The following is a 144,179-nucleotide window of genomic DNA, read 5'->3' on the forward strand; positions in this document are numbered from 1 at the left end:
AAAAAAAAAAAAACTTCTTGAATAAGGAGAAACAGAATCAGGCTGGAGGAGCAACATCATCGTCCTTGTTTGCCAGGGAAAGTTCCGCGCCAGTGGATGCTGCTGTCTGAGATGCTTCGTCCTCTTCAATCTCCTTGTCAACGGCCTCAAAATCTAAGTCTTCGAGGTCCGTGCCAGGTCCATGCTTGATCAAATACCTCCGAAGCAGCTCAAATCCCTTGAAGTACCACTAGAACAAGATGGTGTTATATTCGTCCGTGGTCTGGAAAGCAGTGACGGCCTTGGCCATGGCAACTTTCATCCTCTGGGCAGCTGTTGCAAGGAGTTCGTCCTTCTGCTTCACTGACTGCTTTTCAACTTCCAGCTGCTCCGTCAAGACTTCAATCTGCCCCTTGGAAGTGTTGAGAGAGTCCATGGCTGTGATCAAGTCCTTCTGCAAGCCCGAAGCCTCAGCCTCTAGTGCTTCCACCTTCGAGTTGGCCAAGACGGCCTTCTCCTCATTGGCCAGATACTGCGTGGTAATATGCATGGTCTCCCTTAACACCTGATGACAAAAAGTCCCACCAAAATCAATAAAAATGGTTGAGCACAAAAGGACGAAGAAAAGGACAAAAACATGGAGGATTACCTGCATGAGCTTGTGGACGTGACGGCTCACCATCTCGTGGGAAGGAACGCTCGTGATTTCTTTCATCTCCCCAGGAGTAAGCAACTCATTGGCACGGTCCATAGCAGTCATGGCATCTGACCAAACACTGGCACCAACTTTCTCCTTCCCCTTACTCGCCAGTTTCTGCCTCTTGGAAGGACAGGCCACCTCCTCAACCGAAATGCCAGGAGAGGCAGCCAAACCCTCGTCCAGATCAAAGGTAGGTGTGGACGAACCCCTCTCCACCACCTCCTTCTCCTTCTCCCTCTCCTTATCTGTAATCCTCAGCCTCCTCTGACCTATGTTGGAAAGAGGCTCATTCTTCTTGTCCTTAATTTTCTTGTACATCTCTTTGTTAAACTTGGTCATCATCTCTACAAAAGAGAAGGCAAGAAGCTAAGGACGAAGAAAAAGAGAACAAGACGAATCCGTTTGCAAAGACAGCTTAAGTTTTTTCTCTTCTCGATCAAGGGTACTAAGGACGTAGAGGGAAGGCTCTGGCCCTAGGCAGTGATGAGCTAAGGTGCGCGGATCGATCAAGTCACCAAAATCTTCAATCGTCCTTGAGTACCTGATTGCCGCCTGAACCCGCTCCTCAAACTTGCTCTCAAGCTCTGGACGATCTTTCACTACAAACACAACAGCAAAGGAAAAATTATAAAAAAAAAAAAAAAAAAAAAAAAAAAAGGAAGAGAAAAGGGGCGAGGGGCATCTCATAAGGAGCAAATGCACCAATCAAAGGGGTCTCCCACCGGCACAGCAGCCTAAGAACGTTCCCCCATAAGTCATCAGACAGTATTTCCCAACCGTCACCCGATACAAAGAAGTATCTAGACTTCCAGTAGCGAAAGGACAACGGTAGATCAACAACCAGACGCGACTTCCTATTCCAGGGTACAAACTCATAATATCCAAATTCCTTGGACTCTTTCAGACGGTGCAGATGGATGAACTCATTGATCGTGATCATGTCTCCGTCGGCGATGGTCGTCCAAATCACCATACAACTAACAACTATTCTCCAAGAATTGGGCATAAGTTGCCTTGGTGCAAGGTTTAAATGATGAAGAAGCTCCATGATGAACAGATGGACGGGAAATCTGAGGCCACACGAAAAAAGCAACCTCATAAAAGCAGACTTCCCTATGAGCAAAGGTGCAAGCCTTTTCACCCTTTCTAGGAAGACGAGCTTTGGTCCCCTTAGGACACTAGAACCTATCTTTAAATTTGCTAAAAACCTCTATTTTCAAGGAAAAATTTTCCTTGAGGGCATGGAAAGGATGGACAACGGCTGGAGCAAGAAAGTAGGAGGACGAGGGGGCGCGAGAAGGCACGGTGGTCGTTGTATCTACCCCAACCCCTTCTTCACCTACATTAGAGGACGAGCCCCTCTCTAAGTCACCTGACCCTTCCTCAAAACCCATATTTTCCCCCCTTAGGATCCCTCGAACAAACCGAAACCAAACTTGAGATTTGAACAGTAAAGGGTATAAGACACCCAACGCCAAACCTAAGCCACTACCCCTAAAAACAAACTCCTCAACTTGTGGGTGTGAATCGCTAGGCGAAAGCGTACCCAATGGGTCATCGGAAAATTCCACTAAGGCTCCTAAACGGGCAAAGAGAAATGCTACGGAGGGAGAGGTACGCCTAACTTTGGAGTTATCCACCATTAAAGAGAAACAACAACAACACCACTCGATAAGAAGAAGGGATAGCACAGAAAGAAGAAAGAACTTAAAAGACACAGATACAAGCAAAATTCAGAAAGGAAAGAAAGCATAAATGAGCAAAACACGCAAGTGAGGGAGTCAGAGAAACCAATCGCACAAGAGATGGGGAAATGAGAAAAGGAAAGGCCAAAGAAATCAAAAGGTTCTGCCTTGGAAAGTGCGGGAAAACTGAAAAGATTTTCCCCGGAAACGAGATCCCCCAACCAAAGAAAATCAACCACGTGGCCGCGAAGTGAGTCACAGCCGCCATTAAGCAATCAATGCGGAGCAGAACCCCAAACGCCATAACCGCCAAAAAAAAATAATAAAATAAAAATATATATTTACTCAAATGAACCAGTAAAACCCCTTCGTATTCCTACGACCGTCCAAGTTATGGACGACCTCGGAATAGGGGGTCAGCTGATAGGCTCGATCAAATCATCAGCGTCCATCCGTTCACGACTAGGGATGGGCGACCTAACCAAGCTCGTCCTGGGAGAAGTGGCCATCGTTCCAGGACGATTGAATCCACCTCCACTCTTCGAAAAACCGTTATAAAACATTAATCAACTTCCAGACCGTTGGGAGGGGCAGCTCACCATTAACACCCCGCAAGGGCGTTACCAGGAAAGAATAAAGTCTCCATCAAGGCTCCACCAACGGCTAGAAGAAACCACCTACGAGTGCATGCATATAAATACATAACCCCAAAAGGGGAGGAGGTAAGGCAAAAAAACTCTAGCATATTATTTTTCACATCTTCTCTTTTATCAATCTTTCTGACTTTGGCATCGGAGACTTTTTGGCAGGCACCACGCTGGCGAATCACATCCATTCTACCCTTCACTCGTTCTTAGAGATCGGGTTGGTTGAGGACGATATCAATCTGGACAATCATCCTTGGCTGACGATCGAAGCATCATCACCACGTATATTGATAATTATAATTTTTTTTTTTCACGTTAAAGAAATATAATAAATTGATAATTTAAAAAATCTTAATAAAAGTGGAACCCTAATTCTTAAAATCTTAAAGAATTAAAAATGAAGGATTCAAAAAGGTCTTTTAACCCTCCAAAATTCTAATTCCCTCATTTTTGCTACAGATTATATGGGCTCGCTAGTTGCTTCCCATCTATGTTACACTAATTCTTTCTTCTTCTTTTTTTCTTTTTTTCTTTTTTTAAACAATAATAGTTCCAACTTTACGTATAACAACATTTTCTTATTTAAATCCAACAAATCAGATGCAACAGTGAGACATATTTGGATTATTTATGATTTAGTAATACTCCTTGTGTTATATATATATATATATATATATATATATAAAATGCTAGCTCTTTCCAAGGAAGAAATTTAACATAGAATTGCAAACTGCTAAGAAAGCATAGAAATCAAGTTGAATATGAGAATAAAAATTTAATGCATGTTTGTGGTGATAATGAATGAGGAAACTAAATTAGTAGATTGCATGGGACTTACAGCTCGTAGTAAAGAAAGCAAACGGAAACGATGAAATCAAACATATTCATATATAATGGGAGTTCTTGGTCTTGTTCTTCTCTTATTCTTAAATTGCCAAAACATGGGGTTGACCTGGAGTGAAGGAGTAAGAGGAAGCGGCACCGCAGGCATGTTTAAAGGTTTGCTAGCTGTTGAGTGCTGACACTTCAACCGCTCATCTTTGAGACACATCTGCCTATGCACGCAATAAACAATACTTGCCATTTAAATTCAACATTTACTGCTGGACTTCACCGAATCTAGACATGTACCAAGAAATATGGGTCTCTCTCTCTCTTGTGTTTAATTATGAGAAATTATAGTGTACTCCGACTACGTTACTTGTCTGTCATTTTACTAAAAAACTTATATATGTTTAAAATAATTAAGTCAATTTATAATTTAAAAAATATATATTTAAATCAAAACTGACTTTCCTTGTTAAACTATAGATAAAAGTTTTTTTTTTTTTTAAGAATGGTGGATAAGAGACGCGATCCATCGTAAGGACTGTATAATTTACCCGTATTCAGACCAGACAATGTGTTGCTATTTATTCCAAGTTCAAATATTTTCCTCTCGTGGGTTCTAATTAACTCAATTAGTAAAGTCTTTTATAGTCAAATAAAAGTTTTTGGGTTTGAACCCTACTTACACAGTTAAATAAAAATCAATTAATATTTTGGTCAGATGATAAAGATAAATTATTATGCAATGACACTATAAATTAAAAGTTTATCATATTTAAAAAATAATAATAATTAAAATAAATAAATAAAAACATTTTTCCTACCGATCCATTTCTCCGTTAACGCCTGAATTAGATTATAGGCGATGATATAAATTTGATACGTACATGTTTCGATAATATGAAAATAAATCAATTAATATGTCCAAGGCTAATGTCATGAAAATCAACTGTTAATGAATTTGTGGGCCCATATCCCCTTCATTTCGAAGGTAGTAGCACATCGTTTATGCGTTGTTATTAGATTCTAAAACACATTTCAGGTTTTATTTGTGAATATGAAGATAAATAAGTTGAGGTTTTCTTCAAACTTCTTATATTTTCTTTTTTAGGTGTGAATTTTGAAAATATAGTTGTTGAATTTCATGTTCTTTATGTTTTTAACACGTATATCAAATTTCATTTAAATCGGATGTTATTTACTATTCGATCAATAAACTTGTTTTTTACCTACAATATTAGATCACAAAAATTTGAAATTTTAATATTTGTTTAATAATATAGCAATTGATCTATGATTTTCTTGAAATTTTGCAAACAATAATGATATAATACAAACATGCAATTTAACGATTAGATTTTCAAAATTTATCCTCAAACTAAAGATATATGAAAAGTTTGAAATATTTTTCTTCAAACTAGTTTAGAGAGAACTTTTATATATATATATATATATATATATTTCTTGTTGTGAAACGTTTACTGTTTCCTGTTTCTCTTTTTCTGGCCAGAAAATTCTGTTATTGTTTATGTCGTAGTGCTATTTTTTGTCAACTAGCAAGCTCACGTTGATTGAATTCTGCTCTATAGGTTGCGTATCACCAGGTTTCAACCAGAACGGTATCATTTGTCAACGAATAGGTGGAAAATAATATGAGGAAATTAATTTTTGAAATATGATAGATGAAGTCCTTATTACAAGTTATTGTTGAATGGTTATGAGCCTATGTCTATGACCTTTACCCAAATAAAAAATTCTATGACGATGACACTTTTTCTTATCAGCTATGAGTCTATGACGATGATACTTGAAGCTTAAAGGAACACATAAACAAATTTACAAGTTTTTGAATAAAAAGGAATCTATATATATATATATATATATATATATTATATAAACTAAAATAGAGTTCACACGTAGCTTGGGTTGAATTAGTATGATCCTCCACCTATATGATTATATACATAACATTAATACACAAAATTCTTGCAGTTATTATATTCCCCGAGTCTTTCATGCAAAGGCAGAGCCACATAGAGACCAGGGCCCAACCTAATATCGTTATATTTAAATTTAAATATAATTTCTAAGAAAACTAATATTTGGCCCCTCAAAATGATTAAAATATTGGTATTCTTGTTAGTATAACCTCATATATATACACACCCAAACAAATTAAATCATAATTTTTCTCCCAAAAAAAAAAAAAAAGTTATAGTTCTCTTAAAGTATGTATCAAGTGATGTTATATATATATAAAAAAAAAAAAAAAAATTTGCATATGAAAAGATCTGTAAAATGAACTTTTTATATTGTTTTAAATATAAAATATAATGATGTAGTTCTAGCTCAACTATTACCTCTCTCTTTGCAAGTTTTATGTAGAGGGCGGGTTTATAGATTTAAGATCCACTATATGCATGTGTATCTTACTTTTTTTTCTTTTTTTTTTAATGATGCAATTTTCTTTTTCTTTTCCTACATTATAATATTTCAATATTATACAAAAATAAAAAGGATTAGTTTCTATAAATTAGAACATACGTTGTAAAAAATAATACCCAAGCAATTATGTCATAGTTCAATGTCATGTCTTTTAACATGAACTTTATTTTGAGAATAATGATCTTGTGGGTTTTTTTAAAAATATTTATTTAATTAGATATAGAATAATTCAATTCAATTCATAATGGATATATATATATATATATATATGATGTTGATGATGTGGAAATCGTTAGTCGAGTAGGTTCGTCCGGATGAGTCAGCAACCTCGTCCCTATACCTGAAATTGTCATGCAAAGCCCTCTTTAGGTGGTAACCGGTGTGGTGCCTACCACAGAGTCTCCGATGATAAAGTCAGCGTATAGAAGTTTTAAAAAAGTATGGGAGCTTAGAATATCAGTGCTACAGCGTATTTATGTATTAGGATGTGTACCTTGTTTGGTCTTGAGGGGTGTTTATATATAGCTTCATTACTTCTAGCCATTGTGGCTTTTATTGTGGCTTTAGTGCCTTTTTGTAACACCTCTGAGCTCAGTAATGTAGGTTTTGGATGAGCTTCCAACGTTCTAACAGTCTGTCTTGTAACTGTCCGAGATACCAAATCCTTCATTTAATGGCTCGCCTTACCTCATCCATGACGTGGCAATGTGGACGAAGGTGTTTGATAAGATCGTCTAGGCAAGAAGGTTTGTTGGTCCTATCAGCTGCCCCCCAGGTTTTGTGGTTGTCCTTACATGTCATGACGACTATTAGAAGGTGAAAGGTTTCTTACTCAAACATGACTCTTGGGGTTCCGTTCTGCATTTAATGCGTAGTGGCGGCGCCGTACACATCGTCGCCACGTGGTGTGTTCTAACTAGTGGAATTAATGCCCCATGCATGTGTCTCTTTGGGTTTCCTGCTAATTTTCAATTTTTTGTGCCCAGCTATTTTAAATTGCTTCTCCTTCTCTTTCCTCCTTACTTTTTCCCTTGTACACCATAGTTGCTCTGTGTTTCTTCTTCTCCGAGCTCCCTATCACACTTTCCCTTTCATTCTTTTGAGGTACGGTTTCTTTCCTTCTACTTTGCTCTTTCTTGGTAATAGATTGCACTAGATTTCCCCTTTTTCTTGTTTTTGTTTCAGAATTTGGAGTTTCTTCCCCTTTTTCCTTCTTGTGAATTCCATGGTAGATATCTCTGAGGTTAGGAGACTCTGTCCCTCTCTTTCATTTTTCTTCGCATGCTTAGGGGCTTCTTTAGGTTCTTCTTAGTCTTTTGGGCCTTTAATTAAAAACTTTGTGTTTGGGGGTAGTAGCTTAGGGTCTAGCTTTGGCTGATCTGTTTCCTTTGCTCCGTGAGTCAGTAAACTGGTTTGAGGGAGTTGTGGGTGAGCGGAGAGTAATGTCTGAGGTAAGATCTAGTGAGCTCGAGACGGGATTGTTGTCTAGTGACTATCCCGTCGAGAGGGAGGAGGATACTGCCACCTCTGGCCTGAGGGAGGTTAGGGCTTTCCACGCCCTCGGGGGAGCGTGTGGTTTGGACGCTGAAACCCTTTCCAGGTTTAGGGATAGGTTTCAATTTCTTGAGAGAGTTAGGGTTCGTCTTCCTCAAAAAGAGGAACGAGCTTGTCATTTTTTGCCTAGGGAGGTGTGCTTCTACGAGGCTGCTTTTCAGTGCGGGTTTAGGTTTCCCGTTCACCCCTTTATTATGGAGCTTCTAAGTCACTTCAATATCGCTCTTGGGCAACTTATGCCGAATTCATGGAGAATTGTAATCAGTTGTATGTAGATATGGTTGGCCGTCACAAAAGGAGACATGATTAGGGTGGATGAATTCACGTATTTATACCGTCTGAAGGAGTCCAAAGAGTATGGGTACTACGAGCTTGTGCCCTAGGTCAAGAAGGCTAGGGTTGTCACCAATCTGCCCTCGTCTTTCAGATATTGGAAATCCAGGTTCTTCTTTTTGTCTTGGGATGATTGGGAGACTCCTTCCAATGAAATTTGCGAGGACGTCACTAGGTTGCTCCGTCATTGGAGAGCTCCAAGTCTAGATGTGTTAACCTTCTACTAGTCCTCTTTCCTTATTTGTTCTTTTCCCTTTCTATTTATTTATTATTATTATTTTTTAAATCATTGCTAAATTTTCTATCTTGTGTCCACACAGTTAAAAAGTGTCCAAAGCTCAAGAGCAAATACAAGAGTTGCGTAAAGGTAGCTATAGAGTACGCAAACACAATCGACGATTTTGACAACCTGCTCGGCCCAAGAACTTTGGCTCGTCATTGCTTCGGTCTAGAGCCTTCCACCTACATTCTTCGAGCCATCAAGATTAAAGAGGAGTAAGTGCTCTTTCAATTTCATTGCTGTCTTGAATTCTCTTCACTCTTTTTTTTTTTAAGTGTTTTTATTTTACAAATATGACAATGAAGTTTAATTAGGAAATGTACACCAAGATAAGGGTGAAGAAGAACGAGCCCCTTTCCAACCTTGGGAAGAGGGTAATGCGAGTGGTGGATAACGGGACTCCCGTCACCCAGCCACCTCCATCCTAGAAGCAACGAGAATTATTTCCCTGACCACCTTGGTAGAGGAGATAACCCCCCGGACGAAGAAGCTGCGCTTGGCTGACAAGGGGAAAGAGAAGGCCGATTCAAGGTTGTCTAATATCTGGGACAATGCTAGCCTTACCATGATGAGGGCACAGGACGCCTTTACCACCGAATAACTCCAGGTCCTTTCCAGCGTGCCCTCCAACAAGATTGTGGGTCGTCATATCCACAAACTCGTCCAGGTAATAGACTTGTACAATTTTCCTTTCCCTTTTTCTTCTTTTGCATGGTTTTGAGAGATGGATCCTCTTTTCAGGTTCTGGGGAGACCATTCACATTACCTCAGAGTACCTGAGTTAGGAGGCAAAGGCCACATCTGTGAGGTCCAAGTTGCAGGGTCTGGAGGTAGAGAACTCAAAGCTAAAGAAGGACATTATCTTGGCCATGGATGAGGCCAATACTACCAAGGAGAAGGCGAGGGTCCTGTCTGACGACTTGAGGGCTAAGAGGCAATTGACCTTGGAGAAGGACAAGCAACTCTAGGCCGCAAAGGAGAGAGTAAAGACCGTCGCAGCCAAGTCCGTCAAGGCCTTTCAGCAGACTGGCGAGTACAATACTGTGCTCTTCAGCTGGTACTACAAAGGCTTCGAGCTCCTGAGACAGTACCTCATCAAGCACCCCACCGGAGTAGACCTGGAGAGCTTGGATCTGAAGGTGGTAGACCAAGAGATGGCTCAGGACGAGACTGCCTATGCTGCTCAAGCTGCTGCCGCTGCTCCGGCAGCAGATATTCCAGATCCTACCGACGCTGGTGGTGAAGAGGTCAACGCTTGAACCTATTTGTCAGAGATATCTATGTTTTTCTTTTTCCCCTTTTTTTTGGGATGCCTAGTATGTTTTTGGGCTTTTAATTCTAACGTTAGAACAATATTTCTTACCCAACATTTTTGGACTTTTAATTCTACCTCCAGAACAATATTTGTTGCTCAATGTTTTTTGGGCTTTTAATTCAGATAGAATATATATTCATGTTTACCTGCTTACTTTCTTGCTTCCGTTCGTTTGTTCTTCGTTATGCTTAACACTTTTTATCCGTATGTGGTTCATGCTTTTTGCCTGCATCTTTGCCTGTTTACCCTTAGATTAGGCTTACATCCCTCTAGGCGGAATTTCATTACTCAGCCACTTTTTAGGTGACTGGCACCTATTTAAGGGATCCTATCACTTGGCCTCGTCAGTAATTTACATCCGTCTAGGCGGAATTTCATTACTTAGCCACTTTTTAAGGGACTTACACCTATTTAAGGGATCTTGTCACTTGGCCTCGTTAGTAATTTACATCCGTCTAGGCGAAATTTTACTATTTAGCCACTTTTTAGGTGACTTACACCCATTTAAGAGATCTTGTCACTTGGCTTCATTAGTAATTTACATCCATCTAAGCGGAATTTTATTACTTAGCCACTTTTTAGGTGACTTACACCCATTTAAGGGATCTTGTCACTTGGCTTCGTCAGTAATTTACATCCGTCTAGGCGGAATCTTATTACTTAGCCAAAAATATTTTTTCTTTTTTTTTTTTTAGACCTCTAGACTTGCATACAGTACATTGAAATGTTAACTGAATAGTACTTTTATTGCTTTGTTTCAAAACACGAATACAATCGTCCGTTACATTTATTGATGGTACCTCTTCAAATGCTCAATATTCCATGGTCATGGTAGTTTCTTCCCGTCCAACGTTTCCAGGTGATAGCTGCCTTGTCTAGAATAGTGGATGGCCTTGTAGGGCTCTTCCCAAATTGGGCCAAGCTTCCCTTGGGTCAGGTCCTTGGTAACAGGTGTGACTTTGCGCAAGATGAGATCTCCTATATTAAGTCGTCTGAGCTTCACTCTCCTGTTGTAGTACTTGGCCGTCTTCTGCTAGTACCTCGTCATCTTGTGGGATGCTCCGTCGCTGACTTTGTCTAAACAGTCCAGGTTGACTCTCAGCTGATCGTCATTGTTGCCTTCATGGAAAACTTCTCGTCTCACATTGGTGATTCCCACTTTGACTGGGATTACTACTTCGGTGCCATAGGCGAGTCTGAAGGGGGTTTCTCATGTTGGGATTTTTGCTGTAGCCCTGTATGCCCACAGGACATTGGACAATTCCTCCAGCCAATCGCCCTTTACATCTTCCAATCGAGCTTTGATGATCTTGAGCAGTGTCCGATTTGTCACTTCTGTCTGACCATTGGCTTATGGATGACCTGGGGACGAGAATTGGTTCTTGATCCCTAGCCCTGATCAATAGTCCCTGAAGCTTTGATTGTCAAACTGCCACCTATTGTTTGATATGATCGTTCGTGGTATCCCGAATTTGCAAACTATGTTCTTCGACATGAAGTTCTGGATCTTTGCCTCCGTGATGGTTGATAGTGCTTCTGCTTCAACCCACTTTGTGAAATAGTCAATAGCGACCAATAAAAATTTTACCTATCTCTTACCTTAGGGTAATGGACCGACGATGTCAATCCCCCATTGGGCAAATGGCCATGGGGAGGCTATTGGCGCCAGTCTTTTTGCTAGGATGCGTTGAACATTTCCAAACCTTTGGCATTTGTCGCATCTTTTGACGAACTCCCTTGCATCCTTCTGCATAGTAGGCCAGAAGTAACCTATTCTAATAATTTTGCTGACCAGGGATCTTGGACTTGTATGGTCTCCGCATATTCCTGCATAGATCTCTTCCAAAATATATTCAGCTTCTCCCTCATCGAGGCACTTTAGGTAAGGCATGGAGAAACCTCTTTTATACAGGGCGTCATTCAGGATTGTGAACCTGGCTGCCCTCTTCCTGACATTCAAGATTGGGGTCATCCAATTGCTTTCACTCTGGATTATGAAAGTGAGGACCTCTTCAATCCTGGGGCGTTTCTGGACTTCCATTTTTAAGTCTGTACTCGTTGGTCCTGCTTCTGACGACACTTGCTTCTCTAGCTCGTCTGCCCCATATTCTGGCTTCTAGGGACCTATGTGAATTCTACCCAATCAAACTCCTGTACCAAATACTTCGTTAGCCTCAAGTATTTTTGCATTCTTTCCTCCTTTGCTTCATACTCTCCCTTTATTTGCCCCACGACCAGTTTTGAATCGCTCTGAAGGAGCAAGTTTTTTGCTCCTAGTGCCTTTCCAACCCTTAATCCCATCAATATCCCTTCGTATTCAGCTTCATTGTTAATGGCTGGGAACGTTAGCTGAACTCCGTATTTTAGCGTCTCTCCTTTTTGAATAATGTTAATGACTCCTACTCCGCCCCCCTTATAGGTTGACGAACCGTCAGTCTGGATTGTCCATCTTTCTGCTTCTCTCAATGCCTCATCCTCGACCGTGGTTGTGAATTCAACGATGAAATCTGCTAATGCCTACACCTTGATAGCTGTCTTGGGGTGGTACTCAATGTCGAACTGGCTAAGCTCGATTGCCCACTAAATCATTCTTCCAGCAACCACAGGCTTATTAATGGACTTCTTTATAGGTTGGTTCGTCATCACTAGGATAGGATTTGCCTAGAAGTAAGGGCGCAACTTTTGTGAAGCTACAATTAGGGCAAATATCTTCTCGATCCGTGGGTACTTTGTTTCAGCTCCTTGGAAGGCTTAACTGATGTAGTAAACTAGGAGTTGTGTTCTGCTTTCCTCTTGAATCAAGGCCACACTCACGGCTGTAGCTGACATCGCCAAGCATTAATACAAGTCTTCTCCCTCTTTGGACGGGCTCAAAAGGGGGGTGGGATTGCTTAGATAGTGCTTGAGCTCTTGGAAGGCGTTCTCACACTCTTCTGTCCAGGTGAAGGCTTGCTTTAGCATCTTAAAGAAGGGTAGGCATTTGTCCGTTGCTTTAGAGATAAACCTATTGAGTGCCACTATCCTTCCTGTGAGCTTCTAGACTTTTTTCATAGTCTTGGGCGACGTCATCTCAAGTATGGCTCGCACCTTCTTTGGAATTGCTTCTATCCCTCTCTAGGACACCTTGAATCCTAAGAATTTCCCTGACGCTACTCCAAAGGCACACTTGCTTGGGTTCAACTTCATTTGATACTGCCTGAGAGTAACTCTTCCTTGCTCTTGACGAGCATATCATCCACATACACTTCCATGTTCCTCCCGATCTGTTTGTTGAACATTTTGTTTACTAGTCTTTGATAGGTTTCTCCTGCATTTTTCAGTCCGAAGGACATTACCTTGTAGTAGTAGAGCTCTTGGCTTGTGATGAAGGCAGTTTTCTCCTAGTCTTCTTCTACCATTTTTATCTGGTTGTATCCCGAGAATGTGTCCATGAATGTCAAGAGTTTATGTCCTGTTGTGGAATCCACCAGCTGATCTATCCTTGGTAAGGGAAAGCTGCCCTTTAGGTAGGCCTTGTTTAGGTCTGTGAAGTCTATGCACATCCTCCATTTTCCATTTTCCTTCTTTACTAGGACGACATTGGCTAGCCAGTCTGGGTAATAGACCTCGCAGATGAAGTTCGCTGCTAGCAATTTGTTAACCTTGTCCATGATTGCCTGGTTTCTTTCTGGAGCAAAGACTCGTCGTCTCTGCTGGACGGGCTTTCTCTCGAGATCTACATTTAGCTTGTATTGGATGATCTCTGTGGATATGCCTGCATATCCTCATGGCTCCATGCGAAAACGTCTAGGTTCTCTTTGAGGAATTGGACTAGTTTATTCCTCATCTCTGTACTCAGGGTCGTCCTTACCCTTATTGTCTTCATTGGCTCTTCGTCTACCAGCTCTACAGTTTCTAGGGCTTCCACCTTCTCTTACTCTTTCTCCTCGATTATCCACGTATGGTTTTCCTTCATAGCTAACACTACTTGGTAGCATTCCCTAGCTAACACTTGATCTCCTTTTTACCTTGCCTACACCATTTTCTGTTAGGAACTTTACCTTCAGGCAATAGGTGAATGTGGCTACCTTCCAACGATTGAGAGTAGGCCTCCCAATGATCACATTGTATGAAGAATGACAGTCTACTACTAGGAAGTCTAACTGACGAGTTAGTTGTTGCGGGTACGACCCCACTGTGATTATTAGTGTCACTATGCCTTTGGGATATACTCTGTCTCTACTGAAACTAACGAGAAGGGACTCGAAGGGACGCAATCTTCTTGGATCCAACTTCAACTGTTGAAAAGTAGAAAGGTAGATAATGTCCATGGAGCTATCGTTGTCCACAAGGATTCTCTTGGTGTTGAACCCCTCAGAGGCGACGGTACATTATAGTCAGGGGGTTCAAATGAACCCCCTAACCTGAAATTTATATAAATATATATATATATATAATATTTTAAAAAAAAATTATTTTGAACCCCCTAGAATACAAATGTGCACCCCCTCACCATGAATCTCAAAACCTGACCCCTTTATTTTTTAAAGCCCAACTTAAACTCCAGAAAAAAAAAATAAGTCCAGAAGAATATTTTAGTCCTTAATCTCAGAAATTAAAAGCCCATAAATCAAAATTTGAGAAATCATAAATAAATAAAAAGGGCCAGATAAAAGTAAAACCTAAGAATTTTTTGTTGCCTAACCTCCAAAATCTCTCATTATTCTTCTTTAGTCTCCAAACCCAAAGGAAAAAGGCTACCTTTACTTCACACACACAAAATCTACCGCTGCCTGGGGCCCTGACTGTCCCTAATCTACCGCTGCCGCTGCCGCTTGGTCTGCCTTCTACCGCCGCTTGATCTGGTTTTTCAGCTCTCTCTTTCTCTCTTTCTTTCACTGTGAGAGTGTGTTTATAGTGTTTTGATATGCTATTTCACTTAATCTATGTGAGTGAATCATCGTATGTATGTTTTGATTTTTTTTGTTGAGTATTTGAATCTTGGACAGTTGGACTGTGTGTGTGTGGGAGCTGTGGTGTTGAACTTCTGATATTTGTTGTTGAACTCAATTTGAGTTTTGAGTCTATAAAGTAAAGTCTGTAGTCTGACTATGTCTGTGTGTGGGGCTGTGGGGGTTAATGGGTTATAGACATATATAACTTATTACTTTATTGTTGTTGAGTACTTTTTTTTTTTTTTTTTGAGAAACGTTGTTGAGTACTTGAGTTTGAGTTTCATTATTGTTGTTGGGTGTTGTAGCGTTGCTGTAAAGTTGAGTGATCAGTGATGACTTATTTACTTTGACTATTTGACTAATTTGAGACTTGTGAATAGTTTTTTAATTTTGTTGAATGTGACTTGGGATTTGTGAATTGTTGTTGGCTATGTGACTTGGTCAATACATTAATATTAAAGACAATAAAAATATAAAATATTTTAAAAATTGTAAACTTATAAATTAAAGAATTGTAAAAAAATCACTTAACAACAATAATTAATATATTTATTGTATTAGAAAAAAAATATGTCAAATGAACTTATAGTTTATTTTTTGTTCTTTTACTAGTACTATGGATAAATTCATAATAAGGAAACCCCGTAGGCTACAAGATTCATCTTCTACCCAAGATGCAGATCTTACTCAAGATTCATCTTCTACACAAGATTTATCTTCTAAGCATGGTCATGTTGATGTGAACAATCTTTCTTCAGACCTTGGGCTACGAAAAAAGATTTCATTTTATCATCCAAATGATCGAGATGAAATTAGAAGATATTATTTACAAAAAAAACCATGTCAACCTTATGGACACGATTTTCCTCAAACAAAAATTGGTAGACTTATGCGTCGATTTAATCCTAAATGGTTTAAAGAGTATGAAAGTTGGTTGGAATATAGTATTGAAAAGGATGCTGTATATTGTTTATATTGTTACCTATTTAGACAAGATGTTGGTATGCAATCTAGAGGTGACAGTTTTGTGACAAAGGGATTCAATAGTTGGAATAAGAAAGAAAAGCTAGACCTACATGTTGGAGGTGTTAATAGTGCCCATAACCAAGCTCTTAAGAGTGGTGAAAATCTAATGAAGCAAAATCAACACATTCAAAGTGTTTTTGTTAAGCAGTCAAATCAAGATAAAATTGAATATCGGACTCAATTAAATGCAATAATTGATTGCATAAGATTCCTTTTACATCAGGGGTTAGCATTTTGTGGTCATGATGAATCTGATGATTCAAGTGATAAAGGAAATTTTCTTGAGCTTTTACAATTTTTGGCAGATCATAATGATGTTATTAATGACGTGTTGCAGAAAACTCCAAAAAACAGCAAGCTAACCCATCCTGATATTCAAAAAGATATTGTGAATGCAGTTGCATATAAAACTACCGATGCCATCATCGAAGATCTTGGCAATGGGTTCTTTTCAATTTTAGTTGATGAGTCCCGTGATATCTCAATAAAAGAACAAATGGCTGTTGTTTTGCGTTATGTGGACAAAAAGGGAATTGTTACAGAGCGATTTCTTGGTATTGTACATGTAGCAAATACCTCTGCTTTGTCTCTAAAAGCTGCAATTGAATTTTTATTCAGTAAATATGCATTGAGTTTATCAAGACTACGTGGGCAAGGTTATGATGGGGCCAGTAACATGCAAGGTGAATTCAATGGTCTTAAAACTTTAATTCTGAAAGAGAATAAATCAGCATTTTATGTCCATTGCTTTGCTCATCAACTTTAGTTGACTCTAGTAGCTGTTGCTAACAAACATACTGATATTGCTGAATTTTTTAGCTTGGTTAGTAAAATAGTCACTATTGTTGGAGCTTCTTGTAAAAGACGAGAATTTTTACGAAATGCACAACTTGCCAAAATTACAGGAGCATTAAACTTGGGTGAACTTGAAAGTGGGCCAGGTTTGAACCAAGAGACAAGTCTTAAACGTGCTGGTGATACACGTTGGGGATCACATTATAGGACAATCCTCAACCTGATTTTGATGTTCTCTTCCATAGTTGATGTGCTTGAGATGATTGAAAAGGATAGCCTACTCTCGGAGCAAAGAGTTGAAGCTCAATCTATTTTAAGGTTAATTCTATCTTTTGAATTTTCCTTTACTTTACACTTGATGAAAAATATTTTGGGGATCACAAATGAGTTGTCAATAGCATTGCAAAAGAAAAATTAAGATATTGTAAATGCTATGACACTTGTTAGAGTGTCTAAGCAATGATTGCAGATGATGAGAGATGATGAATGGGAAGCTCTATTGACTGAAGTATCCACATTTTGTAGCAAGCATGATATTTCTATCTTGAACATGGAAGAAATATTTGTAGTTGGTGTGAGGCCACGATGCAACGCCCCACAAATTACAAATTTACATCACTATCGTGTTGATCTATTCTTTGAAGTCATAGATCTGCAACTTCAAGAGCTTAATAATCGTTTTTCAGAGGTGACTACTGAGTTGCTACTTTGTATGGCTTGCTTGAATCTAAGTGATTCATTTTTGGCTTTTGATATACAAAAATTGACCCGTCTTGCAAAGTTTTATCCATCTGATTTTTCTGAGACAGATGTATTGGCACTTGATAATCAACTTCAGACTTACATTGTTGATATGCACTCCAATGATGAGCTTTTAGAGCTTAAAGGAATTGGGGACCTTGCTAGAAAGATGGTGGAGACAAATAAGGATGTTATATATCCAGTGGAAAGAAGTTTTTCAGTAATAAAATATATCAAGAATGAATTGCACAATCGAATGGGGGATCAGTGGTTGAATGATTGTTTGACTGTGTACATTGAAAAAGATATAGCTTGTAGGATTGATAATGAATTTGTTATGCAATGGTTTCAAAATATGAAACCTCGTAGAAGACAATTATAGAATTTCATTTTTTTTTTTTTTGTGATATTGATATATTTAACTCTCTTTTGTTTTAGATTTTATATAATTTATGTTTCTTATTGACCCCCCTAGACAAAAATCCTAAAGTCACCCCTGGAACCCCTTTATCATAAGCATTATAACCAGGGGGTCGCCATGCGGCTGCTTCACTCCTCTAGCGTCTTCTTCCGAGAAAAGGATGTCCCTATTCATCCGTCTCTACTTCAGGGGTGGTATCTTATGGATTCTGTTCACCTGCCTCTGTTGTGATTTCATGAGGGATCTGAACAATCCTTCTATGGATGGCCCACTTGTGATCATCTTTATTTCCCCGATTGCACTCTATAGACAATGAGATGTGTGGTCCTCGTCCCTTAGAGAGGCTTCGTGCTTGTCATTATTATTATCTTTGGACCTGCTGGAGTCTCCTTTCTTTACATATTTTTGTAGCTTCCATTTCTGGATGAACTCTTCTATCTACTCCTTCAAGTCTTTGCAATCTTCTGTGTAGCGATCGTGATCCTTGTGGAAACGGCAGTATTGCTTCTTGTTACGTATATTGGGTGACGAGTGTAATGGCCTTGACTATTTAAGGTAGTGCTCATCTTTAATCTGCGCCAAAAAGGAGTGAATTTTACCGTCCGAGGGGTTTTATCGTTTTTTCATTTATTCCCATCAGTATTCTGACGATCTGTCCGCTCCCTCTTTTGTCCTCTTCAGTCGTCTTCCTTTCTTTCCCTTTCATTTGGCTTTTCTACCCCTTCAATTGCTGCTTGGGCATCCTTAGTGTTCATGTACTTCTGTGCCTTCAGGAGCATTTTCGCCATTGTTCGAGGGGGATTCTTTGTGAGCGAGACCATGAACTCCCTGGATTTCAATCCAGCTTTAAAGGTCATCAGCTGTACTTTGTCATCCACTTCGTCCAACTCTAAAGTTTCTCAGGTGAAATGCTTCACATATGACCTCAGGGTCTCCTTTTCTCCTTGTCTAATAGTAAGTAGGTGGTCTGCCGGCCTTTTCGAGCATTGTCCCCCCGACAAAGTAGCGTAAGAAGGAGTTACCCAATTGCTCGAAGCTATCGATGGACGACGTTAGTAACTTCGTGAACTATTCCCTCACAGCCTATTTGAGAGTGGTAGGGAAGGAACGGCATAGTATCTTGTCAGGGGGCTGCTGAAGACCTAGAGTTGTCTTGAAAGTGTTGAGGTGATCCAGAGGGTCTTTCAGCCTGTCCAACGGCTTGAGTTGAGGTAGACAAGATTTTGGATGGCATTGGGCATTCCAGGATGTCGTCGTGAAGGCTGAATCCATCCTCCTGACCATCCTATCCAAGCTCTGGTCTGTCTTTTCCTTGATTGCACTCCTCAGCTCGTCCATCTCTTTTCTCATTTCTCGGAGAAGGTCCGAGCTCGCTCTTTCTGGAGTAGCTGCTCGTCGGCGGTCATTCCTTCTTCAGTTGTCTTCATCGTCATCTCGGTTGGTTCCAGAACAGTTGTCCTTTGGCTGCAGTCGCAACCTCATCTCCTAGTTTTGTCTGGTAAGCTCCTCCACGCTGGCTATAAGTGTTTGGATTTGTAGAGCTAATGCTGCAGAATCTTAGGGAGCGTTGGATTCCATCTGGACTTGTGAGTTAAAGGGAACTACGCTCTCGAACCTAAGTGCAAAAATGTCGTCCCCACAGATGATGCCAAACTGATGATGTGGAAATCGTTAGTCGAGTAGGTTCATCCGGATGAATTAGCAACCTCGTCCCTATACCTGAAATTGTTGTGCAAAGCCCTCTTTAGGTGGTCACCTGTGTGGTGCCTACCATAGAGTCTCCGATGATAAAGTTAGCATATAGAAGTTTTAAGAAAGTATAAGAGCTTAGAATATCAAAGCTACGGCGTATTTGTGTATTAGGATGTGTACCTTGTTTGGTCTTGAGGGGTGTTTATATATAGCTTCATTGCTTCTAACCATTGTGGCTTTAGTGCCTTTTTGTAATGCTTTTGGGCTCAGTAATGTAGGTTTTGATGAGTTTCCAATGTTTTGACAGTCTGTTAGGTACCAAATCCTTCATTTAATGGCTCACCTTACCTTGTCAATGACGTGACAATGTGGACAAAGGTGTCTGACAAGATCGACTGGGCAAAAAGGTTCGTTGGTCCTATCAAATGTTATGTTATATATGTATAAGATTGAGATTAATTACAGCCACCCAAAAATGTTCAGGCACGGCCACTGCTTTCGTGGTAATTTATTCCCTTTATAGCTGACTTATCTGCATAGTCATTAGTCTCTCAATACACGTGACGTGGATGTATCGTCCAATTGTCCGCCTAATAGTAAATTAGTAATGATATAACCAGAGCCAAATCTAACTCTACTAGATAGCCCAAATTCCACACCACTAGGAGTCCTTGTCTAATTGCCCATAATTCTGAAAAAGCTATTAAATGCACAACCTATATGCAAGGAACCTTTTGATTAGGTTTGCTAACCCTCCTGCCCCTGCTCTTCCCGGATTGCTCTTCACATTCCATTGGTGTTCAATTTTATGAAGGAAGCTATTGAAGGGTTCCAACAAATAAAAAGACTTAGCAATTATTGGGTCCCTTCCTAAGTCTTTGAGGTAAAAAAAATAAAAATTAATTTACATGGTTGATTATCCTATAGATACAGTCTATTGGGGAGGTAACCTCATTTTGGAATACGAAAGCATTCCTAGATTGCCATGTCTGCCAAAGAGTAAAGGTTATAAGGGTGTCCAAGTTGCCATGGTTGGAGATAGTTGAAAATTTGATCTTAAATTAGCATAGATAAAATGTTCAAAAACCCGGCCTAATATTCACAAATTAGCATACTGGATTTTCTACGTTTTCCATGTCATTGCTTAACGCCAAGCCCAGGGCGCATGGGGGGCATTCTTGTCTTCATGACCGAACTCACAATTAAGTTGGGTGAAATTGTCAATCTAATGGGCACTTCGAGTGTATTATAATTAGGGCTGTAATCGGTTCGGTTCGGTCGGTTTTTTTTTATCCGACCAACCGAAACCGAAATTTTCGGTTTGTAAAAGTCTTAACCGAAACCGACCGAAATAGTTGAAAAACCGTCGGTTTCGGTTTGTTTCGGTTTCTGTCGGTTTTTCGGTCGGTTCTGGTTTTTGGGCCTGGAGTTTAGGCCAGTTGAGCCTTTGGTTTTTTCCTACTAATTTTTCGCATTTTTCCAGCCATTTTCTCAACTCCCAAACAAATTTTATAACAAAAAAATTCAAAATATACCCTTAACACAACCAAAAATCAAAATAAAACATCTTTTATTCACAATCCAGGTGAGAGGAGGAAGAAAGGAAAAATCAAAATAAAAACATCTTTTATTAGCAAACTCGGTGAGAGGAGGAAGAAAGGGTGAGAGATTGAGGGAAAGAGAGGATCGGAGTGGATGGAGCGGCGGCAGCCAGATCGGTTTTCCTGCATGTGGCTCGTCCGTGCTTTCCGAGGCGTTGCCTGTGACTCAGTATGGGAGAAGCGCGGCCAAATCGGCGATCGGTGTTGGTGGCCTGGGTCGGTTGTCAAGATCGGAGCTCGTCCGTGCATGGCTGGCGATCGGAGAGGTGGATCGGTGATGAGGGAGGGGTAGGCTAAGATCTGGGTGGACCAGTGATTGTGGGTCTTGGGTGTTTGGCCGACACTTGATCTGGGCGGTCGGTGGTGTGTGGAGGCGGCGGCAGAGGGAGATTTGGCGTGAGACTGTGGAGTGAGGCTGAACTTGAGAGAGAGGAGAGTGTGAGACCGTGAGAGTGAAATCTGAAAAATGTGGGAACGTAGGATTAGGTTTTCTAACCTTTGAATTTATACTCTAATTAGTTTTAGTTTAATTAGTTTAATTAAATATTTACTTAGTTTAATTACAGATGATTAATTTAATGGATTTTAAAATGCTATATTTACTTTAGTTTACTTGGTCGGATGATTTGAATTTTGAAAGGAAATGAGGGAAGCCACTGCCAGTTTATCACTGACTTGTATTAAAATGAAAGGATAGATGATGGAAAGGTCCACTGCCCAACACAATGCTGAAAGCAGCCAGCCAATATTTACAAAATATTATATATTTAATATAAAATATAATATAATAATATATAATAATATATTTCGGTTCGGTTCGGTCGGTTCGGTGTATTAAAATTTGAAACCGAAAACCGAACCGAACTTTTCGGTTTTTTACATAATAAACCGAAACCGAACCGAACCGAAACCGAACCGAAATTTCAGTTCGGTTTCGATCGGTTTGAAGCGGTTTTTTCGGTTCTTCGGTTTTTTGCACACCCCTAATTATAATAAATTCTCACTAATCTATATAATATACTAAGTGAAAGTTCAATAAAAATATCCAAATTAGATTTTAATTATACTAAACGTCATTTCAATTAGATGTCACAAGTTCTAATTTTGTGAAATATTCCTCTATTTCTAAAGCATTCAAAACTACTTTCAATCCATTTAGAATAATCTCTTCTTCTTTTTTACGGAAATTTATTATTAATTCAAGTATAAATTCTCACTTAATTTTTTTGTATCTATAAAGTTTAAAATGATAATTTTTAAACTCAAACTAAATTGACAAGTGACTAAATTAAGTAATGAACTAATATAACAATCGATCAAAATTATAAGTAATTAAGTGTATTTTTGCCTTTAATTTATGAGGCTAGGCTAGTAGGCTTACATTAAACTATATTAAAATAGTTAACTAGTGCCTTATTTCCTATCTTTACTCTTAACCATGTAATTATTAAAATATATCATACCTTTTGCGTGGGGAACACATTTGCATGTTTTCTTTTGAAAAGAAGACACTATATCTGTTTTTAGACTTTTAGTGGATATAAAAATCCTTATGATTGCATTGTATTATTATGCTTCAAATCCATTGAGAAAAAACGTGTATTATAATACAAGACAAGTCGTTCATTTGAAAACAATTATAAGGCTAGGATGGCATTAAACTATATTAAAATAATTAACCAATGCCTTATTTCCTTAATAAGTAACCGTGCAAATATTAAAGAAAATGCTAATAAGTAATAAATGTTTTTAGAACAATGATTAACAATATATTTAAAGAAAATTTTTATAAAAAAAAATTAATAATTTAATAATTTTTTCTATTCTTCATAAAATAATGTCAAAATTTGTTTAAAATAAATTATTAACTATTAAGCACTCACGAGCCAACTATTAAATATATCATTCCTTCTGCGTGGGAACAAATATACATGCTTTCTTTTGAAAAGAAGACACTGACTTTTTACCAAAAAAAAAAGAAAAAAGAAGACACTGACTGGATGCTCGGCACTTGATCTGTATTTTGGTCAGTTTGCAAATCTAAATGATTGCATAGCATAATCTACCTTGTCAGAAAATAAAATAAAAAATTATTGGCATGTTTCATGAGGAACGGTACTATGCAATAATGCAGACCATCCAGATCAAGTACCAATAAGAGCACTCACGAGCCAACTATTAAATATATCATTCCTTCTGCGTGGGAACAAATATACATGCTTTCTTTTGAAAAGAAGACACTGGATGATCGGCAATTGATCTGTATTTTGGTCAGTATGCAAATCTTAATGATTGCATAACACATGTCAATTGTCTACATCCTCACCGCCAAGACAGCACGTCATATAACATTTTCACCTTTTTTTTTTTTTTTCTTCTTTTTTAATAAGTTTATTAGAGTGACCTTTTTTTTTCATAATATATTTCATGGTTGTTCAAATGACAAATTATTGTCATAATAAACTTAAATAAAAATTAAAGACAACTTAACTACTTCATAATTATGAAATTTGTTTCGAAAATTATTATACATTGTGTATGGCACCGAGCTTCTAAAGCCCATACTGGCCTTGGGCCCAGATCCATCTAGGTCCCGGGCCCAAGCCCATACCGGCCTTGGGCGCAGGCCCAGCAGGAAGTTCCAGTTACCTTATGCCCTTCTTGAAACTGTCTTAGAGTAAAAACAAGTTTTGGGTATTAAGTCCCCAGAGTTGACCGGTTGATCTTTTCCGGTAGAGCGTAGGAGTCATATCCGGGAAGGTCATGATATGCACGGGAACGTGAGTTGCCGAACATAATCGGTGAAAATGGAACCAAGTTCCAAGATCATAAATGCTGCACCGCCCTTTCACCTGAACAACCACTTTAGCCAGATAATACTGGACCTTCAATAGCACTAACGGTGGTTGTAATCATGATCTTCCCACTAACCTTGGCTATAAATAGAAGAAAGTTGGGAGAAGAAGGGGTTCAGAAAAATTGAGAGAAAACAGTCAAGGAGAGGGTACTAACTGGGTGTTATTTTGAGTCTCTCTGCCGAGAACGACCCATTGTAGGAAATACTTAAGCCCACTACAAATAAATTGTGAGCCCAAGTGACCTAAGGTCCAGAAGTCTTGCACTTGGTTCTTACAATTGGCGCCCACCGTGGGGCTCTCCTACGAAGCTGTGGTTTGAGTGAGACTCAAGCAAGGGAGATGTCTGAGGAGCGTTCAGGAGGGCACGTTCCGAGCAATTCCGCAGGATCTTCTCGGGGATCGACGTGGAGGGAGAGAAGGCAGAAACGGCTGGAGGATAGGGAGCATTCAAGAGGAGAGGAAAGGTCCGGATTGGGAGAAGGATCGGCCCAGACACACCGGACGATTTCAAACGTCTCAGCACATCGGCAACATGATGATAGAGACCGGGAGCTGGAGCGGTTGCGTAGATTGGTAATGGACTTGGAGCTGGAAGCAAGGGGTCGGCGCCACAAAAGGAACCACAACCCCCAACCCAGGCGAAACCGTGGCGAGGAAGGTTCCAGCCGATCAGTTACACAACAACACCGAGACCGATCACGTTCTCAAGAGTCACGTCGACACTCCCAGGAGACGCGTCGTAGACGGGACCGTTCCCGGTCGCATGGGTATGATAACCAAGGGTCAGAGTCGCCAGAGGAGCGGCGGCACCACAACACCGCGATGGACGCCATGAGCAGGGCCTTGCGGATGGCAGCCCGGTCTCCATTCTCTGATGAGATTGAACGGGCACCCATGCCGAGCAGATTCACGCGTCCACCGTTCAACTCCTATGAGGGGAGGACAAACCCCGTGGAGCATGTCAGTCATTACATCCACATGATGTCTTTGCATGCTCACAACGATGCATTGATGTGTAAAGTATTCCCCTCTAGTCTCGGCTCTACCGCACTGAGATGGTTCAATGGGTTGCGGAAAGGCTCTATACACAGCTTCGCCGAGCTGATTCAGGAGTTCGGCAGTAGGTTCGTAACATGCAGCCGAGTGCAACAACCGGTCGACGCGTTGCTTTCCATGAAAATGAGGGTCGGGGAAACCCTTCGGAATTATGCCAGCCGATATTGGGAACTCTACAATGAGATTGGTGGGGGAAACGAGAAAATTGCGGCTAGCACCTTCAGGATGGGGCTCCCCGAGGATTCTGAACTGCGGGAGTCGCTGACAAGAAGACCCCCGGAGGATATGAGGCAACTGATGAGACGCATAGAGGAGTACAAACGCCTAGAGGATGACCGGCTGCAAAGCAGGGGGAAAGCTCCTTTTACGGGGAGATCTCGGCAAAGCATCTTGCCGCCAAGGCCGAAAAGGGACTTCAGAATGCAGGAACCAGAGATGCAGATCGAAGGGGTTAATGTGTTGTTTAAAGAGCCCGTGCACAAGATACTGGAACGGATAAGGAACGAGCCATTCTTCAGATGGCCGAACAAAATGGGGGGCGACCCATCTCGGAGGAACCAAAGCCTATATTGCACCTATCACAGAGACAAGGGGCACACCACCGAGCAGTGTAGGGTACTGAAAGATCATCTCGGGTAGTTAGTGAAGGCAGGGCACCTGAAAGAGTTTGTAGCAGATTCCACTGACTGGGAGGCCGGGCAGGGCGCCCAACAGAAAAGGAATCCCCTTCCACCACCCCTGGGGGTAATCAACGTCATTCATGCCGCACCGAGCAGAGCAGCAGCGGCAAGGAGGGTAATGACAGTGGCTTGCACGAAGGGAGAATCATCCAAGAAGCAAAAGAAAGTTGGACGGCTAAACATCTCGTTCCGAGAAGATGATTTCGAAGGAACCATCCAACCGCACGACGACGCTTTGGTGGTGACAACCCGGATAGGCGGATTCTTGGTGAAGAGGGTGATGATTGATCAGGGTAGCGGGGCTGACGTTATGTACCCGGACCTCTTCGAAGGGCTCGGGTTAAAAACCCAGGATTTGGCGAAGTATGACACGCCATTGGTCTCGTTTGACGGGAGAATTGTGATTCCCGAGGGGCAAATCTCTCTCCCGGTGGACATGGAGGGCAAGGAAGTTATAGTTACGTTCATAGTAGTCCGATCATTCGCACCCTACACCGCAATCCTGGGGAGGCCGTGGATTCACGCCATGGGGGCTGTTCCGTCCACCCTTCACGTGAAAGTAAAATTCCCTACTGAGTACGGAGTTGTAGAGGTAAGGGGGAATCAACAGGTGGCGAAGCAATGCCTAGTAGCCGCGGTCCGGTAGGAAAAGGAACAGCTCGGCCAGGCTGAGCACGCCGAGAAAGAGACTGCATAGCAATTACAGATACCTCGAGAAACTGGGGCGGACGTTGCCGAGGAGGTGCTGAAGGTAAGAATTCTCCCAGATAGTGACAAATACTTCCAGATAGGTACAGGCATGAATGACCGGGAAAGGGTAGAGATGTTGTTGTTCCTGTTGCAGAATATAGATGTCTTCGCGTGGAACCCGTATGAAGTGCCCGGCGTAGACCCCGAGTTCATTGTTCACAAACTCAATGTGGACCCATCATTTCCCCCGAAAAAGCAGAAGCCGAGAAGGGCATCAAAGGAACACGTCGATGCAGTAAACTTGGAGGTCCATCGACTGAAGGAAGCCGGGGTCATAAAAGAAATATTCTTCCCGAGATGGCTAGCAAACACTGTCGTAGTGAAGAAGAAGAGCGGTAAATGGAGAGTTTGTGTGGACTTCACCGATTTGAACAAAGCGTGTCCCAAGGATCCATTCCCGATGCCCAAGATTGATCAGCTAGTGGATGCCACGTACGGGCACCCGAGAATGAGCTTCCTGGACGCCTTCCAAGGCTACCACCAGATTGCCTTGGCGCCCGAGGACCGAGAGAAGACTGCATTTATATCCCCGAACGCAAACTATCACTACGAGGTCATGCCGTTTGGATTGAAGAATGCCGGGGCCACCTACCAGCGTATGATGACAAGGATGTTCCGAGAAAAAATTGGGTGCACGGTTGAAGTTTATATCGACGACATGGTGGTAAAAAGCAGAAAAGAGTCGCTGCATACTGAAGACCTTCGGGGAGTATTCGAGATACTACGACGACACAGGCTGCGTCTCAATGCCGAAAAGTGCACTTTCGGAGTGGGGGCTGGCAAGTTCCTAGGTTATCTGATCTCCACTCGGGGAATAGAGGCTAACCCCGACCAAATAGAGGCCGTCAATCGCCTCAAACCACCGAGCAATCCTAAGGAGGTGCAAGTGCTCACTGGGATGTTGGCCGCCCTGAACCGATTCATCTCCAAGTTTGCCGATCGCTGCCGGCCATTCTATCAACTTCTGAAGAAGTGGAAAGGGTTTCAGTGGGACGAGAGCTGCGATGAAGCTTTTCGAGAACTAAAGGAATATTTGGCAAAGGTGCCGAGGTTGACGGCCCCGGAGCCCGGGGAGGATCTGTTTATGTACCTTGCAGTCACCGATCATGCCGTAAGTGCTGTGTTACTAAGGGACCGAGGAGTGCAAATGCCGGTGTATTACGTGAGCAAGACCTTGGTCGATGCCGAGACAAGGTACCTGCCTCTTGAAAAGTTGGTTTTGGCCTTGGTACACGCCACGAGGAAGTTACCACACTACTTCCAGGCACACACAGTGTTTGTCCTCACCGAATATCCATTGCAATCACTGTTGAAGAGATCCGACTTCACAGGACGGATTGCTAAATGGGGGACTCGGTTGGGATCGTTTGACATTAGATACTGACCTAGAAGCTCGGTGAAGGGGCAGGTTCTCGCTGATTTCATCGCGGAATTTACACCTAAGAATGAAGGCAAGGTAATCTGTAGTGCGGAGATTCGCCCGTGGAAGTTATTTGTGGACGGCGCATCAAATGCTATGGGGGCCGAGGCTGGTATTGTCATCATTACCCCTGAAGGTATGCGACTGGAACACTCCTTCAGATTGGGGTTCAAAGCCTCGAACAACGAAGCCGAATATGAAGCCCTGCTGGCCGGATTGAGGGCAGTATTGCATCTGGGCGCAAAGGACGTGGAAATCTACTCGGACTCTTGGCTGGTTGTTTATCAGATCACTGGGGACTTCGAGGCTCGGGATCCCCGAATGAAAGCTTATCTAAGTACGGCAAAGCAAATTATCAGTCAGTTTGGAACGGTAAAGATATCCCAGGTAGCCCGGTCACAAAACAAGCATGCTGACTCTCTTGCCACGTTAGCCTCATCGGCTACCAAGGACACGCCGAGGCTTATCACGATAGAACTTATAAGGGAGCCAAGCATCTGTGTGAAGACTGCACTCGACCAGGCCGGAGTAGAGGTTGCGCAGGTGGCGGTGGCCGAACCATGCTGGATGAGCCCGATCATAGACTTTCTTGCCGAAGATAAAGTTCCAGAGGATGAGGCCGAGGCCAACAAGATTCGACGAATGGCTCCCAGGTACTGGTTGTCCTCGGACCGAAAGTTGTACAGAAGGTCCTTCGCGGGCCCTTACCTCTTGTGCCTGCATCCTGAAAGAGTCAAGGAGCTTCTAACCGAGCTGTATGAAGGAGAGTGTGTGGCGAGTATGCTGGGGGATGATCCCTAGCACACAGAGCAATGACGCAGGGGTTTTGGTGGCCACAGATGCAGAAGGACGCCGCCGAATACGTTCGGAGTTGCGAACAATGTCAAAAGCACGCCCCAATGATCCATCAGCCGGCAGGACATCTAAATCCTGTCAGCAGCCCGTGGCCATTTGCACAATGGGGGCTTGACATCCTCGGGCCATTCCCCCGAGCAACGGGGAACCGCCGTTTTGTACTGGTGGCTGTGGATTACTTCACAAAGTGGGCTGAAGCTGAAGCCTTGGCCAATATCCGGGATACTGACGTGAAAAAATTTGTGTGGAAAAACATAGTTACAAGGTTTGGGGTGCCGAATTCACTAGTAACAGACAACGGGTTACAGTTCGATAGCAACGCTTTTCGGACCTTTTGCGGCGAGCTCGGCATCAAGAACAAGTATTCAACCCCGGCATACCCCCAGAGCAACGGCCAAGCTGAAGCAGTGAACAAGACTATTTTGAACGGGCTCAAGAGAAGGTTGGACGGAGCGAAAGGAAGATGGGCAGAAGAACTACCCAGTGTTTTACGGGCCTACTGCACGACCCCCAGGAGATCCACGGGGGAAACCCCATTTTCTCTGGCATACGGAGCAGAAGCAGTGATACCAACCGAGGTGAGCTTATGCAGTGCACGGGTCGCCGGGTTTGACCCCGTACAGAACGCCGACCTTATGATGGAGCATTTGGATTGGCTAGAAGAATGCAGGGAGGCCGCGACCGTACGTCTTGCCGAGTATCAGCAGAAGCTGGCGCAAAGGTACAACCGAAATGTAAAAACCAGGGAATTCAGTGCCGGGGAATTAGTGTTAAGAAGGGTAGTGGGGAACATGCGGGACATGGCTGCAGGGAAGCTTGCTCAAAGTTGGGAGGGACCATACAGAGTCACAGCCGTCGCAGGTGCAGGGGCCTACTACTTGGAGGACCTGGACGAGAGGCCGCTCCCCCGACCATGGAACGCCAACAACCTGAAGAAATTCTACGCGTAACCATCGATGTAAGCCAAAACTTGTATTCTATTAAGAAAAGAGCATGATGAACTTTTTTGTCTGTGCTGTTTTTTACCCTGTAACCACACACCAAGAGAATCGCCAATAAATCCTAAGGATAGAAACCTGACCCTCGGCTCGATCAATATCGCCGAGCAGGTGAAAACCTTACAAATAAATCCTAAGGACAGAAACCTGACCCTCGGCTCGATCAATATCGCCGAGCAGGTGAAAACCTTACAAATAAATCCTAAGGACAGAAACCTGACCCTCGGCTCGATCAGTATCGCCGAGCAGGTGAAAACCTTACAAATAAATCCTAAGGACAGAAACCTGACCCTCGGCTCGATCAGTATCGCCGAGCAGGTGAAAACCTTACAAATAAATCCTAAGGACAGAAACCTGACCCTCGGCTCGATCAGTATCGCCGAGCAGGTGAAAACCTTACAAATAAATTCTAAGGACAGAAACCTGACCCTCGGCTCGATCAGTATCGCCGAACAGGTGAAAACCTTACAAATAAATCCTAAGGACAGAAACCTGACCCTCGGCTCGATCAATATCACCGAGCAGGTGAAAACCTTACGAATAAATCCTAAGGACAGAAACCTGACCCTCGGCTAGATCAATATCGCCGAGCAGGTAAAAACCTTACAAATAAATCTTAAGGAGAGAAACCTGACCCTCAGCTCGATCAATATCGCCGAGCAGGTGAGAACCTTACGATCAAATCTATAAGAACGAAAACACAATTCTCGGTTAAACCAAAACCTGATAAAAACCTAACCCTTTTGCAAAAACTAAGTCCAATAGCGCTCTCAAATTACCCACAGCGCCGCACAACAGGTTTTCGGGGGTACCATTCTATTATGCGGCCATAGCACTGGTATAATTCAAGCAAAACACAAACGGAGATAATTTCATTCAACAAATTGAAACGGAAAAAGAAAACGGACTACTAATTAAACAGGTAAAAGCAATCGTTTCAATCACCACATCCCGGTGACATGGGCAAATAAAACCATTAAGTAAAAACAATTACCACATCCCGGTGACATGGGCAAATAAAAGTAAAATAAAAATAAGCTAACAGGTAAAAATAAAATCAGCTGGGAGGTTGAGTCGGTGGTGGCACTTCCTGCTGGACGGTTAGGGGAAAAGGCTGGCCCTCATCAAGAAGCTCCTGCACGGAAGGTATGCTCGTGGCCTCCATGTCCTCGGGCTCGGCATGAGAATCGATTTGCTCAACCAACTCCCTCATGCTGGCCGTCTCCTCCTCGTCAAAAGCAGCCGGGGCGTTCTGAACGGCAGGTACAAGGTTCGGAAATGGAATCTGGCCGGGGTCTCTCAACGGCGAATCTTCAGGAACTCCCATTGCCTGAAGAGCGGCAAACCACCCGGCCTCGAAACCTATATGCCGAGCCCGAGCCACCACCGGTTCTGCGGAGTTCTCGGCGTCGGCAAAGCCTACGTCATACCACTTTTGCTCCGCGGCCGCCAAGCCTGCCCTAAGATCGGCTATCTCGTCGGCATGGGAAGTGTTGAGGCTGAGGGCTTCGGCTAGTTTGAGTTCCGTCTCATTTTGCTTGGCCAGGAGCTCTGCATTCCTTTTCTCGGCTAATGCCTGGAACTTCTCCGCGGCAGCAGCCTTCTTCTCAGCAGCCTCAGCAATCTTTGCCTTTTCCTTAGCCGCTTTTACTGTCGACTCCCGCGCCCCCTTCTCGCGCTCATTTTCCTCATCAAGCTCCCGTGCCCGGGCAGCCACAATGTGAGCCAGTTGAGCGGCCTAGCAAGTACGAAGGTTAGCAAAGAGACAAAAGGAAATCTACATGGAGTAAATAGACAAAAGAATTACCGCAATGGCGTGCCACTCTAACCGGCGCCCCACGGACTCCTCGGACCCATCATCAAAAGCGTGCACGTCCTCGGGAAGTTGGAGAGCTCCAGCCAAGGTTTGGGCAATACGGCCGCCCTCGCCCTTATCCCACATCCGAACAGAGGCGGTTGAGGGCAATGACTTGCCGTCCAGAAGGAACTTTGGCTCCCACGCTGGAGCCACTTGGGAGGAGGACGCGCCTCCCGTGCCAGCTTCGGTTGGCTGCTCGCGGATAACAATTCCCCCTGTTGGTCGGGGAGGAGTCTGGACAGCGGCATCCCCCGGGCCTGTGGAAGGTTGCTCGGTTACTTTCTGCTTCTTACGGGCCCGTCCGGACTGCGGAGGGGGAGGAGGCTGAGACACTGGACCCCGACCCTGAGTAGGCGGGGGCTGGTTGGTCGGCCGGGCACCAGGCACGAACCGATCAAGGGTCATAACTCTCCTTGCCACCATTCTTGCACCGGGCTGGATTGCTTCAGCTAGCAAGTTAGCCACTTCTGTCACTTGCTGTTGGGGCTCGGCGGGTGGATCCTCGAGATGGGGCTGCTCTTGGGCTTGGTCCCCTTGTTGTATGGCTTCGTGAGCTCTCTCTCTAAGGTGCTGAGATACCCGTTCCGCGGAATCGTCTCGCAGGGGAACTAGTTCGTCTGCGGCAGTGAACCGCCGACCAAATTCCCTCGCTTCCCCAGTTGTAAGCTTCGGCGGCAAGAAATTCACGTACCGGACGTCTATGTACGATAGCAGGGGGCTGTCAACTATCAGCGCCTGCTTGAAAGGCTGCCAAGTAGAGTAAACCGGTTCCACGCCGAGGATCAGATGTGAGGCCCGGAGCTGCCCGTCCCAATGCACGTAAATCTCGGAACGGAGGACGAAGTTTAAGTCCCTGGTGTGAACGGTTCTGAGGTCCTGAATAAACACTTTGCCGTCTGCAAAAGAACAGGTGACGCATTAGTTTTTAACAATAAAAAATTCTTTTACTCAAACAATTATAAGAAGGGGATGGTACGAACCCACTTCACGCCGTGTGAGGGGGCAAGGGATCTCCCCGGCAAACCAATTGCCGCGCACCCTGACGAACTCCCCGGCGGAGTTCCTGTTCGAATCGGGTAGGCACGATATCAGCCGTACCCGAGCATCCCTCGTCTTTAAGTAATAATTGGTGGATTTGCTCCCACAGAGGCTGTACATTTGGTTAATATCATGGTGGTCTAATTGTAAATCAAAGGTATGGTTCAACTGGCTGACACAACTAACTACCCGGTAAAAATTGGGGGGAAGCTGGTCGGGGCACAGCCCGTAGTAGGTGAGTGTGCTTATCAGGAGGGGATCTACCGGGAACCTAACCCCACCTTCTAAGATGGACATCAGAGGAAAGAAGGCTGTACCCTGCCCTCGGTGGAGTTCCATATCACTCTCATGGCAGTAAGCCACGTCCACGTCATTGGGGATACTAAATTTACTCCTAAAGGTGGCCAAAGCAGCCGGGGTGTCTAGAAGGTAAGAATAACCCATCTATAAAGCCTAAAACTACAAGAATGAACTCAAAGAAATAAAGCTGAAGGAACAGGAAGGGGAAGAAAGACTTACTTTGGGTTCTAAGGAGGAAAAGAACGCTGAGCAAGCAAGCGCACAGAAATGTGGTCGGCAGAGAGTAGGCACTAAAGATCAGAGGCGAAGGAAAAATGGAATAGTGTTTGGAGAAGGACTATTTATAGAGCCAAAAGAAACGGGGGAAGAAGAAACGCTTAATCAAGAAATAAATGGGCACAACCTACGAGCGACCCAACGAACGCCAGGCGTAACCGATTTGCGCGCCGCTTCGGTTCACAAACCGTCAGGCAATAATGACGACTGCGCCTGGCGCCGCGAAACGGCGCGTCTTTTGAGATGAATATTAATGAGAAGTGACAGCCAGAAGTCCCAGGCTAGAAGATTCCCGAGGTCAAAAGGCCCAGGCAGATCCTTGATCCTCCTCGGCGACCGAGTATGAATCAAGGGGGGGCTATTGTACCGCACCGAGCTTCCAAAGCCCATACTGGCCTTGGGCCCAGACCCATCTAGGCCCCGGGCCCAAGCCCATACCGGCCTTGGGCGCAGGCCCAGCAGGAAGTTCCAGTTACCTTATGCCCTTCTTGAAACTGCCTTAGAGTAAAAACAAGCTTTGGGTATTAAGTCCCCAGAGTTGACCGGTTGATCTTTCCCGGTAGAGCGCAGGAGTCATATCCGGGAAGGTCATGATATGCACGGGAACGTGAGTTGCCGAACATAATCGGTGAAAATGGAACCAAGTTCCAAGATCATAAATGTTGCACCGCCCTTTCACCTGAACAACCACTTTAGCCAGATAATACTGGACCTTCAATAGCACTAACGGTGGCTGTAATCATGATCTTCCCACTAACCTTGGCTATAAATAGAAGAAAGTTGGGAGAAGAAGGGGTTCAGAAAAATTGAGAGAAAACAGTCAAAGAGAGAGTACTAACTGGGTGTTATTTTGAGTCTCTCTGCCGAGAACGACCCATTGTAGGAAATACTTAAGCCCACTACAAATAAATTGTGAGCCCAAGTGACCTAAGGTCCAGAAGTCTTGCACTTGGTTCTTACACATTGCTTTTTTTGTTGTTGTTTTTAAGATGGAGTGACAGTCGAATATGCAAACTACCAATCGAGTTAGAAACTTATTTTTTCTCTTTTTCTTTTTACTTTTTTAAATGTAATAGAAAATTTTCTTGGAATTAAGATTTAAGAATTTTGAATTGAAAATTTTATAAATCTTATGACGCCTTGAAAAGCACTCCTCATGTGCTTAACGATTATGTTTTTTCTTTCATCCAAAAAAAAAAAAAACGGTTATGTTTTTTCATTTCTTTTTCTCAAATGTGGAAACAAATACGTTTAAAGATTTAGGTAATGTGAAACTTTGTATTTAGGGAAAGAAAATTATGTGAAGTACAATAGAAGAAGATAGTATAGCCATTAAAATAGTTCATAAAAAATAAAAAAAACAGCCATTAAAATATTGACTACCCATGCCTGGTTAGAATATATTCCCTGACCTTCGGGACACGATAATGAACTATGTATATATTATATACTTTGATTTTGGAGCAGGGTCTGTATATTTGTCTAACCCACAAACCATATTATAGTAATACGGATTTATTTTTTTAATGGAATTAGGAATAAAGAATTTGTTCTCTTCAAAAAAAAAAAAAAAAAAAAAAAGAAAAAGAATAAAGAATTTGTTGCCAAACAACCGATCCCGTATCTATAAGACTATAACTCTTGCTTTTGTTTTTAATACTTGAAAAGGAATGTTTTTTTTTTTTTTTTTTTTGAGAAACCTTGATGAAGGAGTTCAGATACAAAAATTCAAGGGCCTATTTGGTATATATGTTTAAAAATTGAAAATTGTTGTTTGAAAACATTTGTAAAAATACGTGTGGGTGAAAAAGTGTATTGAAATACGTGTAATACCGTTTAAAAACTGAAAATAATTGTTTGAAAACACAAACCAAACACCCCCAAATAGTTTACACAAAAGTAGAGAGAGTTCATATAGCATTTAGTGTCTAGTTTGCAAACGTGTCATCACGTAGGCTCTAAAGCAGTGGCAAAATCATAAATATTTTCAATGGGAAGGGAGCAAGCTATATATATGACACTAAACTAAAAAAATGAAAATAAAAATAAAAATAAAAATAAAAAGCCTCATCGATGCATAAATCTCATGTGAGTGTAATGGCGGATCATCATGAGGACCAAGGGGGGCCTTGACCCCTCCAAAATTTTTGAAAAAAATTAAGGATTTTTTTTTTTTTTGGAATTATACTAAATAATTTGAAATATTTAAAAAAAAAAAAAAAAAAAAAACCTTATCATTTTGACTCTCCATACCCAATAATATACATATATATATTTTTAAGAAAATTTAAAAATAAACATAACTTCCATTTAAATAGAATACAATCCCTAAATATGTATGTCAAAAATTACAATAATTAAACATTTAGAATCTTTAAAATGAACACATAGGCATTTAACAATTATCTCATTAAATAAAAGGGAAAAATTTTCTAATTTTTATCCCAACACATCTGAGGCTTACTTGTACCACAATAATAGAAAAATTGAAAAGTTAGAAGATTTGTTGATTTGCCATACCACCAAGTTTCCCACACAGTTGCAGAACATTTTGCTCATAGTGCTCTCTCTCTCTCTCTCTCTCTCTCTCTCTCTCTCTCTCTCTCTCTCTCTCTCTCTCTCTCTCTCTCTCTCTCTCTCTCTCTCTCTCTCCATTGGCGTTTGCCTTCTTTTTTTTCTTTTTTTTTCTTTTCAGTTCTTTCCTTTCCCATTGCTACTGTAGTTTTATATTTACAATATAAAGAAAGAGTGAAAGACAAGCTTGAAGCTTTTGTAGGCCCCTTATCCCTATGCAGTGCTCATGTGTTACTTTATTTTTCATTTGCTTTGTTTTGATTTCTTTACTCTACTTTTCATTTACTTTCTTTTTTATTTTCCTTATAATATATTATTTGCTATTATAATAATCAAAATATTATATACCATATGGCATTATAATTTATAAATGTACTTGATTAGTTTGATTAAAATATATAGTATATACTATACTATATTAACATGTATTTAGTTGTTGTTTATAGCACATATTAAGTTATGAAGTATTGTACATTACTATTTTAGATTTCATACACACAAAAAAAAAAAAAAAAAAAAAATTATATCCTAAAGATAAATTTCTGACTCTGTGTGAGTGGTTAATACAAAGAATAGTTAGAATCCACACACACACACATATATATATATATATATATATGACACTAAACTAAAAAAATGAAAATAAAAATAAAAAGCCTCATTGACGCATAAATCTCATGTGAGTGGGCTAATACAAAGAATAGTTAGAATCCACAAAATTAAAAGGAAATCATAAATAGAACACCATTCAACCAAGAAACTATGATAGTAGAAGACATTTGGCATGATTCTTCAACTGGCAGTAAATGTTTAAATGAAAAAAGAGAAGAAAAGATTTACAAACATATCCACATCTTAAATTCTTAACCAAACCTACATCTTTGAAAAGAATAGGCATATCCTTACCGATTGTAGAGAAGGGAACGATAGTAGAGGACATTTTGATGGAAGTTGATGGCCCTTTCTTCTTTGAGTGGGAGAAACAAAAGAGGATGAAATTTTCGGTGTTTAAGGGAGTTGGAACATTTTGCAAAATTGGTAAATGGAACTGTCGTGTGAGTTGCAATTTAAATACATGCAAGCACTACAAAAAAAAGGTTCTATGGCCACGTTTTTAAAACATGGCTATATGTCAAAAAAAAAACGTAGCTATAGCTTATAACCGCGTTTTTTTAGGCCGCGTTTTCTCATATGGCCTAAAACCTGTGACTATAGGACTGACGGACCTGTGGCCACACTTTTTCAAACGCGGCCCAAGACCAGGCCTATAGCCCCGTTTAAAACGCGGCCTAAGACCAGAACCTTAGGCCTTGTTTTAAACGTGGCTATAGCTTTCACCTTAGGCCGCGTTTTAACCGTGGCCATAGAAATGTATTTTTATCGGATTGTCCACGTTGGGTGCTTGAGTATTTTTGAATCACAAAATTGTCCATCCCAAATAGGATAAACCCCTCAAATAATAATGTGTGTATATCTATATATATATATATATATATATATTTTTTTTAGGATAAACGGTAGAATATTATTTATTACTTATACATGGAATGTTCGTAATTTTGATTTAATATATGATATTTTCTAAAATAAACAAAAATATTTACATCAAGTATGCCTTTACATCTTTTTTTTAGCAAATATGCCTTTACATCTTTGAAAGAAAAAAAAAAACTTTTGAGATGTCTAAAAATATACAAGTCAATTTAATAAAAATAAAATATAATTAAATTAAGTATAATATAAATTAAATATGATTAATGACCTATGTATGACATGGGAGTAGTTAAAAAATTAATTACTTAACTATATAAATACAATACATGCTTTTAGTAAAAATTTAGGGGGTGTTATTATTTAAATTTATGTCTAAAATTATTTTTTTAAAGAAAAAATACAAGAGAGAGAGAGAGAGAGAGAGGATTTTTGAAAAGTCAATAGATTGTATTTTATTCTTTTTTTTTTTTTTTTTATAATCGTATTTTATTCTATTATAGCCCTTTCATACCAAACAAATTTTACAAAGCCGTAGTTATGAGGCTCATAGTTATGGCCCTTTCTATGTTTTTAGTTACAATTGAATTTTAACCTATGGTTTTCATTCCATGATAATTACTCTTATTATAAAGGTAAGACACCAATTAATTTAGGTTGGGTTGGTGACTTGGTGGACTTTTCTTACATGTTTATCTATTTATTTTTTGTTAAGTTCTTACATGTTTCATGCCTTCTAAAAATTTGGAATTTTATTAATTATTTAATTACTTTTATAATAAATTATTACAATTCACATAATATGTTTAAATTATATTGCAAATTTCCAAAATCCATCAAAACCAATTCTTAAAATACTAAATAAATCAAACTAAAAAATTAAATTAAAGGTAATAAAATGAATTTATGTATGTGGTGGGTCAAGTTGTGTTAGATGGGTTGTAAATACTATCAATCCAACTCATATACTTAAAATAAATTTTCAACCAAAATCAACCCACGAAAATCAACACAAGATTGGGTTGGGTTGGGTTGTTCGGTTTTGTCAAGTTTGTGGGTTTGATGCACACCATATAAACATCTGTGTACACAAATACTTTTGATTGATATGAATAATAAGCAATATTTTTACACAAATAAACTAAAAAATAACGTATTCATTATATTGTATTTATTATGTAAATACAAATAAATAAATGTAGATATCCTTGTATTTTATTACTTATACAATAATTTTCTTATAGAAGAATAAGTTATATATTAAGGATTTGAACTTCTTTTATATATATATATATATATATATATAAAATATATATATATTTTTTTAACTTTTGAAGGTATTTGTCATGTTCTATTTTTTTCTTTTCAATTTTTTTTTTTTTTTGGAGAAAGTTTGAATCTATAACGTCCACTCTTGATGATAACTTTTTATAATCAGACTAAGATACCAATCGGTTTTTGGTGTAAGTGGAGTTGAATCTCAGATCTCTTATTCAACCATTAGAGACTTTACCAGTTAATCTAACTAGAACCCACATTTTATTTTATTTATTTTGTTTCTTCATTTTTTTTTAATAGGTTTTGAATATTTAAAATATATTTAAAAAATAGGTAACAATTTTATTTCTTTTTTAAAGGAAGTTTAATACATAAAAGAAATAATACCTATCATTATGATATAAATAGAAAAAGTATATAAAGGAATTAAAATCTTTGTAGTTTTTTGCGGGGCTCGAGGAGAGATTGCCCCTCTAAAGTCTCAACTCGAGAAGGTATTTCCTACGTTAGGCTTACACACACTCTCTCTCATTGACATGTAAGTCCCATGCATATGAAAATTTCGCATCTCAACTCCCTTACTTTTCCATTCGTATGAGGTCTCTAAGATCCATTTTACGTGAAGGAGTGATTGCATAGCATGTACAACTATTTCATAAGATAACTTTTATAGAACTATTCATTTTGTTAAAGTAGCATGCCTATAGCATTCAGATTGGGAATGCCATATGCCATATGTAGGCAAAATTTAATATAAAGGCCCAAAAAACCCCCACATTCGGACTTGTAAAAACCAAGTATTGCAAAAAAAAATTGCAATTGTGCTACAGTGCACAATTGTAAATTTTTTTTAAAAAAAAAAACCTAATATTTTATTCAGTCCTATCAATTACTCTCTCTCACTCACCGGTCACACTCTCATCTCCTCTTTTCTTTTCTTTTCTTTTTTTTTTTCCTTTTTTTTTCTTCTTCTTTTTTAGTTCACTTATTCAATCCCTCCCCCTGTCTCATCCCTCTCTTCCCTTTCATTTTTTTTCCTCTCTATTTTCCCTTGAATCAAGGGTTTGATGTGGTGGCAAATGGGTTTGATGTGGGTTTGATGTGGTGGAGGGTTTCCGTGGTGGTGGGGATGGGTGATTGAGGGTGACGATGTGAGTCGTGGGCGTAGGTCAGGTGATGGTGTGGGTCGTGGGTTTGTTGGCGTTGAGGTGGGTCATGCGTGGCGAGCTGGGTCACGGACTCACAGCGTGGATTCCAACGAGGTGGGTCATGGACTCACAATAGAGGTGAGTGCGTTTTGATTTTGGTGGTCGGCATGGATGGTGTGTGGTTGATGGGTCTTTCTCACGGTGGTTGATGGCTCTCACGAAGATTGGCCTGGGGTGGAGGTTTGTTGATGGGTTGTTCGTGGGTTGGGCTAGGTTTCGGGTTTGGATCGGTGCTATTGTGTATCGGTGCTGTTATGGTTGTGTCTTGTGATTATGGTTGGTGGTGGTGGTTTTTGGCAATTTTTTGTGTTTCTTTTCCTCTTGGTGGTTGTTGTTGGTGGTGAGTTTGGTTGTGGTGGTGGTTGTTGGCCGGTGGCGTGGTGGTGGCAAGGTGGCCATTTTCATGTGGTTGTTCTTGCTATGGTTGGGGTTAGGGTTTGGGTTTGTTCACAGTGGAAAAGAGAGAGAGAGATGGGGGAGGAAGGAAGAGAGAGAAAATTAGAGAGAGGAGATTATTTTTTTTAGGTTATATATTTTAGTGGATAATATATATTATTTTAATATAAGAAAATAAAAGTTGGGATGCTGGATGTATTGTAAAATGGTATTGTGTAATTGATTAATTAACTTTTTGGGATGGTAAAATAGGATAGGATATAATTCCCTGATGTGAATGCTCTTAGAGCATTAGCATTGGGGGTGTAAAAACCCCCCAATTGCTATTTTACCAACTGAACCTTATATTCCTTCCACATTCGAGTATGCAAACCCAAAAAGTTTTACATCTCAGCTACAGTAAGGTTGCATATTTGCAACCTTACTGTTCATGAGGATGTAAAAAATTTATAATTTTTTATTCTCTTCTCTCTCATCCTCTCACTTCAGAGTCAGACTCCTCTATCTCTCTCTTCTTTTTCTTTTTTCTCATCTATTTCTCTCACGCTCTCTACTCTCTTCCTCTCACGGTGGCTTTAGATCTGCTTTGGGTGGCTTTAAATCGACATGGGCTCATCGGGACTGTGGGTGGCGTGGGTAGGCGTGGGTTTGTTCTGGCATAGGTGGCCATTGGTGGGTGGTTTTATTCGTTGTGGGATCGTGGGCCGCCATGGGTAGGTGGTTTTGCTCGCCGTGGGGTCATAGGTTTTGCCCGCTGTGAGTCTTGTGTGTTTAGATTTTGGGCTTTTTGGGTGATGAATCAGTTTTTAGATTTGCAAATCCTCATTCTCAATTGTTGTTTTAGCTATTTGTTTGCAAATTTCAGATCTTTTTCTTTTGTCTCGGTGGTGCAGCTGTAGGTGGGTGTTTCGGTGGTGCTATTGTGGGTTGCCATTGTTGTTGGTGGTTGCTGGTGATGGGTTGCCGTTGGTGGGTTTGGTGTTACAATGGTGGGTTTGGGGGTTTGATTTAGTGTTTTTAATTGGGTGGCAAATGGGTGGGTTTGAGGTGGGCATAATTGGGGTTGAGTATATAAAACTCATTTACCCATTAAAACATATTTAACTAATTACTTCTAACCTAAATCCAACCCAACCCAATTATTATGGGTAAACCTCAACCCACCCAATTACCCAATTATCAAAATTACCAAAATGCCACTAAAGTGAAAATGACTAAAGTACTCTAAAATCTTCAAAACTGACCAAAATGCCCCCAAATTTAAAATTACCAAAATACCCACAAAACCCAAAAAATGACTAAAATACCTCCGAAACCTAAAAAATGACCAAAATACCCCAAAAACCTAAAAAAGACCAAAATACCCCAAAAACCCAAAAAATGACCAAAATACCCCCAAAACCCAAAAATTACCAAAATACCCCCGAAACACAAAAAATGACCAAAATACCCCCGAAACCTAAAAATGACCAAAATACTCCCGAAACCCAAAAAATTACCAAAATACCCCCGAAACCCAAAATGACCAACATACCCCCGAAACCTAAAAATTACCAAAATACCCCATAAACCTAAAAAATGACCAAAATACACTCGAAACTCAAAAAATTACCAAAATACCCCCTAAACCCAAAAAAATGACCAAAATATCCTTGAAACCCAAAAAATGACCAAAATACTCTTGAAATAAAAAAAAATGACCAAAATACCCCAGAAACCAAAATACCCAAAAAATAACCAAAATACCTCAAAAACCATAAAATGACCAAAATACCCCCCCCCCCCGGAAACCCAAAAAATGACCAAAATACCCCTAAAACCTAAAAAATGACCAAAATACTCCTAAAACCTAAAAATTACCAAAATAATCACGAAACCTACAAAATGATCGAAAAACCCCTAGAACCGAAAAATTGACCAAAATACCCCTGAAACCTAAAAATTACCAAAATAATCACAAAACCTACAAAATGACCAAATACCCCCAAGAATCCAAAAAATGACCAAAATACCCCAAAACCCAAAGGAGTATAATAATAATTGAATATGACTGATATGAAAATGAAAATGAAAATATTAACAATACTACAAGTTTTATTATATAAAACTTACAACTTTATATGGTGAACGTAGTAGTGTGCTTTAATTGCTTAATAAATTAATGTTTTAATATTTTTTTGTGATTAATGAGATATTAGTTTGTAAGCTCTATATAGTAAAATTGTGATATCTTTAGAAAAATTATAGGATAACAACTAATTTTACAATAATTTTCACAACTATGCGATATAGCTAAGTGTAAGAATTAATGTGAAAGCGATAGACAAACAGTTACAATTTGTCACAAAAAATACTATAAAATTAGTTGCGTTCCTAAAATTACTTCAGTTATAAATGACCACTCCTCTTAATATGGTTATATCCCACAACATATATTTTTGGTGGCAAATTATCAACAACTTATACACTTTAACAAATAATTTTCCATCATCTATTATTATTAACAATAATAATAGATAATAGATAATTATTTTTATAAATATTTTATGTAAAAAAGATATATATATATATATATATATTTTTTTTTTTACAGCTTTTTATATTTGTTAAGAAAGTAATGTCAAAACTCTTCTAATATAATTTATTAAAAATTGCTCTAAAAGCTGCTATTAAAAGCACTAGTATTGGTGGAGGCAAATAGATAAAATGCTAAATTTCGTAACTAAATATAACAAAATTAGAACAAAAGGCTATTGCATTATCGGAGCAAAAGCCATATTTTTTTTACGGTTGAGCTACAGCAAAAAAATATTATATTAGAAGATTTATTATTTTATTATATTAACAGTGGTGGTTGTTGTTTATTGTAATATATATATTATTTTATAATGTAGAATACTAAAATAAAATTACTAATATTAAATGTTTTATAAAATAAAATAATAAATTAGATAAAGGAATATTTTGTGATAGGAAATTGCTAAATTTGAAACCACACAAACACATCGGATAATTAACACTAACACAACCGATCCAAGCAAATCTAAAGCTCTCGCCTCACCCCCCACGCGCTTAATAAATACGCATGACACATCATTGATTAGGCTGTAGAGTCTTTCGTAGTTGTTTGTAGACAATTCGTTGAAGATAAGTTCCCACGTCAGCCGGACCCTACCTAATCACCACTTTCTTCACAAAAGTCACAGCCACACCCACCCACGTGGAGCGTTCACCACACGCGCACTGAGTTTCATTACGTGTGGGTCTTATCTTAACAAACACTTTATTCCCAATAAACTCCCAAAGAGAAAAGGAGCAAAACGAAAGTGCAAACACAACCTTATTTGTTGGCAAGTGTCTTGTCCCACACACAAAAATTTATATATATCCGAAACTTTCTCGCTAACCAAACGGTATTTAAAAAACAGCGAAAAGAAATTCAATTCTTTCAGCTCTCCCTGTCTCTGTGGGATTTAAAGAATACCACCGCCATGTCTCTTTTTCTCTCTCTCTCTGTAGTTTTCTAGGATTCGTTCAGAGAGTTTCTTGAGAAACAAACAAACCCATCTAGCCTTATTACAACTCTCCACATGTGAATACTACTAACGTTAAAAACCCTTCTCCTATCAGCACAAACGTTTGTAGATAAAGTTTCTGAAGACCTCTTATCCATTTGCCTCGATTTCTGCGAAAATCCAAAAAAACTCCTAAAATAGAAAGAAAAAAAAAAAATCGGATTGGGGGCTAATAGATTTTCAAAGAAAATCTAAAAAAAAAAAACATTATGACGAGAAGGCAACATCAAGATCAGCAATCTAAGGTTCTCCACGAGCTTTCAGCTCTGGTTCTTAATATTCTACGATCTCCGCCGGCGCCGATCCCGTTCTCCGATGACTCTCCGGCGCCGATGACCACGACCAGGTCGGCCGCGGCGTCGGCGTCGAGACGGTCGTCGACGGAGGCGGCGGTTGCGCAGATAACGCCGGCGGGGTTCGCGTCTTTGATGCTGGGGATATCGTTGGCTCTGATGCTGTGTGGATCGGTGACTTTCTTCGTTGGGTTTTTGTTGATGCCGTGGGTTCTGGGTTTGATCATGGTTTTCTATGTAGCTGGGATCGTCTCCACGATTTCTGTGTTGGGTCGCTCTCTTCTTTGTTACGCCACGTCACCACCCACGCCGAGAAAGGACATTCCTGGTAAATAAAAATCAATAAATTTTCTTCCTTTCTTCCTTTTTTTTTTGGGTTTATTTATTTATTTATTTATTTATTTTTTTGTGAGTGAATGATGATGGCAAAGGAATGAATTGGATGGTTCTTTGATATTTTCAGCTGTGGTTGGAGATTCTGTTCCATATGTTTTGTCTGATTCTTAGGATACAGAAACGCGGTTAAAGTTAAATAACTATTATAACTGCTAATAAGTTTATTTATATTTCCAATTTTGTCTTCTTATTGCTTTACCAAATCTATTATTTAGTATCTTCTTTGTGTTGGGCCGGGTTCATGATTGGTTTCCATGGTATTTGGGTTCATGGAGTTTAGGAACTTATTCAATTAGGGACTAATAATTGTTTTTTCAATGGTAGCAAGTATGCGATTCAATGGAATCTCATGGTTTATAAACTGAGGATGATGTAATTTTTGCTCACAACCAAACTCCGGGAATTGACAATTTACTAAGGATGTTTGATAGACTGCGGTGATTACATAGTAATAGGAATAGGAATAACAATTACAAGGAATACAATATGTTGTAATGTCATATATTACTATTAATTTGTTTGGTGACAATACAAGAATAGAACCCTTAAATCAAATTGTCTTTCTAACATTAGAATAAAAATTAAAAAGATATTTTAGGAAATATCTTACACATATAATTATATTTTTTTTAAAATAACATTTTTTTAAAAAATTTTTTGAAAGAGCGATTAATTATTTCTTTTATGATTTTTTTATTTTCATAATTGTTATGTGCATATGAAAAGCTTGTTTATTTGGAAATATATTAATTTTAGAAATCAATAGCAATTACAATATTTTTAGAGAGGAATAGTTATTCCTTATTTTAAAGAATAGCTATTTATAATGAATGACTATTCCTTGTAATAAAAACATAACTAAACTACTGAATAGCTAAACCATTGAAATAACTATTACATTACAATGTCTATTACAGTCAACCAAACACACCCTAAGTCTTCTTTGATCTTCCACATTAGGGTTCATCTTTCTTAATCAGGGTCAAACTCAAATATGTTGATTTCTGTCTCACCTATGGCCTTGTCTTTTCATGAATTTAAAATGTAGGATCCTCTATGCTTATTTTGTGATTCATAATAAGAAAAATTGGGGTGGGGAGTGGAGAAGGCAAAGTCTTTATGTTTATGTATATGCAAGGTTTGTACGGAGTATAGATGATGTAAATTACAGCCTACTGTGATTGGCAGAATTTGAAAAGGTGCATCATAAACCTTTATAATGTGTTGATGCATGGTGATATTTACTTTGCCTGTTATTCATTCTTTTCCTTCTTGCCTTCCTACCTGATGAATGGGTCGAAAAGTTACAGTGGTCAGTAGCTGTCATTAGGTCTAAATTCTTTGGTCCGGTGCTAGTTGCTGCTATGTGGACACTTTTCAAGCAAATACTGCATACTTTCTCCGTCTTGGTTATTGATTAACTATGTGATTTACCAAAACGCAAAGGAGAGGAAGGAAAAGAAAGAATGGAAGAAACTGGTTGGAGATTGCTTCAGGGTTTAAATTGATTTAAAACAATCTGTGGTGTCTCAATTTATCAGATATGTGGGATCCATTATGTTAGTGGTTAAAAACTGCAAAGATTGGACTATCTTTATAGGTCTTGTTTTTACATTCTTTGATATTTTTAGCCATTATGTAATGCGTGATAATAGTTGATATAAGCTATTTGTGTTTTGTTAGTTTGCTTGATTATGTTGCTTGATTATTTATCAATGAATAGTTAAAATGTAAAGGTCTTCATTATTCATTCGTACGCTAATAGGTTATGAGCATCTGCCCCATTCCCCATCCTATATTTACTTTAGTCATGGTTTTTTGTTGTGCAGTTTTAGTTATCAATTCGTGAGCTATTTAACAGAAACATGAATATGTATTTAAAATTATGAAATAAAAATTTGCTTAGCAAAACCAATGAGATTTGTGGATCTCAAATTTGTTGATTTTTTTAATTTTACCAACCTTTCACAACCTATGAGACTCAAGACCCAATAGAATTTGTTTGTAGTATTTTATGTTGATGATCATGAACAGCTTGGAGTTCAATGAGTACTTGGGATGCATCCAAATCAATAGTTGTTGGACATACTTTACACTTATTATTATCTTGACAAGTTAATGGAGTATGAAATGTGACCTCCGCAAATAAGCTAGTTAATCAGACCTAAATCTTGTGATACTTGAATCTCACTCAAAAAGAAATTCAGCAGAGCTTTAAGGTAGTAACACATAACACATGGCTTGTTGCACCTTTAGGGTAGAGTTAGTTTTAATTAAATTCGGGCACATGACCATGGAAGAGTTACTATCTTAAAGTGCATGTATGGCCTGACTTGGGCTAGATTGTCAACCTTCAAGCACCCTCTGCATCTCCATTTTTGTTTCAATATCAATTGTGCAGCGATTTATACAATTTGGAAGATTGCCGATTAACTTTTTCCTTCCCTTATAACTTTCTGTTGCTGCAGCATGGAAACTTTTGTGAAGAGAGAGGATGGTTTACACAGAGAGACCGAGAGAAGGAATTGGATTGTGCAGGGGAGGATCTGAGCAAAGCAGATGTACCTGTGCGTATTGCTTCTTATAGCAACTTATAGGACAATTAAAACACCGAGCTTCTTCAAGTATTGATGCAGGGAGTGTGGATTACTGTTTATTAATATATTTGTAGAAATAGTGAATTGTTAAAGATCATCATGTACTGTTGTTTGATGAATATCCATTTGTGAGAAGAATTAGGAAAGCTATTCCAATTTCTTTCTTCTATTCTATATCATAAGTTTATGCATCTTTGTTCACGGATGTATATAATTTCGGCAGGTAGGCATTCCTTCTTTTTTTCTTCTTTTTTAAAGGCAGCATTGTATATTGTTATGGTGGTGGTTATTTATTTATCGAAGTGGCTTACTTTGAAAATGAAAAATGTAGAACATTTTTAACAAGATACTAATTATTATCTTCTTGGACGCTCTTGATGATGAGAAAGGAAATTATGGAATCAAAACCTTTCTTTTTTAAATATTTAAACTAAACACTGTTGCATGGCAGGTCACTTGAATCATGTCCAAGTTATTTTTGTCTTTAGTTGTTTCCATTGGAAAAAGATTTCTAGAGGCTGCTCGCATGATTTGAGTCTTGAGTCTGCACTAATCTTTACTTGAATTCTGCCCCAGTTATTTTCTTGTCTTGGTTGTATCCCTTGGATAAAGATTTCTAGAGGCTACTCGCATGATTTGAGTCTGCACTAATCATCATGTTCCTTATTGGAGTCTATGGCAGTAGTTGGCTGTGCTATGATTGAATAGTGCTTCTTGCTTCAAATATATATATATATACATATTTGCTGAAATAAAATTCATAAAAACCAACATAACAGAATTACACAGTACAACAAGAAGACACCCTCTCAAGAGCAACAACATCAGAAACAAAAACTAGGAGAGTCTCATCCACTAAACAACCAGAAAAAAGAGAACAGGAAGCCCATTTAACCAATGCATCAGCACTTCTATTCAAAATCCTAGGAACCCAATTGAAACAAAATTAGGACTCTCACTCTCCTTAACAGCACTTCTAATAATTTCAATATACTGATACAGCTCCCAGCCTACCTCTTGACCAAAGTTGCAGATAGCATCGAAAACAATCTTTGCATCCCCTTCTATTTTTACTTGTTCATAGCCTTCTTCAATAGCAACTGATATTGCTAGGCTGCTAGCCCAGCAGCCAAGCATTCTGCTATTGCCACTGAATAAGCATCCACCAATTCAGTCCATGCCTTCAAAACTTTACCATCATTTGTACTAGCTCCACAAAAGAATTATCCTCAAAATGATCCTATCTCAAGCCAACTTCAGAGACAAACCACAACATTCTAATCACTATACAATTATAGAACACATGTAGCTTTGATTCCTCTGCTTTCCCACACAGCACGCAAGACAGATCCTCATGCCCTATTTAGGACTAAATTATTATTAATATGCTAAATTATAAATTGCATTCTCTAAGTTTGTCTGAAATGTAACTTGGTCTTCTAACTCTCAATTTAGTCTGCACCCACCAACTTTGTCTAAAATGCAATTCGGTCTACTAATTTCACTTCCTTGATCAATTGAGTCTTCTAACTCTTAAATTTATTTAATTTAGTCCATATTTTAGTTTTTCTAAAATGTAATTCAGTCTTCTAACTTCACTTCAATTACTTTAGTCATCTAAAGTGAAAAGTGATGTTAGATACTTCAAGAATGACACAATTTTGGGTTTTTATTTAATTTCATAAATTAAAAAGTTCCAAAAAATAGGTATAAATAAAAAAGAAAAAAAAATTATTTAAAGAATCAATTGTTTTTCGAATGTCCTTTCTCTCTAAGGGTTTGGAAGCAAGTGCTTGGGAAGGATAGTTCCCTATAATTAGGAAGTCCTTGCTTCAGTGAGGTTGTAACAAGTTAAAAGGGAAAAACGTTCGGCGAGATTAGGCCGGATTGTTGTGATTGCAACTGTTTATCATGTTAGGAGGCTTAGAAATCAGATTTTGCAACAAGGTATGTTGGTGTCAGGAGGATAATTTGGTGAAAAACATCTTGGATGATATAAGGTGTAGAGCATAGGGTTTCGTTCCTTCAAAACTGGCTGCTAGTGACATAATTCTTTGTATAAAACCTAAGGTATGCTTGGTTGGGTGGATTTTAGGAAGGATGGAAAAAAGAGAGTGGAAAATAGGAGAGAAAATTAGTGGGAAGGGTGTTTGGTTGAGAGGGGGAGAGAAAAGTAGTGGGGTTCGACTGTTTTCTCTCCAGGCCCACTAAAATTCAATCTCTCCAAAATGGGAAGAAAATGGGACAAAAAATGGGAATGATGTGTGTTGGTAAAATTTCTCCTCCATCCAACAGCCAACTTTTTGTCTCTCTTTCTTTTTTTTTTTTGGATAAAATTTTGCACAGTTTACGTTGGTTCTTTTTGTTTGTTTATATATATATATATATATATATATATATTTTAAATCCTTTTAGCATTTGCTTATTTTATAAATAAATAAAAAATTAAAGTGTCCATACAAATTTTTTTAATAATAAATGTGTTACTTTTTGTTTATATATTTAGTAAGGACATAATAGTAAATTTATACCAACTTTATTTTTCACCCTCTCATTTTTCATCTCAACTAAATAAAAAAAAATTTCATCCCTCCAACTAAATACAAATGAGGGAAAACTAAATTTTTTCTATCCTTCCACTTTTCCATATTTCCAACCAAACAGACCCTAAGTACGCATTTGGGAACAACTTATTTAACTGAATCTGAAACAGAATTTTTTTATTGAAAATACTGTAGATAAAGCTAAAAGTTAGCTGAAATAGTACAGTAATATTTATAAATAGTATCCAAAAGTATAATAAGACCCATGAATAGTACTAAAAATAAATTAAATACTAAAAGAAGCTAATATAAGCTATCAGAAACGCAACACTAGAATTCAAATATAAACTACCGGGGTTTGTTGGGGCACAGTTAAATATTTGTTGTACTGGTTGTTGATTGTATATTGGGAAGGGGAGTTTGTACTGGATATGTTGTTTTGATCAGGCCTTCGGTTGGCTTGAAGGTGTGGATCGAAATACCAAGTACTTTAATGGGAAGGCAACACAGAGAAACAAGTGAAATTTATTCAGGGACTAAAATATGATGATAATGGGGTGTGGCATCATGATGAGAACGTAATTACGGGTCTGCTTGTGGATTTCTATTCGAAGCTCTTTGAAACAGATCGACAGAGTGTGGATAGAGAGTCCTTCAAATGGCAAAGGAGGTAGTCACTGAAGGGATGAATGAAGTCAATGAACGCCTATGACCTATCTCGGGATTTCACAAGGGATGAGGTTGGGTCAGCTATCAATCAAAACTTTCCTAAAGGCCATTAAAAAGGCATATTTCTCACAAAGTGACTTGAATATTTATGTAAAATGCAAATTACAATTAAATATAAATTCTAAAACAATAAAAGATCTAGTGGCCCAAATTTTGATTAGAAAAAAAAAATCACAGTAACAATTGTTTTGTATTTGGGTCTAGATCTGTTTTTGTTCTATTATTAATGAGTGAGTCGTGTTTCTTAGTTGCAAAAATTGGATGTCTACAACGTGTGATTGATTTATGCAATGAAATATATGACAAATTACAACATCCTCCCTTAAAGTTTCATAAAATATTAATAACACTCTCCTCAAACATTTCAAAAAATGACACTTTCACCCTTGAGTTTTATAAATGCAACTGATAAGTGTATCTCCTCTTATATCGAGACTCCTATCTTCTTGAATATTTCATTAGAAAATTAACGGTGTAAGAAGAGATAAATTTATCTGTTACATTTATAAAACCTTGTGGATAGAAGTGCCAATGCCATAAATGTTTGAGGGAAAGTGTTATTTTGTGAAACCGCAAGGGAAGTTGGTGTAATATATCCAATTATTTATGTTGGAAAACTCATTTGCATCATATACGCATCGTATACCGTGGAAGACAAACGGATCTACTTTTATTATACAAGAAAATATGTTAAACTTTGAATCTTAGAGAAAACAATTTGTAGATCACATACCTTGATACAGTGAATTGCAAAACCAAAAAGAATACTTGATCTTGAGAACACCCAAATCTTCACCTCAATTCCACAAGAACTGAGAGAGTGGACTCTTCTTGTCAGTATCCTTGAAGAAAAACTTTTCTGCTTCTTTTTCAGAACGTACAGTTGCTTTCAAATATTAGAGAAAACTTTTCTCTTTTGAAAATGTACATTAAAACTATTGTAGCAATTTTTCTTTTAAAATAAATAATTGTTAAATGTTACTAATAATATAACTAATTCCTTTAATAAATAGATTAGTCTTTTGGGTTTTAGTATGTGGCTTGAGACGAGACTAAAAAATATAAGGAAACTCTAGCTCCAATGGGCTTTGGGCCTCTTGTCAACTTTTTGCAAGCTCAAAGTTACCATTAATTACATTTAATACTACTATAAAATATAATTACACTCTAGATTTTATTAATTAAATTAAATCCAAAAACTCTATTATATTATCATTTGACCCATCCATGAAAACACTCATAGCAAAACAAAGTTATAAAAATATGTCACTTTGTAAATCACTGGTTTTATTTCCTTGAGTCCCAAATTTCAATCAATTTGAAAATATGTTTATTTTGATGTGTATGTTTAATAATTACTTGTATTTTTATTTTTATATTTACATTTATGTTTATAATTTTTACAAATACTTATTTGGTTGAAGAGTTTGGGAACAATTGAAGCTTATAGTAATCATTGTTAGATAGCTCTTCACACTAAATTGTCCAATGTCATAATTTATAGAAATCACAAATGAAATGTCCAATTTCATCACCAACTATGAACTATGAGGAAGTAATTTTACATTATTGGACTTATTAGCAAGAAAAATTTTAAGAATACGATAAAATCTCTCAAGATTTTCACAACACCAATATATATATATTTTTTTAAGAAATAATTACAGTATGCTGCTAATCCCGTAACTCGAACCCTTTCCCCCAATACCCTTCAAGCACTTTGTGCATGGGGAGGTGCTAATTCAGCTACAAGACCTTTGGCACAACACCAATATTTTGAGTTGTGGTGGATCCACACATAACTTATTTTATTTTATTTCATTTTACTTTGACCTATGGTAGCTTGACACTTTAACTCATTGTGAAAATGTGCTAGGGAAGATTGCTCAATAAAGATGGGAGAAGAGATTTTACTTGGAAATTATCAAGCATTTAGTATATTTTACCATAGTAAGACAGTATTGAGGCAACGGTAATCACTATGTTTCCAATTAAAATAATATTACTCGAGATAGTGATTGCGAGTTGAGGTCCATATATGTCAATAAACTAGAATTCCAATAATGCCCTCATTTCTTAATTACAAGATTTCAAAATTATTATTTTAATGGAGCTCATTTGATCTTATATATACGGTGCGGCCATGCCAAAGCACCTACATGAAGTAGTAGTATAGTTTTAATAACTTAAGTTAGATTAAAAATCAAACCATTGTTTCAACTTGGACTTTACAAGACGAGTCCTAACCTCATAGTGGTTTCTCTGTTGCTTGAGAGCTCAGTTTCTTGTGCTGCACTCTCTTGTACTGTAGAATTGTTTGTTGCCTTCTGTTGAAGGTGTCGTCAGGTCCCTTGGAGTACCAAGTGTATTCCTCGGCTAGTGGGTTTTTTTCAGGGGTGAGGGAAACAGTTTCTATGGAAGATCTTGCCCAATCTTGGATACGCCTTTCCCTATCTGAGAGAGAAGGGCCAGGTTGCTGCCTCATGCCAGAGGATGGTGTAAAAACCTTCTCCATTGCAGCAAAGTTTCTGACTAAAAGAGCCCTTAATGCTGAAGCGATTGCTAGAACTTTTAATCCTTTGTGGCGAGCAAGAAAGGGTTTCAAAATTCAGAATATTGGTGATCATAAGATTTTATTTTCTTTCGAAGACAAAGATGATGTAGACAGGATCATTGGTAGCGAGCTGTGGAGTTTTGATAAGCACTTGGTTGCTATGCAGCACTATGACAATGATCGACCACTCGAGGACATCAAGTATGATAGGACTACCTTTTGGGTACAAGTCCATGGACTCCCATTGAGGTATATGACCATTGAGGCGGCGGAAAAAATATGCGGAGGGGTGGGAGAGGTGATCAAGCAGTCGGATTCGAAGGTTTATGATGGAGGTCACTTTATTCGAGTCAAAGTTTCAGTTGATATCACAATGCCGTTATGCAGGGGGCGACTTATCTCGTTGAAAGATGATAAGCAAGTGTGGGTCTCATTCAAGTACGAGTGATTGCCAAACATCTGTTATTGGTGTGGTCGACTTACGCATGATGACAGGGACTGCGAGATTTGGATCGAAAGCGAGGGGACTTTAAGGAATGATCAAAAGGAGTTTGGTCCCAGCTTACGTGCTCCTCCATTCATGGCCTCCAAGAAGAATACCATTGTGGTGCCGGGTTATTATTCTACGAGGAAGATGAGTACGAAGGCTGGACAAACATCACAGCCGATGGAAGAGGAGCAACCTGACATGCAGAACCAGTCCGATGGTAACTCTGAAATGGAGCATGACTCAAATGGCAGTGACCGTTTCAAGCAAGGAGCCGTTACGCATTCAATGGGCAACAGCCATAAAGGAATTAATCCCACTGATCATGCAAGTCCGGTTTCTTCGCTGCCTTTAAACTCAAATTTAAATGGGCTGCCCAGTTGTCTAAATGGAATTGATTCTGCCTTAAAAGAGACAATCAAGGAGTCATCAAAGTCAGAGAGGTCTGGAATGAGTCCGGATACAGTTGAGGTCTCCATGTCACGTGCCTCTTTAAGTGGAACAAATCCAAGTCAGCCAAGTGAAGCACCTCTCCCTCACGTGCCAAGGCAGCCAAGTGCAGAACCACATCCTCACGTGCCTGATAAGGTTTCACAAAATATTGTTCAGGGATGTGTTCTTCCTTCTTGGACCCATAGGAGCAGACCACAAACAACAAATGAAATCACACCCACTCAATTTACCACAGGAAGAAAAAGGCCTATTCATTCTCAAGTCTCAAGTGTTTTTTCTGAACTACCATCAAAGCGGTTTCAAGTGTCTCAGAAAGATGGTGAAGGGTTAATTATATTGGCGGAGGCTGATTATCAGCCCTGCCAGGAGCAATGAGTTGCTTAGCATGGAACTGTCGTGGGCTTGGGAACCTACGTACAGGTAGAGAGCTTGTGGAAATTATATGGGCAAAAGATCCCTCTGTAGTGTTTTTGGCCGAGACACTCACAGATGATGCAAGGCTAGAAATTGTACAAAGAAGTATTGAGTTTGACCATCGGTGGGTAGTTCCAAGGGAAGGGAGAGGTGGAGGACTGGCTTTATTTTGGAAGTCTTCAATCAATCTGACAGTAGTAGATTCTTCGAAGTATTATATTCATGCAGTCATCAATAAGGATTCAGAAAATGAATGGCGTTTGACAGGTTTTTAAGGTGAACCAGAGACAGCAAGGAGTATTGAAGCATGGGATCAACTTAGGTACCTCAACTCTCATTCTAATACTCCATGGTTGTGTGTTGGGGATTTTAATGAGATCATTAGGCAAGACGAGAAGGTGGGAGGTGGAATTAGGCCTCACAATCAAATGCAACTTTTTAGAGAAGTAATAGATGAGTGTGGGTTTATGGATTTGGGATATGTGGGTCCTAAATTCACATGGGCTAGACATTTTGAGAATGGAAGCTCAATATGGGAAAGATTAGATAGAGGTTTAGCCACAAATAGTTGGTTTTTGAAATTTCCCGGGACTAAGGTTCATCACTTGCGTTGTGATTCTTCTGATCATATCCCCCTTCACATTATTTTTTCGGGTTTGGAACCACACAATAGAAAGAAGCCGTTTAGATTTGAGGAAATGTGGCTTTCCAATCCGGGTTGTAATGATATTGTTGAAGCAATATGGCATAACTCTAGTACCGTTGAGTCTAGTGTGGGTATTTTACATAGGGTGGAGAAGTGTGATAGGGATCTAAGTTGGTGGAATAGGAATGTCTTTGGGAATGTGCGGAGGGAGTTGGATAAATTGAGGAAATTACTCCTCAAGGCCGAAGGTGTGGCTGTCCTTAGTGGGGATAATACTAGGGTTAGGCAGTTGAAGAAGGATATTGAAGTGTTGAGGGATAGGGAGGCAACTATGTGGGCCCAAAGGTCAAGGTTACTATGGGCAAGACAAGGGGATAAAAAATACGAAATACTTCCATAGCTGTGCCACGAAGAGGTTTAGGAAAAATTTGATTGAGGGTGTTAGAGATGGAGATGGTAACTGGAAGGCCCATCTGGAGGAGATAGCACCTGTTTTTGTCAACTACTTTAACACACTTTTCTCTTCATCGGGATATAATGGGTGTGCTAGAGTGTTGGAGTTTGTACCTAATGTTATTATAGATGAGATGAATTCTTCACTTAGCCGTGCCTTTGATGCAAGTGAAGTTCAAGTGGCATTGAATCAAATGGCTCCTTTAAAAGCTCCTGGACCGGATGGAATGCCCCCCCTTTTCTACCAACATTTTTGGGGCACGGTAAACCATGATGTCACTTCTTCCATTTTGATGTGGTTAAATTCAGGTACTCTACCTACTCCCCTAAACCATACTTTTATTACACTTATCCCAAAAATTAATTCTCCCGAACATGTTCACCAATACCGTCCCATAAGCCTTTGCAACGTATTGTATAAAATTTTCTCCAAAGTTTTAGCCAACCGTTTGAAGAAAATACTACCTCTCATCATTTCTGAACACCAATCTGCTTTTACTAAGGATAGACTAATTTCTGATAACATTATGGTGGCATTTGAGACTTTACATTGCTTGCAAAGATATAACTTTAGTAGACATGGTTATATGGCCCTTAAGCTAAACATGAGTAAAGCCTATGATAGGGTTGAATGGCATTTCCTTGAGGGGATTATGAGGAAGATGGGTTTTAATGAAGGGTGGATTAATCTTATTATGGTGTGTGTGAGCACAGTCACTTACTCAGTTTTGGTTAATGGAGAGCCTAGTGGTTTGATTCGCCCAACAAGGGGTATAAGGCAAGGAGACCCATTATCTCATTTCCTGTTTTTACTATGCACAGAGGGGCTGAATGGGTTGATTAAAAAGGCGGAGATGGATGGTGATATCCATGGTTTTTCCTTATGTAGGAGAGGCCCAAAACTAACACATCTGCTTTTTGCAGATGATTGTCTTCTCTTTTGCAGGGCAACCATTGAGGAGTGTGGGAGGGTGCTAGATATTTTGAATGCTTATGAAGAGGCATCGGGACAAAAAATTAACAAAGCCAAAACAACCCTATTCTTTAGCAAAGCAACTGATGCTACAATGAAGAATAATATCAAAGAAGCTTGAGGAGTTCCAGAAATTATGCAGTATGAGAAGTATTTGGGTCTACCATCCTTGGTTGGGAAAGGGAAAAAAGCAAGCTTCAGCTACATTAAGGAGAGGGTGTGGAGAAAAATTCAAGGATGGGAGGGGAAGCTACTCTCGCAAGCAGGTAAGGAAGTGTTGATAAAATCAGTCATCCAAGCCATCCCAACATACACAATGGGATGTTTCAAAATTCCCTTGGGACTATGCGATGAGATTGAAGCTATGATTAAAAAGTTTTGGTGGGGACAACGAGGTGATCGGAGGAAAATTCATTGGGTAAAATGGGATGACTTAACTAAATCAAAAGTAGTGGGTGGTATGGGTTTTAAAGATCTTGCCATGTTCAACGATTCACTCCTAGCAAAACAAACTTGGCGGCTTTTGCATGATCATAATACTCTCTTCTACAAGGTCTTTAAGGCAAGGTTTTTTCCAAATACAACGATCATGGAGGCTAAGGATTCAAGATTGGGCTCTTATGCATGGAAGATCATTCTCATTGGGAGGGATGTGATTCAAAGGGGAGCGAGGTGGAGGGTTGGCAATGGGAAAAAAAATTAGAGTTTGACAGGATCACTGGCTGCCAAGGAAGCATCCTCCCTTGTTATCTAATTGTCCAATAGTAGACTTTGAAGACTCTACTGTGGATATACTCATCGATCCACAAACTAGGCAATGGAACGTGGAGATGGTGGAGGGTTTATTTCATGAGGAAGAAGCGGAATTAATCAAGAATATTCCATATGGCCGAGCTGAGGCAGAGGACGTTCTGTTTTGGCCTTATTCAAGCAACGGGGTGTACAGCTGCAAATCTGGATACAAATTCCTAAAAACGGAGGAAGAAATGATGGAGAGAGATCATGACTCGGCAACAACTGAAGATACACAAGTATGGAAGCAGATATGGTCCATGAATGTGCCACAAAAAGTGAAGACTTTACTGTGAAGGGCGTGCCGTGAAGCCATGCCAACAAAACATGCTCTGTTTCGACGCAGAATTACAGAGGATGATTTATGTGTGAGTTGCCGAGATGATACAGAAAATTCACTCCACGCACTGTGGTCGTGCTCTAAGCTTGATTTGGTTTGGGCAAATCCGGAACAGTGGAGTTTCAGAGGTGAAGTACATTTCTTAACCTTCAAAGAACTCTTATCTTGGATAATCAAACACACACAGCTGCTGGAATTATTTGCAATCACGGTTTGGTCCATTTGGAACCAGCGAAACCGAGTGCGGCTTAACCAAACAGCAGATGCCATCCATCAGATTGCTCTTCTCTCAAAAAAATGGCTAGCCGAGTACCAAGCAAGACAGATCAGTCCTAATCCAGTTCCCATGCGCAATCAACCAACGAGATGTAAGTGGAAGCCTCCACCATCAGGTACTTTCAAGATTAACTTTGATGGAGCGAATTTCCCAACGGAAAAGAAATCTGGTATAGGAGTGGTTATTAGAGATAGCAAAGGTCTTGTTATTGCCTCATGTTCAAAGGTGGTGCACCAGATGTTAGGTGATTCTGAGGTAGAAGTTTTGGCTGCGACATGGGCTCTTTCCTTTGCAGCTGATGTAGGGGTGAACCGGGCTGTGTTAGAGGGAGATTCATTGGATGTTATTGCGGGTTTAAGGGAGGATAGGATGGTATTGGTGCCATACGGATTACTTTTGGAGGATGCAACGTTTTTGTCCCAACAATTTGATGAGTTGCGTTACTCTCATACAAAGAGGGAAGGCAATAGGTTAGCACATAGTCTGGCTAGATATGCAGTTGGCATACCAGATTTTCTAGTTTGGATGGAGGATGTTCCACCTCAATTTTATTCTGTATTCCAAACCGATTTATCGGGTTTTTCTTAATAAATTACATTGACTTCTTCCTCAAAAAAAAAAAAAAGTTAGATTAAAAATAAAACAATGAATGTGACTAAATATTAATAAAAGAAAAAGAAAAACTTAATTGTTAATGTATGAAACAGATAGTCCAAAAAGAATCACATAAAGGGCGAGCAAAATTAAATATTTCTTTTTCCATATGGTTTGGAAAAAGGGTTGTGTTGTCTTCTCCAAATACATTATCTTTCAACAAAAATGTATGACAAAGATATACTACATCAAGAAAAAAAAAATCCTAAACTTATAACTTACAGAGACAAAATGAAAAATCCTTGGTGTTTTTAACAATTTTTACATACTCAACGAATTCTATGTTTTAATTACAATTTTTATTTTGATGTTTACATTTATGTTTGTAATTTTACAAAGGCTTATTTGGTTGAAGAGTTTGGAAACAATTGAAGTTTATAGTAATCATTGTTAGATTGATCTCCACACTAAATTGTAAACTTTGATATGTGTCCATGTTGATATCGTATTTTGTCTGCCCTCGATTTGTGTGTCGGACCCTGAAAAATCTAAAAATATCATTTTTTTTTTTTCTCCATGGGGCCGCAAGAGCATCCATAACGACATGGTGCAACCCGTTCAGGCATTGGAGCACCCAAAGTGCCTTTTTTAGCTAAAATGTCCAAAATGCCCCTAGTTAACCCTAGGTTTGACCGAAGGTTGAACGAGGTCAAAACCCTCACAAAACAACACTTTTCATAATTTTACATCAAGCCCGAGCTTCTTGGAGTTTTTTAACAACTTGGACCAAGTTTAACCCGAAGTCGATCTCGGGTGAGCCCAAAAACCCTAATTTTGATCTAGCTGTCAGAATGGGTTGAAACTAACGTCATTGCAAAGATTATCAAATTCTCATTCCAATAAATGTTCATGGGTCAAAATTGGAGTTAGAACGGCAAGATGACGCACCGATTGATGCACCGCTAACTTCCAAGACTGGGGGAGGAACACATTTTTCTAAATTTCTGCTCTCTACCTGGTCTCCCTACATGTTTTTCCCTCTTCCAAACACCAAAAAACATACAAAAAACATATCGAAGCCTCTTGATTCTTCTCTCTTCACCAACAACACAAGGTATTGTTCTTATACCCAATCTTTCTTTCCTTGGTTCTACACTTTGGATTTGGGGTTTAGGGGTGTGGATGTAGCTTTTTTTTAGCTATCGTTCATACCCCTAACCTTCTAAATCTTTTACTAGCATTTATCTTGCTCTTTTTGCTTGAATAACATGATTTATTGCTTTCTTTAGCATGTTGATTATGTCTTATGCCATGTTTCGTGCTTAGATCTATGTTCCCACATGTTCATATGTTTAGATCTACATGCTTTGGGTTTTATGCCATGTTTTTCTATGTTTGTTCCTCTTTTTGCTCTATGTTGATGTTAGGGTTACATGCTTACATGCTTGATATCATGTCTATTGTTATGTCTTGCTTAGATCTACATGTTTGTATGCACGTTCTATGCTCCTATGCCCATATCCGAGTCTTCACATGCTTGTATGCTTGGATTCATGTCCTTCCATGTCCATGTGCTAAATTTCTACATGTTTACATGTATGTTCCTATGCCTATATGTCTAGATCTATGTTTTCACATGCCTATGTGCTTGGATCTACGTTCTCTACATGCTTTTTGCTATATTCCATGTGTTTGTGCGCTCCATGCCATGTTTGTGTGCCTAGACCTAGGCTATGTTTGTCATGCCATGTGCTATTGTAGCCCTTTTGTCGCTTTATCTTTCTTTCTTGTATTTTGGCCTAATGGTTAGGACCCAGTCTAGACCCTGTGGTCTTTGTCATCATCCATACACCAAGGCCCACATAAAAGGGTTTGGATCATCCTATTTGCATGTCTATGTTTGCTTGCTTCTATGCCTTATGCTTGTGTTAGCCTCTCTTGTTCTAGGCTTTGCCACACTTGATGCCCTTAGTGAGTGTGTGGTAGTGTTCATGAGGCCTTGTTTGGATGCAACCACTTGGGATGCATCGCTATGATGCCGATTGCTTCATGCATACATTTCCCCTTTTCTGCTTCGTACAATGATATGCTTGCCATGCTTGTTTGTGCCACCCGTTGGCTTTATATGCATCTTTACACGCTTGCTTACATGTCCATGCATGAGTCTTGCTTACTAGTGTGTCGTCCTTGCTTCAACACAATGAAGTTATGGACATTCGATCCAAACCTACATTTGTCCCTCGTGGACACCATCTTTTGCTCATTTTCTTGCTTGTTTGCTTGCTTTCTTGTTATGCTTGCCATGTCCATCACACTCATCTGTTTTATGCCTTTTCATATACTCTCTGCATATTTTCCTTCCATTGCTTGTTTGCTAGTTTATTGTCTTGCCTTTGCATGTACACACATGGAGTAAGGATGCATGGAGCTAGAGCACGGTCTCCCAAGCGTAAGTAAAAAGGGCACAGACACAAGCATGTAGATAAGCCAAGCGCCTGTGTTTAGTAGGTTTAGGAGTTTAGCCTTTCCCTTTGGTTATGTACTCTTTTAAGCCCCTTTCTTCCTCCTACCTTTCTCTCTTAGATGGTTTGTATTAGGTATATCATGCCTTGTACCATTCATCCTCATCTCTAGAGTGTGGCGACCTTTGTTTACTTTCCTGCACCTATATTTTGGGCTATGCTCTAGAGATGTAGGCATTTACTTTCCTGCTCTGTGAGCTTGCATTGTGCATGATGTATGTATATATACCTGCTCCCCCCCTTCCAGTGTGATCGTCATAGTCCATGTCACCTAAGGCAAAGCGATGCCTAATTTCCACTACGAAAGTAAGGTGACACGTCACCGGATTTTCGCCGTGGAAATTTGGTACTCAGCTCGAATGCCATAGAAAAGCGTAGATTAGGACCATGCCCTTTCAAAAGCCAAACCTCAAAGCCCCCATGCATGCAAAACCCCAATAGCCAATGCCAAAACCATGTTTTTACTACCAATTTCCGAAAATTAAGGTTTTATCAAAACAAATGACTGTCTTTGGACAAGCGTTGTGTGGTGCCTAACATCTTCCCTACACGTAACCAAACTTTTGAACCTATGAATCAGGATTTTTTGCCATCCAAATTAGATTTGGAAAAATGCCATTTTTCTTAACCTATGATTAGTAATAAAATCAACTAGAAACAGGTGACCAATCACACCTTAGAAAAACCCAATGATTGGTGGTGAGTCCATTCACCTTTGGTAACTTCTTAAAATTTGGCCCAAATTCCTGCCATAGAACCAAAGGTAGACAAATACCCTCCTCCACCGAGAGAGAGAGCACTCGAAGCCCCACGCGAACCACACTATCACACTGAGAGGGGCCCTCCAACGGGGCCCCGCACGCACGGGAGCTGTCGCCACTATAGGTGATCGAACGAGGGCCCGCGACGACAGCAGCGGTTTTTCTGCCCCGTTCCGATCGAGGCCGGGCATCGACAGTCCATTACTAAATTTTCACAATCACCAAAAAATATAGTGAATTCATTTTCCCTGTCCATCCACTTAGGATAAGGTTGGATCTAATTTTCACAATATGCATTAGATTTGTGCTCAAAAGTAGGTGCCTTGGGCTAATTTTATGGACAATAATGAGATTTTTCCAAGTTTTCCACCCACTTTTTTGGACTTGGTTCTTTGTCTCTTGACCTCAAATTAGCCCAAATGAAGTGTTGTTAGAAAACCCATGACACCTACTTTTAGAAAGACTAGCTTTGAAGTTCAATGATTCAATCTTGAAAAACCACAGCCATGGGAAGATAGCCACTAAATCATATTTTCACCAAAAATCCCTTTTTTTTTTTTTTTTTTTGAAGAATTTTATTGACATGGGTAGAATTTTTGTGATCCAAAACCACCCAAATGTAGATTTTCATTGTACCTTTTTAATGACATCGCATTTCTACCTATTGGACATTGTTTGGTCATGATGAGGCAATGATCAACACTTAGTGTTAAACTGCTTTTTGATATTTTTGCAATTTTCTCAATGATTAGGCAAATAATCAACAATCCTTACATCATACATTTGATGTATCATCATTTTATAATCATCCTCATGTTGTTTCTATGGATAATTTTTCTTAGTCTTGTATAGACACACCCATATTAGGGTTAGGGTGGCAATTACACTAAGGGAAACCTTTCTCTAAAAGACCTTTTATAAAAATTAATTCTTAAACAAATAGACTCTTGGTTTGAAATCTTTTGGTACAATAGGGCTATAAGAAAATCCTTTAAAATGAAAGTGATAGGCCAAAAATGTATTGACCTCTTATGATGAATTAATCAATTAATTAGCCAAGTTAATTAATTAATTCAATTTGCATGCAATAAGCATGGTAGCACAAAAAAATTACCAACTAAGTTAAAATACAGCGGAAAATAAATTGACACGGTGATTTGTTTACGAATGGGGAAAACCTACATAGCAAAAACCCCACTGGGTGATTTTAAGGTCACCACTCCTAAGAATTCATTATTATCACAACAAACGGTTACAAGTAAAGGAATCCTAGTACCTTATACCAATCTACAGTTGAACCCTTAACCTAATACCCAATTGGACTTATTCTGTAATGACAATCTCTCCTTTTAATACACGGCTCCTAGTACGTGACTAACAAATTTGATGCGCGGATCCCAGTACACAGCTTACTCACCAACTTGAGAAAGATGTTGGCTGCAAAGTTCTTCAGTTCATCAATACAATGAAGATCAAAAAACTCATTGGTTACAAAACTCTACAGTGTACAAACATAACAACTTCTTTAATAGAAAGATGAACTAGGGCATATGTCTCCGGTTCACAATATGCTTGTGAAATTTTTTTGCATTGAGTTGCATTTGCTGTGACGGCCCTTAAAACAATCTTTATATATATTTAGGGTTGTGAGAAAAGAAAGCTCAATCATCTATTCATGGATTGGAATGAAATCAACTTTGAAAAACTGATGTTCATAAACCTTGATAGACCTTATCTGCCAAGCAGCTGTCGAGCATCGGGCTAAAACAACTTTTTAAACTTTGATAGATACTAGCTATCGAGTTTTAAAATCCAACACTTCTTCACTTGATTCTTGGAAAGACTTGCATGGCTTTAACACTTGATCTTGAAACCTTGTTTCTTGAAGTATTAAATACATCCTAGATCTACCCAATTACAAATAAAGTATGTTTTGTCAAAAGGATTAGCCAATTCTATATTGACATATGTTCCTAACATGATTCACATATGTCCTAACAGAAAGGAAAAAAAAAATGGAACTCCTAGTTTTTGGTAGGGTGAGTTTTTATATGGTGGTCTTGTGGAACCATAGAGGCCAACTAAAGTTATTCCTTATAGAGGGTTTGGGTTATTTGGCAGATTCTTGCCTCATTGTGATAAAATTGTTTATGATGACTAAAGTCAAATTGATTATAAAATTTGTAATTGCATGTCTTTACTAATTTCAGCAATTACAATCATAGTTTTATAAATTAGACCGAATTGACTAGTTCAACCAAGCATTGGACCCTAATCCGATATGGTAAAAACCTCCAAAATTGATCAAAAACCAGTCAAAACTGGTAAAAATCGAGAACCAGGATCTTTTCCAGTTCTTTGATAGTTCCAGTTTTTAAAACCATGATTACACCTACTAATAGTCTTTTTCATTTCTATAATTAATTTTTTTAACACTGAAGTTGCTAGAAAAAAAAAACTATATATATATATATATTCAAATGATGGTTGTAAGTCACAAAATTGTATATTTCCGGCCATTTTAAATAATAATCAGCTATACGAAGACCCACTAAGCGCCTCAAGTAGATTTAAATGAAAAAAAGAAGTCACAATCAATTATTCATCCTTAATACTTCACGGTTAGTTTGTCTTTTATCATTTTATCTAAATATTTGTTTATATTTATGTTTATGTTACATTTATATTTATCTTGACATTTATAATTATATTTTTCACAATTAAATTGTTTCTTATCATTATATATACATACACACAGGGACATACATGATCATAAACATAAATATAGTGGTTTCTCTTTTTGTATAGTAAAATTGTTAAATTCGTATATAGATATGGATAAAATAAATTGAAATAATTTAGCATTATAACAAATTAGCTTTGAGTTGCCCACACTTTAGTAACTCTTTACTAAAGTAGTTGAGCCCAACACTTTGAATAACTAATTCTCATTAAACTTATCTTAGGGGGTGTTTCATATCTCTAGAAAGAGATTATGAATTTCATCTTGAGAATGTGTGTTCTCTTAACACTACATACGCTTGTTTAGTGTGTTGAAGTTTTCACCATTGATAAGATCCTATTGTTGTATACATCAAAGCAACTAACATTTCATATTCGGGTTCACAATACTTTTAGGAATGAGAGTTTATGAAAATAAAAGTAGTGAGAATTATTATATTTTATTAACAATAGTTAACAGAATAATAAATCTCACATCGGTCCAATTTAATGTATTGTACACACTTAAGAGACTCCAACATATCAATTAAAAGTCTCTATTTCCATAATCAATACAAATCATCTTAATTGATACGTTATAATCTTCAAAACTGAAATGCCCAATTTTATCACCAACTAAATGAGCAAGTAATTTTATATCATTGAACTTATTAGAAAGAGAAATTTTAAAGATATTATAAAATCTCTCAACATTTTCACAACACCCTTATTTTGAGTTGTGGTAGATCCACACAAATTATTTTATTTTACTTTTGACTTGTGGTAGCTTGACACTTCACCTTGTTACGAAAATGCTGTTAGATTTTATTGTAAATTTTATTTACAAACAAGCATAGAGGACAAAAGAGAAACATTAATAAATCATTTTTCATTAATTTTTTTATTCATAAAAAAATTATTCCATGATAAAGCAAAGCGATTTAAGAAGAAATAAATAAATTAAAGGAAGCAACCCACAAAAATAAAATTCACAGCTCTCCCGAGAGAATTACATCCTCCCAAGTACCAAAGATCCCAGCAATTCAGTATCTTAGATAATTTATGACATATATAAATCATTGAATCATTCAACGGTGGAGAGATCTTATAAACATAACACAATCCCCACACACTGTTCAAAACAAAACAACCGAAAACAAAAAACAAAGACAGAATTAGCTAGAAAGTCAGAGCCAAAGGAATACTGTATATGATCCCCACAAAATGGGCACAAATAATTGTAAAAGAGAGCAGCTAGCACAGGTCACTCATCCAGTATATATGTGAACACCAACAGCGATGAGGAAGATAGTTATGAGGCCAAAGAAAATGATGGTGTGGACGAGTATGGATAACCCACTTGTCTGCATGTTCCCAAACTCCACCACTTTGTTCCTCCCGGGAAGTTGAAACAATAGCCCTGGGCTTAACAGCACAAACAGCACCACTGCTATCACCACTGGACCCCAATCCGACATGTTTACTTAACTCTAAATTACTCTCTCTCTCTCTCTCTCTCTTTTTTTTCTTTCTGTATGACTCTCTCACCCACAGATAAATGGAAGTATGCTATGTATTATATATGTAATACGAATAAATAGGTGATCTATATATATATATATATATATATATATTCACACTGGTAAGCATGAAAGAAAAGAAAGGAATAAAAGAGAGAGTATATCTAAGCAAGAAGAAATGTTGTGGCAAGCATATGTGTCATAGGCGGTGCCTTCTCATAGATGCCAAAGCCATGGCTACGTGTTAGAATGTGACTTGACCTCTTTAAAGTATAGCTCTTATGATTTTCCTAGAGATGACACTACTAGTAATTAAACACATTTTTTATTATTATCTTGATGATGATGTTTTAGCATTTGTTCTTCGTTCACACGGCGACGGCACAGAATGAAGAATTATTCACAATGCCAATAAAAATAATATTCTGGAAACTTTTTTTAATCAAACAAATCGGATTTAAATTCACTACGTCCTCGATCTCGTGGTGGGTTGGGCCATGAGAAACTTATGGTCGAACTGTATATTCATTAGAGCGATATGTATTCTTGGTTTATTTCCTTTGCTCTTTTTCTTCACAATTTTTTTTTGTTTTTTTGATGAATCTTTTTCTTCACAAATTGGTATTTGCCACTACACCCTAATGATTACTAAAATTAGTTTGTGAGAGTAAATATGAACCATAGTTTTCTAAAGTGATCATTAGTTTGCCAATTAATAAGGAAATAACACTAGCACATCAACTAAAAAGAATGATCTATCTTTAGAGAATTTGTAGATTTGTACCCTGAATGTTGGTCCAGGAGGAAGTGCCGGAATTAGATATTTGTACTGTATTGCATCAAATTAAATTAGGCTTTGAATCTCACTTTTTTATTTAGTCTAAAGAATCTTACAGTAAAGCCTAGAATTGTGGTTTTTCTTATATATGGGCTACCTATATCCTCTCACTCGCCCATTATGGGTTTGCTATCCAAAGCATATATCTCATATGCTTCCATACACTTGTCCTACACATACAAGGGAAAATTATCCGTGCCATGGACAAGCCTAACCTGCATTGGGCCGGCCCAAGGCCTAGGCCTAAGGCCCCACCCCCAAAAAAAAATCCCCTTAAAGAGAAAGGCCCCACATCCCATTGTTAGGCCCAAATTTTTATAAAATTATATATATTTTTTAAAAATTGTTCATTTTTTTATTTATTAATGATGTTAAGGATACTATAAATTTTACTATTAGCTTACAAATTACCATGTTATTAATCACAAAAAAGTGATTTAAACATTTATTAGTTAAATTGATGAATTTCATCAATGAGAGTCAATGTCACATCATATTGTGAACATTTTATAGTACTTTCTCAATATACAATATCAATAGAACCCTAATCCAATTGAAACCCTTAAATATTTTTTTTTTTTAAAATGTTGCAAATGTGTTATATCATCAATTATAGATTAATCTTCCCTAACAATTTGAGACTTTAATCTTTGTAAACTCATATCCTACAAAACCATACACAAATAATATCTATCTCTCTCTCTTGAAAACAAAATATAAAATTAAAAATTAGATTACAATTTTACTTAATTATGCTTCGTTATATATCCAAAATAAAGTATCTTTTATAATTGTAATATATTTTTATTTCTTTTTATTAATATTTATGGTTCAACTATGATATTCAATTCTCTATATGAAATTAACATTAGTTTAGTTGGCATTATTCATCAAATTATATATTTAATGTATCAAATTAACCTTAATTTGATTAGTATTAAATAATTTTGTTTAATTAATATTTACATATTAAAAATCTGTATAAATTTTTCGCTTTAGGCTCCAAATTATATCGGGCCGGCCCTATTGCAAGGCCTACATTGCAATTAAGCTTCATCAAACCAGCATAGTGCACCCCCTAAAAGAAACAATAAAGATGGTTTGTTATGTCCCACACACTTATATGTAACTTTGGATCTAATATCCTAAGATCCCTCATAAGCTTAACCGACTCAAAGTTGCTCAACCCCAACTTCATGGTATTGTACTCACCTTCATGTCCAGACTCCCTGAGTCGACATGAATCCAAGGAGAAAGCATAAAAATCGTCTTTCCTTAGCCCTAATATCATTTATCATTCAAGTATTGCCTTGTGTCCTTTTAAGTTGAATAAATAATGACCGTAGGAACTAGGAAGCACGCCAAAGCAATATTCATTTATTGTAAACTTTTTACACTACACATTGATTTATTTATTTATTTTTTTTTTTGGTTTAGTTAAGATTCTTTAGTTTCTTTGATTGTCATGTCATGAATGAAGCTAGGGATGCTTTGATCATTTTGGAGGTTCGGAGGGGTATTTTAGTAAGTTTGAAGGTCATAGAGATTTTTCCTTCATTTTTGAGGTTTGGGGGTATATTTTATTCATTGTATAGGTGTGAGGGTATTTCGATCATTTTGGAGCTATAGCCATTTACGTCTGTAGGTTCCTCGGATGGACGGATCTTCGGGCCAAGGGCTTTTTTTGCCTTGTAGCCTTTTACACCGCATCCTTTGGAGTCCCACATCGAAGGAAAACCCCCCCACTTGCTGCCTTATAAGTTGTGAAGCCAAGGGAGTAGTGTACCGTTAGTCTTCAGATCCCAAAGGATGCGGTGTAAAAGGCTACAAGGCAAAAAAAGCCCTTGGCCCGAAGATCCGTCCATTCGAGGAATCTACAACGTCATTGGCAAAACATAAAGTAAAAAATTTGGGGGAGGGGGTGATGGTGGATACTGTAGAAGTTTAGGCACATTTAAGTTATTTTGGAGGTTTTAAGGGGTATTTTGGTTATTTGCAATTTCGGAAAATATTTTCAGTCGTTTAGAGCTTTAAGGAGTTTATCAAAAGAGCTCAAAACTCCAAACAACCAAAAATACCTCCTAAATCAAGTAAAAGCCATTTAGGTTGTTTGGAGATTTAAGGAGTTGTTGGCCCAAGGGGAGATTGATTTTTATTTATGTATTTTTCTAAGTAGTAGAAAAATCCTAATTTAGAAGGGATTTGGGGGGGGGTTTTGTTTGTTTGTTCATTGGTTTCTGATATTGATGATTTGGGATTTGTTTATTTAAGTTGTTTTGTTGTTTGTATTTAGGGGCGGCTTGATGCATTTGGGGGCCTAAGGCAAAAATTGATTATCTTGTTTTAGATGCAAAATTACTATTAATTAACATGAACTCCGTAAGATTTTTTTTTTTTTTTTAATTTTATAGACAAAAAATTTGAAATTTTTTTTCATACTTGTTGATGTGACAGATTGATAGTGGTAAGTAAAAGAGTGGTGTTAGTGATAGACTTAGATAAAAACTAGTAAAAGTTTGCTAACTCAACTCTTATTATTATTCTTATTTTTTTTAGAAGTGCAACATTCACAATATTTTTTACAACAAATCCTAGGTTTTTAGTTGTTTTTTGTTTTCTATTTGAAAATATCACTATAATTATTTTTTTGCCATCAATAACAGGCTGTAACAACTTGCTACTTAGTATTAGTTGTAAAAGTGCTGTGAAAAATATTGTGAATGTTGCATTTTTCTCTCTTTTTTATTTGTTTTTCATCTGGTAAAAAAATTATTTTATTTATTGATTATAAATAACCCTTTTGGTTAAAATTTGGGAGCCTTTTTTTTTTTTACTTAGGGCCTTAGGCGATCGCATCTCTTACTCTACCATTCAACCGGCCTTGTTTGTATTTGGAAGAGTTATAGGTTAATGGATTCTAATTAGCTCAACTGGTAAAGTCTCTTGTTGTCAAATAAGAAATTTAGGGTTCTATCCCCTTACACCAAAAACCAATTGGTGTCTTGGTCTGATAATAAATGACAATTATTAGGAACGGACGCCATAAATTGAAATTTTACCTCTCAAAAAGAATGTGCTAGATTTTTTCTTTTCTTTTTTTGGGTTTCTGAACCATTTTTAAAATTTGTGAGAGGCCGAATGAAAAATTAGATGAATTACACTAGTAGTATTTTTTTTTCCTCAAAATCTAGGGGGCTAGTAAGTAAATATTAATATAATTTATAATTTTGTTAATATTATTAATGGAAAATTTTCAAAATCCATGAAGGCCATGGCTCTCCTAACTTCTTGGCTTCCCCACTGCTCACAATACTTGTAGTTGTCTTTTTTTTTTCTTTTTCTTTTTTTAGGGGCAAAGCCATGAACTTTCATTAACGAAAACTGACAATGTCATCTTGGACAACAAAGTCTGTAATTTCTAAAGTATGTCTAACTAAAGAATGGGCAACTTTATTACCTTCTCTCCTTACATGAGAGTAACGTAATTGATAAAATAAATTAGCATCATACTGAATATCATCCATCACAAAACCAACAGTAGATAAGAACTGATCTCCACCCTTCAGAGCCTTTATAAGCACCTCACAGTCGCCCTTAAGAACCACCTTATTAAAACCCAAATCAGCTGCAAACTTGAGAGCTCTTGAAGCTGCCAAAGTTTCAATGTCTAAAGGCCTACAAACCTGTGGGATATTCTGAGATAGAGAGGCAAGGACTGAACCTCTATCATCGCGCAGAACCACACCAATTCCTGGCATATGGTCCTTTGAGGTTGCCCCATCGAAGTTGATTTTCACCAACACTTGAGGTAGTGGCTGCCATTGAACCCGTGGCTTTGGAATGGGCAGCGGAGCTGCTGGCTGGACTAACAAAAATTCAGCCAAACTTTCCTTAGCCGTGGCAGCAAGCAAGTGGGTACTGCAGCTTGGTTGATGCATGCAAACCCGATTCCGTTGGTTCCAGATAGACCAGGCTGTGACGGCGAAGAGCTCAATCTCCTGGGTGTTCATTATAAGCCATGACAGCAATTCCTTAAAGCTCAAAAAGCTACTTGACCTTCGGAAACCCCATACACCATCATCCTCCCAAACAACATCCAGTTCCCGGCACGACCATGTCGCATGTAGAGCTGTCTCAAGTTCAAGTTTGCATCGATCACATAGAGAGCAATCTGTGATGGTTCGTCACTGCAAAATTTTGTTTTGTTGGTAGTGATTCTCGGGTTGCTCTCCATAGAAGATTTTTAACCTTGTTTGGGACTTGTAGGGACCAAATGTTGCGCCACAAAGTTTGTTCAGCTTTAGGGTGTATGTCCGGATGGTTAATACTGGCTTCCTGCTTGAGAAATCTGTACCCGGATTTACTGGTGTAGACACCGTTGGTTGTATGAGGCCAAAAGATGCTATCTTCCTGTGCAAAATGTGAGAGTGGCAGTGACTTGATGAGTTTGGCTTCCTCCACAGTAAAAATACCATCTATTAGGCCGTGGTTCCACTTCCTCTCTGCCTCTTCGATTAGGATTTCCACTCTAGCTTCGGATAAGGATTCAATTGGAGGTGATAGAACTTAAGGGTTGCTTTGTCTTGGCAGCCAAAAATCCTGCCATATACCCACAGATTTGCCATCACCAATGCGCCATTTGCACCCTCTTTTCAACACATCTCTACCATGTAAAATACTATTCCAAGCATGTGATCTGGATCTTGAATGTTTTGCCTCCATTATTGAGCAATTAGGGAAGAATTTTGCCTTGAAAACTCTATAGAAGAGAGTGTTTTTGTTTTGCAAAAGCCTTCATGCCTGTTTTGCAAGTAGTGAGTCGTTGAACAAGGCTAAATCTCTAAAGCCCATACCACCCACCGACTTAGATTTTGTCAACTCATCCCACTTAATCCAATGGATTTTCTTTCTATCTCCCCTTTGTCCCCACCAAAATTTTTTAATCATAGCTTCTACCTCTTGACACAAACCCAAGGGGATTTTGAAGCACCCCATAGAGAATGTTGGTATAGCTTGAATGACTGCTTTGACTAGGACTTCTCTTCTCACTTGAGACAGTTGTTTGCTCTCCCACCCTTGCAATTTCCTCCATATCTTCTCCTTGATAAAATTAAAGCTTTCTTTTTTCTTTTTTCTTTTTTCCCACAAGTGATGGCAGCCCCAGATACTTCTCATACTGTGATATTTCTTGTAGACCCAGAATGCTCTTTATCTCTTGTCTAGCATCTTCCGGTGTGGATGTACTAAAAAAGATGGTTGTTTTGTTTTTGTTAACCTTTTGTCCCAAAGCTACCTCATATTGGTTCAAGATGTCAAGCACTTTACCACATTCCTCCGGAGTGGACCTACAAAATAAGAGACTATCATCTGCAAACAATAAATGGGTTAGTTTAGGGCCTTGCCGACATAGAGAGTAGCCCTTAATTTCCCCCAACAAGACCACTTGCTGAATAAGCCCATGTAGGCCCTCCATACATAGAAGGAAGAGAAAATGAGATAATGGGTCTCCTTGTCTAATCCCCCTCGTTGGGTGTATCATGCCTTGAGGTTCACCATTTATCAGGATTGAGTATGTCACTGTTCTCACACATACTATAACCAAATCAACCCACCTCTCATTGAAACCCATCTTCCTCATCAAATTTTCTAAATACCCCCACTCCACACGGTCATAGGCTTTACTCATATCGAGTTTTACAGCCATAAAACCCGTTTCACCTGTTTTATGTCTCTTCATACTATGTAGTGTCTCAAAGGCAGCAAGAGTATTATCAGATATGAGCCTATCTTTAACAAAAGCAGATTGATGTTCGGTAATAATGGATGGTAGGATTTTTTTCAATCTATTTGCTAAAACCTTGGAGAAAATTTTATACAGTACATTGCATAAGTTGATAGGTCGATATTCTTGTACATATTCAAGATTTGTGGTTTTCGGGATGAAGGTAATAAAAGTGTGGTTTATGGGGTGAAGGATAGTACCTGAATTAAGCCATGAGAGAACAGAAGTTGTGACATCTTGATTAATCACCCCCCAATAGTGTTGATAAAACAATGGTGGCATCCCGTCTAGGCCAAGTGCTTTGAGCGGTGCCATCTGCTTCAAGTCTAAAGAGACCTCTGCTTCTAAGAAATCCCCCATAAGAACTTGATTCATCTCTTCGGATATCAAACGTGGAATATAATCCAGGTGGGCCGTGTATGATGCTGTTGTGGATGTGGAGAAAAGATTTTCATAATACCCTAGTAGAAACAATTCTGTCCGGATGGTCATGCCACACGTCCAACTCATCCCTTACTCCACGGATCCTATTTTTCCTATATCTTCGGGTAGCATGGCTGTGAAAGAATCTTGTATTGTGGTCCCCATTTTTTGGCCATAACACACGTGATCTTTTGCACCAAAGGCGTGCCTCCCGATCCATGAGGGTATTAATTTCCTCCCTTAAAGCTCTAACCCGATGGTTTGAACCCGAATTCCTGGCTGCACTCTCAGCTTGTGTCAACAGTGCTCTCTTCTTTTCCAACTCCCTTCTCACATTCCCAAATATATTTCGGTTCCACCATGCTAGTTCCTTACCACAAGATTCAACTCTCCTCAAGATATTGCTATCATTTGTGCCGAAATCATGATGGGACCATGTTGCTTCCACAATTTCGGTACAACACTGATCGGAAAGCCACATCTCTATTTTATTTGTAACTGCATATTTATAATACAAACGTGATAATCAGTATTAATAATTTTGATTAATCATGGGTTCCAGTTAGCTCAATTGGTCTTGTATAAGAGATTTGGGGTTCAATCCCCGTCTATACCAAAAATTGACTAGTGTCTTGATTTGATGATAAAGAGTTATCATCAAGAACGAACGTCATAGGTTGAAACTCTCTCAAAAAAATAATTTATATCTCTTGTTTGGACTGACCACTACTTGCTGTAATCTATATATATATATAAAACCGAAACTTTTGAAGCTCCCACAAATTTCCACGTCAGCACAGTATTAAAAAAAAACATAATTCCACGTCAGTACAGTATTAAAAAAAAAAACATAAAATTAAAAGCCAACTATCTCTCAAACAAAAAACCCTAAAAGTCTAAAAGCAGCCGTGCTCTCTGCCTCTCCAAGCCATTCTCTCTGTATCCCTGATGACCATAGCCATCTCTCCCACGCATAACTGAGCCGTTACCCATCATAGCCATCACAAAATCTCCAATGTCGCAGGCCAAGTTAAGCAGGTGAGATGGCCTTAATATCATGTATCTAATCTTTCCCTCTCTCTTTCTCTTTCTCTTTCTCTTTCTAAATATTTGTTTTTTAATGTTCATTGGCTTTGCTTCTTTTTGTTGATTCCTTAACTGAATTACTGTTGTTGCTTAAGTAATATTTTGATTTTTTATTCAGTTCTTTTGCAAATACTGTTGTTGGGTATTGTTAGGGTTTTTCTTTTTTTTTTTGGATTTAATTTTGTGAATTCTTATCTGGATTCATGTGGCTACCACTTAGAAACTTGATTTTAGTGAGTTTCTCTGTAGGCGTTGATTTGTAAGCCTTTTAATTCTTGATGCAAATTCGAAATTCATAAGGAATTTTAAATTCTGATTCTTTGGGATTGTGTATTTGAAATTTTAGTGGAAACAAAGCTATGGGTTTGAATTTTGTATGATTCATATGTCAGATATTGGGATTGGTATTGACGGTGAGATAGGTTTGTAATTACTTATTGTTTATATGCATTCCTGACTTTTTGTTTTCTTCTTATCGTTTTTCCGTTTGCTGTTTTCTCTTTTCCCTCTGTGAGAAGAAACCCATTGAAGGTTAACAAGAAAGAACAGAGTAGCCTTGCACCATCGGTCTGCCAGTAAAATCACTATGGTAAATTGATTTCTTTTATTGTTCCCTTTCATTGTTTACTGTCATGCTACTGTTATTGCTCAATCTCTTCTTCACTAACATTGTTGACTTTTTGTTTTCTTCTTTTCATTTTTCTGTTTTATGCTTTCTCTTTTCTCTCTGCGAAAAGAAACCCAACGAAGGTTAAGGAGAAAGAACAGAGTAGCCTTGCACTACTGGTCTGCTAGCAAAATCACTACGGTAAATTGATTTCTTTCATTGTTCCCTTTCATTGTTTACTGTCACACTACTGTTATTGCTCAATCTATTCTTCACTGTCACGCTACTGTCTTTTTGGTTCCTTCCACTAATTTGATAGAAATATTGTTTTTCCATTGTATGTTTTGATTTAGACAACTTTAGTCAATTTTCCAAATTACACCACATTTGCTTTGGCGACATAAAAAAAATGTTAGACATTTTGGTGAGGAATAAAAAACCCATGGAAGAGTTGGGTTTCTGGCTTTAAATTATTCATGACAGAATTTGATTAGTTATGTAGTTCCATATATTTAATACTCCTCAATTTGTTTGTTCTGCCTGTTTGTTGTGTTATTTGTTGCATTACAGGAACTGTCAATTTGTCAATAGGATGTGTATTTCTGTTTTAATTTTTTTTTTTTTTTTTTAATAATAACAAACGTTAATAACTAAGACATTGAAATTTTGTGCACACCATGTGTTTGACCAAATGCCTTACTTACTCTTGCATTAGTTTATAGCCACTTTATGGTTTGTGACTCTTGGTTTTAGTTGCTATTGGTAATTGACTAATTTTTGTTATGTATCAATCATAAGTCATGATGATATGAAAAATGAGTAGAATTTATTTAATTCGGCAACCTACTTATTTTAAGAAAAGTGTTAATGTAATTTAAAAGTTTCACTTATTAGGCCAAGAGCAACAGCTTTTGTATTTAAATTTTTTTTAGTGTGATTTAAAGGTGGCTTGGTGTTTTTCAATATATTATTGGAAATGAATTGTGAGTCTACAATTGTAAAGTCTCATTACATTAGAGTTTTGCTGATTTGATAGGGCATTTTGTGGTGGCATTGGTATTGAACATTGAATTTTGATATTCTTCTTGAGTTTTAATTTCGTGTTCTTTTTTAGTATTTTCAGTTTAGTTGGATTTGAAGTTTCATAGGAAGGATTTTGTCTAGGCTTCAACAAAAAATGATTTCATGATAGTGGGACCAATAATTTTATTTTTGGAAGAACAGTGGGCCCTTTTTTATTTAATTTTATTAAATTTGCTTGAATTATTTGAACATTTACCCCAAAAAAAGCTCTTTAATTTTGCCTCTTCCTCATTTAATTTACATAGACAATTGTTTTTCTTGGGCTGAATGAATTGTTTACTCTATTAAGGTTACAACTAAGACATTATATAGCACTTACATCCATTCAAACAAACACGTAAAGCTGAACATTGAGGTCTATACAAATAAGACAAAGACAAACGACCACGTCAATTAACATCAATCACTCACACATGAACCATTCTTCTTTTTTCCTTGCTTTACCCTCTTTTTCTATTTGCTGAGATAGAGTAAATTTGTGGTTTGGTAAGAGTACTTGCAGCACACAAATGATAATTACTATAGTTCACAATCGAATGAGTTTTATTATAGCTCACAAATGAGTGTTTTTTGGAACATGCAACTCCTACTGCTAACGGTTTGAAGCCATGTCATATCTGTAATGCAGTAAAGATAAATAGCAAATGAGTGTTCCCAAGTAGATCAAATATGACTTTTGTTTATCATTTGGAACTAACAAAAATGTGAAAACCATAAATGCAGGGTTCTAAACTGATCATTAACATAAATGTGCTAACGGTTTTGCTTTTGTTGGAGGATTATTAGCAAGTCCACAAAATCAGGTAAAGGTAAAGGCAAAGGAATAGAAGTGAGCACACCAAATGAACATACATGGATTTGGGTGTACATGGCATATGATTTAAGAAATTGTATATTAATTGCATACATAATGCTACCTTCAGCAAAATTAATCAAATAATGTAGTATGAAGTCCCATAAAATTGTGCCACTTCTTTTCTTAGGTTATTATAAGCAAGATTCCAACCATTGCCATTGCATAATTTTTATTTTATTAATCAGTCAGATGCAAGACCCTAATTGATAGTTTAAATTTTAAAATTAAAACAAAATAACATATTCAGTGACTATTACGAAGCAATAAAGGAAGAAGATACAAAAAACACTTTAAAGTATTTTTTCTCAATTTATTTGAAATATTGATTAAGTAGTTCTTTAAATTTGTGTTTCATACATTTTATGGATAGTTGAGGATATTAAAGATTTAATTCTTCATTTTATTTTAAACTTAAATTTGTGTTTCATACATTTCTATTTCATTAAATTTATACACAATAGCTTTCCTGTGCATCGCACGGGTTAGCGACTAGTTTTAATATATACTTGTGTATAACCCATGCATATGCATGGTACAATAAAAAAAATAAATTACAATTACACACATATACGAATTCAAATTATACTTTCTCTCAAAATAAATAATTTATACTCTCTCTCTCTCTTTTATTCTTTTTATTTTAACTTCTTTTAGATATACACATGAGTTTACTTTTTTTTTTTTTTCCTTTATTGAGTTTTTTATGATTTATTTATATTAGACCCTTTATCTTTTGCACCTTATTAACTCACTTAGAACAAAAAAAAAAAAAAAAAAAAAAAAAAAAAAAAAAAAAAAAACTTAAATAGGACACGTGACGCACAATTAGACAACGATTGAAATTCATTTAAAATTTAATTGGATTTTCTCTCCATTTTACCTATTAATATATAGGCGAAAAACACATTTTGGTCCCTACATTTTGACCCGATTCCCGTTTTAGTCCCTAAGTTTTTTTTTTACCGCTTTTAGTCCCTCTCCAGAAAAACGGTTCCATTTTAGTCCCTGCCGTTACATCAGAAACGGATATTGCTGACGTGGCAAACAGCATGCACTGTTGGCCTGACGTGACCATTAAAATAATAATAAAAAATGCCACGTCAGCATTTAAATTAAAAAAATTAATTTATTAATTTTAACTAAATAAAAAAAAATTAAAAACAGAATTAAAAACTAAAAATCATATGAATTGAGATCTAAGTGTGTCTTGAACAAGAACACCAAGAACACAAACTCAAATCTAAGAACACAAACCTAGAAATTTAAAATAAAAAAAATAAATAAATAAATAAAAATCTCAATTTTCCAACCTCCAACAATTCCAATCACTCTCTCGCCTTCATCTTCAAACCCAAGTTTCTAGAAGAACCCAAAATTTCCCTCGTGAAGCTCCAATAGACGAACCTCGTAATTGGCTCGACCCTGTTGACGACGAAGATGAAACAGAGACCCAGACCCATTAACTGGCTCCAATTTCTCTCATCAAAAAAAAAAAAAAAAAATCCCCAGAGACCCAGACCCATTAACTGAAACCCAAAATAACAAAAACAAAAAACACATTTGCTTTCAACGTTTATTTTGTTATTGCCCTAATAAACCCAGCAGCCCCAAACCGACAGAGAGAGAGAAAACTCATCGCTATACGCTGAAAGGTTTGATTTTTTTTTTTTTTTTCTCTTTCAATTTGTGTTTTTGATTATTTGATTTTTGTTTCTCAAGATTTTGTGGCTGTTTTTCGATGTATCTCAAATTTTTTTTTCGGTGGTTTGTTTTGTTCTGTTACTCTGTTTTGATTGTAAATAAGAGAGAGGAGAGCTATGAAAGAGTTGGGTTTGTTGTTTATGAATATGTTTGTGTTAGAGCTTTTTACAAATTGGGTTTGGTGTAATTTGTTTGAACATGACTTTTTCTGAAATGGGTTCTTCTAGATTAGTTCATAGATGCAAAAATTTAGGATTTTTAATTTAATTTTGTTTTGTTTATGATGTTACTGATATAGAAAGACCATGCTTTTTTTTGGAAATGGGTTCTTTTAGATTTCGTTCATAGAAGCAACAATTTCAGATTCTTCATGCAAATATGTTTGGATGCCGTACCATCTTCATCACCGAGATTTCTCTCTTGATGTGCTCCATCATACCCACTTGGATCACTTTCTCTTTGCTCACAACCTTCAAAGGATATTGCTGGGTTTATGTTCTTGCTGTGTTTTGTTGTTCTTAGTTTTAAATTTGTTTTTGATTTTTTTTTTATGAGAGTTTTTAATTTTTTTTTAATTTAGATGCTGACGTGGCATTAAAAAATATTTTTTATTATTAATTTAGGCCACGTGGACATTAGTTTATTATTTTTTGACTTTACTGTTTGCCACGTCAGCAATATCCGTTTCTGATGTAACGGCAGGGACTAAAATGGAACCGTTTTTCTGGAGAGGGACTAAAAGCGGTAAAAAAAAAACTTAGGGACTAAAACGGGAATCGGGTCAAAATGTAGGGACCAAAATGTGTTTTTCGCCTAATATATATAGACGGAGCAACAATGGAGCCAAGGGGGTGAGAGGGGGCAACTGCCCGCTTGACTTCTCAAAAAACACCATTCTTGTATGCATCAACCTATGTCTTGCTCCTCCTAACATAAAATAATTACAAAGCAACGCTCGCAACGCTCTCAATTTTAACTTTGAAGTAAAATCCACCAAAACTAAGGGTGTAAATGGAAATAAGAAATAAAAAAATAATGAAGTTAGAAGTAACACCGTACAAAAGGGTGCAATAAGCTCCTAACAATGTCAAAAGTTTGTTCCAGCTTTTTCACTTTTCCCACTAAAAGTCACGCTTATCCCCATATTTTTTTTTTAATGCTCTAGAGGATAGGCACAACAATTTTTATATTATAGTTGTTGAGTGGGTAATATTTTTTTAAGAAAAGGTTGGTAAATTTTAGTGGTTTTTATTTTGGCCATCATTTAATTATGTGAAATATTATGTTTACAATATTTTCACTATAAAAAAAAAAAATTATATATGGTAAGTTGTTATTGGTTCTAATTTGAATTCACAATAAAAAATTAATTTTTCGCCCCTAATTATAGTCAATAATAATCTGCCACTTAGTATTTGTTATGAAAGTATTATGAAATATTGTAGACATAGCATTTCTTTTTAATTTTTTTTTTTAATTTCCTTTGAAGATCTAGTCTCCTTAACAATTATAAAAATATTTTGTAAATTTTGTTTGTGACTCTAGAATTATTGCAATTTGTTTATGTCTCATGCTATTTTAATTAGTGAGTCCTATATTTTACACATAATAATGGTAATAAACTACTTAATGCTCTTTAGGACACTAAAACCATCACTATTTATTTTTTCTCTTCCATCTCTTGTTTTTTTCTGATTCCAAACTTTGGATTTTTGTTATGAATCCAAATTTTAAATAGTCATAAGAGTAGCGAAAAAAAAAAAGGTTCAATTCTATATTTTTTTGATCAAGGAAAGTGAACCTATATACTATTTTGTAGGTATATTGCTATACCCTTAACACTTTTAGATGGGCAAAATATTACAATTTACATTTATATTTGATTTTTTTTTTTCACAGTTACATTAGTTTACAGTTATTAATATTATTTTATAAATATTGACTAATATTTTTCAGATTAGCTTTATTTTTAATCTTGCCCCATCTCCCCCTAAACTAAAATCCTGGCTCAGCTATTGATATGAGGTAAAATTAAGATCAATGTTCAGTTGTTTCAATGCCATTTTTTACCTAAGAATAACAAGAATGGAATCATAATCTATGGGATTTGAATTTATGACGTTGGGTTTTGGAGACTCTGTTCTACCAAACTAGTATAAGTAGATACGTAACAACAACAAAAAAGCTAGATGCATAGTTGAAAGAGAAAAAAAAAGCGGGTAAGGATAAAGGAAAATAGAAAATAATGAACGTAAGATGGGATGAATGGCGGTGGGTCACGATAAAGTCTTATGTGAATTAAGAAAATCAACTAAGAATTTAAACCAATCGCTAAAAAATATTATCACTAAAATTCCCAAGTCAATATATCAATCACATACAAGAAAACAAAGATGTACATTGAAACCTCTTTCTCTTTTAAAGGGAAAACTACAGAACAAATTCTGGAAAAAAAAAATCACTAATATAAAATCAAGTACAATATCTTTTTAAAATTTATGCCTGACTTGAGACTAACACCATAAATTCTTTCAATCCTTTATCCAATTCAAGTTTTTAATGCCCATTTTGCATTACTGTATGAAGTAGAGTTTTTCAAATATAGATAGTATTTTAACTATGTGACAAATTACAATGAATAGTGCTTTAAAGTTTTGGATTGATAAAATATGAACAGTAAATTGTAGAGCTTCTTTCCTAAAAGTTCCAAATTTCAGCTTTAGCCTATTTAAGGACCCCTTTAAACCTCTTTAGCAAATTTGTCAAATGTTTGGTAATTTCTATTACCTATATAAAAAGTGCAAATGAGCCTATGAACAGTGCTTTGTCGAGCACCTTGCTTGCTCTTTGTTTATTGTTTGTTTAATAATTGCAATAACCTTTTTACCCTTAAAATACAAGTAGGCTGAATGCATTTGAGGGATTGTTTTGTCTTTATATATATATATATATATATATATATAAAAGTGCAGATGCTTGTATTAAATGTAATGACCTTTTTGTCCTTGAAAAGTAGTTAGGCAGCCTTAAGTTTTTCTGGTTATTTTTTTCTTTTACACTTTAATTGGCAGCGACCTATAACAAAAGTTGATGGAAAAGTATTAATTGAATAAGCTTGGAAACTAAAGAACTAAAATGAGTTAGAGGATTGAAATGAATTTCAGTAAAACATAGAGAATGAGTTTTGCACTTTAGCAATTTTTTTTTTTTTTTTTTTTTTTTTTTTTTTTTTTTAAGTTCATGGCAGAAATGTAGAATCAATAGGCATGGTCTTTCTGTCATTTACTCATTTACTCTCATAGGATGCCTTTTAGCCCTACATTTCTGTATGGTTTGTGTTAATTTCTATATTAAAAAAGAGTAAGGAACTTATTACAATATTTTCACAATTATTGAAGTGTCATTTTTTTACCTATATAAAAAGTGCAAATAAGCCTGTGAATAATGCTTTGTTGAGCACCTTGCTTGCTCTTTGTTTATTGTTTGTTTAATAATTGCAATAACCTTTTTATCCTTAAAAAACAAGTAGGCTGAATGCATTTGAGGGTTTGTTTTGTCTTTTTCTATACATACATACATATATATATATATATATATATATATAAGTGCAGATGCTAATATTAAATGTAATGACTTTTTGTCCTTGAAAAGTAGTTAGGCAGTCTTAAGTGTTTCTGGGTATTTTTTTTTCTTTTACACTTTAATCGGTAGCAACCTATAACAAAAGTTGATGGAAAAATATTAATTGAATAAATTCGAAAACTAGAGGACTAAAATGAGTTAGAGGATTGAAACATTAATCTAACATATACATATACACTTGATTCAAAAGTTAAGTCAATAAGTTTTGACCCAATTATGTTATATTAATCACTCACTCTTGTAGTATTGTTATTATTTTCTAACTAGCCAATAACCCATACAATGCACCGGAAAGTTCAACAAAATATAATTTTCTCTTATATTTTATCTAAATATAAATGATTATGGTTATTATTAGTATAAATTTATTATGATTGTGTTTATATATGCAACTATCTATTCTGTCATTTAAAAAAATATAATGTGACAAAATTCTAATGAATGGTTTGTGCTGGGGAGATAACATCTTGTGTAGACTTTAATTGACTAGTTAATATAACATATAGGGATACAACTTAACCTAAAAGCTTAAGACGATGGGTTCGGGTCCAATTATGCTATTAATTACTCATTCTTCTTATTAGTATCCAATATGGGACTTCACTACTTAACTAACCTCGCAACTCACATGTAAGAATTTCAACAGTTTAAATACAATATAGAATTTAAAATAAATTATACCACCTCATGAATTTATGGTAAAGATTTACAAATAAATTATATTTTAAATTGCATTTTTTGAATTAATTTGATTGAATGATTTTCCTTTATGAACTTATAAAATTAGATTCATCAACCTTTTATTTTTAAGAATTATATATAAATTTTACTATGAAACGGACCGTTTATATTGTCAATAAAATTATAAATAATAATTTTATATCTTATCTTATAAATTTATTTACAAACTTAAACCATCCAATATCAAGCCTATTATTTTTCAACATGTATGAATGCAATTATTTAATATTATATATACTTAAATTGAATTTTGTACTCGCGAGTTTGTTCACAAATACATTAACATTTTTTAGATCAATTCTTTTAATATTTTGAGCTCAAACTTAGTCTTGACCTTGACTTATTTCATAAATAAATAAATATAAACAATTTTTTTGTTGATTTAAGATCGAGTCCATACTATTCACAAATAACTTGGTTTGTTTTAGAGCCCTAAAGCTGGTGGCTACAGTTGCTCACTATGCAATGTTAGACATCATGGAAATGAGGCAACTCAACTAGCCCAATTTCTTAATTTTTATTATGATTAGTATCTTATATATATATTCAAAGGATTTTCCTCAACAATACTTGGTCATGGAGAGAAAATAGCTTCCCTTGTCACAACAGAGACTATATATATATATAAAGCCAAAACTTAGAGGAAATCATATTAGAATTCAAATTGAATTTCAATTGGAATCCAATTGTGCGCCATGTGTCTTATTTGATTTTTAATTTTTGTGTCAAATGAATATTGAATGTAAAAATCAAAGAGTCCAAATCCAATTAAATTCTAAATTGGAGTTCAATTTTGCGTCCATTGAATTTTTTTATTTTTGTGGCAAGTGAATTATTAGGTGTATAAACTGAAGAGTTTAAATCCAATTAAATTCTAAATCATATATATTTTGTTTATATATATATATATATAAAATGAGAAATCATTACATATTTTAGAAATCTATAGTTTAAATGTGTAAATGTGATTTTTTTTTAATTGTACTTGTGCATATGCGTAGGGTTATGCACTAGTATATATAAAACCAAAGATAAGAGAAAATCCAATTATCAATCAATCAATATATATAATGTTTCTAGACTTTTCATCCCTCACACAAACACACAAAACTCTCTGCACTTTAATTCACCATTTTCACCTCTTGCACCTCTACCCCTTTATATATACCTACCCTTAGCCCTTCATGCCATCCCATGTCAAATACACATAGAATAAAAAAGATGTCATTTACCTTCAATCTTTGGACAACACCTACCTAACTCTAACATTGTTGTTTCATCTAATCCTAACAAATATGAGTTTGCTATAACCAAGGAAGGGGTGCTTGCATTTTATATTAAGTGACAACGGCAATTATGATTTTGATTTTAAGGTGGATTTGTGGGTTTTGTAAATGATATGATTGACTGTGAGTGTTTTAGATGTGTATTTTGTTTTAGAATTAAGCAGAAAAAGAAAGACACATTCTATATTAACTTTTATTCTATAATATTTCTTCAAAGTTGTTTTTTTTTTTTTTTCATTTTTTCTTCTCATTACTTCAATTGAATAATTATAATGAATATGCGTGTACAATATATAATTGTTGTTTTTTTATGATAAACTCATTACTAATAGAGTTTTATAACAATTATGCTATAATACATATAAAACATTCTCCAAAACCATATTACATAAAATATTATAATCTTATCCATGCATTGCATAGGTAACTTACTAGTTAGATTTGAATTATGGCCTAATTTTGCACCCTATGTCTAATTCAACTTTCTTAATTTTGGTGCACACAATATTAACACAACTTCAATCTCAATACATTAATATCTATTATTCAATTATTCTTGAGATAAGAATCCCTACACTCAACACGAAAATCTAGGGGCCTCAATAATAATTCTCACTCATCTAGGAATGATCTTTTCAATAATAATTCTCACTCATCTAGGAATGATCTACTGATCAAACAATCAAGCAGAAGCTAAAAAGCCAAAGACTAATGTCAATTTTGCAATACATACCTGGAAGGGTCATACGCCAATAGAGAGAGAGAGACTAATGTTTTTGTGGGGGCCGGATACTCAATAAATTATTAAAATCGTGTTAATTGGGCCTGTGGCCCATCCGAGGACGTAAAACTATCCGAGGAGGCCTATATCAGGTTATAAGGGTAACCAAATGAAAGGAAGAGTAAATATCACGTGAGGTGAGTTTAGTATTCGTCCGAGGACAAAATCCTTCTCGGCAATATGAGTCCAAGAACGACCTGAACGCTACATTGTTACAAACACACTTCAGAGCTACGTTACCACTAAAAGTGGGACATAGGACCAAGGATAAGAAAGAAAAGGTAAACAAATATCTTTAACAACAACTGTCTCCGCATTAATTGCCTCTCAACCAACTCTCTGGCCGCATTAATGTGGAGGTGATGCCTGAACAATGATGAGGCAGCGTTACAGCTGCTGGTTGGAGGTTCCAGAAGGTGTTGGATGGGACAGAAAATGATCCCCCAAACCCAACCTACATGTGTGTGGTGAAGATGACACCAAGAGAACAGTATATAACATGGAAGAATGCATTGAGAGAAAGATCGGAACTTCTAAACCAGTGATGCTTAGAGGAAAACCTTACGAAATAAAGAACTTAACTTGTTTCAAGGAGAAATAGATTGTTATATTGGTGTTAATCCATCTATAAACAAAAAGGGTAATCGTTTTTCTCTTGGAGTTAATCTAGTTCTTTGATATCCACGTTCTACAAATTTATTGTTTAGGCCTTTAACGTTCAAACCCAATACGAATTTGGGATCGTTACAAATTGAGTCCCTATAGTTTTCATTTTTATGTTGCTAAAGAGCATATCATCGTGCAATACAAACTTATTTTGATTGTTTTCATTTTTATGTTGCTAAAGAGCATGGTCCTGCCTCGTGTACTGGGGTTCAAATTTTATGGATTTCTATGGTGAGCTCATTGATTTAATTGTTCAAGTTTTATTTTAACAACTTTGGTAGACATTGTTACGATTTTTACCAATCTAATAGTAGATTAGTTTTTTACTCTCGTGTAGGGAAAGGCATGAGTGAATTTTCATTAGTACATCGTGCTACTATTGTCAATATATCTTTTGAGTATGGGGCAACCATGGACTTCTTTTCTATGGATCATGTCACTCTACAATATCTGAAAATATTTGACAAATTTTCAACACCCATGTCATGTATAATTTTTTGAAGGTAACCCCTCTTTTTCCCTTATATTTCTTTATTTTGTTTTTTTTTTCAATAATTTATGGCTTTTGATTCTTTAATTTTCTGGCTGATTGGAAGCTTTAACATTTGAACTCTTGGATTCTTTTTTTTCTTTTTTTGCATCATTAAGATGCTAATAGTTAAAATCTTTTGAAGGACTTGTAACTTGCATGATTGTTAGATTGAAGGAACATTGTGGCTCAGGTGATTTTTGATATTCTAGATATCGAATGTAGAACACAAAAAGTAATTAGATTCCTTTAATAAAACTTCAAATACTAATTCTAAATGTAGATTTCAATAAATAAATAAATAATTAAATCCCAATTAATTAATAAACAAACAACTTCATTACTTCAAATTTTTTTTTTTTTTAAAGATTGTTGTTAACCATGGTGTTTCACATATTCACTATACAACATTAATAATAATAATAATAATAATAATCAACATTTTTTTGCATGAATAATAACAATTTATAATTTATAAAATTCAAATGAGTTCTAACAAAATTCTTTAATTTTCTTTTATCAATATTGTTTGTTGTTTCTGTGCATATGCATGGGTTACAAGCTAGTGTTAATATAAGCAAACGACTCCTCATGTAAAGGTGTAAACAACCAAAAATTAATTGATTTTTTCACAATATTCTCTAACCAAAATATGTCAGTTGTCGCATAATAAATTATAAACGTTCCAATCTTGCAAGTTAAGCCTCTGAAGGCAGTGTTTTGTCTAGTTGGATAACTCCATAGGCAGTAGCACTTTGAAAGTTCTTTTCTTTCTCTTAAAAGCAATATAATAATATGTGTACGCATAAAATCATAATCAGACATAATTTCTTAGATTCTATGGAACTTTGATTTGCGTCTTTTAACGGTCAATTTGAGCCATCAGTCATCAATGAATAATCCCAAATAAGCCTCAATATCACCAACTTAACTAACATTCAAAGACAACATAAAGTACAAATTAATCACAAAGATATGAAAAACTCAAATCAAAAGCCCTTCTCAATATTATTACTCAATAACTAGGATTAACACATAAATGAAGAACACTAAACTCAAGTTCCAACTGAAGAAAAAAAACACACACCCAATATCAATATTTCCCTCTCTGTTTTTTGTTTTTTTGTAGAGGGGTCAACCAAGGTACAGGTGAACCTTGACAGCCAACAAGAAGGTGCAAATGAGACCAAAGTAAAGTAGGGAATGAATCAGTATGGATGCACCACTCGTCTGAAAGTTACCAAAATCGACACACCCATTGCGCCCAGGCACTTGAAAGAGCAGACCCGGAGTTAAGAGTACAAATAGCACCACAGCCACAAAAATTGGACCCCAATCCGACATCTTTCAAGCTTTCCCTATGTAATTAACTTGGGAATGATTGTTGGAGCTAATGAGATTATGGGAGAAAAATGAAAATAATGATGGAATTGGGAAACTTGGGAGGTGTTTATGTAAGGAAAGAAAAGAGAGAGTGGAGACTAAAAGAGACTTTGGTGGGAAGAAAAGTAGATAAAGAGAGTGTGGGGCGGAGACTTATTAAGGGAGTTAATCACTTGGTTCCACTCCTATAGTCCCTACTTTTGTAACTTGTATACACGTGACAACTGGGAATAACTTGTTAGTCATGCTTGCTTTGAACAAATCACACTACTGTTTTGGTTTTAGTTCTTGTACATTTACAAGAAAATGTATTGTAGAAGCAAATAAAAAAGGGATTTGATTTGATTAGGCCTACATGCATACGATGTGATATTGTGCTTTTATTTTGAAGGTTGTGCACAAAATCAGCTAAAGTTAATGATCTGCTAGCGAAAAAGCTAAAGTTAATTATCAAAAACTCAGTGATTTCTACTTCATGGATAGCCAATTAGCCCTTTTTGGTTCTCTCTCTCTCTCTCTCTCCTTCCTTTGATACATTGAAATGAGAACTTACGAATAAGAATCTTTCTTTCCATGTTTCTTTTACCGCTTCTTTTCAATCTTGATATTGCATTTGGAAGAACAAGGTCTTACTGTTTTTATACACATCAATTTGAGTTCATATGCCCAAGAAGTAACGGATAATTCCTTCAACATAAAGCAAAAGCAATGGATAATTATCATTCATTAAAAGAAAGAAGAAGAAGAAAAAAAAAAAGCATGAAAGAAGTTAATCAAGCCATCTAGGGCAGAGAGGGATCATAAAACAGTTTTTTGCTTCTTTTTTTTTTTATATATATATATTTATATATATATACTATAGTAGTCATCAAATAGTTAACGTCAAAATTGAAAAAAAAAAAAATATATATATATATATATATAGTTAACGTCATAAGTTTTTTATGATATAGTGTGTAGGATTAATTTTTTGTGCCATTTTTACTTTGGGTTATAAAGTCCAAAACCTAAACTGACGAAAGAGGGTCACATAGGCCGAAGAATGGACAGATGGAAAAAGGGCCCATCAACCCCCACTACAGCCCATGACAATTCATGCCCACCAACTGGGCAATCAAACTTGCTGAATAAAGAACTAACGAAACCCAAGTGTTATGTCTCGAAAGAAAATAAACCCATGTGTTAGACTCAACTTGGGCCAAGTCCAAAAAGGCTTTAAAATCAAACCAAAACTAGTTGCGAACTTGTGGGACGCCCAAAAAGGCAAAAAGTTTAATGAAATGTCCTTATTTGTAACTTTTTGTTACAATGAATATAATTCTTTTTATTTTTAGAAAGTTTCAATCTGCTACTTAGTTTTTTTTTTTTTTGTATGGTGCTACTTAGTTTTTGGTTTAGGTAGAAATTGAACCTCAAATCTTATATGGTATTAATTAATTATTAATTTTATTGGTTTGGCGTTTGGAAATATCTGGGAGTTTGGAAATATCTGGCATGCTAGCTGTTGCTATATTTGAACGAGCCGCCTCACTTTTATCTTCTTCTTTTTTCTTTTTCTTTTTTTGAGAAGGACCTCACTTTTATCTATTATCACACATTTGACACTTTTTATTGACCAATTGCTTTTAATGGGTTGCTAAACTTGCTATAAACATCCTTTTCATAATATCAAATGCAATCATCAAACCAACTAGGCAAATAATATGGTATAAAGCTAGGCAAAATTGTAATCTGATTCAATATTTCAATATTCTTGAATATATATATATATATATATTAGCTCTCTCTCTCTCTCCATATATATATATATATATATATACATGGAGAGAAAAAAAGGAAAAACTCAGGTTTAAATTTTAAATATCAATTAATTTTTATGTACTACCTCTGACAAACTCAACCAACTTAAGTAATCTCTTTTTTGTTAATCTCACATTAGAAAATGAGTGTGAGTTAAACAGGTTTAAAGTTTGTGTTGTGTATCCAAGAGTTGTCTTTTTGAATATACACCACTGTCAGTTTTTTTAAAACTTTCTCTCATCTCCTAACGTGTGTATATTAAAATACTTAGTATTAAAAAAAAAAAAAAAAGTAATGTCTTTTTGTCTCATTCTCTTTCATATTTGGTGTATCTTCATCTGTTTTGATTAAAAAACTTTCCAAAATCCTTACTTGAAGGCTTGAAGCTAAAAATGGTGAGTCTTTGTGAAAAATGTTGAATCTTTTGTGAGTTTTGGTGAGGACTCATCTTTCTTGACAAAGACCTCTCCAAAATCCTTCCTTGAAGACGAAAAGTGAGAGACAAATATAATTAGTTTGAGTATTATCTTTTCTCTCATTCTTTCTAGCATTTGCTCTTTTTCTCTCTCATATTTCTTTCATATGATTTGTAATATATTTATACACGCACACACTTGGAAAACAAAAAAAAAAAAAAAAAATACTTATGAAAAATAAAGTACATGTTTCCATGTTCATTGTTAATGTATGAAAAAAAAAATTTTCTTGGGCAAGTTAGTTTACGGTAAAGTATTTGACAATTTAAAAAAAAAAAAAAAAAAAAAAAAAAAAAAAAAAAAAAAAAAAAAAAAACTCCATTAGCCTTGATAGTATTAAACACACAATATTTGTAACCTACAATTAATATATATATATATATATATATATTTATATAATTAGATAATTAGATTTTTTTGTAATTTTCTTTTGTGAAAAATCAATTAATGGACATTGAAAGCAATAAAAAAGATAATATTTTATCATTCTTGTATGCATTGAAAAAGAGATATTTGTCATCATTTTTTGCATCAACAAGTTTTGGAATACAATTTTTATAATATACTAGTTAATAACCTGCACTTTACATGGTATATTGTTAACAAAATATATGTTTAATTGTTACATGTAAAAAATTTTATATAACTATTTATCCATTATTTACTATTTGAATTAGAAGAAGAACAAAGGGACATATATTAACTAAATATTTACTAAGCTACACATATTCACTTGTAAAGAAAGAAATAGTTCATTGGACAATAATTATATCATAAACCCAATTTATTGTAAAAGTAACACATAATTATAAGTGTAAGGACTCAATTTGTAACGACCCCAAAATGATGTTGGGTTCACACGTTAAGGGCCCAAATAATATAATTTGTAGAGCGTGGGCTTGAAAGGCTAGGCCTTAGTCACCGGACGATGGTTAGTCATGGTGTTCATACAGAACTAAACCATGTTCGCTTGAGAAGTCTTTCTCCTCGATACGGCCTAGGAGGCTCTGGTTCTTGGCCTTTTTTTTTCCCAGCCTCCTTTTTTGGACTGCTTACTTCTCCTTTTATATTAGCCTTTACCCCTCTTCCAACGTCCACGTGTAGGTTCAACTTTCCAAGGTTGATACTTGTCCCATCAGCCCATACCCAAAGTGGTTGGGGGTGATTATAAAAGCTGAAAAGCATTGCTCTGTCTGGCACAGAGTATTTAATTGCAATAATGACAGCCTTTCCTTTGTCCTTTGTCGCCATATTGTCCAGGGCTCCTTTATCTATTAACGCGGATGTGTTTGACTCTTCCCAAAACTGTTCCTATGCCGTTCTTGCCCTTTCTTTTAGGAGTGCCTTGGGGACGCTAAGGATAGAGTCATCCTCGGCCATGTCCCAAGGCTATTCGGACTTTCACTGTAGGTCCTCGGCTATATCTCTCCTCGGCTCGGGCCTTGGGCCCCAATGTAAAGTGGGTCAAGGTCACAAATCCTCTGGCCCCACAATAAGTATAAGTGTTTGTGAGGTGTAAGGGGCAAGAACCAAGGTTCAAGTCTCTAGGAAAGAGTTTCACACACATGTACTTAGATTAGGCTATAGTAGAATTCTATCTCAGTACAAAATAATAATAATAATAATAATAATAATATACATATACATATAAATATACACACATATGTATGTATATACATATACATATATATATATATATATATAACAATAAAGAAATAATACACACATATATATGAAAATTGGAAAACCCCACCCCCCAAAATATTGAAATAATATTTCACCTAAAAAACCTTGGAAAATCATATGGAAATATCAAATTTTTAAAATTTTTATTACATTAAAAAAATTTCACAACCCCAAATACAAAAGGAAAAAAATTTCACAAGAATTAAATAAGAAAACTTGGAAAAAAAAAGGAACATAAGTAGAAAACTAAAAACTTTTTAAAACAATAATAACAAATAAAATAGATACTAATATTATTATTCCATTCCACCAATCTTAACTGAGAAAATAGATTTATTATTTAAGAATTTAGAGAGAGTATTACTCCACCATCTCCTCGAATTGTAGAATTCTCCCAAAAGTTTGAGAGCAATGGAAATGTGTGGGACATCGCTCAAATACACGTTATATAACATTTAAGTGAGAAGACTATAAACAAGCGCATTAGATTTGCCAACTTGAACTTGCAAGCTAAAAATATATTAGGCGAAAATACATTTTTAGTCCCTACATTTTGGGCAATTTTTCACTTTGGTCCAAAAAAATTTTGAGCTCCTATTTTGGTTCTTAAAATTCAAAAATGGGGCCATGGATTTAGAGAGAGAATTGGGTTTTAGGCCATGGATTTAGAGAAATAAAGAGTTGGGTTCTCAACCATGGGTTTAGAGAGAGAGAGAGAGAGAGAGAGAGAGAGAGAGTCTAAACCAACCACTCGGTTTGGTTGATTGCAAGAGGGGTTGCAAAAGACAGAGTCACTACTGCTAGCGATGGTGGCATGATCTTTGAGCCCAGTGCTTAGAGATGATATCATATGTGATTAGATGAATTTATGTTTTAGTAATATAATGATGTATCATGTCCTTATTGGAGGGTGTAAACCAAAATCTTTCTCTCTCTCCGTGTCTATATATATATATATATATTATTGTAGACAATTAGATTAGATGGTGCATTGATACTCATATTTGTGATTTAATATTTGTAACTACTTCATTTTAGTTGTACTAATTACAATCAAAATTTCCCACTTTAAATGTATATAAATGTAGATTTAGTTAACAATTTGATAATTATATGTGTGTGTATATATATACAAAATATAAAAGCGAAATGTTTAACTTTTTGTTGATCATCTTTATTGCTCCACATGGCTAATAAATTACTGCCACGTTTACATTTGAAAACATTGAGCAATTGTGCCTTTTCAGTTTGCCTGTACATAACCTTCAAAACAGCTAAAGTTGTAAATAGATTCAAACCCAGCATACATTTTTCAAAAGTTATTCAATTCTGGATGTTAGGAGATCTCAAACTCAAATGCATGTCCAATTCTCATATTTTCACCTAAATAAACTAAAATAATAAAATTTATACGTGTAACCTCTCCGTTTGGTTCTAGAAACCCAAAAAAAAAGGGCAAGCAGAAAAAAATCATAGAGAAACATTCCCTAGTTTTTTTTTTGGAGAAACCAAACACAAAGCCTAAATACATTTCATTGAGTAATATTTAGGTACTCCCGAAGCACAAAAAATGGTGCTCACTTTTCTCACATTTATGGTGGAGTCCACTCATTAAATTCATGGTGGGGTCCATTATGAATATGAGAGGAAGGAGCACCATTTATCCATGCTCCGGGAGTATCTAAGAATTTTCCCATTTCATAATTCAATTCGCTAGATTTATTCCTGTGGAACCAAGAACCTTCTAGAACCTAAAAATAGAAAACAAACTTGAAAACTGCTTTTTTTTTTTTTTTTTTTTTTCTTTTTAGGAGAGGTAGATTAAATACAAGTAGATTAAACAATAAAAACACGTACCAAAAAAGAAAGGCAAAGGCAAGGTAGAAACAAAAGTGACAAGGATGAGAGTTTGGATCTGTGAGAGAGAAAACACTTCAAAAATGGGATTCTTTCATTCAAGTTAGGACTTAGGAGAGAGAGAGAGAGAGAGAGAGATAGAGGGAGAGAGAGAGAGAGAAATTTTGGAGAAGACCCATAAGTTTCTTATGTTTCTAAGAAAGATGAAAGAGAAGAAGTTACCAATTAATGAATATGAACCATTATTTATACCCAAAGGATTATGACCCTTCAATAGGCATATTTTTGGTCAATAGGTACCATTTTCATTCAATAGTCACATTTCCGGTCAATAGGTATTTTTCATTCAATAGGCATCTTTCCGATCAATAGGCACATTTTCATTTAATAGGCATCTTTAATAGATATCCAATATGAAGGGTTATGACATTTCAATAGTCATCTTTTAGCATATCTAATATGAAAGGTTATGATATTTCAATGGGCACCTTTTGATATATTCAATTTGAAGAGTTATGACATTTCAATAGGCACATTTTGTGTTATTTCTTTGAATTATCTCCTTTTTTTTTTTTTAATTTCATGCATTTTTGCTTACTATTCCAACTAAAAGATAATAGTTTTTTTTTTTCCCTTGAAACTCTTCTATTAGCTATTCTTGTGCATCGCATGGGTTGGCGACTAGTTAGCATACTAGTTAGTATATATAATTATATATGTGCGTGTGTAGATTTTTATGTATGACATGACATAAATATGATTTGAAAAATATTATTTGATCACAAAAAAATATAAAATAAAAATGACTTAAAAGGCTATTACCTAAAAGAATTAATTAGGAAGAAAATGAATAGACCTTTGTTTTTGGTTGGAAAAATGAAAGGACTTAGGCTGGGTTTGGTAAGATGTAAATTATTTTTCGAGTATAAAATAATTTCAGTTGAAAATATTTTATGAAAAGGAAAATATTTTCAGATGTTTGTTTTGGGCTCTAGGAAATACACCGGAAAAGTATTTTCAATGTTTGGTCGTGCATGTAAAAGCATTTTTCCAGAAAATATTTTCCTACGTTTGGGCCCCCAATGTAAAACATTTCAGGAAAATGCCAAAAAAATATACTTATAATACAATTGAGCATCTCAAAATACCTATACACATCATACATGCACATCCATTAATTCCAATCACAAAAAAAATGAACATTATACACATCCAAGTTTTACATAACAATGACAGAGGTACCCACATACAAAAATCACAACCCTAATACAACTTTCATGGTCATTCACCCAAGTTTAGATGTGCCATTTTATTGAGCTCATCATCGGGCAGGACTTGAGATGCCACTGCGTTTAGCATTCTTGCATTTAACTTTGCAATCTTCATTGCATGGTTGCGCTGCTCAATTGCGATATCTAATTGATATTTCAATAAATTGTATTTAACATCTTCTGTGCTGGAACTCTTTTCAATTAAAGGAGTTGAAGGAGTACTGGATGAAGAACCTTGTTGCACATTCCACCATCAATCTGCCAAAACTTCATAAAAGAAATTTATGCATCCAATTTATGCTTAAACGCCTTGTGGTTTGCCCCAGAATATTGATGGACTTGGGCATGAGCTTCTTCCCATGTGTTGTACACTCTAGGCACACGACCAACAAACATGACGTATGTCTTACCCTTTAGGTGGTCAATAGTATAAACAGTTTTAAAACTCAATTTGGCATTATGACATACATATTTTTAGCATACCAAATTATTTGACATACCATTCAATCAAATGTGCAAGCAAGAAGATGATATTTACCAAAACACAACCTGCAATACAAGACAGTGTAGACTCATTCAACATCATCTCAGCAAAGTATTGTAACGAGCCCAATTCAAGAACAATGCTAATTTCAGTTTACCAAAATACACAGAAATTGCTATATACCTTCACAAACACTATTGCAGATAACATTATGCACATATATTTTTTTATACACAAATAAAATCTATAAATACCTATAAATATATATATATATATATATATCAATATCTAAATAAATAAATACAGATATTCATATATATATATATATATATATATTAATCAAAATACCTTCGGGTTTGGGATGGGTTTGAGGGATCAGAGAAGAAAAGCCTTCGGGTTTGAGGGGTGGGTTTGATGGATGGGTTTGACTTTTGAGGGATGGGTTTGCGCAAGACGTGTGAGGTCACGTTGTGGATAGAGGGACAAATCGGTGGTTGGGATGGTTAAATCAAGGTGGGTTTAGCTGGGTTCATTGGGGACAGATCAGCGGCTGGGTTCATCGAGGAAATGCAGTTCTCGAAGATGGGTTTGAGCATGACGGAGGAGCTGAGGCGGTGTGATCAGGAGAAGAAAAGCCAAGGAAGATAAGGAAATAGTACTTACCGGCGCGTGGAGGGGATTGAACGGCATGATTTGACCAACGATGGGTTTGGGTGGATCGAAGACTAGACCAACCTTACCACTGCTCTCTCTCTCTTTCTCTATTTTCAATCCGTAAAATTTTGTTTGAAGGTAATTAGAATGTGTAAAATATTTTACACTTGAGGGGCTCTTATTTTACGATCAAAGAATTTGATTTTCCCTTTGAACGAGTTTAACATGTGGTCCCAAACACACATGATGGTGTAAAATGTTTTCCAACTTTTATTTTCACCCAAAACAAACACAGCCTTAGATATGAGTTATCACTTTGATAATATTGTATGTATATAAGTAAATGTGTGTCTATATATATATATATATATATATATATATGTATGTATGTATGTATAGATTTTTATGTATGACATGACATAAATATGATTTGAAAAATATTAATTGACCATAACAAATGTGAAATAAAACGGCTTAAAGGCTATTATCTAAAATAATTTTTATTTTAGAAACATCACTTAAAAGAATTAATTAGAAAGAAAATGAAATAGTTTTATTTTTCTTTGCTTGGGAAATGAAGGGATTTTTTTTTTTCAATGAGAGAAAAATGATAGGACTTAATGGAACATGAATTATCATTTTAATCAAATTTTATTTATGAATTTTTATATTAATTTAATAAGAAATGACATGTTGTCATTGTAAAATATATTAAGAATGTGTCATTGTTGTATGTATTTACCTGCCAAATAAAATGGGAAATGAGATGAATGATTTGGACAAGTTAGAAGTTCACATAATTTTTGCTAACTTGTCATCTCCATTTTTTGCCATGTGTAAGCTTGGGTCACCCAAGCTAAGGATGGCAAGTGCCATTATTTTGGGTGCATACCTTTCTTTCATTTATGTGCTAAACATATACTTGCTCTTTAAGCTAAAGCCCCAACCATTAAAATGATTGACTGTGATAGGAGGGAAAAAATTTGAAAATTCATGTGAAAGTGATACAAAATCGTTCACAGTCTATTATATCAAAGTTATGGTACAAAAATTGTTGTCCGAGAAGAACTCGAGATTATTTTGACTTATCCTCAATTTCAAAAGGTGCAGCCGTCGCTTAAGCTTAAGCTTCGTGCACACTCTCTGCCCCATGCAAAGAAAGTATCCTATCACATATCATTAGCAGCATGCGCCATCTACCTATGCTCTCTCCTTATCCTAACCTATCCCCCACTGGCCCTTTGTGTTTTACTTTTAAGCTTTAGAGTTTACAGTGCTAAACTGCTAATCTTATTTTAATATAGGTCTATGTTCGTTAACAGTAAAATATGAAAAATTTCCACAGTTGAATAAGAAAGTTCCCTACTGCCGAATGAGGAAGATTCCTACCGATAATTATATGAAACATTCCTCTTATTGGCTACTAATTTTCCCGCGCTTTACTCACTAACCATTTTTTTTTTTTTAATTATAAGTTTTAATCGCTCTTGTTTGTCGACAAAATTAATCTTAAGTGCAATAATTAGGCCAAGAACACCGATAGCAACTTAACTGAGAAGTGTGGGCTTGAGTCCCCATCTTGCAATCGGGTGAAAGGCCATTGTCACCAGTGTTTAGGTAAAGAAAACAACCGCACATATATAATTATCTGTATGAATTAAATATTAGGAGATAGTCTTCTCTATTCCTTTCAATCACTCTCATAGAAGATTTGTTTGAGATTCACTTATTTTGTTGAAACTAAAAATTTTTTGTTAAAAGTATTATAGATAAAGGTAAAAATAATCTTTGCCAAATAGACACATAGTATCAAAAAAAATTTGACCTCAAGTTTTTAATTTTATCTCAGACCTCAAGTTCTTTCTTAAATGCTAAGAACTTTCACTAATTAATCAATTTACACTATAATTCCATAAAATGATCAATAGTTAAAGCGAGACAAATCAATACAACTATTCTTAAAGGAAAAAAGAGAGAAGAAATCAAGATTACCGTATACAAAAATAATGCTCTTTGAGGTGAATATTATGTGTATACCCAAATATGCCTGGCTTAACTCCCAACACGCAAATAAGCATATCCAAAGCCCAAACCAATGGGCTACATGCATTTTGTTGGTATAGAATGAGAAATTAATATAAATATATATATATATATATATATAAATATAAATAAATAAATAATTTAAGTATTAAATCTATTAAAAAATTAAATGACACGTCATGATTTGATCTCGGTTAAAACTTCGATCCGATCTTAAAAACCTTTTTCTTTTTTAATTCTTTGAACGATTTGAGTTTCAAAGTCAAAACTATGGTTTTGGCTTGTAGCCACACCATGTGTGGACTGTCGGTTTCGTTGAGAAAAGAAAAATTAAATGACATGTAATAATTTGATCTCAGTTAAACTTCGATTCGATCTTAAATTTTTTTATTTTTAAATTCTTTAAACGTTTTGAGTTTCAAAACTATGGTTTTGGCTTGTAGCCACACCACGTGCGGACTGTCAGTTTTGTTGAGAAAAGTTGAACTAATTATGCCATGAGTTTAGCAAACCTACCCCAACTATCACCTTTTGTTCTATTCGTTATGTAAATAGTGGAAACTGGAAAGTCATACAATTAGCCACTGTTAAATGAGTTGAGTTTACCAAACATGCCGTCGTATGACTTTCTGTTCTACTGGTTATGTAAAAAATTGTGGAAACTGGAAAGTCATTCAATTAGCCACTAGTTATTCGTGTTTGTGGCACTACTGTTTGCATATTGTACAAAGCATTCCTACGTGGTTAAAATTTTCTTTTTTGACTAACTTAATTGACTCACCTCTAAAATGTTTCGCACGTTTTTCTTGAATTCAATATGTCTAAGAAAGATTTACTCAAAAAAAAAAAAAAAAAAAAAAAGTCTAAGAAAGAGATATATATGTTATTTTGGGTAACATCTGAGAGAGAGTTTGCTGTTCTCTATAGTAAATTAGTAATTCAGAACCTTTTTTTTTTCCTTGTTTGTTAGTATTTGAATCCATGGCATATGTATTTTATTTTATGATCACATTTTATTATAAGGTGAATACATCAATATGTTTGTGGTGTAGCCGAGTAGGGACGATTTGAACTTAAGTCTTTTTAGTGATGATGATAAATTCTATTAGTTAAACTAATTAAAACTGACTAATAATTAATCATTTTGATTAATGCATTCAACTCAATTCTACCCTTTAAAGATGTGGGACTGATTTAATACAATTTGAAGTCTAAAGTGACTACTTTAAATGAACATATTTATATTTAAAAATCACTTAAATAATATTTAATCAGTTAATGTTATATATTATAGATTTTTAATAAAATTTTATTAATCTTACTTTCTACTTGTGACTAATTCACTTAATAGTAATTAGGTTTGATTCCTATTAATCCATAATTTTTTTTGGGGTCTTTTTAAGATAAATGTAAAAGGTGTACAAATCACATATATATATATTTTTAATTAAACAAAATACTTATTCCTTCACATTTAGGGGCATTTCTCGAATGAGAAAGTTTAAAGACACAACTTTTGCTACAATTATGATATGTGCAATCGTGAGTGGTAGAGAAAAAGTAATGAGCTCATGTTAAGGTGGTTCACAAACTACAATTGCATATATCATTAAGTTGGGGCAAAATTTGTGAAAAAAGATATTGTAGAGACATGATTTTAGTTGGCCCGATCCTGGATGGTCAGGCCTTGGCCCAAAAGGTCCCAACAATGAATTTTTGTAGAGTGTGGGTTGAAGAACTTGGTTCCAGTTGGCTTAAACGGTTCATTGCATGAGCTCAGGAGATATAAAAACAAGAACGAAAAGAGTGAATGTGAAAGGGGAAATTTTATTCATAGGTATGCATTCGTATAGTGAAATTTTGCTCCTCCGTTCCTTCTCTCCTTTTTTTCTCCGTCTCCCTCTCTTGGGGGATTCTTACATATTATATAGGCCTTCTTTTATCATCTGGACCTTACACTTGTTGATCATCCGAACCTCTACTTGAGCACTTGTCCCATCAGACACCCTTACCAGTTCTTTGTGAGTTGCGGTGACCAAGGTAGCACTGTTCAGGGGTCTTTTCTTCATTAATGCGGTTAGGAGAGTAGCTGTGGTGCATTTAATGTGGTGGTGAAAGCCTTTGCTGGGATATTTTGGGTCTCCTTTCTTTTTACGTGCTTGGAGTGTGGGTTATAGTAGCTGGGATGTACCTTTGACCTGGACTTTGGAATGTCCGAGGAGGAATTACTCCTCGGACGTGTCCTCTTTGCTCCAGTGGGCCTGAGCAAGGATTTTGGGCTGCGACGTCTCCTCGGACATAATGGTCCTTGGACGGGCCCAGGGCCCAGCCAACCTACTATTCTGGGCCGGTCTCCATAGATATGATCATTGTTTTAAAAACCAGACCAGAGCTCAACTTGGAACCAAACTTGAAATTAGTTTGGTCAAAACCTAGAAAACCGGAAAATGGGTCAAAATCAGGAAAAATCGATCAATAACCAGTAAAAATTGAGAACCGGTCTCTTTTTTGGTTTTTTAACAGTTTTAATTTTTAAAACCATGGATATGATCCTACAAAAACTGCTATATTTTAAGAAGCCTATGCCATGGCCTAGGCATAAGGTTGGTGATGTGAAGATGGACTACTCCTTGTGTCACATATAATTTTTAACAATATTCCAAAATTTAAAGAATTATTTTAGGACCATGTATTTGGCATATACTTTTTTCACAACTTGCTTAAATGTCAATTGATGATTGGATTACATAATTTACACAATTTTTTTTTAGGAGAATCCACATCGACTAACTTTTATTAACCTCTAGAAAAATTAGAAATGTTTGGAGGAATATACTCCATATCTAAACTAAGAGCATCCACAACATGGAATCAAATTTTTAGCTTTTTAGTATCACAAAAAGTCATTTTATCTACTTTACCTTTTCACATCTAACAACAGTGGTTTTATTTTAGATTTTAACACAATAAAATAATATAAACATTACAATAAAATAATATTTCATTCAACCACCAAAACACAACCACAACCAAAAGTAGTGTGAATGCATGGTGGACATTGGGAGATACATGGAGAGTAGTGAGGAGAGAGACAAAAGCAGTGTGAACGCAAAATAAATTTTTTATTTTTTTTTTATTTTACCTTTTAGCTAACGCTACCGTGCACAACCAAAAGTAGTTGTGCACAGTCAAAAGTAACTGTGCACTGTAGCTGTGGAGTTAAAAAATATAGTTTTAGCTCCATTATTGTAAGGTACATTTTGATATTTAGTAGTACTAAAAATAGTTCTATAGCTATTTAGTACCACTATTACTAGTGCTCTAATAAAAGAAAAGAATGTCTAGCTTTCCTAAATAAAGTGAGTTACAACATTGCCCCGTCGCGTAATACAAGAGAAGGAAATGCCCACTAAAGAGCCAATTATAGACAAAGTGTCTTTTACTAAATGTCCAATGGACGAGAGAGAAGAACCAACATGGTTTAAGTTAATAACAACCTCCGAATCACCATAAAAGGCGAAAATGGGTAATTACCCATCAAAAGCAAACTATATAGTTAAGAGGACCGGTTTACAAACTATATGGATTTTTAGCAACTCGAGCCTTAAAGGCTCGATTTTGGGCTTCAAAATCGAGTCTTTAAGGCTCGGTTTGTATGCTTGACCACGTCTGATGTGGCAGAGTTGCCATCTGGTATTGACATGGAAATCGAGTCTCTTAGACTCGATTTCCACGTGTATTCCAACCGGAAATCGAGTCTTAGAGACTCGGTTTCCAATTGGGGTTTTTCAAAATTAACGTCTTCGTCTATTGCATTTGTCTCACTTTCACTCACACTCACGCTCACACCCTCTCACTCTCACACAAACCAGAGCGCTCTCACTCTCTCACCCTCAGTCTTACATTTTCATTTCCCACACTCACAAAACTCTCTCATTTTCTCTCTATCTCTCACACGGTCTCTCACATTCACACACGCTCACACACACACAGAACCCCGCCGGCGTCGACGAGCAGAGCCCAGCCCAGCCCAGCGACGACGCCGACGAGGCTAAGCCCAGCCATCGGCTCCTCTCCTCATCGATCTCTCTCTCCCTCACTAGGAGATCCTTTCTCCTTTTCTCCCTCTCTCTCATTACCACCCCCGTCCCCATTCATTTTTCCTCACCATACCCATACCCATACCCATTCCGATTTTGGTTGGTAAGTTATTTATATGATTTTTTGTTTTGATTAATGTGAAATTTTGGGTTTGGATTTGGATACTTAACATCTAGGTTATTTATTTAATTTTCAGTTTTGATTTTTGTGAAATTTGGGTTTGGATTTTGTGGTAGATACTTTATTTAATTTTTATTTTATGATTTTTATGAAATTTGGGTTTGGATTTGGTGAGTGCAGATGACATTGTTGCTTGGATAGTGCATATTGTTGCTGCCATCCTTAAGAGTTTCCAAATTTCTGCCTTCAGGTTAGATTGTTATTGCTGATTAGGATTATAGCTTTTACGAGAGAATTGTATATCTCATTAGGCCCATTTGCTTGTCTATTAGGAGCTTAGAACTTACAAGTTTATATGAAATAGTTATCTCATATATTTATAGTGCTTGCGTACCATTACAAATTACTAAATTATATGCATATAAAAAAGCACTTAGTAGTTTGCTATTGAAGAAACAAATTACATAGTCTTTTTTCAGTTATGTATTTTGGTTGATTGGTTATGATTTAGGTTTTTCGGTTAGGAATGGTTTTGTTTAATTAGTTTAAATAGATGGATTAGATTTAGTTTTGATTAAGGGATTTTGGTTAGAAGTTTTGTTTACGTTAGCTGGCTTGGCATAAATTGGTTTTAGGTATCTAGAATCGATTTTGCATATTTGGGTGGCTTTGATTCGGTGAACAAAGCACATAGAACTTACGGCTTTAAGCTACGGGTGCTTTTGAACTCTAGGAACCAAATGCCTCTTTGAAACTGTAACCTTAAAAATAAAATCCTAAGTCTAAAAAGCTTTGTGTTCATATTGGTCTCTTTTGGTTTAGTCTTTCATCTTTTACTGAATTCTCATTGTACAAATTGGTTTTAGTTGCTCTAACTCATACCTATATATTTAAGCATATTGTGTGTTCAATTTTGAAACTAACTGCTTATCATTCTTCTTCAGTATGTCTGCTGCAAATGCTGGACGCATTGACTATACACAGCCTGGACCCATTGACGACTCGGTGTTGTCACAGCAGGCGACGCATCGGTCTGAAGCTATTTGGAATGGGCGGGTAAAACACTCAACTAAATATTTACGTGTGCACATGCATTTAATCCATACAATGTACACGTATTTGCATATACTATATTAATCCATAACGAGATGTTATGTGCAGGATCCAGGGTCCATTACCTGCCGTAGTCGTAGTTCAGAGTTCTCCAAGCAACCTCCAATGATGGACGACCGAGTGAGGAACATCATCACCACAATTGGTTTGGAGGGACTCCTGTGGGTCCCGGGTAGAGAGATTGACAATGGCCTCATAACGGCCTTAGTGGAGCGATGGCCGCCCGAGACTCACACCTTTCACATGCCACATGGTGAGGTGACCATCACATTGCAGGATGTGGAGGTTCTTCTCGGGCTTCCTGTTGATGGTGAGGCTATAACAGGGAGCACACAAAAAACTTGGGTGGATGTGTGCCGGGACTTCCTTGGCTTTCGACCTGTAACTCAAAACAACCATAAGCAACTTGATGGGCAGAGGATTCTCATCAACCGCCTTTTGGAGGAAGTTGCTAACCCATTGCCGCCTGATGCTGAAAAGGATCAGCTGCATAAGTATGCACGATGCTACATCCTAGCGCTATTGGGGCACACAATATTCATGGACAAATCCGGCGATAGGGTGCATCTAATGTGGGTGCAGCAGTTGGAAGACCTTCACAACCCACGGAGGTACAGTTGGGGAAGTGCTTGCCTTGCATGGTTGTATCGAGAGCTATGCAGGGCAAGCGAGGACACCAGTCAGATTGGTGGGTGCTTGCTGTTGCTCCAGTACTGGGCATGGGCCAGGTTCCCCTATTTGTGCCCGACAGTTGAGTGAGGCCCGCCAGTGGGTGCTTACGGTCCTCCAGTACGTGGTCCACTATCCCTGAAGTAAGTCTCTACCTCATACTGCTATAACATACTGTCTTCACCAAAGCACGAGTCTTATATTATGTTTTGAGTTCTTTTTCTATTTGGTTCTAACTTCTTCTTGAGTATTTTTATTTGCTATTTGAAGTCCTAGTCTCTTTAGGTTATTTATAAAGGCTTTATTGTAATCAGTAACACTCATAGAGAGAGTGAATTTTAAAAGAATGATGACAGCTTATTTTACGCTTTGCCTTTGAGAGTGTTTGTTTAGGGTTTATCTTTCTTTGTTTCCCATTCTATTCACTCTTTTAAACCAAACAACAACTGACTCATTCAAGATCCAATCTTTTTATTGATTAGCCCAACCCACACCATCAAATATCAAAGTCTATTTAAGAACCCTTCAAGATTTGATCAAAAACCTTAATTTAGTACTGAATTTTTAAAGATCCTACATCGATTGTCCTCTTATTATACTGTCTAATATTATGCAAATGACAGCCTAGATACTGAGTAATTATAGTCTGAACAAAATGCAAGACTGTCTTGCACATAAATAAGCTGCGAATGGTTACATGCTTGCAACCAAACTTTTGATGTGCTTGCCCTCTGAATTAAAATTATACCTAGTCGTCAACATGATATTTTAATCCCTCAAATACCAAAGATTGGACTGCCCTGAAGCCTTTCCAGCAGACAAAATGATACTTGATATACTATTTTTCCCTTCAAATGGAGGTCCATTGAAACTTCTATAGCACAAACTATGCAGACAAGACGCAATTTACACCATGGAAAATTCAAAACTGTTTAGCTTTAAACTGCAAGACTTGGGTGCACAAGATAGATGCCATGTTTTAGTGTTTTATTGAGGATTTTGTGTTTTAGTGTTTTAGTGTTTTATTGATTGGTACATAGGATTTTGCTCTTTCTTTGTTTTTAGCCTCTTTTTTTTGGGATTTGGTGGTTTAATTTGCCGTGTTTTTGAGGTTTTGTAGTGTGGCTGATTGGTTTGGGTTCTAGTTTGTTGTGTGATGCCATGGTTTTTTAGCTTGGTTGTTTTGGGGATTTTCGCTAAAATTTTGGTTGTGGAGCTGGATATTGGCTTGTTAGAAGGCTTATTTGGGAAATTGGATTTGGGCTTTTTGATGTGTTTGCTTCTGTGAAGTTTGATTGAGGAAGCTGAATAATCGATTTTTTTCATTTGCTTGAGTTGCCTTCTGAAATGGGAGTTGATGGATATGGAAGTTCTTTTGAGCATTTTTTAATTGTAGAATGTGTATTTGATGTGCTATTATGTAACAACATCATTCAAGTAATTTTAAATTAATGCCATACCCAATTACACTACTATTGATGAAATAACATAGAGCAGGGTTCATCAGACAAAAAAAGAAAAAAAAAACACTAATGTGAATATAATCATGATCAATCAAATTAGACATATCATCTAATTTAATATATAAATATAAATATATTTATATATTTAGCCTATTTATACAACTATATAATTAAATATTTATATAAATATATTTATATTTAGCCTATTTATACAACTATATAATTAAATATTTATATATTTATATAAATATATTTATATAAGTATTTATATATATAGTTGTATAAATATAAATATATTTATATAAATATTTAATTATTTAATTATATAGTTTTATAAATATATAAATAAAAATATGTATATATAAATATTTAATTATATAGTTGTATAAATATACATATAAATATAAATATAAATATATATACGTATTTTTTTTTTAAGCCAAACGTATGCAGCCACAAATACATAAACACCTTTATACCTATGCTCAAATAACAAAAAGCAAATACCATGTACTATCCAACTAAGAGAGCCTCAAAAAGCTTATTAATCTCAAAGAACTAGAACCTTAAACCACAAAACATTCCCAGCTAAACAAAAGCTACAACTATATAATTAAATATTTATATAAATACATTTATATAAATATATTTATATTTAGCCTATTTATACAACTATATAATTAAATATTTATATATTTATATAAGTATTTATATATATAGTTGTATAAATATAAATATATTTATATAAATATTTAATTATTTAATTATATAGTTTTATAAATATATAAATAAAAATATGTATATATAAATATTTAATTATATAGTTGTATAAATATAAATATAAATATAAATATATATACGTATTTTTTATAAGGAAACAAATATACATATTTTAATACAAACAAATATCTTATTAGGAAACAAATATATTTGCCTAATACAAACAAATATTTTATTACGAAATGGCATATACACTAAAACAATGCAAGCAATAATGGTTAAAGCAGCTATATACACTAAACAACTAATTAGAGAGTGAGGAGACCCTTACTTGACATAATGATGTGCAAATGTACTGCTGAGATTGTATGAGAGTGAGAGGAGCAATGCTTTGCTGCTAAATATGTATGAGAGTTTCAGTCTCTGTGAGAGTTCTTAAGAGAGGTTCTGTGATTGAAGTTGCTGAAGGTGTGAGAGTTGTTGAGGCTTTGTGATTCAAGTTGTTGAAGGTGTGAGAGTTGTGTTTAGTCTGAGAGTTGTGGTTCAACATAGTCTGAGAGAAGTTTTTGGTGCTTGTGCTAGTTTAACATATTTTTTGAATATGTCTCAAAACAGACAAATTATATTCACATGTCCTTCAGCAACGTACTCAATTAATAGTGTACCTGCAACAAAGACTGTTGTTGACTAGCACAAGCACCAAAATAGACTAATAGGCTAACAAGCAACAGACAAATTATATTCACATGTCCAGCACAAGCTTAATAGACTAGCACAGAGCACAATGTATTCAGCTAATAGACTAGCACAGAGCACAGCAAAGACAGCTTGATATGACCAGACAAGCAGACGAGAGTGCTTTGAAACTCGAGTCTCTAAGACTCGAGTTCAGTTTGCCTTAAAACTCGAGTCTCTAAGACTCGGTTTCAAAGTTAAACATGCGCGCGTTTTTTTGCTTAAAACTCGAGTCTCTGAGACTCGGTTTACTTAAAGTGAAACCGAGTCTCAGAGACTCGATTTTAACACGTGGCATCTATGTGGAACTTGAGTTTCTGAGACTCGAGTTTCATGTAAACGCCACGTGGATTTTTGCCACATCAAACAACCTAAACCGAGCCTCAGAGGCTCAATTTAGGGGCCCAAAATCGAGCCTCTGAGGCTCGAGTTGCTAGTTTCCCAATTTCTTTCAAAACCGGGCCAACTAACTGAATAGTTTCATCTTGATGGGTAATTACCCATTTTCGCCACCATAAAATATAGAGTTATTCAACCCAAGTTCACGAATGAAAGTCACAGCCCTTTGAGCAACCAACATTTCCAGCAAGACAACAGATGCAGGCAAAGAAATGTTTTTTGATAGCGCTGCCATGACCTCATCCCTGCAATTCCAAACCACCACCCCAATCCCAGCTTCATTAGTTTCTGCGAAAACAGCACCATTAAAATTTGTTTTAAAACAATTAATCAGCAGCCAGGGCTTTCCACTTAACCATTCTAGCTTGAGCGTTGTCGAGGTACTGTGGGAGGCTTTTTTTTTTTTTTTCGCCGAAACTCTTGTAACAAAAGACTAGCTGACTTGACTATTCTTTGAACCGGAAGGCATGACTTGACTTGACTTTTCAACCCAGGTCTCGACACTTTTATTGAATTAATCCAACATGATTTACACATAGATCAACCACTTAAAGTTTTTCAATCACTAATTTACACTCAAGTAAATTGTAATATAATTCTGTCTATAGATTTTTTTTTTTTTGAAATTTAAATTAGATATATATTATATTTTAATAGTAAACTGCCAAATGTCTCGGTATTGTGAAGAGAAGAAAACAGGAGTATTACTAATTAAGACACATATTAATAAACTATTTTAAAATTTTTTTATATAAAAATGAAAAATTACTGTTGTAACTTTTTTAATAATTTTTTTAATTTTTTATAAGTTATTTTTAAAAATAAATGATTAATATGAGTCCGAATTAAAAAAAAAAAAAAAAAAAAACAAATATACTGATATTTCCGCAAAACATGTTCCACGTTTTGTATGTAGTCGTTAAAATATTCAGCTCACCACAATAACCCTGTCCACGCAAACTAGGACTGAGGTGGCGATTCTACGGCTAAGTGAAATACCCATAATGCCGTACGGAGTCAAAAGTCTTTCTAAATTCATTATAGTGAACTACCAAATATACCCTTGAGCTTATCCTGCTTTCGTCTCCGCACCGGACACTAATGAACGTTGGATAGAATTTTGCACATGATGATGTGTCAATAATCCAAAAGTCTCAGAGACTCCGTAGTCCGTACCAAGAAGTCAGCAATATAGCTCTGATTAGTAATTACACCGTGACAGGGTTACTCTAGTAATTTCATATAATACGATAAGATTACAAAAGTAGTTCCCTTTTGGAAATTGTAAAAGAGAAATATTCCGCTGCGACAAAGTATTAAAAGTTTCTCTTTCCAAAAATTTGTGACCAATACTACCTAACCACGTCACATAAATATAAAATGTTATTTTTATCGAAGTAGCAGAGAATTTGCGCACCTTTTCTTTTTGCACCTGCACCGCAGTTTCGTCGTCGGTCATTTTTGTCTTTTACAGAGTCTCAAACTCAAAGTGTACAGTACCGTAATCAAATCTATATATCTCTCTTTCACGCACTCTCTCACAGTCTCTCTTTCTCAGTGTCCGTTGAGTTGGGGACAAAATGACAAATCTCGCAGCTTCTCTTGGAGTTCTGTAGTGAATTGAACTGTGGATGAGACGCTCTCTCTGCAATTCGTCTCTGTAAAATTTCACCATGATGCAATCAGGTATGCTTCATGTGATTTCTTCTTCTATGTCACTCACTCTCTGATTTTTTTTTGTGTGAATCTTTCTTCCTCCTTTATGTGACGCCTTTGATTCTGAATGTTAAACAAGAAAAGAAAATTTTGTAAAAACTAGTAGTGTTTTTTTTATATATATATTTTTAGATGTTAATGGTTGATTAGGTTCGGTTTGGATCTCGAAAATTTGGGGGATATGACAATATGAGTGAGAAGAGAGAAGTTACCATTGAAGGAGGGTTTTTCTTGGAAAACATTTTATACTCTTAAAATAAAATAAAATAAAAGTTTTCCACTCTACTGGGCTTTTTACTTTGTTGACCAGAAAAAAATTTCCATTGACTCACGTTTTCCGCCATACCAAACACTGGAAATTGCTGGGAAAATCTCTTACGTCAAAACTAATGAAGCTTAACATTGAAAATTTGACTATGGATCAAGGTTACAATTTTTTTTTTTTAATAGGTATATACAATTCAAACCATGTATCCATTTAAAATTAACTGAGACCTCACCTTGGTCACACCATCCACCCATTTTTTTTATGTGGGGAGGAGAGGACATTTGGTATGCCAATTTGTACTCTCTCAGTCTGTTTTTACAAGTGTAAATTCCATATTGAAAATTTGGGTTAATCATGTAGTTTGCAATTGTGCATAATACTAGAAAATTCATATTGAAATGTTGAGTCAGATGCACCTATGCTCCTTGTGGTTTAGTGTAGTTTTACTGACATCCCCTGGTTTTATGTTTCTAATTTTCCAATCACACTCTGACTGGTATACAATTGGTCTAATTAATTACTTCCCTCCATTTTCTGTTAACTTTATTTACAGAAATAATTTAGTGACATGAGATTCACCAACTTCATACAGTTAACCATATTACACTCTCTGTAATCACACTTCCTTTGCTATCCAATTATTTTAATGTGACTAATTTTCATTAATGATTTTTGCAATAAGCGGATGAAAATAGTTTATTACAACAATTGGATAGCACAAGATGTGTGATTGGAATAAACACAATCCAAGGCTATCAATGGAAATACTTCAAACTACAAAATGAGTATGTCTATTACATCTTTTTATTTTTCCTATAAATTAAAATTGGAGATTTGACACTTATTAAACATATTATTAAAAGAAGTAATGATTTTTGTTATGAGTTCCTTGCTGAAATTCATATGCTTATATGTTTAAGTTTATTAAAAAAATGTGACAATACAGATCATTATGTATTAGCTCATATTATCAAATGAGCTCTAGCTCAAATGACACCTTGAGAGTAACGTTTTAGACCCCAAATTGATCATGAGGAAAATTTATCAATTTATGTCCAATTAAACTAATTATGTGATCACAATTATATGGATGTAATCAATGAAACCAGCAAGTCACCAAATCTGTAAATCAAGTAGTAAAAGCATTAAAAACAATAAATAGATGACACAGTGATATGGTAACAAAGTGGAAAACTAATGGAGAACTTCTCCAAAGGAAAATCCACTATCAAGCAAGGCAATCCACTATATGAGAAGGAATTTACAATCTTGGACAAACATTTGTAACCTAGACTCTAGAATCCTAGTAGATGAACTCACTATTGAGATTGACAGCAGCTTCAAAACATCTGAATTTATCATACATGGATCTCTTCATGAACGACACACCTGTGTAAATGACCAAAACCTCTGACCAACTCCAAGCACCTCCTCTAAGATTTGATGCCACAGTGAATGTCACTAAGTTGTGGTTTCAAGCTTCGATCACACCAACTCAAAAGAATTTAGCTTTGTGAACTCATGGGTAGACTGGGATGGAAGTTATATTTTCTTCTCTATGTAGAACAGGGTTTTTGCCTCTTTTTACCACTGTCACTGAAATCGTGTTATGAAGGGCCTTATATAGGCAATGCAAGTAGGGTTAAAAACAAATGCATCGACTTCTTTAAAACAGGTGACTGAACAAAGTCTGCGATTTTCTATCATTGATCTAATGATAATTGAAATCTTGACAAAATGTCTTCTTGAGCTGCCGCTTCACAGATTTTTCTTGAAGACCTCAATGTTTGTTGCAGACGCAACAAATATTACATTGTCATGGAACTTGTCAATTTAAAATCTTAACACCTCCTACCCATCAAAGAGTAAGGTGGAGAGGTTGAGGTTGGAGGTTCAAGGCCCACATGTTTTGTGTAACTAACAATACTATATATTTGTTTTAGGTATTTTATTAATAAAACTAGGGATGCATTAGACACTGTTTCTGCTTTTCTGTAGCTTTTCAAATAGATGATCAATATTAATATATTTCCTTTACATATATTAATATTGAAAATCTATTCGAACCACAGCCACAAAAGTTCCACTTATACGCATCTGACTGCTGTTCTTCGAATAAACACAGGATATGATATCAATGATCTATTTCGAGAAGCTCTAACCCGTTGGCTGAAGCCTGCAGAAGTACTCTTCATTTTACAGAATCATGACAAATACCAGCTCACTGAGGAGCCCCCTCAACAGCCAACTAGTAATGTTTATGCCTATCTAGACATTTTGTCAGGATTCTGACATCTTACTGGCTGTACATATTACTGACTACTGATTCTTTAACAGGTGGATCTTTGTTTCTATTTAACAAGAGGGTGCTTCGGTTCTTTCGTAGGGATGGTCATAATTGGCGTAAAAAGAAGGATGGAAGAACTGTTGGAGAAGCACATGAACGACTTAAGGTATGCCTATGCATTTATGGTTACCGGCCATCCTTTACTAGGAGGAACTCTTCCCTTTATTACTCCGATGCATCATATCTTTTTCTTGCTAATTTTCTGGGGAAGAAATCAATCTGAAATTCTTTTGGTTTACTTTTCGATTTTTGGCATATCACTTGCTAATTCCAATGCATCTTCAAATTTCTCAGTGTGTTTATTTTTGGAGATCAATATTTTTATTTCTTAACATGGTTTTTATGTTCCAGTTTATCATAATTCCATATTTATTCAAGAATACATGTGGCTGACCATGATTAGTTTGTTGAGGATTCATAGTTGACCCCAGGATTTTGGAACTAAGTCTTGGTAGTAGTTGTATTTAATAATACTTCATTTGCATGAAAGAGTGGTCCCCAAACAATTATAGACAAATCATGGAAAAGACTGGGACACTAGTGTTGTGTTTGGGTGAAGCATTTGTAGGCAGCATTTGGGCACATGAAAAAAATTTAAAATTCTTTCAAATAAAATTCTTGTTTGGGTGCGTCATAAGAAGAAATTCAAATATTGTGGAGGAAATTTTTTCCAGAATTTGGGGGACTTGAAATTCTGTATTCAAATTCCACCTCTAGAGGTGGAATTTCTAAAATTCTTTATATATTCTCTCTTTCTTCATTCAATGAAAAAACCTTTAAGAGCAGTTAGGCAAATGAGTGTTGTTGTGAACAACACCAGTGAACTTAAACGACTCAGTGTAGAACCCAGTTCATTGAGACTGAGTCCATATTTGGAACCAGCCGCTCTGTTAAGCCTAGATTAAACTCTTCACAAGTCTCCCTACTGGCATCTTGAAATTCTCAACTTGATGCCATTTTGCTTAGCTCCTCACCACATTTTAGCATTTTCACCCAGCTCCCAACCTCTCTGATCTAGCTCCTCCTTCATTGCCATCTCTGCCACCATATTCTACTTCATATTTAGATCTCAATTACCCAACTTCTCTGTTGGTGACATTGCCATCAGCAACTTCAATCTAATGATGTTGACGTCGTCTTCATTGGCCCCAATTATGTTGCTAGATAACGTCACTTCAGAACCAAGCATGGGGTTTACTACCAACAATAAAGCTTTGTTGGTGGAGGTTTGGGAGTCTTGGCCTTCGTTAGCGTCATCTAGGAGATCATCTCTGAGTGAGGTGCTAAGGAATTTCTTGGTTGGGTTGGATGAAAAGTCCATAAATCCCTCCCCTTCTCAAACAAATAAGATATATAATTACTGGGGTTATAAAAAATGGAATTGTAAATCACGTCATTTGAGATTTTATCTTCAAAACTCAATTTCTTCATCCAAATACAGTGTAGATGTTTTGCTTATAAATTTCAAATATTAGTTTGCACCTAAAATGGTTTAGCTAGAATGTTATGATCCTAACTTCCCACATGGATAAGTGTAAGCTTAACCATGTGTTTATAAGTTTTTGGGCACCCTCCCCTTGCAAGCCGATTTTCAAGGGTGAGTCTAACGTGGAATAAGTAAAAGTTGTTCAAACGTGTAGCTGGACTAAGTTGTGTGTGGTTGTGTTATGTTCCTCTGTTATCATTATCATACGTAATTTTTGTGTTTAACATTTGTTCTGGCATTAATGGATTTCTATATATTGATTTTTTCTTCAGTTTTGAGTATGACAGTTTATCTGCATGGCTAGGTCGGAAATGTTGAAGCGTTAAATTGCTATTATGCACATGGAGAGCAAAACCCAAGTTTTCAGAGACGTAGTTATTGGATGCTGGATCCGTGAGTGGAATTTTATTTATTAGCAGACTATATATAATCTTATACCTTTAAGTTTCATGCTATGACCTATGAGTTATGGTTTTACCAGTGAAAAATTGTTTAGACAGATTTATGTTAGGCAGAGTTTAGATGGGCCTTGGAGTTTCAGCGTGTGTGCTTGTTCATATTATATTTATAGTGTCATTTTGCAGTTGCTATGTCAATGGATATATATTTCTGAATGTATTGAGTATCATATTTACATGCATGTTATTTTGGTTGGCAGGGCATATGAGCACATCGTTCTTGTACATTACAGAGAGACTAATGAGGTGAGTTTGTAGATCCTGATTATAAGCTAGGCTGATCTCACTGTACTTTTACTTGATTCTTATAACCTCTTTGTTGGCCTCTCCTGACCTATTTATAATGGCTTAGACCAATCACATTTCCCAGTTATATGTTCTTAATTTTGTCTGCATAGTTTTTCAATTCTTTTCAGCCACAGGTCGCTTTATCCTATCCTGGTGGGCCTAATTACCTTTGAATGTTTTGTTGATCATTTCTACTAGACCATCAATATCATAGAACTAGTATGAGTTAATAATGCTTTAAAGTTTCTCATTTGTCAGGTGCTTCTGTATCAAGGGTCAACCATGACTATTTACTAGTTATGATCCAAGTGTCCCAAATATGTCCCCTCCACCACCACCACCCCCCCCCCCCCCCCCCCCCAACCAAACACTCGTGGGAACTTTTCACTTGCCCATGTAATTTGAAGATTGCATGGATCCTAGATGTAGTTGTTTCTGTAAAACATAATCTGCTACTTCTCTGCTTGTGTGCTATTTAATTTTTTCATTGTTTTCAATAGTGAGATTCATCTTAAAATAAAAATAAAAATGGTTGTGTTATTGGTTTCAGGGAAAGGCCACTTCTGCATCTGTTACACTCTTATCTCCAGGATCCTCTTCTACCTTCAGTCAGAGTCCTAGCTCTTATACTAAAAATCCAGGCTCTAACTCCATAATTAGTGATTTCTTTGATCCTTACCAGAGTTTATCTAGTCCAGAAGTGAGTTCTGAGATAGCCATCAAGGATAATGGGATGGATCACCTGGACAGGGTAGATAGAAGAGAACAGAGAGAGAGTTCTCCTGAGCTTGAGGTTACTCAAGCTTTACGAAGGCTTGAGGAGCAATTAAGTTTAAATGAAGACAGCGTCAAATATATTAGTACATTCTATAGTCAAGATGAAAATTCTAATGATTCAGATATCCTGCAATACGAAAGGGAGAATGCAAAGCAGGATCAATCTGCAGCTTTACTGCATGGACCAGAACATATTGATCAGTTTTATGGGGGACATGTTGTCATTCAGGACTCAAACAACCTTGAGTTTCTTTCTGCTGCAGGTTCTTTTTTTCCCCCGGTCATCCAGTGCATAGAATTGTTATAATGAACTTGTGTGTGTCTTTAACAGATCTGGTATATTGTTGAAACTACATTCTTCTTGGCTGTGTTTGGTTTCAGTTAAATTAGTTCTATATTTTTTGACATCTTGCTCATTATTGATGATATTTGTTGTGGAATCTAATATGATTTTCTATCTTCTTATGTTGTGTTTTATAGTTTCGTCATCTTGTACAAGTCCTAGGTCATGAATGAGCGGTAGTGTTAATTTTTGATATGATAATTATCATAACTACTTTGACTCTTTTTTAGATCCATCACAAATCCACATCATGTCATCTGCATCTGGTGTAATGTATCAAAGCCAAAAAAGAAAATACAGATAGGATGTGCCATTGTTTGTGCAAAGAAACCCCAAATTCATACTCAAGCATTAAAAGGGGGGTTTTTTTTTTCTATATCAGTTTTTGAAACATATGACGTGCTTACTGTGAGTGAAGTTACCACATGAAAGAAGGTTGAAGGTTAAAAAACATCTGTGAGAAAAATGCCTACCTTCCTAGGTACCTAGCTAGGGGTGTCAGCACAAGCTTTAGAAATATGACAAGTACTGCCTGTAGAATTATGTTTTATATAAAAGAACATGTAATTGCAATGCGCTATCAAAGAGTACTTTGGGGGTAGGCTTTAAATGAACGGGGCTATTCAGCTCAGGCTCTACTTGGGAAAAGCTTGTTATGTTCATTTATTTAATAAATGAGCCATGCTCAAGCCAAACGTTAGACTTGACTAAACATGCTGAGCTCAAAGAAAATAATGTGCTCATGAACAAGCTTATGAATATGAGGCTTAATTTAAGTAATATTATATTATATGTTTATATGCATATATGTATAAATTGATGTTTATGTTTTGAAATGTTGTAAGATATGTTCACCTTTAAAAGGCTGTATTCATGGTACAATGCTCCCCCTTTTATGGGGTTTGGGAAAGGTGGTTGGTAGCTAGCCTTGCCCCCAACTTTGGAGTGTTTGATTTCCAGAACCCACGACGCATTGCTTGTGTGAAAGGCACTTGCTATTGCCCAAAGGTTTGACCTAAGGTGTTCACCTTTAAATTTGTTTTTAAATTTAAGAATAGAGAACCTAAATCCTTTAGACGATAAGGCTATTCATTTCCTTAAATTACTGTAGAAACATGGAGGAAAAAGCAGTCAAAATTGTATGCCTCTGTCCTGTTTAAAAGAAAGTAAACTCTGATACATCAACTTTCAAGAGTTGCTAGGTCAGTCCTTTAGATTTTCTTCAGTTTGATCACTCAAAACATTGATTTGCCTACCTGCTTTCTTTCTCACTTCTTTTGCCTGAGATTTTCTGTGCATCCAATAGTTTCCAGTTTGTAAAATGTTAAATGTCATAATGTTCTCAAATTTTCAAGTCTTAAGCTTCTGCTTCGTTTGCTTTCCCTATTACTTCTTTTCTTTGTTATTGTAAAAATAATTACATGGGAAAAGAAAACAAGAAAGAGCTGATGGAGTCATTTTTGTAGGTGACAGTGGTAAAAATCACAATCAATCGTTTGGGCATGATTTTACTGATGGAAGTAAAGGATCTTTATCTTGGACAGAGATGTTTGAGTCATATAACACTTCATCAGGTGTTGAGTCCCAGAGTGAAAACTTGTACATATTGGATGGAAATGTGAGTATCACAAAGAATCTCATGGCGTCTTTTATTTCACATCTATGATCTCTCTCATGTTTGATCCAGACTCTGATTTATTCCTGGTAGTATCTGTAATTTTTTATTAAGGGACTCAAAACTTTTTCTACTTATTCTTTACAATACGCCTTAATTCTGTCTGTCCACTGTATGGGTTTTTTTGTGTGTGTGTGAGTCTCTATATAGTATTTGTTAAATAATCCTTTTGAATACCCAAAAAAAAAAAAAAAAGGTGTTATTTTTAATTCAGTTTCATCTGTCCAACAGGGAAAACCTCCTTCTTCAGGGAAGGCACCTAAGGAAGAGCAGGAACATGGTCATTGGATAAATTTCGATGTAGATAATTTTGAAAACAGTATGATTTCCTCTGCTTCTGATAGTAACTAGCTTGTAACTCCCTATTTATGCACATACTCATTTTAAAACAAACACCATTAGATACATATAAAACGTTTCTATCTTAGTTTAACTTTGTTGGTATTCATTTTAGGACTTTTTTTCAATTCTTGAAAAAACTTTGTAAGGATAATGTTTGGTAGAGTATGCTAAGTGGAGGGTGAGGTCATGGGTTCAAGACTCATTGGATGCATGTGTAACTTACCAATAAATAAATAAAAAAGATAATATTTGGTAGAGTATGCAAATTGTTCATTATTAATTGTTTCATTTTACTTCAAGGAAAAAACTGTAGTTTACTAAGCTATTTGTATACTTAGTTTTTACTTCTTAATGTAATTTTTGTTCTTGTAATGTAATAAATTTATTTAGTACTTACATTTTTACAAATAATTTTCATAACTGAGTTTTTATGAAAATATATTGAGAAGGAACAGCAAATTTTTTAGAACTTAAACTTTCTTGAATTAATAATAATTTTTGTAATGAAAAATTGGATTAGTTTAAAATGAGTTGAAAGTAGTTTTAAATAAGCCTCAAGTACAATTAGATAGAAGTGGTTTTAACTGGGCTTGAATAGTAATGGGTTAGAAGTAATTTTAATTGGAGGGACATGGCACAAAATTAGAGTGCAATTAAAATCTAATTTTGATGAAGTAGAAAGCTAAATAAATAGAATTCCCTTTCCTTTTCAAAAAATGTGCCACTTGATGGAATCTTAGACAACTATATATATATATATATATATATATATTTTTTTTTTTTTCTTTTTTTGATGCTGTTTTAGCCTTAGTGAAATTTTATGAAGTATTGACAACCATCTTGTATTACCAGCTTCTATGTCTCTGGCTGAGGAAGCTGACAGGTTCAAATTTCCTGCGTATTCTTCAGAGATAGAATCTCATGAAACCAATTCCAACTACTACATGACGTTTTTTGACCAAGGCCAAACAGGAATTCCTCTTGAAGCAGACTCAAGTTTGACTCTCGCACAGAAACAGAAATTTACCATTCAGGAAATATCCCCAGAATGGGGTTATGCCAACGAGGCCACAAAGGTATGTATCATGTAAGTCCATGTCTTGGGTGCTATTTCCTAAGATGTATTATGCTTCCTTCGCTGAGATGGCAACATTGTTTCATTGACTGAATACTTGGTTTGTTTACTGGATCTCCTATTGCTCTAGAGCATCTAAAAATCAGGCTGCATGTGTTGAGTGATTAACTAAATCCTTATCTGACAACATCATATTCCTGTTTCATGAAAGATAGGTTTATCAACTTTAACTAAATGGTTAGGTACAGCACGATTGGTTTGATTCTTTTACTAGACATGGTTTTATTATAGAAGAAAAACCAGAGTATCTTTATAAAATTCCACTGCTTATCAACCCAGCTTTGAATGATCTACCTCTTCATGACTGGATGAATTTCAGAATTCATATATGGAAAACTACTAGTGGTGTGGACATTAGATATAGGCCTCCAATTAATCTTACTTATGGACACCGATGCCAGAAGACATCCCATTAGGGCTTATGGATGGGGCCTACTATTAGTTGGGCCTAAGGGCTAATCACTTAATGTCTAAGATTAATTTTAGTTACGTAATTTAGTTATTTCTTTTCCTACTTGGTATAGGAATTTTATTCCATTTCTTAAGGTTGGTAGAGTTATTTTCTTTTCATACTAAATAAGTTTGGAACTCTATGTAAGAATACAATGTTTAACATTCTTTTATAGCTTTCTTTAGGAATAAAATTATTTATAGTTTTCCTTCATAGCATCATGCTAATTCTGGGCAACTCTAGTACTGGATTCCTAGGTTTTGCTTTCTTGCTTGGTACCGATTCCACGTAAGTCTAGGTGTTAATTCTTGGGTTATTTATATTTATATTTTTATGTTCTTTAATTTCAGGGTTGCATCAGTTTTGGTTTTGTCCTGCATCTAATTTTGGTATTAGAGCAAACTCAAATCCACACAATTAACTGAGAGCCAAGACTAAAATAATTGGTCAATGTCACACATGTTAATTTACCAAACATCGCAAGCAAAACATTGGTCTTTATACCGCTATTTATGCCAGACTGCCCTTGGCAATATTTGAGCATGGACTTTATGTTAGGACTGTCATATACCTTTAGGAAGCATGATTCAATTCTAGTAATTGTAGACCGTTTCTTTAAGATAGCCAATTTCATCTCATGCTCCAAAACCTTGATGCATCCACTGTTGTAAAGCTTTACTCTGATGAAATTATCAAGTTGTTTGGTCTTCCTAAAACCATAGCGCATGAAAAGGAATTTTGGTTCATGAGTTGCTTTTGGGAAACCCTGTGGCATATGGTAGGCATAAATTAGAAGTTTTTCGCAGCATTTCATCTTCAGGTTGGGCAAATTGAGGTTGTTAATAAGAGTCTTGGAATTTCTTGAGTCCTAGGGATGCAAAAATGCCCTGCTTGGCCTGTGTTGCCCCACTTAGGCTTTCCCTGCCCAGAAGAGGTGATGGGATGAGGATGGGCCTTGCTTGCCCCACTCCGTCTTGCTCTGCCCTGTGTACATGTATTATTTAATGTAAAATAAATTATTTATGTATATAATATAATCTTCTACATACATATCCAAATTATAATTTGTTTTTTTTATACATATATTATTACCATCCCAAAACACTTGTCTCTCATTCTCTCTTTGTACTTTCAATTCAGAGCCACCCTTCCCCTTTCTATTTTATCTTTTTTTCATTAATGTCGGAGCCAAATCATTCGGGATATTAAAATACCTCTACCTGCCCCATCCATGATCTGTCTTGCTCCTAACCATGCAGGTTCTCCCTGCCCTGCCATATCTTTGGTTTTATTTGCTTGAATTTAATAAAATTGATTACAAGTTTCTTCCTTTCCTTGGTTAAAAAGTCATTTCCTTTTCTAACTTGGTTTAGAAGTTATTTCCTTTCCTTTTGTAATGTAACCTGGGAAACCTATTTAGATGCCCAAATGTTTAGTATTGTTACATTGACTTGATTATCAAACTTAATATTGAAATTTTTGCCAGTGACTTGGTGTTGACTCGAAGCAACTAGGTGTTGACTCTTAGGTTTTACTTTGTTTTTTGCACTTGGTTTTGATTCCAAGCAACCCTAGATTCTGATTTCTAGGTTTACATTTAAATTTTTTTTTTTTTTTTTTTTTTTTTTTTTTTTTTTTTTCCACAAATTCATTGAGAATTTGCTGCTTCATCAACTTCAGTATCAGAACAAATTTTGTGACATTTTTATTTTCCATAATATAGTTGGTTTTCTCTTGAACTAGATAGCATAAGGTTCATGGACTTAGGTTAGGTCCACTTCAGTGAATTCCTGAATGAATGTCCTCTTTAACTTTTTCAAAATGGTAGAATCTCTCTCTGAAACTGAAGATCTACTGGTCATGCCATGTTAAATGGATTTTGATCCACTGGGTCATTAGCCCTGCCCTATTATTTCTTTAATGGGGTTCGTCATTTATTGACAGATAATTGAGGATTTATCTTTTTTAGAATTGGATGAAAAAGATTAAAATGACTCTTCAAATTTCACCTTCATGCTATATAAGGGTTGGTCCTGATCTAATAATTCAACATGCATTCCCTGGATGGATATGCTGAATTCTGCCATAAATTAATTTGTTGGTGCAGCTGTTATTTTGTGGAGTGTGAAATTACTGATTGTCCCAAACTCTCCCTTTAGTCCCAACACATGGGATTTTTAACATTTTAAATGGGAGGTAGATTGGGGACAAAAATCAACCTCAGGATCTCCCGCTTGATACCATGTCAAAATCAAAATGAAATAGAGAATATTGGATTGAAGATGGACGCAAGAGAGAGAACACATGAGAGTTATGTGGTTCGGCCTTGTGGCCTACATCCATGGGACAAGAGCCCAAAGGGCTACAGATTTACATACATCTTTCTTGAATATACATTACAATGGGATCCATATTTGTAATGGGATTTACATACACAAGTCTATGATAATTTGAATTTGAACTGCATATTTGTTGCCTCAATCCCACGATTTTATCTAACAATTATTCCCATAATTTTCTCTCAAAATCAATGTCTTGATTTGGTCTTCAATGACATGGAAAGTAAATTATACTTTCCAACATGGAGTTTAAGTTCAAATAATTCTAATTGCAGGTCTTCATCATTGGATCTTTCCTCTGTGATCCATTGGAATCTGCCTGGACTTGTATGTTTGGTGATCTTGAAGCTCCTGTTCAGATCATTCAGGAAGGTGTCATCTGCTGCGAAGCTCCTCCTCACCTTCCTGGAAAGGTGACTCTCTGCATCACTTCTGGCAATCGGGAATCCTGCAGTGAAGTCAGGGAGTTTGAGTATCGGATTAAGACTAGTGCTTGTGCTCACTGTAATTTGCCTAATACAGAAGCTGCCAAAAGTCGTGAAGAGTTGCTGTTACTTGTTAGATTCGTGCAGATGCTTCTTTCTGAATCATTGATGCAGAAAGGAGACACTGTAGAATCTGAAATTCAACTACTTAGAAGATCTAAAGCTGATGAGGATTCATGGGATCATGTCATAGAGGCTCTCTTAGTTGGCAGCGGAACTTCATCCAGCATGATTGATTGGATTCTTCAAGAGCTTCTAAAAGACAAGCTGTGCCAGTGGTTTTCATCCATATCCCAGGAAGGACCTGACCAGACAGGCTGTTCCTTGTCCAAGAAAGAGCAAGGGATAATACACATGGTTGCAGGGTTGGGCTTTGAATGGGCCCTAAACCCAATTCTCAATTATGGTGTCAATATAAACTTTCGTGACATTAATGGGTGGACTGCTCTTCATTGGGCTGCACGCTTTGGAAGGTAATTGAAACTGCTGATATTGCAGCAGAAAAATAAGGATTATAGCTCTTATATGAAGAAGCATTTGTGTTCCCAAAGTTTTTGGAACTGATAAATTGAGGTTTTAGGTGGTTTTGACCTTGGGTTATTTGAGAGAGAGAAGGGGGGGGGGGGGGGGGGGGATTTCTTTTATCACTTATTGAGTCACATGGTGCACTAAAATCTGAACTAATATGTTATTCAAATAATTCTTTATATCAAATTATATTTCAAACTCCATGTTTCAGAAAAGCGTAGAAATATACACCGCTAAACTTCATGTGTAATCTTCTCCCCAGTTTGAAGTTTGAAATCCAATATACATATATTGAAATCAACTATTATATGTTTTAACTTCCTCGCTTGTTCATGAAATATTGTTCAAAAGACTATGTTAGACATTTCATAGACTTCCACCCAAAGGGCAGAAAAATACTTGTTTGCAACAACAGTTGAACACATCTATGAATTTCTAGATCATTTTTGATACCTAGCTAAATGTTCCATATCTCATGTAGCTATGAGAAAGGAATTACAGCTGTGCGTCACTGGTCTATCAGTTCTTTGTATTGCATACCTATGGCCAAAGGGAAGAAAAGATGCAGGATGACTACTAGTGAAGTAGATACAATGCAAAATAGTATGGGTTAAACGTTACCCTCAAAATGTTCTTGGATGTGCTGCACATGATTGAACAGCACCAATTTGTTTATTGTGCTGTGGCTCAGGAGCTGTGGTCTATGATATTTTTTCTGTTTGGTGTTTCTTGGGCGATGCCAAAATAGGTGCAGGAGATGTTTGCGTGCTGGAATGAGTGTTTCAGAAGAAGAGGCAATGGGTGGATATGGCAGGCAGTTCCATTATGTCTCATGTGTTGTCTTTGGAGAGTGGAATGATTGGTGCTTTGAGGGACATGACCTAAATGCAGCAAAGTTGAAGTATCTATTACTCAAGTCATTATTTGATTGGATTTTGCAGTCTGTTTTTTTTCTGTCGCGGGGTTCTTGCATTTCCTGGATTCCTTGAGTTTCCACTAGCTCTATATGTTTACTTTTTTTCATCTTGCTTTCTTTTGTTTTCATGTTGTACTATCATTACACATCTCATGTACTTGGTCAGAACCTTTATATTTTTCTTCAATAAACTTTTACTTATATAAATAAATAAAAAAGAAGCAAATTCGTATATCACTAAGGTTGGTTTGGTTAGTAGTAAGCCATAGCATATTATTATCATTAAGGTTCATCACTGAGTCAATTTTTCATATGCAATTAATCTTATCTACAAAATTTTTAAGGTTGTTGATCTCTATGCCAAAATTCTTTATACGCTGCATCTGCTATATTATTTAATGCCTACATGTTATTTGATTAGTTTACCATTTACATATTGCTCTTCTGTAACAGGGAAAAAATGGTCGCTGCACTTATTGCTTCTGGTGCATCAGCTGGGGCAGTGACAGATCCCAATTCACAAGATCCAAGAGGTAAAACCCCAGCATCTATTGCAGCTACAAATGGGCACAAAGGACTGGCTGGCTACCTTTCAGAGGTGGCATTAACTAGCCATCTGTCATCCCTCACACTGGAAGAAAGTGAGCTTTCCAAAGGCTCTGCTGAGGTTGAAGCAGAAATAACTGTGAATAGCATTTCAAAAGGAAGTCTTGCGTCAAGTGAGGATCAAATCTCCCTTAAAGACACCTTAGCTGCTGTCCGGAATGCAGCCCAGGCTGCTGCACGTATACAATCTGCTTTCCGTGCACATTCATTCAGAAATCGACTACAGAGACAAACTTCCTCTGTTGCTAGTATAGATGAATATGGTATCAATTCAGATGACATTTCAGCACTGTCAAGGCTAGCCTTTCGTAACCCACGTGTTTACAATTCTGCTGCATTATCTATTCAGAAGAAGTATCGAGGTTGGAAAAGTCGCAAGGATTTCCTAGCATTTCGCCAGAAAATTGTTAAGATACAGGTATCACCTTTTTCAATCTGATGACACACTGAACACTGGGAATTTCTCTGTGCTTTAGTAATGTGTGTAGATATTACTCAGACATTTATCAACTCTCATAATGGATGACTCAAGGAGTATATAAATTTATCCCCTTTCTTTTTTCTATAATAACAAACTCACATCCATATTAAATTAGTTAGTATAAAAGATTATTAACTTTTCTTGCTTGGCAGGCTCATGTGAGAGGTTATCAGGTAAGAAAGCATTACAAGGAAATCTGTTGGGCTGTTGGAATTCTAGATAAGGTTGTACTACGATGGAGACGGAAAGGAGTTGGTTTGCGAGGTTTTCGGAATGACACACAGATCATTGATGAAACTGGAGATGAAGACATTCTCAGGGTGTTTCGCAAACAAAAAGTGGACGTGGCTATTGAAGAGGCTGTCTCACGGGTGCTGTCAATGGTTGACTCTCCAGAGGCCCGTCAACAATATCATCGTGTGCTTGAGATATACCGCCAAGCTAAGGTTAGTAGGCAAGAGTTCTTGAATTGATGTTCGACTATAGCTATGTTTGTTGATGATGATCCAACAAGTTAATATGTGATTTCAAATCATTGAATCTCAACCTCAAGTTCATCATTAAACATTTCATTAATTTGGCAATTGACAACATATAGGATTAGAAACAACTATATGGAAGGGGGAAGGAACTTAAGAGTTCTGATTTTATTTTTGCTTCTAATTAATGAGAATAAGAATCAGCATTATACTGCATGATATGAAGCAACAGCATCCAAATTTGTGCCTAAGATCAACCCATAGTCATCTATAACCAAGTGTTTTTTTAGTCCCTTCCCTGATCCCAACACCTTTCATTGCAAAATGCTTGGCAATCCTTGGTAGAGCTTATTTATGATGTCATGCCAAACCTGTTAAACAAACAAATTCGTGTCTTTTTTTGAAATAGTAAAAGTTTTACCTTACATCTTAGTCACTAGTACCTTTTCATTCTAAGAAGCACAAACACAGTGACACGACAGGGAAACAGCAATTAAGTTATATTATATATTAGGCATAATTTATGATCATCTTAGGTTTAAATTGCAATATATTTTATGTGTTGATATATATTTATTTATCATTCTTTAGTAAATGTAATTTCTCCCTTAGAAAAAGAAAGGAACCCTATATCATATTATTTTTGTCTGCTTCAATAGAAAAGGCCCTTGTTTAAAAATAAATAAATAAATAAAAATCATCCAAAGGTCCAGTATCTTATGGAGCCAATTGGCCCAGTCTGTCTGCTCGTACTCTTTCTCATTTACTCTATTCCTTAATTCCTTCTCACTTTCCTCACTTTTGACCCAAAACAAAAAGAAAAATCTCCTTTTCCTTGAGAGTCATGACACAATATAAGAGAGAGACAGACAGACAGACAGACAGACAGAGACACAGAGGCGAGATGCCACCAAAGCTCTAAGATTTATGGCCTCCTCGCTAACACTAGATATAAGCTCCTCTGAACTCTGCTGTGTTGCCCTGTGCCTTGAACATGTTGAGACCGCTCCTCTGACCACAACCATGGTCTCTACAACCTCCTCTCCACTGTAGACTCCCTCTTCAAATTGGACCAAGCCACATCTCTTAGTAGGCCATCAAGCATCAAGCTCCTCAATTTTAGCCCTTTTTTAACCTTTCAACTTTAAACTGCAGTGCCTATCAAAAAACCTTTAAGATTGACTGCATCTTGGACTATGTCCCAGACATATTCAAACTGTCCTTGGGATGTTTGTGCATTTTAGGTTTCATTATCTTGTAATTCCCAAGGTATGATACCTTACAACTTCATAGTTACTAGTCATTTTCTCGGTGCTTTGGGTCTCTCATTTTATATACTTGTTAGCATTACTATAGTGGGATTTCAAAGAAATGGGCTTCATTTTTTTAAGCTTCTCGTTACCCCCAGGAGTCCCACTACCAAGTCTGGCTAAAAGTTGTAACTCCTTAATTGAGCTTTACAAGTTCAGTCAGTTGCAAGTCATGATTTTTTTTTTTTTTTTAATATGGTCAGGATAGACTGGTTCTCTTGATGTTTTGTTTTGTTTTCAGAGTAAATGCACTCTCTCTTGAGAACACTAATTTCTTTTTCTGTCCAAAATTTATGAGACAGTTTGCGTGTAGATTTCCAACCATACATTTCATTAGGTTAAATGATGGTTCACATATGTTATATTGGATGCAAATCATATTTTGGAACATTTACAATTTAAGATGTTATTCGAGTTCAATCATGAAGGGTAATTACTTTTGGAGGGTCCCTATTCTATATATTTGGAAGCCAGGTGTATGACTTCTTTGGCCAAACATCCTTAAATTAACCATAAGAATTAAAAAAAGATAACATGGCTCCAATATCCTATATTATTTAGTAGTAGTATTTTTTAAGTTTATCCTAATGGCTTTGGTCTCTCTATGTTGGCATTTTATTCGCCTATATGTATAAGTTACTGAATTTATTCAACCATTCATGCAGGCTGAACTTGTTGGCATGGATAGTGAAGGTGTGGGATCAACTTCTCTAGGTGATGTGTTTGGAATGGAAGATGAAGATTTGTATCAATTCCCATAGCATCTGTTAATCAGTCTAACTAATCATAGGTTGACCATTTTTTAATCTCTCTAGATGGTTTCTGGATTTAGTTTGTGCATAATGGGTTGGATTTCACTAAATTGTATAGTGATAGATAAGCTCTTGCTCTAATATATTGATTATGTAAATGCTTCATGTAATTGTTGTAAATGGTTTTTTTAGGGGTTTGAATGGGTTTAAGTAGAGAGAGACTCCCTTGCCCTTCCTCTCTTTCAGATATCCTTCTCTTTGCACCAGGTAGGCCAGTAAAAGCCTCAGAATTAAATCAAGTCATGGAATCCAGATCCTTCTTACAAAGCAATTTTCCCATCTGGCTACGCTGCTGAAACGATTCTGGGGCTTTGGGGGGTTCTATTATTTAAAAGATCGCCATTTGGTGAGAGTCTGAGCCTTAGATAAATCCCTTTATTCTCTGACCAATAGTCCCACGATTACGGAGCCTTTGTGTACCTATTAGTATCCTAGTTTTACCCTAGTGTGCTGCAAGATGGGAGTGAAGAATTTATTATGCTTAGAAGTTGGTTCATGCGCCCAAGACTCGTACCTTATCTTCCTAACGTATTCAACGGAGACATAGAGATAGAGAGAGAGAGAGAGAGAGAGAGAGATTAAAACTATGTTCGATTCAATTGAACATGTTTTTAAGATTAGAGAGATTTTTTTTATTGAAGATAAATTTTGGAAGAAAAAAAAATGCTGTATTTTGAAAAGGCAAACAGTTTGAAAATGTTATTTCTGATTTGGTCTTTGGCGCAAAATTGGTCCATGTTTATTATTATTTAAAAAAAAAAAACATTTTCCCAAGTTACTAAAAATAATCCAAAAGAAGTGAAAAGCTTAAAACATTTTTTGAAACACTCGTGTCCTCAAACCAACCTTTATTCCGTTATGTAACCCGTCTTTTCCCATCATCACCATTGCTATATCTTCGCCATATCTTCGTTGTCATTGTAACCTCAACACTTTAAACATTCTCATTGTAGTTATTATCATGTATATTGTACAAGTAAAATACTTTGTTTGCACATCAAATATGATTGAGCTTCCAATCGAATATATATATATAGGATTGGGCTTGGGCCTTAACTTTGATTAAGCTTGTTATTTTTTAACATCTCCTATTTGAAAGCTTGATGACAACTTAAGTTTGTAACGTAAACTTGTGAAAATGCTTTGAATATGCCTCACAGATGCCTTCAAGATATTTTGAAGATGCTTTCAAGATGGTGATGAAGAATGGACTATGCATAATGTAAAATGAACAGGCAGTGGAGGAATGTCGGAAAATGGCTACAAGGGCCTAAAACTGGTTGCATCAATAACATAGGGAGCTGTTATGGTCAATGGACTACTATACTAAGCTCGAGGAACATTGGCAAAGGACAAAGTCATGATGATGTATGTACAATGAGTCGACAAATTTTGCATAGGTTGAACCAAAAAGAGAAAAAAAGAGAAAAAAGTCCATTTGTGTGATTTGGGTGTCTCACATGGAAAAGTAGACTCCAAAATCAAAATGTAAGTGAAAAACATAATGGAGTGCATCTAATAAGAAAAAGTCAACTTAAGTCGATAGTTTAGGGTGAGTTTGATTTAGGTTTTTAAAATTGGGTTTTTTGAAAAAGTGGGGTTTTAAAAAAATGTGGTGTGAAATTGGGCTTTTTGAAAAAGTTGACTATTTAGTAAAAACGGTTAAAAAATGTTTTTTGAAAAAGTTGAGTGCTTGCACTTATAAAAGTGGTGGTTTTAGTGATAAATTACCAAAAAAAACACTTGTATATATAAGGGAGTTTATTTCATTTTTAAATCAACTACTTTATAATACTTACTCAAAAAAAAAAAAAAAAAGCTACTTAATAATAATAATAAATATATTATTTTCATAATTATTTGTTATTACTATTACTATTATTGGTATTATTTTAATAATGTTAGTTTTTTTAGCATCAATTATTTGTTATTCTAAAAATTTTGAACCAAGTATGTTATCTGTCTTAATTTAATAATGGTATCTATTTTTAATAATATCAATATTACTATTTTAATAATGTTTTTGTCTTATTGAATATGATGTTATCTGTTCTGGCATGATGGTTCGAAGGGATTTCAAAGGGTAAAGTTGGGTTTTTAATAAAATAAGTGGGCAATTTGGTAATTGAACTAACAATTTCTAAAAGTTGAAATGGCTTTTTTGCAAAAGCTGACCGAAGGTCTTTTAACTTTTCGAGGGTTTTGCACTTTTTGAAAAAGCAACTTTCTTGCTAAAACAGTTTTTTAATACCCACCAAACACCTAGCATTTTGAACTTTGAAGTAAAAAGTGTTTTTTGCCATATGAAAGTACAAACAAACGGGCACTTAGTCTGATTCAGGCAGCAATTATTGTAAATACAAGTCAAATTGACCTAGGTAAATACTTACATGGTAAGTAAGCTAACGTGGCAACTAATGTGGCACATGGGGTGCTGTCATGGTAGAGATGACATTGCACAAAGGTTAAGCGTAAATTTAGTGTCACGAAATTTTTCATGACTTTATCACAACTTTGTTACGTGATGACCTGTGATTGATGTAAATAAAATAGATCCATGTGAGTCTATGATTTCATCACTCACGAGTCGCCACGTAGCAAGGTTGTGGTAAAGTTATGAAAAAAATTGTGGCACTAAATTTACTCCAAAGGTTGACGTGTATTGCTGGTGTGGCCTTAGAGTTGGCGTGCAATATTGTGTTGACACTTGGTGGCATTCGAAGAGGTAGTCTTGCGGTATGAATGGATCAAGGCTTGGCTAGGTGTGTAACCAGGGTTGGCTGTAGGTTCAAATGAACCTCCTGGCTTGGCCCAAAAAAAAAAAAAAATATATATATATATATATATAATTTTTATTTTTATTTTTTTTTTGTTTTGACCCCTTAAATAAAATTTTGAACACTAACTCTAAATTTTGTTTAAACCCAATGAAATAAATTTGAAATATAATCATATTAGTTCTATTTTCACAATAAAAGTTAAGTGATAAGTTGTAATTGATTTTTTATCTAAAGTTATAACTGACATCACTTTTTTACATACCTGTAACAACTTGCCATCTAGATTTTATTGCATCAATATTTTGTCAGTAGCACTACTCTTAAAATTGCTCTTTTGTTAAAAAATAAATAAACTCTCTCTGGACTCTGGCTTACTTTACTGTTGGCTTACTTTACTGTTGATGGTAGAATGAAATTGTTTTTTCCTACACTTTTCTTCTTCATCAACAAAAAATTACCCCACTTGTACAACCAACTGATCTATATTTACATCTATGATTATTTTCTCATTCTCTCTTTCTCCCTTCTATATTTTCTTTCTATTTAATCAAGTAGTTTGATAAGTGTTCTACAGTTTTTCAAGTCTAAAAAGTCTTTTAATGCTTGCTCCAATTCCAAGAGAATGACCACATGTGTGGTTAAAAATCCATATACTTCAAAAGCAAAATCTTATATAAGTTACTATTTATTTTCCTTAGTTTAACGTTTACTCTCAGACCTACTCTTAGATGTGTTACTATTCTTCTTTATCATATGTTTTTATTTAATTAATATTACATATGATTATAATAAATTATTATTAATTTGACAAATATTATGATTAGTTATGTATTTAAATTTATTTATATGGATTCTATCTCTGTTTTCTTACCGATCTTTAAATTATTAATAATTTTTTTAGACTATTTTACAATATAGTTGTATTGTATACTACTTAGAATACTATGTTAGATTATTGTATATAATATGACAATTGTATATACAAAATATATATATATATATATATATTCATTTTATTTTTTACTCCCCACAACAAAATCCTAGCTCAAAACACTACTCACCTCCTAAAAGAAAATCTTGGAGTTGGCACTGTGTATAAGGCACATGGTCAACAGTTAAATCTTTAGGTAGTGTGTGAAGCACATTTGATCCTTGCCAGAAACTTTTAATAGCATGTGTGTTTACTTGGAAGCTTTGATTGACTCGAATTCTTCCGCTGTTGAGAAGATTGGAGGAAGATCTTTTGAATGGTAATGGAGGCTTTGATATGGTGGTTTTGAGGAAGGTAATGGTTTTGTGGCAGTGGGGCTACACTAGAAACTTCTTACGGTGATAGAGGGATACCAGAGAATTTGGAAGGTTGAAGAAGTTGAGAGAGAGAGAGAGAGAGAGAACCCAAGGACATTTACGTCCAAGAAGAAAAGAATTTAGTGGCTACATCTTCACAGTACCAAATTGTTCAATTACAATGAACCCAATTTGAAATATTAATGGCTTTTGTTAATGGATACATTTCACACTCCTATTAAGGTGGAATTTAATTAGGTGGAATTTAATTGGCAATTGGTCCTCATCACATTAGAAAATAGCAATAACAAATAAACAAATACTTATTTAACTAACCAATGTGTAATTATACTCAGAAAAATCGATTGATTATTATCAAGAAAAGTTTGTTTTACCTTTAGTACTTTTTTAACTGGACAAAGAGAATTTTATTTAAAAAAAGAACGGAAAATAAGCCAAATCTTATAAAAAATTCAATCTTAACCATTGTCTCCAAGTACTTGTTAATCCAACCCACCAAAATTTATAGGAGATGAAACCCTAAATTAATTATATACTTATATTTGTACAGGCAGAATACTATACTTACACAAGTTGGAACAATTAACACTTTCGTTAAAAACAAGAAGCCGTGCAAGTTAGAATGGCAAAGAAGAAATAGCAAAGACAAAGAGTATAGTAATGAAAGGGGACCTTACCGTCACTCTCTTATCATGAATCTTTTGAAAAATGGCTGTGGATGGGTCTCATCTTCGTGCCATTACTACTATGATCAGCAAGATGAAATTAGCCGCAATTAGTACATTTAGCATTCTTTTTCCCTCAATTATTTGGCGTGTTAGGTAGGCCTTCACATCCCTGTCAAATTGAAAGACCGACCACCCTTACACTCTATACAGGTAAGTGCCCAATTGATTTGGACAACCTCGTCACTTCAGCCGCACAAATAAAGTAATCAGTGCAGTATGGGCCACGATACAGGTTCAAAATGCTACGTGTCTTCCAAATATGGTAAGCTTTATTGGACAGTTGGAAGTTTTGACTTGGTTCTCGAACTCTCTCAATCACAGTCTTAGTTTTCTCATCAAAGTTGCATTGCATCTCTCAAAAGTCATCGGTGATGGAGTCAAATCAGAAGGTGGAGCTAGAACTCATTAACATGGCAATCCAGAGACTTGTTGAGGAGAAGAAAATCAAAGAAGCCTCTAGTACTGATTGCCTCGATGACCAGCTTCTCCTCTCCAAATTGCTCTCTCAGGTTTATTTGATTGCTTCACCTACTTTCTTTATTTCTCTCATTCTCTCTTTTTATTGTCAAATTCATTTAAAAAAAAATAATAATAAACTTATAATTTCCTCAGTTTCATGTTGGAATTATTATTATTTTATTTTATTTGTGTTAAAAAAAAAAGATCTATATATGTTGTCAGCTCCTCTGTCATCTTTGACTATGTTTACTGCTTTTTTTTTTTTGGGGATAAATCTAAAAGACCCTTAATTTACCGTTGGATATATGTTTCTTGTAAGGAGATGCTGGAAATGCACACCGTGGAAATAATATCTTCTTTCATTTTTACTCCTGACTTTGTCCACCTTATTCTTTTTCATATTCTCCCAAATGTTTTCAGTTTCTTCCTGGGCCAATGTCTGTTTGATGCTCCCAGATAATGTCACTGGGAGTCTAGGACTTTTTATCCCAGATAATGTCATTGCTAATTACTAGGCTTTGAGTAGCACGAACAACTATAAAACATTCTTGTTTTATGTAAAATATACTGTACAATTTTGCAAGAAATACTGAACACATGCAATTGACTTAGCAGTGCTAATATATCCTTGCTGGAGTTCACTAGATTGCATTCACTGATGTTCAGGAAATTAGCCTTATTTTCTTTTATTACAATGGTAAATAGAAAATTTAAAATCATAGCTTCAAAATCCCAAAAGATACAACAAACTTATGTACCTTTACGCATGTTTAACACAGTTGGAATCATTGAAAGGAGATGGCACAATTAAGGAACCCGAAGCTTCAACTGAAGCTTCAACCGAGATAGATGAGGTGTCTCCTACAGCAGTCTGTAATGTTGATAACAAGATGGAGAATGCTGGTCAGCTGAATGGGGGTAGCAACGAAACTGAGAGCGAGATTGTTAAAGAGCTTAAGAAGGTGAAGAGACAGAATTTTGTAACCCACTGTCTTCTTTCTGTCTTGATTGTATTGACTGCTGCTTGGCAAGTATCTGAGGTAAAACTAATTTTGAAAGTCAAAGAGGGATTTAACCACCCATTTCAATCCTTCGGAAGTTTACTCACTGGAATGCTCAAAGGCCCCAATAAAAATGGTGAAGATGCAGAAAAACAGTCCTCACATGCCAAACAACAAATCGAAGCCCCTCCACTCCCGGATCTCAAAATTCCAGAACTCCCCCGTGTGGATTTACCAGATTTACGTTTGAATGGTGAAAATAAATGAGTGCTGTTTGATATGAAGCAATAGCATGTTTCAAGCAGAACAAATCTGCAATGTTCGAGACTAAATTATCTTTAGCCTAATTTCATTTGTTGATATGTTTGAAAGACATGATGCAATATATTTTGCTTATAGTCTATGAGCTGGTATATTAAAACGAAATATATCCTCAAATTTCATTTCTTTTAACTAATAACATCAAGAGACCGCACATGCAGGCAGACAGTAGTGCTGCTAGTGCTTGTGCACATTTCTGGTTCTTCCTTTTACAGTGCAATTAACATTTCTCCTTTGGCTGGGCACAATGCTAAATCCTAAGCAGGTACAATCACATAATTCTTGGCATGCGGTTGCCTAATGCCTACTTATATTGCTCAAAAGAGCATTAGAGCAGACTTGATTTCAAAGTGCCATGCTGGTCAGGGACAGCCATGGCAGTGCCTGACCTTTCGAAATGGAGAACAAAAGGGCAAGGTTCCAAACAGAAATACCATCCATCTGAGCAAATGTAAGTCCACATTTGAAATAAGCTGCTAATTTGGGAGGAACCCTATCCTGTAAGATGGACTACAAAGTAGTAAAAATTATTAGGTAGACTGGATAAGTCAAGTTAATTATTGGCCAACTTTCAGTGATACTGTGGCATGCTTGGTTGAGATTATTCACCCAAAGTATCAGAAACACTGGCAACCATGCACAAGGGGTAGTTAGACCTTTTGTCTTAGTTGGAAGAGAGGATAAGAAACAAGAAGTAGAGGGCAAGGAAGAAAAGGAGGTGGACTATGGATTGCTGCAGGGGCATATTGTTCACATACCATTCTTCCTTGCCAACAGATTGGGGTCCCTAACCATATTGTTCAGATTGATATTTTTTTTTTTTTTTTTTTTGATAAGTAAAGTTGATATTTTTTAATGTAAATAGGTATTAACAAATAACCAAAAGTAGAGCTGATTGCCCATATGTGGGACTCATCCAAGACTAAAATTATACTTATTTGGTATTAGCCAAACTTTCAGAGCCGATGTAGTAAACCCATTTCATTCAAACAGATATCCATGAAAGTATCTTTCATTTAAACAATCACAACTGAGAAACCTCTGAAATATGGGGACAAAAGCATAATGAAACCTTAAACACAACCATTCAAAGAAAACCTTCTTTCCATTTGATATGTCTATAATTAAACAATGATAAACAAACATACAATCCGGAACATTTTGGATGCATACAACTTCCATTTGTTGAATTTGAGTGGTTATCTTGTCTTCATGCATAGTTCAAACGGAATATGTCATTAAACACGTAAAAGCTTCCCTGCGGTGTTGGTATCAAATGGAACATCTGAGCGCAGAAAGCGTGACAAGAAATTACAGTTAGAACAAAGAAACACAAGAATAAAAGAACTATTTCTTTTATTGTTAATTTACACACACAATAAGTGAAGAACCTACAATGTACCATTTGAACTAGAGATCATTCATCAGCACAAGAATAAGTTAATACATGAATACATATAATCATAAAACACGCACAAAGAATCAAAGATACAACATGTCAATTTAGGTTTATAATTATTTCAAGCAATGATTCTTAACCACATCATTAGTATATAGTTGGCTCGCACTTCATGCAAACCATTAACTATTAAAACATATAGGTCTAGAGGCCGCAGAGATTTAAATGCCATGATTCCTATATAAGAACAGAAATTGAATAAATAAAAGCAAAAGGTTTAAGAGTCCAATAATAAGTACACCAAAAAATTCATAAAGGCTAGCATAAATACAAGCATAATCAGAATATCAAATGAACTCAGACATTGAATGCTCGTCTGCCTATCAAGGAGACCGAGTAATGCTACCGCCATAAATTATTTTACAACATTTTTACAAACCGTTAATATGATCAACTTCTTACTCATCTAGGCCCACCAATAACATCACTTCTTCATTTACCGATAATAAAAAAAGTTTATATCTCTGGCATTACTCTAAAAGACTAGATAGCTTTCATACCAAGAATCTCATTTTTTTTTTTTTTTTTATTTCACCATTAGCGAGTAACACAATCATTCCGATTCCGAAATCTAGAATGTGAACAATTGAGGGAGAAAAACATTGAAATCGGTACATTCAAAAGCAATATATTCATCCAAAAAGCAGACGATAAACCCTAGATCCGAACAAAAAAAAAAAAAAAAATTCAAAGTAGATCTGAGGGATCTGGAATCCGATCGATTCGAAATAGGTACCTGGCTGAACTTGAGGGCGTGTTGTTCACCGGCGAGCTGGAGGTTACCGCTGACGAAGACGAGCATGCCGCCGGCGGGGCCAGAGGGCTGGCAATCGACGGTGGTGATGCTGTGTTGGCACTGCTGGAAAGGGAGGCTGGTGAGCTTGGCGACGATGTTTGGGGAGCCTTGGATCTTCTGACCCTCGAAAGTAAGCATGGACTCCTCTTGGTATAGGCTAGCCAATCCGGCACGATTCGCATCGAACGTTGTGTAATAGTGCTCCACGAATGCTCTAGCCAACTGGTCTGGATCCATCTCTCCGCCGCACCAGATCACTGCCCCTCCTCCGCTTATACCTCACGCTACCAACAGAGAGCTAAGAGACAGCGAGAAAGAGAAAGAGAGAGAGAGAGAAAGGTATCCGCGTTTTCTAGAATGGTTGGAAAAATCAAATTTTAATTGTGATAGAGAGAACGACTTTTTTCTATGTGCGTTTACCGTACGCTCGCCGTTAGAGAATTCTCGAGTCTAAACAAACTGTACTTATATTTTAGCTTAATTTTTGTCTATTTTAATGGGCGTAATTTTTAGATATAAATACACGTCTAAATTTTAGTTTACTATTTTAATCAAGCTTATCAAGATTGAGATCTTACACAACATTGATGAAAGGATTCAGGAATCGGTTCATAAGATCGATATCCTCATAATATATATTAAAGAAACATTGAACAAAAGTAATTTTTAACGCAAATTACTAATAAAATGCTAAGTATCAAACTACAAATATATAAACAAAACTCTAAGATTTAACACCACAAACATACATAATGTCTCACATAAACAAGTCAAAGCAAACAACAATACCAAGTGTCTCACATAATGTCAATGTCAATAGTCTCTCTCATAGCAGTGCCACCATCAGATTTCTCAGCTTCTCACACTCGTCCTCTATTCTCTAGTTTCTTTTCTTCTCTTATCTTTATGCGATTTTGTTGATTAGGTTAAAGTGATGTCAAACTTAGATTTTTATTTTTGCATTTTGTTGGGTTAAAATGAATTGACCCCTTACAAATTAATTAATTATCCAAATTAATTAATTAAGTTCAATTACATGCAATGGCGTGGAAGCAAAAACAAATCACTAATTATACTAAATGCAGCGGAAAATAAATTTGACACAGGTGATTTGTTTACGAATGGGGAAAACCATTGAGGCAAAACTCCACCGGGTGAATTTCAGGTCACCATTCCCAAGAATCCACTATTATCAATCACAAGCAGTTACAAATATAAGGAATCTTACCAAACCCTTTGGCCTATCCCGAAATATCAATTTACAGTTGAACCCTTACTCCAATACCTAATTGGACTTAGATTGTAGTGGCAATCTTTCAGTTCAATGCATGAATCCTAGTATGTGACTAACCAATAATGCACGGATCTAAGTACGTGACTAACACTAGCAACTTGAAGAAGATGTTGGCTGCAAAATTCTTCACTTCATCAATAATAAAGATCAGGAAGCTCCTTGGTCACAAAACCCTTGGCATAAAAACGCAATAGCTTTTTCAGAGAAAATGATGAACTAGGTCACTTTTTGCATTTGGTTATTCAAAAGATGTGTAACGGCCTTTAAAATAATCTTTATATATGTCTAGGGTTGTGAGAAAAGAAACCCTACACAAATACGTAGGAATATGCGTGTAATCAGATCTAAAAAGTTTGATTTTGTAATTCTCGACAGATACAGCTTGTGTTAAGCTTGTGTCGAGCTTCAATATTAAATCTCAATAGAAAGGATTCTATCGAGACATCTGTCGAGCTTTAATGAACAACACTTCCTTCACTTGTTTTTTGGTTAGATTTGCATGGCTTCAATACTTAACTTAATCACTTGTTTCTTGAAGTACTAAATCCATCCTAAATCTACCAAATTACAAATAAAATGGGTTTAGCCAAAGGATTAGCCAATTTACATAAAATATGTCTCTAACACATTTTTATATTATTTTTATTTATCAATTTGGGCCGGGGCCACTAGGATGATCTTTTTACTACGTTTTTTAATAGTTTAGGGTCTTTGGGCTCCACTTAGAGGCTCAAAATAAGAATTTTTTTTTTCTTTTAATTTTCCTTCATAGCACAAGATCTTTGATATCACTATGGGATTAGGATCCTATTAAATCCCAATATCCAAATCAGGATCCCATGTAGATTCTACTTTGGTACATATCCTAGTAAGATCAATGATATTGTAGGATCTTAAGATCTAGAGGATCCAGATCGGGATACTAATAACCATGTGTTGAGGACCAAAATTTGACAAGAAAGCCCATTCCATGAAAAGTAAGGAAAGACCATAGGCCTTAACAAAAAAAAGTTCAATTCATGAAGTTAAGAAGGACCATGAAAGCTCAAAGTCCCAAAAAGAAGGAAAAAGAAAGAAATAATAATAATAATAATAATAAAGAGGACCCTGACTTGGTTAGGCTAGAGGACATGCAGCAGGAAGAAGGATCTCAGTCAAGCCAGAGAACATGCAGTAAGAAGAATCAACATTAAGGCCCTAGGACCTTGATGTGTCCTTTTGAAGCCTTGAAAAGAGAACCTTGGCTGACACATGGGAAAGCCAAGGTGTATATTCAGATTTCCAGCAAAAGCCATTAAAAAATCCAACAAAACTAGGAATTATCTTTGTAACCCATGGTCCAAGCCCATGGGATCCCAAGTTGGTAGTAAGAGAGAAGTGTTTTGGTCGGTAGGGGATTGATTGCTGGTGAAAGGAGGATCCCAAAAGTTTCCCTTGGTTCATATATTTGCTTGGAATGCATGAACTAATGGAAAACTCTGTTCCTCCATATGCATGACATCTCCCCACAATTTCATCTTAATTGTCATTTTCAATCAAAACTGTCATCCATTGCATTGAGCAGCCCATCCACTCCTTTAACTTTCCAAGAAGAAATCTTCCATTTGTTGCTAAAGCCAAACACCCCTTTTGAGTTATAATTGCCTAATTAAGTTAAACATCTGCCTAATGCACTTTTTCAGGCTCTAGATGACATGATTGTACCTAGCAGGCAAAGGAAGTCCTTGCCCGGGGTACCAGACCATGTCTACTATAAAAGGAATACTAAAGCATAGCAAAAAGGGGGGGGGGGGAAATGGGGATTCAGATGGAGGAAAAATGGGAGAGTTCAAAAGTTCAAAAAGATAATTCTTTGAGCTTTAAGAGCTCAGCAAGGGAGAGAAGAGAGCCAAGGGGGAGGAATTCACCCCACATCCTTGAGATCATTCAAAATATCACTTAGCCTCCAAAGAAACATAGGCCAAAACATGCACACATCAGATATAACTCTCTCTCACAGAATCCTCCTCACTTGACTATCTTGGAAGACAATGCCCAAGCAAAGCTACTTGGACTTGAGTTCCAAATCTCATAACTCTTGTGCAAATGCACTAAGTTTGTGAGAATTAGGGCCAGGATCCTCGTGGTTGACTCATTCTTTTGAAATTTATTTACATATATGTATATGTATCAGAATGTATATCTTAATTTGAAAAAGACTAACAATTATTTGAAGATATGTGTATTGTATAGTTGTTCTTGTGTAGGACCTATAGAGGTAAAGGGAATGGACAAAACTCCATTACATAATAAGCTTGGAGAAATATCCTATAGTTCAAGGAACCAGAGATTCTGGGTTCTATGGATTACAAACCTAGTACCCTTGGGAGCCATGACATCATGTTCGGGGTACCACAACATCATGCTCGGGGAACCAAGTGAAGGAACTCTTTTAAATGTTCACACAATAAAAGATAAGTCTTAAATATTCTATTTCAATCTCCTTCTCATTGTGAATATTATGAATAATTATTTTACTTATTTCGTAATTGTAAATGGTCATTTTATGACATTAAAACACTTATAATGATATTTTATTACTTAGGAGGAAATCACATTTTTGCCTTGAGGAGTTTTATGTAATTTGCGCACAAATCGGTTCATATAATGACCCCAATAGGTGGTGGAGAACTAGACCCGGTTCAACCATTCATCCTTGGAGGCCTAAGATCCCTTGTCATTAATGGACTTGGGTACTTTCCAAGAAAGGAACCACACCATGTGTTTAAGAGTATTCACATCAGCGTTTCTTAAAAAATCCCCATTTTACACTCGGAAAAACAATTTTATCCATTTTAGCATATCATTTCACAACTCACCTTACATCTCATCTCTTATTTTTCACATCACATCCAACACTATTTATTTCTCTCTCTCTCTCTCTCTCTCTCTCAAACCCACATCAACCAAGAATAAACCAAACCTATTGTGACCAAACCCATATTAACCCATCATGTTGACCATGACCCACCCACAACCCACCACAACAACCCATTGGTGTCGATCAACCCAACAACACACCAAATCAAACCACCCAAAATCATTAACGCACAAAAAACCTTATTGGCGTCAATCCAAAAAGCCAATTCAAACCACTCGTAGGCAAATTGATGTTCCCAACAATTCATTGAAGCAACCCAGCAAGTTTGAACTAGAAATTTTGAACTAGCAAGTTTGAATCGGAGGTTAGAGAGAGAGAGAGAATAAAAAAGCAATAGAAGCTACAGTTCATTGTATTTGACTTCTAAATTCTTTTAGGTATAGAGCCTTGAATGTAGAGGATTTTTTATTTTTATTTGGTTTATATAGATTATAGGGTTTGGGACTCAAAGTTAAACTTTGTGACTTGGTTGGTGTCATGCTTCTATTTGGCTTTACCTAAACAATTCATTTTGATTTATCTTGCTGATATCTGTCAAAACTATTTGGGTAAGATCACACATGTTTGAATTGGAAAACGAAATAAAATGAGATCCTCTTTGTTCTGAAGCTAAAATGGCTCTTCTTGCTATTAACGGTGCTTTGTTTGCTAGTATGGATTACATCATCATTGAGGGTGACTCTCTTAATGTTATTGACCCCATTCAAAATTCTACCATTGCTCCTCATTGGACAATATCAAACATCATAAAGGACATTAATGCAGTTTGCTAAATTATTTTCTTGTATTTCTTTTTTGTCATGGTGCTAATGCCATCTCCTCTCTCCCCTCCGTCGTTATGCAGGCAAAGAAGGTAGATGGCTGCAGCCTTGGATCTTTTCCTTAATAAAATTGTATTACTTAGCAAAAAGAAGAAAAAGAAAAACTTACATTATATAGTTTCGAACTTTTGTGTACGTTTAAGAGGTTTTTTTTAGTTAATAAGACCAACTATATTTTTGTTAAATGGATTTTTGACCTCTCTCTCTCTCTCTCTCTCTCTCTCTCTCTCTCTCTCTCTCTCTCTCTCTATATATATATATATATATATACACTATATATATATAAGAGGATTCCCCTCTTTCAATTGGATTTTTACGTGATTTAAAAATGCCCTCATTAATGAAGGGTAACTTCATTTAGAAATATGGTCATAAATGTCAAATAACAAATTTCATTTTAAATTCAAAAAAAGAATTCATAAAATTTAGGATTTTTTTCCCCTCACATTTAAAAAAGAAATTACAGTTACTACTTATCTTTAAAATTTATCCTTTTTATTTGTTTGAAAAAAAATATATTTTTAAATTATAATAGATACAAATTATTAACCTTTACTCAAAAAAATAGAAAGAGCCTTTGAGCATGCGCATGAGTGTGTGCTCAGAGGCTAGTATATATATTATTTTGATACAAACCTTGATATTATATAAACAACAAACAATCAAACACTAAACAATCAAACACTGCATATAAAACTCAGGTATAATATTTTACTATTTTAATCATGATTCATGAATATCATTCTCTTTTCTTTTTTTTTTTTTCTTTTTTTGAGAGAATTTCAATTTATGGCGTTTGTTCCTGATGATAGCTCTTTATCATTAAACCAATACACCAATCAGTTTTTGGTATAGGTGGGGATTGAACCCTATATCTCTTATATATCATTCTCATATATATATATATATATATATAGGTGGTCCCAGGACCACCTTGACTTGGGAAAAAGAAATAGTATATATAAATTTCAAAAAATCTATGATTTTTTATCTTAAAAAAAATTTGTGACCACCCTAAATTCTTTTGGGCTCAACATAATTAAATTTTGAACAAAATTTGGCAACAAACTTGATTATAGTCTTGTAGACTAAGTTTACAACTTCACTCAACATTTTTTTTTATTGAATGTGAATTTTGACAAATTCATTATTGGATTACATTTTTTTTCTTACATCCTCCATACTTGCAAGATTTCAAAAAGATCAAAAATCAATAGCTATGTCATCAATCAAATTTTTAAATTTTGAGTTTTTGTAGTATAAAATTATACATAAAAAATAAGTTTATGAACTAAATAATAAGTAATATCTGACTGACATCAAATTTGACATGTGTTTTAAGATCATAAAGAATATGCAATTCAATGGTTAGATTTTCAAAATATATAGTCATATTAATTTGTTTAATGAGAGTTGTAGCATTAGCTTGCAATTAAATTTGTAGCCAAATTTTGTCCTTAAACCTTAGTCCCTTTAACAATATATAAGGTCTTTACAAACAAAAAGAAAAGGCCAAAGAAAAATTTTATTTAACTAAAATTTTGAAAGAGATTTAGCTTGCAGTATGGATAATGAGACTATCATACAACGATTTTAAAATAAGAAAATTCGTAGAAGGAAATTGTAAAACTTTATGTATTTGCGTGTTTTTTTTTTTTTGGTCAATATATGAAGTTCTCTTTTTATTAGATTTTTTATAATTTAAGTTTCTTAATCGCCATCCTTAAAAAAATTCCTAAAGCCGCCACTAGAACTAGTAACAACTTTCTACATTGGTTTTGTTGTGAAACTGTTGTACTCGCAGTACTACTCTTTTATACATGGTTTGTATAGTAAAAAGGAAATTGTTATAAAATTTAATTTATTGTAAATCATAGATGATTTTCAAGATTAAAAAAATGTTGACATCAAATTACAAGATTTCAAAAAGATAAAAAAAAAAAAAAAAAAAAAAAAAAAAAAAAAAAAAAAAACCAATAGCTATGCCATCAATCAAATGTTTAAATTTTGAGTTTTTGTAGTCTAAAAATATACATAAAAAAATAAGTTTATGGATCAAATAATGAATAACATTTGATTGACATCAAATTTGACATGTGTTTTAAGAACATAAAGAACATGCAATTTAATAATATGCAGTCATATTAATTTGTTTAATGAAAGTTGTAGCCTTAGTCTACAATTAAATTTGTAGCCAAAGTTTGTTCTTAAACTTTGGTCCCTTTAACAATATATAAGGTCACAAACAAAAATAAAAGGCCAAAGAACAATCATTGAGTTATTGGTCGTAGGGAAGTCTAGACGGACCATGCATTTGATCTTATCTCCTTCTAGGCTATGGAGAATTACGCTAGCTCTGCCTGCTTGCTTATTAGAGGATCCGTCTGTGTGGATGCTCCATTGTGGGACCTCTTTTGACCCCTGGCTTTCTTCGTTAGTGAATTCCGCAATGAAGTTGGCGACCGCCTATCCCTTAATGGCCGTACGCGGGCAATACTAAACGTCAAACTCACTCAGTTTTATTGCCCATAGTGTCATTCGCCCAGCAGCTTTGGGACTGTTTATTACTCGTCATAGAGGCTTGTTAGTTAATACGATGATAGTGTGGGCCTAGAAATATGGCTTTAGTTTATGGGCCGCTATAACCAAAGCGAAGGCAAGTTTCTCTATTGGTGCGTATCTTTCTTTCACGCCTCTGAGCACTCGACTTGTGTAATATACGGGCTTCTGTACCCTGTCTTCTTCCCTGACTAAGGCTGCGTTGACGGCTGCCGAGGATACTGCCAAGTAGAGAAATAGTTCTTCCCCGGGCTGGGAAGGACTTAGCAGCGAAAGGGACATAAGGTAGGTCTTTAGATCCTCGAATGCCTACTGACACTCGGCCGTCCATTCAAAAGATTTCTTTAGTGTGTGGAAGAAAGGTAGGCATTTATCCCTTGCCCTCGGCATAAATCTGTTCAGCGCTGCTACTTTATCGTTGAGGCTTTGTATTTCTTTTACGTTCCTTGAGGGTGTCATCTCTATTATGGCCTGGATCTTGTTTGAATTGGCCTCGATACCCCTCTGAGACACCATGAACCCTAGGAATTTTATTGCCATCACTCTGGAGGCACACTTGCCTAGGTTGAGCTTCATGTTGTAAGAATGAAGGGTGTTGAATGTTTCCCTAAGGTCGTGCAAGTGATCTTCCTCTCTTTGGCTTTTCACTAGCATGTCGTCAACATAGACCCGGACATTTCTCCCAATCTACTGTGCAATTATCTTATTCATGAGCCTCTGATATGTCGTGCCTACATTTTTTAGGCCAAATGGCATTACTTTATAGCAGAAGAGGCCCTGGCTAGTAATGAACGAAGTCTTCTCCTAATCTGCTTCGTCCATCCTGATCTGGTTGTAGCCCAAAAAAGCATCCATGAAACTTAATAACTAATGTTGAGCCGTAGAGTCAACCATAACGTCAATCCGTGGGAGGGGGTAACTATTTTTCGGGCATGCCTTATTCAAGTTGGTGAAGTCTACGCACATCCTTCATTTATCACTGGCTTTTTTGACCATCACCACGTTTGCCAGCAAGTTGGGGTAGTAAACCTCCCTAATGACATTCGCCTCTTGTAGCTTGTGAACTTCTTTTGCTATAGCTTGATCTCATTTTGGGGTGAATACTCGCTTCTTCTAACGGATGGGTGTAAAGGAGGGTGACATGTTCAGTTTGTGCACCATGACCGAAGGGTTTATTCCCAGCATGTCTTTATGGCTCCAAGCAAATACATTCCAATTATCCTTTAGAAAAGTTGTTAGTGCTTGGCGGACCGTTAGGTTGGCGAGGGTACCAATCCTTGTTATTCAATAATTCCTGGAGTCCCCGAGAAATATCTCTTCAAACCTTTCAACAAGCTCTGTCACCGTTTGATGTCTTCTATGTTCATGGCCTGGAGGTGGTCGTCCATCTCCATTATAGCTATGTAGCATTTGTGCACAACTACCTGATTTACGCGCAGCTCTCCTACTCCATAATTTGTAGGGAACTTGATCATTAAGTGGTAGGTTAAGGTTACAACCTTCCATGAATTGAGGGTAGGTCGTCCCAAGATGGCATTATAAGCGAATGAGCAGTCGACCACAAGGAATGTTACGTTCTTAGTGATCTGCTGGGGATAGTTGCCCATCATTACAAATAATGTGACTGCATCAAGAGGGAACACCCTCGTTCCTCCAAAACCAATGAACAGAGTGTTCGTCGGAACTAGTCGGCTCTTTGTTAATCCTCATCTGTTGGAATGCTAGGTAGTAAAGGATGTCCGCCAAGCTGCCATTGTCAACCAGAACCCGGTGCGTGTTGTAATCCCCTACTTGTATGCTAACGACAAGTGCATCGTCATGTGGGTGGTGAAGACGTCGGGCAT

General features: G+C 36.2%; 7 protein-coding genes and 2 long non-coding RNA genes across 11 annotated transcripts; 5 read left to right on the forward strand and 4 right to left on the reverse strand.

Moving 5' to 3' along the window:
- Window positions 1-15,589: 15,589 nt before the first annotated feature.
- On the forward strand, window positions 15,590-17,644 carry LOC126719690 (uncharacterized). The gene is made up of 3 exons (XM_050422219.1): window positions 15,590-16,409; window positions 16,632-16,839; window positions 17,047-17,644. Exons 1-3 carry the CDS (start codon window positions 15,590-15,592, stop codon window positions 17,642-17,644), a joined length of 1,626 nt encoding a protein of 541 aa, XP_050278176.1.
- Window positions 17,645-43,314: 25,670 nt separating this feature from the next.
- LOC126718138 (uncharacterized) lies at window positions 43,315-47,029 on the forward strand. The gene is made up of 2 exons (XM_050420220.1): window positions 43,315-44,208; window positions 46,745-47,029. Exons 1-2 carry the CDS (start codon window positions 43,797-43,799, stop codon window positions 46,759-46,761), a joined length of 429 nt encoding a protein of 142 aa, XP_050276177.1. The 5' UTR covers window positions 43,315-43,796; the 3' UTR covers window positions 46,762-47,029.
- An 18,136-nt stretch (window positions 47,030-65,165) lies between these two features.
- LOC126718139 (uncharacterized) lies at window positions 65,166-65,774 on the reverse strand. The gene has a single exon (XM_050420221.1). The coding sequence runs from the start codon at window positions 65,608-65,610 to the stop codon at window positions 65,401-65,403; it is 210 nt and encodes a 69-aa protein (XP_050276178.1). The 5' UTR covers window positions 65,611-65,774; the 3' UTR covers window positions 65,166-65,400.
- An 8,472-nt stretch (window positions 65,775-74,246) lies between these two features.
- Window positions 74,247-76,479, forward strand: LOC126718141 (uncharacterized). The gene is made up of 3 exons (XR_007652846.1): window positions 74,247-74,370; window positions 74,519-74,589; window positions 76,195-76,479. It is a non-coding gene; the product is annotated as an uncharacterized LOC126718141 (long non-coding RNA).
- A 10,178-nt stretch (window positions 76,480-86,657) lies between these two features.
- On the reverse strand, window positions 86,658-87,215 carry LOC126718140 (uncharacterized). Its single transcript, XM_050420222.1, has one exon. It carries the CDS (start codon window positions 87,015-87,017, stop codon window positions 86,808-86,810), a length of 210 nt encoding a protein of 69 aa, XP_050276179.1. The 5' UTR covers window positions 87,018-87,215; the 3' UTR covers window positions 86,658-86,807.
- Window positions 87,216-94,014: 6,799 nt separating this feature from the next.
- On the reverse strand, window positions 94,015-95,586 carry LOC126718142 (uncharacterized). The gene is made up of 2 exons (XR_007652847.1): window positions 95,294-95,586; window positions 94,015-94,695 (listed from the first exon to the last, which is right to left on the reverse strand). It is a non-coding gene; the product is annotated as an uncharacterized LOC126718142 (long non-coding RNA).
- Window positions 95,587-108,108: 12,522 nt separating this feature from the next.
- On the forward strand, window positions 108,109-125,999 carry LOC126718143 (calmodulin-binding transcription activator 4). 3 transcript variants are annotated; one of them, XM_050420224.1, is made up of 14 exons: window positions 108,109-108,333; window positions 109,314-109,416; window positions 110,757-110,882; window positions 110,969-111,084; window positions 112,769-112,857; window positions 113,123-113,168; window positions 113,761-114,250; window positions 115,797-115,948; window positions 116,237-116,324; window positions 117,200-117,423; window positions 120,548-121,230; window positions 122,655-123,225; window positions 123,441-123,734; window positions 125,743-125,999. In XM_050420224.1, exons 2-14 carry the CDS (start codon window positions 109,413-109,415, stop codon window positions 125,836-125,838), a joined length of 2,979 nt encoding a protein of 992 aa, XP_050276181.1. In that variant the 5' UTR covers window positions 108,109-108,333; window positions 109,314-109,412; the 3' UTR covers window positions 125,839-125,999. The 3 variants fall into 3 exon arrangements, with proteins under 3 accessions (XP_050276181.1, XP_050276180.1, XP_050276182.1); XM_050420223.1 differs by lacking the exon at window positions 109,314-109,416 and having other exon boundaries at window positions 108,111-108,333; XM_050420225.1 differs by lacking the exons at window positions 108,109-108,333; window positions 109,314-109,416; window positions 110,757-110,882 and having other exon boundaries at window positions 112,737-112,857.
- A 4,977-nt stretch (window positions 126,000-130,976) lies between these two features.
- On the forward strand, window positions 130,977-132,591 carry LOC126718145 (uncharacterized). The gene is made up of 2 exons (XM_050420226.1): window positions 130,977-131,214; window positions 131,944-132,591. Exons 1-2 carry the CDS (start codon window positions 131,077-131,079, stop codon window positions 132,430-132,432), a joined length of 627 nt encoding a protein of 208 aa, XP_050276183.1. The 5' UTR covers window positions 130,977-131,076; the 3' UTR covers window positions 132,433-132,591.
- An 863-nt stretch (window positions 132,592-133,454) lies between these two features.
- Window positions 133,455-135,171, reverse strand: LOC126718146 (nuclear transport factor 2B). The gene is made up of 2 exons (XM_050420227.1): window positions 134,682-135,171; window positions 133,455-133,771 (listed from the first exon to the last, which is right to left on the reverse strand). The coding sequence occupies exons 1-2, from the start codon at window positions 134,976-134,978 to the stop codon at window positions 133,697-133,699; spliced, it is 372 nt and encodes a 123-aa protein (XP_050276184.1). The 5' UTR covers window positions 134,979-135,171; the 3' UTR covers window positions 133,455-133,696.
- Between the last annotated feature and the right edge of the window lie 9,008 nt (window positions 135,172-144,179).

The sequence above is a fragment of the Quercus robur genome, chromosome 3 (genome assembly GCF_932294415.1).
Source record: "Quercus robur chromosome 3, dhQueRobu3.1, whole genome shotgun sequence".
In the NCBI taxonomy this organism is placed as follows: Eukaryota; Viridiplantae; Streptophyta; class Magnoliopsida; order Fagales; family Fagaceae; genus Quercus; species Quercus robur.

Excerpts from the sequence above, each read along its gene's own strand:
- LOC126719690 (XM_050422219.1), top strand. The coding sequence starts at position 15,590 with ATGCGTCGATTTAATCCTAAATGGTTTAAAGAGTATGAAAGTTGGTTG. Across the intron at positions 16,410-16,631 it reads TGGGGCCAGTAACATGCAAG|GAGCATTAAACTTGGGTGAA; the intron begins GTGAATTCAATG and ends CCAAAATTACAG. Across the intron at positions 16,840-17,046 it reads GAAGCTCAATCTATTTTAAG|CAAGCATGATATTTCTATCT; the intron begins GTTAATTCTATC and ends CACATTTTGTAG.
- LOC126718138 (XM_050420220.1), top strand. The coding sequence starts at position 43,797 with ATGACGAGAAGGCAACATCAAGATCAGCAATCTAAGGTTCTCCACGAG.
- LOC126718139 (XM_050420221.1), bottom strand. The coding sequence starts at position 65,610 with ATGTCGGATTGGGGTCCAGTGGTGATAGCAGTGGTGCTGTTTGTGCTG.
- LOC126718140 (XM_050420222.1), bottom strand. The coding sequence starts at position 87,017 with ATGTCGGATTGGGGTCCAATTTTTGTGGCTGTGGTGCTATTTGTACTC.
- LOC126718143 (XM_050420223.1), top strand. Across the intron at positions 112,858-113,122 it reads AGTTATTGGATGCTGGATCC|GGCATATGAGCACATCGTTC; the intron begins GTGAGTGGAATT and ends TTTGGTTGGCAG. Across the intron at positions 121,231-122,654 it reads TGGGCTGCACGCTTTGGAAG|GGAAAAAATGGTCGCTGCAC; the intron begins GTAATTGAAACT and ends CTTCTGTAACAG.
- LOC126718145 (XM_050420226.1), top strand. The coding sequence starts at position 131,077 with ATGGAGTCAAATCAGAAGGTGGAGCTAGAACTCATTAACATGGCAATC. Across the intron at positions 131,215-131,943 it reads TCTCCAAATTGCTCTCTCAG|TTGGAATCATTGAAAGGAGA; the intron begins GTTTATTTGATT and ends TGTTTAACACAG.
- LOC126718146 (XM_050420227.1), bottom strand. The coding sequence starts at position 134,978 with ATGGATCCAGACCAGTTGGCTAGAGCATTCGTGGAGCACTATTACACA. Across the intron at positions 133,772-134,681 it reads ACGCCCTCAAGTTCAGCCAG|ATGTTCCATTTGATACCAAC; the intron begins GTACCTATTTCG and ends TTCTGCGCTCAG.